Genomic DNA, 121,968 nt, shown 5'->3' with positions numbered 1-121,968 from the left:
TTTCATAACATGATAATCATCATTATTTCGGATAATGGTCAGCACTGGCCAAAAAAAATTGTAAAACCGATTTTGTTTCGATTTCAAATTCATTTTTATTAGAATTGATGATCCTTGAACAAAAACAAAATTCTTGAAAAAACATTCACACAGAAACAGAAAAACATAGAAATGCCAACGAAAACCAATTCCCGAATTGTATTCTATTTATATAAACGAAATGAATAAATTAAATTTAAAATTTATAAAAAAAATATTAAAACACTTCCCTTATATTCACATCATCATCTTCTTCTTACCATCACTATATCAATCTTCATCAAATTGTCATTTTTTTCAATCATCATTTTGTTCATCATCATCATCGGATTATAATGATATTAATAATATTTATTCAAAAATATAATTCTATAAATTTCTAATAAAATTAAATCAATAATAAGAAAACAAAGGAAAGAAAGAAAAATTTTTTTTTGTCTATTTTGATTATGTTGTGCAAACAAAGAACAAAAAAAAAAGAAAAAATATTCAGAAAATTCGAATAGAGTTTGCGCAAATCGATTCGAATTATTCATTCATTCGATTTTTCCGTCTTTTTTCCTCGTTTGTTTTCATCAGAATGATGATGAAATTTCAGATCAAAATACCAGAAATTCTGATTACTATGACTATCAATGATTCCTGTGATTATTATTTTCTTCAATTTTACTTTTACTTTTGATAGATTTTATCATTATGTAAAAAATATATTTGAAGATTCAATTTTCTTTGAAATTTTGATTTGAAATTCACGAAAAACATATCAATGTTTTCAATAATTGAATTCAAATAATATGCATGTAATAAGATTTGAAAAAAATAAGAATTTTTCGAAACTATATTTTTTTTGTTTGTTTGAAATCAACAAATTCTTTTGTGAATGTTTTATTTCCTTCTCTCACTCTCTTCCTCTTCGTTATCATCATTGCCATTGTTCAATTGTAATTTGAATTCCCGAATCATCAATGAAAAAGAAAAACGAAAAATTCCAACTATTCAACTGAAGAATTTTTTCAACATTTTTTTTTGTTGAATCTCTTTTTTCACATGACAACATTTATCACAAAGAATCGAGAGTATAAGATGTGATGGACAAGCAGAAACTAAAAAAAAAGAAGGGGCATCATTTCCATTACCTTTTTTTCCACACGAATAGCCAATATTTACAAATAGGGAAACAAAAATTTTATTTTTTTTTCAAACAAATTGAAAACTTTTGGTCAATTTGACTAGAAAAAAGGAAAAGTGAATCTTTTCGTTTGTTCACATTTACATTCAAGTTGAGCATTCTTTCGTTATCGAATGGTTTATGGATTTTTTTATTCTGGCAAAAAAAATGGATCCATTTTGGTGGAACAACAAAATATAAAATCTCTAAGGCTTTTCAATTCGATACGAATGTCATACGTCTTCGAAGAATCTTGTCATTCATTTCAATACAATTTGATTTCAATCTCTCTTTTTTACCAAAAAAATATATTGAATTCATAAAAAGAAGACCACCATTATTATCATTGTTGTTGTTGTTGTTGTTGTCGATGGATAAAATACACACTCACATCGTTGACTTTTTGGATGCAATAAATGTTTGACAATATCTACCCATAGGTCTTTTTTTCTTCTTGACATTTTCTTTGAACAAAAAAAAAAAAGTTTTAAAATTTTTTTATTTTCTTTTCAGAACTTAAATTCTTTTCTTTTTGTTAAGAAAAAACATCTGAAAGAAAACCTTTATGTAAGAAGATCTAAACGAATCAAAGAATAAGAGGCCAAGGGGAACTAAAAAAAAACTGAATGAATGAACAAATTCCTAAAACAACAATAACAACATTTCGATAAAATTGTTTTTGACAAACTCATTTGAATATTCAAATGAATTTTTTTTCTTCTTGCATGCAAAATTTCCAAAATTCTACATGATACAATTTTTGCTTTTTCTTCGCCTTTATTTTCATCTTCTTTTTCAATTAGCAATGAAAAAAGTGAAAGAATTTGAACAACAACAAAAATGAATTTCAATAAAAAATCATTTTTGATTATTGAATATTTAATTGTTATGATTAATCAAATTGGAAAGCAAAATGATGGTTAACGAAAAGAAACTAATGAAATAAAACTCTTTATTAGATTTTCTTCAGATTCTTACTTCAAAACAACTATGACTTTTTATTATTATTAAATAACCCATTGTAACCTAGGTTTTTTTTATCCTTAATCATAAACGATTAGATCATGAATCACAGGGACCAGAACTGAAAAAAACCATTAGTAAGATATATTGAGGAAAACGAATATCGATATTCATTGATTTCATTCAAATTCAAAGACATTTTATTAATTGTCAATTGATTTAGATTGATGATAATGATCATTTTCGTTGTAGTTATAGTTGTTGTTGTTACTGCTGCTGCTGCTAGGTTTCTGGTCATGAAGAAAATCTATTAATTTTCTCTTCATCAATTTTCTCAGGGTCTAATTTTGTAGATTACATTTGGATACCATATATAGTGTGTTACCAAAAAAAAAAACGAAACGATAATCAAAATTCATTGATATTGATACTGCATTCGAGTAATAATTTAACATTAAAATTGATTGAATAAATTGTGTGTGTGTTGAATGAATAAATTAAATCTGTGATCCGAAAAGAAGAAGAAAAAAATTTCGAGAATTTTTCTCGTTAAGCAGGCGTTTCAACATTTATGTAACTGTATAAGTGTACTGTGGGCGTAATTTCAGGCGAATCCAATCTTTTTTTTAAATAGCGGCCACAAATGTTGACGTAATTACCATCAAAGATTGATGAATTTCATACGAAGAAAAAAAAAGCTTTCAAATAAAGCTTCTGATTTTGTTTTTTTTATTCTTCACTGATTATCATCAGGCTATGACAATTACGAAATTGTTATTGAATTTCTGTTTTTTATCTTCTTCTTCTATTCTCTCTCTTTTTTCTCCTTTGTTTGTTATTATTAAAAAACTAGATCCCCAAAAAATACAAACATATAAATATTCATCATTCCCAAAAAATTTTTCATTGGAATTTTCAAAATTAAAAAACAACAAAAACACTCACACAAATCACAGATTGAATCCAAAAGTTTCGAAGAATTTCCTTCTTTTTTTTCTCGTTCCAAAATATCAAATAGCTATTCTCTTCATTCTTTTTTTTTAAAAAATCATAATTAAATAGAATCGTAGGTTGTTGTTTAGTTATTCAGATTTCAAATTTATTTTTTTTTCATATGATCATCATCATCATCATATTAGATCCGACAAAATTCATATATTTTTTGTTTTGTTTCATATTCAAAATTCAAAAGTGTGAAAAATAAAAATTGATTAAATTGACATATGTTGTTGTTGTTTATTAGAGGAAAAATTATTGAGAAGCCAAATAGAGAATTTATGGAGAAAAAGAGAAAGAGAAAAAAAAATTGATAGGAAAACATATTATGAAAGCAAAGATTAAGTGAATAAAAAAAGATTATCATCATCATCATCGTTGTTGAATTAAATGGGAAAAAGTTTTTCTGTATGAAGTGTGTGTGAGGTGTGTGAGAGGTGTTTGTTTGTTTGTTTGTTCCAGCATACAAATACAATTGAACAGGAACCAGAAAAAATGAAGGTGAAAAAAAAAACAACAATAATTATCATTCACTTTTTTTTCCAAATCATTTTCAATGGAAAAATACAATACAAAAATCATCATCAAAACATTTTTGTTGTTGTCATAAGATCTGTACATAAATGAATGAATGAAATTCAAATTATTCAAATTCTTATTCTTAATCACTGTATTGTGTGTGTGTGTGTGTTGTGTTGTGTTCCAGAAAAATCCAGCGGATGAAAAAGAAATTCCTGTAGGCGTGTAATACACATTCTTTCTTTTCTGTTTGTTTGTCTATGTTGACAATCATTATCTGTTGTCAACAATGATAATTATTTTTTTTTTAAAAAAAAGTGAATTTCTTTCATTTACAATTGAAAAAGAAAAGAAAAGAAAAGAAAGGTAGTGTTGCTGATGGTAATGGAAAAAACAGTAATTGTATCTCTCTATCTGTATGTGTGTTGTTAAAAGATTCGAATTTCTTTCGTTTTTCATTGTTTTTTTTGTTTGTTTGTTATCATATTTGTTTTTCATTAATAAATAATAATAATAATAATAATGGATGACGGTAATCATTATTCAGAAAAAACAAACAAACAAACAAACAAAAGAACATTTTTCATTGTCGATGTTGGTGAAATTTGAGATTTGAGGACAAACAAACAAACAAACAAACAACAACAAAAGAACAATATTTTGATGCAAAGATTTTCGTATAATGTTCACAGATGTTAGAATTTAATTTTTTCAGTCCAAAATGAAGACAATGACAATAATAACAATCAGCAAGATGATGAAGTTAGAATTTGATATTATAGAGATGTGTTTGTGTGTGTGTTTTTTGAATCTGTAAAAATATGAAAAAAAGAGTGAGCTAGCAGGAAACAGAATCGATAAGATAAAAATCTGTGGAAGAAAAAGAAAAGAAAAATAAAATGTAGACAAAAAAAAAATTTTCGAAGACGAAAAAGGAAAATCTTTTGAGATCTTTCATAACAATCATATTTTCACATTCGTAGGAGAAAAAAAATCATCATCGTAATCATCAAATTCATGTGTATCCAAAAAAAAAAAACAATAATATACCAAGCAAAACAAAACAAGAACATTGGATTTTTCTTGTATCGTCGAAATATTTTCTTCTTTTTTTTTGGTAATAATAATTATTTTAATGTGTGTAAAATAATGAAATTTGTTTTCTTCAATGGAAGCGGATGATTATTGATGAATGATTGATAATCTTTTTTTTTGGGGGGTTGTTTGTTGCTTGGTGATTAGAATAATTTCAAGCACGTGTTCCATATTATGAAAGGATTAGAATAAATTCTGTGTTTTTTTTGTTTGTTTATAGAAAAGAACAAACATTGTTCAAGCCAATGTTGATAAAATAAGAATGATAAACGCACAAGAATAAATGTGTGCGTGTGTGTTTATGAATATGAAGGATTCAGAAAAAGAAAAAAAAAAGAAATCACGTGTTTACGACGTGAATTTTAAAATAGCAAGATGCAAAAAATAAAAGGAAAAATTATGATGAATATTCAAGTAGTAATAGTAGTTATTCTGGTTAATTAAAATCTTCTACTTAAGATTTGGCGCATACTTTTTTTTTTGTTTCAAATTGATAATTATGCTTAATGCCAATATGGAGATGGATAGAAACTTGAATTATTATACGGTTTATAGTTTGAATAATTGTTATTCTGCATTGTATCAATGTTGGTAAGGAAATGTGAATCCGAATAATCATCATTGTTACCACGAAAATTTCCATTTGGATGATCTGAATTACGCCAATTTGCATCAATGTTTTGATTACGATTCTTGAAAAATTGACTACCTTGTCCACCACCACCACCATTACCAAGATGAATATTGTTACTGTTTCCACCATTACTACCACCAATACCACGACGATTCATCATTCCACCACTATTGCCACCCATTCCATTTGGATGTGAATTTTGGTTACGATTTTGATGAGCGACTTTAATGTCACATTCTTTACCACCAATAACTTGTTTCGGTACTGAAACGGCCGATTCAGCAGCTTCACCCGTTTCGAAAATGATAAAACAGAATTCACGGCTTCGATTACGTTGACGATCAAATGGTCGTTCGATATTTTCAATCTAGTTCCGAACATTTTAAAGAAATAACAAATTTAAAACAAATAACTATACAAAATACAACATACCGGTCCAAATTGTTCAAAATATGTACGAATCTCATCATTAGACATATCGCCATCAATACCACCGACAAAAATTTTCTTCAAACCATTTTTACCTTTTGGTCGTTTTGGATCAACCGTACGATTTTTGATGACATGCGGTCCAGTTTTCAATACGGCATCAACCGTGTCATCATTGATAAATGTAACAAAACCAAAACCACGTGATCGTCCTGTACTTGAATTATATTTTATTGTAACTTTATCCACCTGTCCAAATTGAGTGAAATAATCAAAAAGATCTTCTGCAAAAGCAAACATATGGTGAAACAAAGAAAAAAAAATGAATAAAAAATCCAAAATATCAACAAATAAAACCAAACATACTTTCTTCCGTTTCCCAGCTCAATCCACCAAGAAAAAGTTTTCTATAATTAGAAAAAAAATCCAAAAATAATTTAGAAAATATCATTCGATTATAATCACATTAACCAACCTATTTTCATCATTACTGGCCGAACTATTACCGCCATTGGTGCCATTACCGAAACGATTATTTGATGAAAATTGATTTGATACTAAACAATCAGCCATTTTCTTGTTAATGTTGTTATTTTTAGATTTTATAACAAACAAAAAAAAAACAATGTTACAAAATTATGAATGAAAAAGCCAAAATAATAATTAAAATCCAATTGATTCGAATGATAACAAACAAACAAACTAATCAAAATTTTTAAAACTTTGTTGTTGTCGTTGTCGTTGACGGTGATGCTGTCAAAACAAAATAATATCCTAAAAAATCAAACTCAGGTATAGAAACCGAATGAGATAAAATAAATGAAAAAAATCAAGAATCAAATCTTAATTAATCAAGCCAATAATTTAAAAAAAATCAAACAAATTTTAATCAAAATTTAAAAACAAAACAAAAAAAAAATCCGACACAAAAGATATCGACGACAACAACAACAACGACGACAACAACATCATCATCAACAACGACAGGAAAACAAGGAAAACACACCAAAATGAGAGAAAGATAGAGCGAATAAAAAAAACAAGAAACTCAAATCTTACTTTTGGCTGTATATTCGTTTCCATTATCTCATCATACTCTACCACTATATATCACTAACCATACCACCACAGCCATTATCATCATCATATTAGAGTGAATCCAAAGCAGAAGCAAAGCCATCCATAGCGAGATCAATGAAATTTTGGACCACAACCACATTAATATATAGCAGAAGGAAAAAAATGTGTATTTTTAGCAACAAACACACCAAAACGCCAAACATCGAAAACATGAATGAAAAATTCTGAAACAAATGAAGGAATTGAATATGGATGCCGAGTAAAATTTGTTAAGCTCTTAAATTAAAAAAAACAAATCAACAAATCTATCAAGATTTATATGGATCTAGGCGTTAATTAGAAAAAATAAAATAAACCACCACTACCATCAATTCAAATTAACGACGGTATTTAGTATTTATGGTTGTTGTTGTTAACAACAAAAAATCCATTGAACCTAAACATTGGATAATTGATGAAAAGGATTGATAGTTTTTTTTAATAATGTCATATGATCCTTATATATTGTGTCGATGACTTTTGAAAATGATTGGATTATTTTGTTAAGACTATTCCGATATCAAATATTTCGTAAACATTGTTGATCAATCAATAATTTGTTGACAGGTAAATGTTTATTTTTTTGTTCATTAATTAACTTTATTAATTAAATTTGAATTTATTTTACATTTTAGATGAAAGATGTTTAAACTGATCACCAGATGGTGAATTATATCTGAATTTTTTTCACGAAAAAAATGAAAATCGGTTCACGTCGTATTAGTTTGATTATAGCTTTTAGTACCGGTTTTATCCTTTGCTTTATTCTTATCAATATTATTTTTGGATCGATAAATAAATCACCGAAATTAAATGATAATCATTCAGATCAGATATTTGTTAATCAGTTTTTAAATAATTTTGATCATCATTTTCTTATTTGTATTGTGTTCACATCGGTCAAAAATATTGCCCGTCGTAATTGTATACGTGATACATGGTTAAATTTGGGCAGTAATCTTCAATTCAAACATTATTTCGTTATCGGTACGAATGATTTATCATCGGAAGCAAAAATTTCACTCATAAACGAACAACAACAACATAATGATCTTATGTTATTAACAAATCTTAGTGATACTTATCAGAATTTATCATTAAAATTAATTCAATCATTTCAATGGATTTCTAATCATCATCAAAATAAATTCGAATATCTTATCAAAGTTGATGATGATTCATTTGCACGTATCGATACTATTTATAAATATTTGGAACAAAGAAATCTTAACAAATTGAATAAATTACCATTTTATTGGGGTTTTTTTGATGGCCGTGCTCATGTTAAACAAAAAGGTGTTTGGAAAGAGAAAAATTGGTTTTTATGTGATCGATATTTGCCTTATGCATTAGGTGGTGGTTATATACTTTCATATCAATTAATTGAATTTGTTGCTAATAATTCACATTGGTTACAATTATATCAAAGTGAAGATGTATCACTTGGAACATGGTTATCACCATTACATATTGAACGTTTACATGATAATAATTTTGATACAGAATATAAATCACGTGGTTGTATTAATACATTTTTTGTTCAACATAAACAAACTGTTGCTGATATGAAAAATAAATACAATTCATTAATAAATTTTGGTCATTTATGTCAAAAACAAATTGAACAACGATTTACATATGAATATAATTGGCATGAACTTCCTTCTAGATGTTGTATAAGAAATAAAACAATGCTGTGATTTTTTTTTTTTTTTTTTGTTTTCGTTGAATTTTATTTTAATTTGTTTAAACTAATGAATAATAACAATAAAAATAGCATTGACAACAACTATCAAATTTCATAAATCAATCAAATGAAGTTGACTTAAAATCAATATGATAAAAATAAGAACAAGAAATATTGATATGATAAAAGTTGGCCGTACCGGAATCATTAATAATCTTGCCTTTAAATTTAAACTACTTGTATATGTTAATAATGAATCTAGATCATCTCTTGCTGTTCGTTGATAACAGAATGGCCTAGCACAAAGCTCATGGCCAATGTCGATGATCGATTGACAGGCGTTGGTCAATCTTGCTGCCTGTAATAATGGTAACAATAATAACAATGACCAATAAATCATTGATGAAATTGCCAATATTAATAAATGCCATTCAACATATAAATATTTGGCAAACATATCCAACATTGTAACTGATGCTTTAGTTGTTATATAAATCATCAATAATGATACGCTCAATGAATAACGATTATTAAGGAAATTGATGTTCATTTTGAATATTTCTGTATTTTTGGCAAATTCCTTTGAATGTAATTTGAAAAATTAGTTTGTTTTTTTTTGTTAACACTAAATTGAATTGTGATATTACCTGAAAATTGATTCGTTTTTCTCGTATAGCTGTAATATTCATCTGAATAAATAGAATATTCATCTGACAATAAAGTGCATAAATGATCATAATTGAAATATGTATTAATTCAATTAAAGAAAATAATATGAAACATAATAATTTTATCCATATTAATGGTTTTGGTAGCCAATTCAATTCATCTGGATCAATAAAACCAAATGAAACATCATCGAATAAAAATAAACGTAAAGCAAATTGTATCATAATCAATGATAAACAAAGAAAAATTGCTAAAATCCAATTTCGTACAATTTTTTTGATTTGAATACTAGCTTTTTTATGACCAATAATTTTTGTTGCTAATAATAAATTCAATAGACATAGATTCTGGAAACGATCTACTTCACAGCAACGTAAATGTTTCAATACAATTGAATATGATATCAGATGAATAATAGCTGGTAGAAAATAATGAGCCATTGCCGATCCTTTACAATGTAAAAATATTTGAACACGATTCAATAAAATTTGTTCATCAATTTCATTGGTAAATTCATGATTAATATCCTTAAAAATTTGTGTCAAATTCAAAAACTGATAACTATGATTCAGTTCTAAATGATAATGTTGATGAAATAAATCAGTGATTGCTACATCATTTTTAGTATTGATAATATCGGCATTTAACACATTCAAAGTACCAAGATTATCCTGACGAAAACATGATACATATTGAAGAAGATGACCAACACACATGAACATAAGCAAAGACATCAGATGAAATGAATTGATAAACATTTGACAACAATTAAAACCAAAACAATCAAATTTAAATGGTTGCCAACCCAATAGTATGAGTAAACGTCTATAAGGTGTTAGAATTTCATTATGACAATATTCTAAAGCTCGTGTAATTGATGGTCGAAATTCTTGTTGATTAAACGAACCGGATAGATTTGTTTCATCTGTTGTCAAAAAACTTGTCGATTCATTGGCCAAAACATTATTTTGATTCCGATGACGATTATGTCGTCGAATATTCGGTTGTTGTTCTTCGTTATTCATCCACAATTTCAATAATGGAATATTTTTCCTGGACAATTGATCGGAAAATTTTTCACTTTTTTGACTATTATTATAAGAATTTGTCGATGATATTGGTAATAATGGATAATATGATGATGATAATGATGATCTAATTTGATTATTGTTGTCAAGAATTGTTTTTGTTTTAGAAGTGGTGATAGAAGCGGCTGCGGCGGCTGCTGCGGTTGTTGTCGTTGTTATTGATGTTAATGTGGTCGATGTTGTTGTTGTACATAATGAACCATAATAATGATAATGATAAAAATGTTGATTATTATTATTAGCTGTTGTTGTTGCTGTCAATGTTGAATTTGTCAATGAAGTTACGGGCATTTGATGTCGATGATTATCCATCATGATGATTATTCGTTATTGTGATGATTTTGTCTAAGTTATTTTTGCGTTTCTGAAAACATTTTTCTTAAATTTTTATTTTTATTTTTCAACAAAAATAATTGAAAAAATTCAAGTGCAAATTAAAAGTGACATAAAATATCGTCACTTTTAGCGGAATTATTTGTTTTTTATTGTCATGTGTGTTCATTGGAAAACAAAACAAAAAAATTTATTATCAACGATTGTTTTTCTATTGTTTGACCATTAGTGTTGAATATAAATATTTTTTTCATAAAAAATGTCGCCTGGATAATATTTGTGTTAAAAGATTACCATCCGGATCATATTGAACGATTAATGCAGCCGGTACAATACCTTCGGTATGATTACGAAATAAAACGAATGCAAGAATCAAACCAAGTAAACAATCGCTTAATACTATCGTTTCACATTGTATAAAGAAAAATAAAGGGAAAAAATTGGATTAAACTTATCTTCCTTCGGTAAAGAATAAATAATTTACCTAAACTAGTACCAATTGGATGTCCATTTGTAATAAATGCAACAATAGTCATAAGAAATAAAACAGATGAATAACTTCCCAATATAATCGATTCAAAAAGATACCAAGGAAAATTATAAAAATAGATAATCAATTGACATGTATAGATGGCAAATATTAATCCATAAACTATTAATCCCAAAATTAATGCTATAATATATGCAAATTTAAATTCACAAAATTCCATTTCCGATAATTCATCTTGCAAAGATTTTGACAATGTTGATGATTCGGATGATTCTATGTTCGATTTTAGTCCATTATTGTTATAGAATGTTGTTGTTGTTGTTTTTGTTAGATTATTATTTGTAATGAAGGTAGTATTTAATGATTCAGGAATCATTAATAAATAAACACATGAATCAGTAAAATAAACACACATGGCTAAAAATAATGTAATTATAATGTACAATTTTAAACAATTACAATAACCAAAATTTGGCTGACAAGAATCGGATGGATCAAGCATCGGTTGATCTTGTGCTCTATCCGATAATTTTCTTGAATCTGAATCAAAATCATCAGGTAAAAATCTTCGTACAAATTTTTTCAAACCAGTTTTACAATATTCATCTTCATCATTTGTTAATATTATTGATGAATGATTTGATTTCACTGATTTTAATTGTTCTTGTTGTTGTTCAACTTCATTAATATTATTCAACGTTAATGATTTAGTTCCAATACTTTTTTCTTCTAATGATTGTGAACATCGTTTTGATTTTTTTCTCGATTTTGATCTTGATTTTGATTTTTTTCTCGATTTCGATCTTGATTTTGATTTTGATCTTGATCTAGATTTTGATCTGGATTTTGATTTGGATCTTGATTTCGATTTAGATTTCGATTTAGACTTTGATTTATGTTTTCTTCGCTTTGATTTAGTTGGTTTTGTTTCAATATCAACAAGCGAATCATTTTTCAACGCCGGAACTTCCATTAATGAATGACTAATTTTTTTTTGGCCTGACAAAAGAAACAATTTTTTCTACAAACCGCAATGTTTTTATTTATATAAAATTTTATTGTTTGTTCGCTAAATTTATTCAAACAAAAAACTGTTTTTAATTTCTGGAACTTTTTTCGTTCTCCCTCTCTCTCCCATTAATTGTTGTTGTTATCGGTGGCACAAAAAGTTTGACACATAATGAATTTTTTTAAACAGAAAAAAAATTGAAATTCGATTTATGAATAATATTGTTGCCAAAAAACAACCTTGAATAACATTAGGACAAGGCAAACCATATTTGATTTGATTTTACTGTTCGATCACTTCCTATTGAATTTGTCAAACACAATGATTACTTTATAGTGGATAATGATGTTAAAGATTTTGAAAAATAAAATTTCATTTTTCCATCATTATTCCATTTGTATTCAAATGCTTTTTTTCCCTTTTTTCGATTGGATTTTAAGGTCGAATTTTGTTTTCTGAACATCAATGACATCACTAGTGGAAAGAGATTATCTTCGGAAACAAAATTCATTCGTTCATTTAACCACCATTTCCTTTTTTACATAAGTACAATGATGATTCAAACAACAACAATAAACTCTCTCTGTGTGTGTGTGTGTGTGCCATATTTCCATGCTGTCCAATGATCATCAATTTTATTTTATTTCTTTGCGTTTTCTGACCACACTCAATTGTAATAATAATAATGTTTCAAACAAATTGTTTGACATGCACACACACACACACACACACACAAATCAAATCAATTGTTTAGAAATAAACTTGTTCCAAAAAACTATATTCAAACACACTAGACACACATTTAACAAATTTTTTGTGCCAGTAAAAAATGAAAACGATCAATTGTTTTCTCATCCATTCTTTATGATGATGATGATGATGATGATAGAAAATAAAAGTAAAAAAAAGTGAGAATAAATATGAAAAAAAGGTGGAACCAAATCATCATCGAATGATAACCGCAAACAAAATGGAAAAAAAGATTTCAACAAATTTCATTCTTCACTTTAGTGAAGAAAGAAAAATTATTATCATCATCATCTATTTGTCCGTTTCTTATATGTTTTGTATGTTTCAAGTGATTTGTCAAATCAAGAAAAGTAGTAGAAGAAGCAATTCGATTTGTTATTTGTGATGATGATGATTGTTAATGTGATGATCGATAAATTTGTTTCCGATAAATATTCATCTATAATCAATGATTGTTTAGTCTGTGTGTTTATGTGCGAAACCAAATATCGACATAACTTTGTTACTTTGTTAAATCATCATGAATAATAAAAAGATTAAAACCTTTAGTAATGATTCTGTTCAACCATACGATTGGAAATGGAATTGGTCGTTTATCATTCCGTTAACTATTGGTCATATTGGTGCATTATTTGGAATATATTTGGCTATTTTATATGCATCAATTAAAACATTAGTATTTTATTTTATTCTTATACAATTCGGTGCAACCGGTATTATTTGTGGTGCTCATCGTTTATGGACACATCGTGCTTATCGTGCACATTATATTTTAAGAATTTTTCTTATGTTATGTCAAACATTAGCATTACAGGTTAGTATTTTAATGCGATTTGTTTGTTTTGATCTATCTCGATATTTATTGTTTTATTGAAAAAAAACATAGCTTAGTATACTTCAATGGTGTCAATTTCATCGTGTACATCATAAATTTTCGGATACGGATGCTGATCCACATAATGCAAAACGTGGATTTTTCTTTTCACATATGGGATGGGTATTAGTTGATCATCATCCAGAATATAATGAAAAAAGTCAAAAAATTGACATGAGTGATTTAAAAAATGATCCTATTGTTTGGTTTCAACATAGATTCTATGTTCCATTGGTATTGTTTATCTAACTCTTTATGATGATATTTTGAATTAAAAGTTTGTTTGTTTTTTCCCACAGGTATTACTGATAACATTTATGATTCCAACATTAATACCATGTTTATTATGGAATGAATCGTTAATGAACGCTACATTTGTGAATTTATTTCGTATAGCATTATCATTGCATCAAACAGCATTAGTTAATTCGGCTGCACATATTTGGGGTTTAAAACCATATGATGAACGTATTAAACCAACTGAAAATAAATTTACTACTTATGTTACAATGGGTGAAGCATATCATAATTATCATCATGCATTTCCATGGGATTATTCTGCATCAGAATTTCGTTGGGATGTTAATTATAATCCAATGACAGCATTTATTGATATTTGTGCATTATTAAATCTAGCATGGGATCGTAAAAAAGTTGATCGAAAAATGATTGAAGAACGATTAAATAAACATGGAAATCAACAACTAATAAATATAATTGATAGAAAACCAAAAAGTTTATTGTTCGATACACTGTTCGGTGTATTGACATTATTCTGGGCTTTATGGATGTTGTTAGCATTACGTTTTCTATTTTATTCATTAAATAACTCATCAATAACTCCACAAAAGTTATTATAGAATAGGTGAAAGTGCAATAATTTCCTTTTTAAAAACTTAATTATAATTACATTCCAATGTCGTTATTATATTATTTTTGTTTGTATTTTATGGTGATCATGACAATGATCATAAAAAAATTTGTTAATAATAATAATAATTTCAAGATTATTTAAGTCGGCTTTTGTTAATTTTGATGATAACATTGATAATTACCTATGTTGAAACTTATGTTATTTGTAATAAAAGAAAATTTATTTCTGATAATGAATTGGTATATTATAGTAAGAAGGATATTAGTAATCCATCCTGGATTTGTTTTGATGAGATACGTGTGAGAAAAATAAAGAAAATTCTTAAGCTGTCAAATTAATACTGTTGTTGTTGTTGTTGTTGAAATGATTTGACAATTGATTTTTGTCATCGTGTGTGTGTGTGTTTGTGTGTTGACAATCATAACAACAAAATTGTAATAATAAATGTCTCTAATAAATGATTTTTATTTCTCGAAAATAAGGTATGTAAAAGAATTATTTATGTAAAAATATTCCAATGTAGATTACAAAAGTGTTTGATAAAGCTGAAAGCTGAAATTTTTTTTTATAACCAACCAAATCAATGCCATCATTTGAAATGTTTGGTATATGTGTTTGACAAATAATTTAATTACAACAACAACAAAAAAAGTATCACAGCCAAAATCATTATCATATAAATGAAACGAAATTATTCAGACAGAAACACAGACATACACACGATGAAATTGTTTCATATTCATGAAAAAAAAATTGTATACCAATGATGACGACAACTTATACTTGAACGGTCGAATAATTTTGAGGCCAAATCATTTATCAACAACAACGACAACAACAAACGAATGTAAAAAAAACTGTTACAAATAACAATTGTATACAACACCTATGCATGGTGGAAAAAAAAGGTGAATAAAAATTTTCATTATTATTCGTTATGGCAAATAATTGAATAAAAGAAAATAATAATTTTTGTTGTTGTCTCTTTCAAACGAGAAAAAAAATGGTTCCGAATGAAATGAAATTCCGTTTTTTTAATGATGATGCATCAACCAAGTGACAAATATACGTAGCCAACATTTAATGATTCAAAAAAAAAAATTTGCATTTCTAAAATGCATAAAGTAAGTTCAGAATATAGAGAGAGAAAAAAAAGTGACAATTGCAAAGGTATTTCATGATTATGATGAAATGACAAATTTACAAATGAAAAAAAATGGTTGTAAAAATAAATATGAAATGAAGGGTCGCTCCCAAAATCATTCAAACGAAGAACGCATATAACAGGTGTGTGTGTGTGTGCGTGAATAACAACAGGTTATGTCCGGTATGACGAATGATTCATCATCTTCAATCTGTTTGATTATAGATTTTTGGTTGTCAAAACAAAAAAAAAATGTCAATTTTTTCAGCATTATTGTTGTTGACGTATGTTGTTGTTGTTGACGTATATCCACTATTATTTTTTCTGCGATCTTCCAAATGTTTTTCATTATTATTATTATTATTTATATTTCGCCCATTATATTTTTCGTTGTCTCTCTGTTTATTGTTTGTCGGTCATGGTTGGTTTCAAAGTGATAGCCAAGAAAAGAATAACTTAAAAAATCATTCAATCGATTCTCATTTAATAACAACAATATATTTGCGGAGTAAATGACACCAAATGATACGAATGGTCATCATCATCATTTTTGATTAGTTTTGATTGGATTTTTTCTTTTTCGTTTGAAAACATTAAAATCATTCTAGTCGAATGAATTTATGATTTTCAAAAAAAAATTCAATATTTTTTATCGATTATGTTTAATAGAATTGCTGTTTTTTTGTTTGTTTGTTCGAAAAAATGATACATCAAAAAAACTATCGATTTTTAAAAATAAAACTAATTTTCATTCCATAAATATCAAATTGATTCAATGAAAATCTATTAATCTTGTTGTTTTCAAATTGGTTTTTTTAAAAACTTCAACTGAATAAAACATTGATTTTGATTTATGTTTTTTTTGCTGCTACCATTATTGCCGTTATTATTTGTCATTATTAGTTTTGACATTCATTGATCGATTAAAATTTTTTTAAATTCTGATCGATACGGATCGATAAATGAAAACAAAACAATGATAAAATCAATAAATTGATACAATTCACACACACACGCACCATCAGATTATCGGTTTATTTTCTGTCAAAAATTCCAATCATATTTCAATCAATAATTTTTAACCCACTATGTTAATGATTGAAAAAAAATCATCAATTAAATTTGATTGGTTATTATTAAAACGTTATCAACAAAATTCATTGAAAAGGATTTGAAAATGATAATTTCTTTTATTTTTTTCGGTTCAATAATTATCAAAACGTGTTCTGTGTGTGTTCATGCAATCGGAAAAATAAAATTAAAATTTTCCCTTTTTTTCCCACCTGCTTGAAAACATTTGTGAATGAGAAGAAACGAATGCCACGCAAGCTATGGCGCCCAATTTTTTTCTTCTCCATTATTATTCACTTTTGGTTTACTCCCAGTACGAATTGAAAAGAGATTTTTCCTATTTATTCGTCTGTTTGTTTGCATCCAAATGTCTATAGAAAAAAAAACATTGTTTTGATGTTGATGATATTCATTTCAACAAAACCAAAACAAAAATCCTGTTGAAATATACAACAAGTGTCTCTCTCTCTCTCTGTTTCTCTTTCATTCAATTCTCTTAATTTTTGTTTTCTGTTTGTTGAATTTTTCAGTTGTTCAAAGTAAGAAGAAAAAAAATCTATTGTAGTTTGATATTCAGTCAGGTAAACCTGTGCTTGAATGCCACAAATCATTGTTAGCTGACTGATTCGGTTTTTTTAAATAATGTAAACAGGTATGGTATGTGTTCACTATCAACTTTTATTATTATTGTTGTTAAGATATATCCCCAACCATTATGTTCTTTTTCTCTTTATCTATCTATATCTATTATACAGTTTGAATTCATCCACACACAAAAAAAAAAAGATTGTTTATCGCTAACTTTTAAATGCATTTGCCTATTTTTTTTCGCAACAACAACAACAACAATAATAATGAAGAAAGAAAAAAGTCAATTTCTAAATCCATCATCATCATCATCATCGTTTTTGGACCATTGCGCCCTAGTGTTATTTACAGATTAAACAACAACAACAACGTTGAAATTGATGATGACAACATAATTCTTTTTTGTTTGTTTGTTTTACCCACACGATTGTAAAAGATGATGATGATGATGATAATGATAGATTAAATATGTGGTAATTTTTTTTTCGATGTGCGTCCATTCATCCATCCTCCACATAAACAAAGAAAAATCCAACATTTCTGTTTGGCCAACAATAAAACAACGATAATGATGATGATGATGATGATGACCGATCAAAATCTTTACCGACCATTATCATCATCATCATCATTATTATAACCTAAATGGATTTTTACCTTCGAATGATCTAGTTTTTTTTTTTGGTTTATTTATTTGTTTGGTTATTTATTTTTGGTTACGAAATTTCATCACCAAATAATTTTCTTTTGTTTTGGCCAAATTTCTTCTTTTTTTTTGGTCTACGAGAAATGAAAATAAAAGATTGGTCGATTTTCTTTACCCTTTTCTTTTTCTGAAAGAAAATCTTTTTCTTCACTTGTTTATGGATCATGTTCTTCACAATCAATTTGATTTGATGGATTCATTTGAATCGATGGTTAGCCGGTTGTTTTCTTTTCAACATATCCATAATGATATTTTTTTCAAAAAATTATCAGAAAATAAAATAAAAAGCTTGTTGAAATGTTACACAACATCAAATATTGAATTCAAAGAAAATGATCATTTCGTTCCAGTTGTCATTATTGATGTTTTCATAATAATGTTGAATGAATGAACCAAAAACTTTCATAACATTTTCCGACTTTCTACGGAAACAAAACTTTGGTATAGTTGTGTTGTGTGATTTTCTATTACCGCCGACCTGCAAAAAAAAATATCAGGTGCATAAATGAGTGAACAAAATTAACTTTAGAAATAAAACAAAAACAAAAAAAAAACATACTTAATTCATCCATAAACACATTGTTCAACAAAAAGTGTGTTTACATTTGATGATTTTTTTTAATTTTTATTTTCAATATTACTATTATTGACGATTGTATGTGTTCATCATCGGTTATTGTTCCGCTTCCTATGTTTGTTGAAGAAGATGATGATGATGATAATTGGTTATATAATAATAATAATAAAGATCTATATGTGTTTGTGTGTACACCTGTACACCTGATCGAAAAAAGAAAGGTAATAAAATATTCTAGGAAAAATGAAAAATTTCCCTTTTTTTCGATGAAAAAATTTCCCTTTTTTTCGATGAAAAAATTTTCCATTTTTTTCTTTCTTTTCATCATTCACATAGGCATTGACATCTTCATTTTTCGTTAGTTTTTTTTTCACAATAACTTCGTGATTAGTTTGTTATTTTTTTTGCTGAAAATTTTTATTTTTATTTTATACATCGTCATCATAATTATCTACGTCGAACATTTTTATGATTTTGGTATCTATAGAATTGATTCGATCATATAACGAATCATCATCATGTTTTATGGTTTGTTTTTTTTTCTACAGTTCAATCAGAAAAAAAGTCGGAAATTTTGTTTTTTCATTTCATTTCATTTCAGAGTCGGTAAAATAACAACAACCGAATAATAATAAGTTATGAGAACAACAACAACAACAAAAGAAGCAACAAAAAAAAACACACAGATATTCAACAACATCGGATCATTGGATCTATTCTTTTTACCTTTATCATTGATCAGTTTTTTTGATGATTTGTATCACCTGTGTGTATGTGTGTGTGTGTGTGTATGCTTGGTTTGTTGTTATGTGAATGTTATTTCATTCATTTGATCAGATTGATTCGATAGTTTTATTTTTTTTTCTATTTCTAATTTCAATCTTTAACATTATTTTCGAAACATATATTTTGCCCCTCATATTTGATTCAATGATTCAATCGTAACGAATTGAAATCAAATGTTACTGACGTGTTTTATATTTTTGATTTGATTTGATTTTTGGCTGACCAAAAAAAAAGACGTCAGTCAAATAAAAAAACCTTGTTGAAACCAAACGAAAGAGTTTTTTCTTTCTGGAGAAAAGAAAATGAAAATCGTGAATGAAAATGAAATGAATGTTTTATATTCATCCACATCATCATCATCACTGTCATATATGCTTTTTGTATCTTTGAATCTTTAATGATCTACCACTACGATTATTATTATTATTATTATTATCATCATCATTATATCATCTCTTTTCGAAATAGGAAAAAAGTAGAGGAAAACAAAAAAAAATCAAGTCTTTAATGTTTGTTACGACAACGATGGTCAACGAAGACAACAACAAAAGCCAATTTTTAAATGTTATATTTTTCATCATCGATTTGGAAAAATTTTGAGCTTTTTTTTCTGTTCCATTTTCGATTTCATAACGTTTTTTTCAAAAATATTTTTGTTTTGTTTCGAACCATAATTTTTTCGACCTTGTTTATAATTAGCTCTAATCAAATGACAAATATTATCAACAAACGATTACGACAAAGACAACAATATCAACAACAACAACATCAACGACAATTGATTTTACGACGTAGTGAAAATTTATTTTGTTTCAAATTTTACATCATTTATAACATTATTTACAAACAATTCATTTCTAAAATTCAATTCAATTTTTCTCATGTGATTTTAAAATGATTATCGTCAACAACGTTATACGTCGTATTTGAATATAACAACAATAATAAAAAGAGTTTATTCCAACACGTGTTTGTTTCTGTGATAACGTTTTTTTTTCATTTTGATAACCGCTATCTTTTTTTTTGTTTGTTGATAATACATTTTGTTGCTTGAAAAAGAAAAATTATTGACAAACGTTATAATTGAATATTTTTTTTTCTTTTCTTCCCCTCATCATACGAATTATTCGGGCGTATATTTTTTTACGTTGACTTATTACTATTTATTTATTTATTTATTTGTGATCGACCTATTCTTTAATTCAAATCTGATCGATTGATCAGGTCAATGGATCAATCGATTGTAATATCGATTGGAACAATATTTATTTCAATAACTTAAATAAAACAACATTGATGTTAACGATCAAGAATCGGTTGTTGTTTTTTTTCTCAATATGATCGACAATATGTCAACGGTCGTTCATCAAAATTATTTTCGTTGTGATAATGATGTTGATGATATTCATCATCATCATCATCATCATCATCATCATCATCATCATAATAATCGAGCTAAAACAACGACCGCATTCGGAACATCGACATCGATGCCCATCATTAACATAAAACCATCACAATCAAATCCTTATCATAATCATAATGAACAATTATCAACCGTCATATCATCAACATCCTCATTAATATTGCCATCAACGCCTACCAATGGCCCTCCTATTTCATCAAAAATACCAATAGCAAAGACTAAATTATCATCAACATTGCCACAATTATCATTATCATCAACATCAACAAATACATTGAATTTTATAATGAATACATTTCAATGTAATATCAATCAAGAACAGGCATGGGCGTTAATCTATCAATCAACCAAAACATTGAATGAATTGTTGATTCAATTCGAACGAAATGAAACAAAAATAAATGGTGGTGAACTTTTGTTACGAAAGTTGACTTCATTCTCACAAATTATATTCGATCATAATGGAAATGTATGCGAATCAACATGGACAATTTCGATTGATAATAATGGGAAAAAATTTATGCCCACAACTAATAATAATTCGGAAAATGATGAAAACGATAATGATATACTGTTATTTACTAGAAACGATGATAAACGTTTGATGAATGAATCAATTAATGGCTTGATTGCTTCATTAGCAACAATTATCTATTCGGCATTAGAATGGAATTGGAAAAATTTCCAGCTGTCATCCGATCAAAAGAAAAATAATGATAATAATGATGATGATGATGAAGAAGAAGAAGAATTAGACCTTGAAGAAAGTCTTGAACTATTAATGCTTTCGATGATCCGTGGATCTGAACATAAAGATCTTGTTGACGAAGGTTATATTGATGCTATGGAAGAAAGTTGTCTCAATTGGGTTCTAGTCAAATGTGAACAACATTTTCAAACATTGATACAATCTTCCGAAAAAAATGCAACAATAGAAATGTTATCGACCAAGAATCAATTAGGTGTTGATTATTATTATCAAACTATTTGTAAGATGATGATGGATGAGGCTATTAAATTAAGTAAATTAGTCAATCAATTTTATGATCAAACAATACCAAATCGACAATTGAACAAATTATTTGATTCATCTAATCTATCAACATCTTCGTATCAGCAATTGGATACAGAAAGTCTTAAAATTTGGGCACAAACCTGGATAAAAGTTATGTCTGAACTTCGATTTGGTGTCCGTCTTCGACCAGTTCCTCTAAATGATGATCATATTCACAGTGATAAATCAAAACTAGTGGAACAAAAATCTTCCATCAAAAATAACGAATTGTTAAAACATATCGAAAATATTCGTGAAAATCTACGAAAAGCAGCTTATCATAATGATGATGAATGCGGACCATCATCGTTACAATCATTACCAGTAATGTTTACACAAGAATCAATTGCTGAAAAATTGAAAAATTTAAAACCTCCTTCCGAAAGACGTAATCTACCGAAATCATCAAAATTTTTTCAAAATAATGAACCATGTCTTCATGATCGTTTAATGTCGGCTATTCAAAATTTTGATCAAAGTCGATTACGTTCGACTCAAACTCAAGTGAAACCTGATATACGTAAACTTTATCTTTTGGAACGTGAACAACGACGATTATGGCAGCGACAAAAACATTGCAAATCTCTTTGGAATATATATGGTGTTAATGATAATAAAAATCCAGAGGAAACATTTAAAAAGACGCCAACCATTAAACGAAAAATGTTTTCACCGGGTAAGTTTATAGGAATTTTTTCTTTTAATCATTATTTTAATATTTTTTCAATTAAGATCCTCGTAAACCATTATCTAGGACAACAAATTATTCATGTCAAACAGCACCCAGATCTCTTATCAATTCTATTCGTCCTGCATTATCGCTTAGTCATTTGATCATGAATGATTCGACAATGGCCTATCATAAATCAAATATGAATATTCAAAATCAATATCAACAGCAACAATCACAAGAGAAGAACAAAAAGAAACGATTATCATTAAAAGAAAACAATATTCATCATCAGATTTTAATACGAACATCGACACCGAAATCTCGTGACAACAATGATATGAATAATAGTTCACCAAATTTTGAAATAATTAATGATTCGAATTTTATTCATTCGAATGACATAATACAATCGCCTGTGTTATGCAATAGCTATGAAAGTTTACTAGTCAATAATACTAATTCCATTTTGAACAATGAAAATGATGATACTTTTTGCAAAAGTATTTGTCATCATAATCCTCGTAAAAATCGATCTTCATTGCATATAAAACAATCGGAACAATTATTATACATCGATGATGATGATCAACAACAACAATTGAATCATAATCCATTATTTCGTAGAAGTTTCATACGAAAACCATTGACTGCTAATTATGCAATGTCCAAAACATTTCATCAACAAAATGAACAACCACGAAGGTCACGTTGTAGTTCATTTTCTGTGTTACCAAAACCAACGGATAAACTAAAGAATTTTGATTATTCTGATCCAACAACGCCAACCTCAACAACAGATTTCCTTGGATTTCGTTCATTTATGAGAAAATCACCATTTCGTTCATCATTAAGTCTTGTCTGGTCGAAAATATTCGGATCACCGAAAGAAAATTCACAACTGGAAGAATTATCTTCCGATAAATTAAAACAAGATTAATTGATTTATTGCAACAATTAACATTACATATCTTTAATTTGATAATTTGATTTTTGTCTTGTACAGAAAAAAATAATATTTGTCGATTCGATTCTGTAATTTTTGATAATGATAAAAGTAAATATGAATAAAAAATAAAAATTTTTAATTGAAAAATAACTTTGCACATTAAAAAAAGGGTCGATTTTTAATGAATTTTTCCATTGTTATAGCTTAGTAATGAAATCTCTTGAATCACTTGAATGTATTGAAATGGTTGATGGATTCTTTTTATGATTCGATGTTTTTGTGGATTGATTGTTTTTATTATGATCAAGCATTAAATTTTCATCATCTTCATATGCTTCATTTGTTAAACAATCCAATGAATTATGAACCGATTGTGGTAATGATATTGATTGTTTACAATTATCATTATTATCATTTTGTCGATCATTATTATTACCATTACGTTTATCTTCATAATTATTGTTCGATGTTTCATTATCATCGGCATCAATGAGTATTACATTTTCTTCTAAATTTTTACCAATTTGAATGTTTGTCTGATTATTATTATTATTGTTGTTGTTGTTATTGTTAATGTGACCGATTGCATGAGATGTATGTCGTGGAAATGTTGATGTGGAATAATCTTTTCGTTGTCGAATTCTGTCATCAACCAGAATTCCGTCATCGTCATCATCATCATCGTCGTCATCGTCCTCATTTTCATAGTCAATATCGTAACGACAATCATCTAAATCATTCAAACTAACATTTAAAGATTTGCTTGCATATTTTTTCTTCATCTGTAATTGTTTAGCAAAATTTTCATTATCGTTGTTATTATTTTCATTCGATGAACAATTTCGTAAAGCAGCATTCAATAAAATCTGATCTTCACGTTGATTTAGAATATCCAATTGTGTTAGCTTCTGCTGTAAAGATTTCTGTTAAACAATAAATAATAATATTATGATCATGAAATGAATTTTGAATTTTTCACAACAAACCTGTAACTTGATAAATTCTAAATGAAGTTCGATTTTACGAACACAATCTTCAAACAATACAACTAAACGCATTGTTTTTTCACAAGAATTAATGTAATTGACTAGCGTCTGATGATCAGCTCTTTCGACATCACGTCCATTGATTGATAGAATAACATCACCAGGACGCATACCGCCACGGAATGCTGGTCCACCATAGGTTACTTCATCTACATAAGTGATCAATTCAATTTCTTGTCCATGTTTGATGCCATAAGTCTGTTTTGATTAATAAGAATAAAGTTACAACCGACATAATAGCCGAAAAAAAAGATAACAAACCTGTAATGTAAAACCGAATGAATTTTTCTGTTTTTCAATGATAATTGTACGTCGTCTACGATCTTCATCAGGTTGTGTAATTATCATTCTATCCGAACGAAGTGATCGAACTAATTCTTGACTAGATGTTGAATATAATGATGTTGTACCACTTTCAGAATTGGTACGTTTTTTCATATGATTTTTTTGTGTTTTATTTGTGAACAATATATTACTGGCTTTCGAATGTTTAACAAAACGATTCGATTTCAAAATTGGTAATATTGGATTTGCACGAGTATGATGGTGACGTTTAGACGAAGATTTTTGTGATTGTTGTTGTTGTTGTTGTTGCTGTTGATTATTATTATTAACACCAGAAATAGTGATAAATGTCGAACTTGATATGCTACCAGTTTCAGTTTGTTGTTCATATAATTCCGATGATGAAAAAAATGATTGATTTGTATCAATCGAATGAATTGCAAATGAATCATGTGAATGATCAGATGAAGATCGATTTTGTAATTGTTCATTGACTAGATCAGAATTATCATTAACATTAACATTATTAGTTTTTATTGTTGTTATTGTTGATGTTGTTGGTGTTGTTGTTGTATTTGGAAATTCTGGATGTCGAACATCCGTATCATCAGCCGTATTTGGTGTTGAACAACATTCATTTGATAATTTTGAACATTCACTATCGCATAATTTTTCCACTTCTTCATCATCATCATCTGAATGATCTTTACGTATCATAATACCAGTACTTTTTGTCTTGATAAACGAACGAAATGCTGTTGCCGTTGTGTTCGGTAATAACATTGTTGCAGGATTGGAATCATGAAAATGATTATGTTTATAATGATTTTGTTGATGATGATGATGATGAATATTCGATGATTGTGATGTTGATGATGATTCCTTTTCACTGCACAATGATGTTGTACTTACCGAACTGATTTTCGTTTTATTTAGCTTCATTCAAATGGTAGTTTTTTTTCTATTTTCAATACTAATCTTATTTTTTTTCTTAAATATCAATCATTCATTCATCATTAGTAAATGTTGTAATGATCAATGTTGTAATAGGTTCGATGACATGATTATAACGATATTTTTTTTGCATATTTCGTAACAACAATAACAAAAGATGAAACACCTGATCTACATATATGGTATAACGGTACTTTTAAATAGTTTTTTTCTTCATAAGATGTAATCTTCATTTAGTTGCAAAAAAATATCAACAACAATGATAATAAACAAAGTTTTGAGCAGCTTAATTTCGAAAAAAATAGAAATTACAACAACAACATCAACAACAATATCATCGTAGACCACGACGTCATATAGTCGAAAACAACAACAATCACAAAAGAGAAAAAGAGTGGTATAATTGAAAATTGAAATGACAGTTGTATCCACCACACACACATACACACATACACTGATATATTGATGCACACATATACATGTGAATGAACGGTGAAAAAAAAACAGGACAACGACGAAACAGGATCATTCATTTTGGGAGTTATATAATCATAATAATGATCTGAATGGATGAATGAATCTATGGCCAAACGATATATTATATATAGAACAGAAATTGAGCGCGCAATTTTTCAAATTGTAGCGGTTTTTTTTCCTATATACAATTTATATGGATGATGAATGAATACATTTTATGATTTGAATGATATTTTCCTGTTATTGTCGATGATGGTAATGGCATCTATGATTTTGATATTTAATCTTAAAATGAAAATGATAATTCAATGGGAAAAATCCAAAACTAAAGATGTTTTGCCATTGCAGCGACCTATCAATTCCGAAGGAACAATCATGTTATGTGACATTTGAAATTGAATTCATGAAAAATTAGATTTTGTTTATCAACAAATATCAGTACATTGTTTGTCGTTTTACAAACTACCGGAAACTAATAATAATAAAGATTCTTCATTCATCGTATATGTACAGAATTTATATTGAAATGAAGAATATAAAAAAAAACGATAAGAGACGAGACAAACAACAACAAAAACAAAAATTGCCGACAATAAACAAAACAAAACAAAAACAAAAAATGTTTTCTGGAAATATTCTACATTTCCTTTTTTAATTCTCTATTACATTTCATTTCGTTACAATGAAGAAAAAAAACGGAAAACAAATGTCAAACATGTATAAAAATAACTTTGCTTGTTTCGAATCTTGGTCATTAATTGTCAATCTAAAACGAGATTCGTTTAATAATATTGTCGAGACATCGAGATATTGAATTTTTCTTTTCTCTATTTTCATTCGAATCCATTCGTTCGATAAATATATTGATTATTTTACAAAAACAAAACAAAAAAAATGATTAAACCAGGATCATTATTTGTAATTCATGAATAATATCTTTTCATCATCTTTGTCATTGTGTAATACACAAATAGAATCGATCAATTAAATAAATCGATTGTGAATGAATTCCAAGAAAGAAAAAAATTCATGAAAAAAAAGCTTCATTATCAAAGATTATTATCCGGTTGCTATTATCATATATCACTGATATATTCAGAATGTCAATGACGCCGTAACAACAACAACAAAACGAAAAAAAAATATGCTAATTTCCTGTGCAAATCGGTTATAAACAACAATTTTGAAATGAAAATTTTTCTTTTGTTAATGATGAGAAAATGAAATGAAATGAAAAAATGAAAATATCTATAGGGAATATAAAACAAAACAAATCTAATGATGATGCTTATGTGATGATGATGACAAGAATAATAATAATAATTTCAATGATGATGATGATGATGATGATGATGATGATAATAATTCCCACAACAACAACAACAACCGTTGAATGAATTTCATATACCAAATGTAACAAACGTATTTAATTTTGTTTCTTTGATGACGATTATAATAATTTCAATGTTGTTGTCGTCGTCGTCGTCGCCGTCATCATCATGGTCGTCAAGCAAGTGACATTTTTTTTTTTTTTTTGGCAGTCATTATCATCAGCGTAATGATAGAGAAAAAAAACGGTAAAATATTTATTCTTCTGTTTATAAATCCATTATAATCATTACCGTCATCATCATGATTATCATCATTATGGGTAATGCCGAATAATTCTTCTGTTTTTTTTTGAATGCCGTAAACTTTTTTTTTTTTTTGATTCGGCATTTTTTTCATTTTGATTTTTGATGTTTGCGATTTTTTTTCATTATCGCAATATCATTTGTTCGGGGATAATTTTGTTGACATTCACCATTCACCATTGTTGTTTTTTTTTCAAATTCAATTTGTTTTGCCAACCAAAATATCTTGACATCTTATTTTCATCCTATTTTTTTTGCTTGATTCAATCATCGACCGCAATTCTTTCTTGTTTTGTTTGTTGTTGTTTGATTTTCAACTTTTTTATTAAATTTTTTTTTCAAGTTTCTATCCCCTTTTTACCACTGTGTGATAATGTGTTTGCACAAACATAGAATGTAATAATCTTCATTCTTTTCATAACATATAAAAATTCTTCACCATAATGATGATGATGATCATCATCACCAGAATAATAATAAATGAAAACAAAACAAAAAATCGAATTGAATTATTGGATTCAATTTATAAATGTGAATGTCGAAAATTGGTAGACAATAGTTTATTATTATTCATATAATGTGCCAAAAACAACAACAACAACAAAACTTCGATTCATTGTTTTTATCTTTATTTCATTTTTTTTTTTTTTTGCAGAAAATTTCCAATAAAAATTGAATATCATTCATCATTTTCATTTTTATCGTCTGGTCTGGTTTTATTATGATCCATTTTGGATCTTTATTACAATTTTTATTTTCCTGTTGAATAAATTGAAATAATTTGCAACAAAAACAAAAATTAGTTTGATACATTTATTGAATCGAAAATTCAACATTTTTTTTTATTGAATCATCAAGGATTACATCATCAAACTCAACAAAAACCGAATAAAATTTTATTTAATTATAATGTGTTGTGATTCTTTAAATCCTTAAATCATCATCATTGATAGAATTTCCAAAGAATTGCATTATTTAATGATGTTTACTTTTTGGATTTTCAATTTCTTACGTTCACTTACACTGTAGATTCTCATTTTTAACAGTGTAGATTTAAAAGAAAAAATCAACATTCAATTTTTGTATATGGTGTTTTGCCTTACATCTCATTACATAATTTGTTTGATTCGTATTTGATCATTTTTTTTCTTTTTTGAAATTGTGTGTTGGTTAAAGAAAAAATTTCGCCTCAGGTTTCAAAACAAATTCTCATGACAATTGAATAAAAAAAGGAAACATCAATCAATTCCAGATTTCTAAATGAACATTATCTTTTCGTCTTCATTTCCTATTCGTTTTTAAAGAATATTTCATGTTCAAATTGTTCATTTGTGGTAAATAAAATGTCAACTAATTTTCATAACTACATTATCATATTCATATCATATTTTCGAACATGTTTTCCGCTGGGGGTGAAAATAATAATGATTATTTATTTTTTGTTTGTTTGTTTGGTGAATCTACCCACTGACAGGTGTATTTTTATACACCTGTCAAAACGAAAAAATTGTTCATGTTTTTATTTGACAAATCGAGAGAAGTGAAAAATTTTGAAAAGTAAAACGAAAAAAAAATTCAATAATTTTTCTACAATAACAACAAAGACAAAAAAAAAGGAAGAATGGACAGTACATCCAAAAGCAATGAAACAACATTTGTCAACAACATTGAAATTCATGTAAAATCAATCGAACGAATTTTACTGTCAATGTCACAAAAGGTAAAGTGTGTATTTGCATGAAAAAAAATGTTTCCCAAAATAAATTAATGTTTCCTATGTTATGATTGAACTGATAGAATGAAATTAATATTGAATTGAATTGATGTGAGAGAAAAAAAATTGTACATTTGGCAAGTTTCATTAAGAAATTCTACATTTTTTTCCCGGTTATTAAAAGTTAATTCTTTTATGAATGGATTCAAAACTTTTCTCTTTTTTTCCATTGAATCTTTTGTTGTTGTTGTCATCATCAACAACATTTATTTTTTCCACAAAACCGATTATATAATGGTTCAAATTTCATTTCGATGATGTGAATTGAATGGGAAAGAATGGGAAAAAAAATTGTTCTAATTCGGCTTATCAAATTTTTCTTCTAATTTCCAAAAAAAAAAAAAAAATAATTTCATTCTTCTTTTCATCTTAACGAATCAATGAATGAATGAATGAAAAAAAGAATTTCTTTTTCCACTAAAAGTTTCCACATCATCATCTTCTTGATGTTATTGTTGTTGTTGGTACAGAATTCAGTTTATCAATGTAATTCAAGATGATGTACATAACTCGATTGAACATTAATTCATGTATGATATGTGTGTGTGTGTGTGTATGTGTATTGAGCATAGAATTTCATTTGTTTGTTTTAGTTACATATAATGTTTGGCTTCTTATTCTTCTTCCTTCTTTTGAATGCAAAAAGAAAAAGGAAATATTTCATAATATCAACCATTAATAATGACAATATTAATTGTTGATGTTTGATGACTTTAATTCTATGTTTTCTCGTTTCATTATTGTGCAAATTACATTGTTCGAATCAATTTGATGAAAAAGTAAAAGATTTCAAATCATCAATGTTATTGAAATGATTAACATTATTTTAATGAAAATCTTTTTGTTTCTAATTAAAAAAAACAAAATACATGCAATTAGTTGAAGAAAAATCATTATACTTATTCTTTGTCTTTTTATATTTACTTAACTAATTAACAATTCTTGATTTAGGATTTGTTATGACTTTTACCTGAATCTTATTTAGCAGAAGTACATAGATAAATAGATATGTAGATAAATAAAAAGTTTTACTTATTTTTTGGCTTTATCTCATTTTTGAAATCTTTAATTCGGTTCATTCACGAAAAAAAAACATTCTAATGAAGTGAAAACAAAAATCTCTGAGAAGAAAACAACCGAATTCAAATGTCAAAAGTCAAATGTTTTTTGACTATTTCTTTTGGAAAGAAAATAAAAAATAATTTTCCCACTAATTGATATACACTAATGATGTATATCTTTTTTCTCTTTAATTATGAGTGGAAGAATTAATATTTGAAAAAATAAAAATCTCTTCAATTTAATCGATACTTAATGGAAAGAGAAAATTGTATACAATTCAATTACAAATGTTAAAATTCTTTTACCAAATTTTTTTTTCCAACAAAAAAGAAGTAAATTAACGATTCAACTTAGATTCGCAATTTAAAATAAAAAAAAATTAAACTAGATAAAAGAAATTAGGAAAAAAATAACTAACTTTTTTATCTTTGTGAATAAGTTTTTTGGGCCAATTTTCTTCTTCATCACTGTTACTATAACTTTTTTTTTGAAAACATAAATTCACTTTTGTGAATTACGATTCTTGAAAGCGATTATTGTAATTTTATTTCATTGTTGTTATTGTTGTTACTTTAAGTGCTTTCACAATGAAAATATAAGTTATCTCCATTATCAAATGTAAATCGAGTGTGTGTGTGTGTGTTTTGTTGCAGGCATTATATAGTGAATTTTAAATTTTTTTTTTCAAATGAAAATTTTTCATTTAAATTTTCTTTTGTTATTTGTTCTTTTTCTTTCAAATGAAAATATCGATTTCATTTTCTTTTTGTCTATTTTCTATTTGTTTTTTTTTTCTCAAGAAGAATTTCCGTTTTTTATTTTGTTTGTTTGTTTATTTGTCCGGAGATAAGTAATTTTTTCTAGAAATTTTTTTTTGTTTTTGCTTCTAATTCATGCAATTCGAATGTAAATAATAATAATGTTATTTACATCAAGAACAAAGAACCAAAAAAAAAAAAAAAAAAAAGAATTGAAAATAAAATGACCAAATTCATTCATGAATTCAAAAAATATGCATATTTTTAATGCTTTTTGGTTCATTTTGGAATAGAAATAAACAAACGAAAAAAACATATAAGAAATATTGGTGAGAACAGAATCGGTATATTTTGCACATTGCCTGTTAGTTTCTTGCCTGCAAAAGATTGCATTTTGTTGAATTTTTTTTTTTGGGTTTTTTATTTATTGAAAACAAGATCAAACACACACGCACACAGAGACAGAATATTCTAGCAGCATATAAAATAGTTGAATGTTTTTTTTTCTTTTCTTGAATGGTGGATTCAATGAATGTTGTTCCAGAAACTTAGAATAGAACTTTTTAAAGTTGACGATGATGATGACGATGAGTATTTTATTATGATGACGCCATAGCGCCCCGGTATTCTTTTCGTTTTTTTTTCTGAATTTCGATTTTTGTTGTTGTTGTTGTTGTTGTGATTCTGCTAAAATGAATGTAGGACGAATAACAACAACAACAACAACAACAACAACGAAAGCAAAAGTAAAATTCCACTTCGTTAGGAACATTAAGTTTATATATGTTTTTTTTGTCTCTTTCACTACCTCTCTCTTTTTTTTTCATTCATTTTTTTTCCTGGCTGGTTTTTTTTCCCGAGGTTTATGTCATCAATATCAATATCTCATCATAATATGACAATGGAAATGCACAGTAACAACAACAAAAACAACAACATTCTTTTCACTATGTTTTGGATCATTGTTGATGATATCATACTAAACAGGAAAAATCGAAGACTGTCGAATCGAAGTTATGTTGATCAGGAGAAAAAATAAGATTTGAATTTTCAATATTCAAAAAATACGTTACATAAATGAATTTATTAATTTGTGTGATTCTTGAATCTTTAACCCTAGAATAAAGTGATAGGAACATTTCCATAATTTTTTTTTCTTTCGCATTTATTACCATTGTTATCATCATCATCATCATCATAATTATCATTATTATTAACTAGGAAAATAGAAAAAAAAATGTTTACTTTGAAAATGAATTTCAGTTGAATGAGGGGCGATGAAATTCATAATTTTCTGTTGTTGAAACGAATCTATTTACGAATGAAAAATGAATCTGTAGAAGAAAAAAAAACCAATGACAGCGATAGAAAAAAATATTTCAAAAAATTCTACCACACACAATGAGAAAATTGTGAATGTGCGTGTTTGGTTTTTACATTTTTTTTTATTTTCATTTGAAAAAACGTTTCAAATGAAAATAAAAACCAAAAGCATTTCATTTCGTTCCATTAGATTGTATTTTTTTCTCCCCCTTTTTTTACAGTATATATTCCCATTAGAATCATTTGGGAATCCAAAGATAAAGTAAAAAAATTTTTATTTTTTGTTTTTGCCATTTTTTTTCCTCGTTGATAATTCTAATTTGTATGCAAGACTATAAGGTTTTTTTTCCGAACATACAGTGCGAAAAAAAAGGTTCATGTTCATTTGTGGATATTTTGCTTCTATAGTTCTATTAGATAGAAAACAACGAACTCGGATATTTGGATAACAAAAAAAAACTACTATAATCATTTGAAGAAAGAAAAAAACAGTGGTAATATTTTTCAATGAAATAGTTTATCATTATTACAAACATACGAAAATTCAACAGACCAACTAACCAACTAAAAAAAAAAAAAAATAAATAAAAACCCAAACCAACCGATATAACAAAAATACCACACTATCTGTATAGTTATAATAACCAACAGAATCGATAGCAGTGTAGCAGACGACAAAAGAATGTTGGAAAACACAGAAAAAAAAGAAAACAGAATTTCTCTGCGAAAATAAAAACGGAACCGACTAAACACGGACATGGACCATCACAGTATAGAATCAAAGATATTAAAGACGCATGTTCAAATGCGAATATCAGATCCAAGAAAGTAGAAAAAAGACCACAGTACAAAAACATCACATATACACACAAGAACAGAATTCTAGGTCGTCGTCGTCGTCGTTTTTTTGTATGATTCTTCAGTTTAGAATTTGGTTTCATTCTAACTTTCTTTCTTGGTTTTCATCGTTGCCTTGTTTTTCTTTTTCTTTTATTTTCGGTCTTCAAATAGCTTCATAGCAGCTAGAATTTTTGTTGTTGTTGTTTTATTTATTTCGTTTGATCCACTTCAATTCTTTTGGTTTTTCTTCTTCTTTTTCATTTCGCTATCTTCTTATCTGAGAGTGTGTGTGTGTGGGTGTGGGTATACATGTATCTTGTTTATTTGTATCTTGTTTGTATATCTCACACTATCATTTGCGTCTGTTTAAATCATCGTCATCATCATTTTCAACAATGAAAACAACATTTCATTTTTTTTTCATTGGGTGATCGTATGATCCCGTAAATTATCTCTGTATGTCTGTGTGGTGACAGTGTTTTGTCTACATGTGATTGGTTATGATGATTGTTTCGTTTGAAAAATTCTGAAGAATTTATTTTTTTCAGTGAAAAATGAGTAAATTATTAAGTCTGTGGTGGGTTTTTTAGTGATTTCCTTGAAAATTCGACCATTTGAATTCAATGTATGTAAGGCGCCTGTGAAAAAAATGTCCTTTTTTACCGGCCTTTTTTTAAAAAAAATGAATGCAGATAATTCATTAATGATTTTCATTAAACGTAACCACCGATAATTCAAAAAGGCAATGAAAAAAACGTATATAGAAATGGCTTGAATTGGAAATTGGATTTTTTTTCTCAAAAAGGAAATGAATCGAAAGCAAATAAATTGAAATTCTTATCAATCACATACGCAGAATAAAAAAGGAAACCCATCATCATCATCATCATCGAAATCAATGGCAACAAAAAAATGTAATTTAAAAAAATATTTCAAAGTCAATTTTTTTTCTCTCTGATTCGACTTGAATTTATCAACAACTGGAAATGATGATCACAATTCATAATTCAAAAAAATGATTCACAATGATGATGATGTGTGATTGTTGAAAGTTGTTTTATAACAAAATAAGCGTAAAGAATTTTTTTTCTTTCCTTTTTTCAAATCAAATTCTCTTTAAAAGTAAATTTTTTTTTCTTCAGTTTGAATTTTGATCAATCAAGCATATATTATTCGGAAATGAACGTCAACAACAACAACAAAAACAACGACAAATAAATAACTGATGCAATCATTTTAATATTTTGAAAACAACGACAGTATAAAAAAAAATATTGAAATTTTCAAAATCAATTTTTCTGAAAGTCTTTGAAAGTTTTGTTGAATCAAAAACAAAAAAAAAATAAATTTCCAAATGATAAATCAAAATTGAATAGAATCATCATCATCAAAATATCTTTATTATTCTAGTCATTCTTCTTGTTTTGTTTTTATAATAAAAGATTTCAAATTTGACATGTTTCTTTAACATCATGTGTGTGTGTGTGTGTGTGTGTGTGTGTGTATGATATATTCAAATAAGAAACGGTAAAACAACATGAAGACCAAGAATGAATGAAGTGAAAATATCAACACATCAATGAAAAAGGATATTTTATCATTTTCATTCTATTCATTCATCCATTATCATCAACAGCAGACAAACAAACAAACAAAAGCGAAAACAAAACCATGGATGGATAAATGAAGATAAATAAATCCTACCACAAACAAAAAATGTTCATTCATTGTCATTGTCCCTGGTGAATATTATATAATAATAATAATAATAATATTTTTCCTCTTCAATCAATTCCAAAAAAACCTAAAATATTAATCATTCATTCATTTCATTTCATTTTTTTTTGTTTTGTTCTTTCTGGTTTCGTTTTTTTTGGTTTTTTGGTTTTTTGTTCTCAGTATGCATGTTTTCCTCTCATTCATTCAATGAGAAAAAATATATATTTTGAATAGATCCGTTTATTTTCTTTTTCATATAACGATTCTTTTTCGGTTTTTTCTTTTTGCAATTATTATTCTTTCATATGTTTTCAATGAGAATATTCTAATTATTTTTGTTCGTGATCATTTTTTTTCTTCTTGTTCTTGTTCTTCTTCTTCTGATAGTGGTCGTTGGTGGTGATGATTGTGGTGGTTGATGATGGTGGTAATATTTTCGTCTTCTTCTTCTTCATTCATTCATTCATTTTCATTGATCACCAACGTATGTTTCGTGGGAAAAAAGAACCAAAAAAAAAAAATAACGTTATTTACGTGCCCTATGTGAATTATTATCATCATCATCATCATTTTCATCGGTAGTCAAAATTTCCAACAACGAAAAAAAACCGTTATCAAGTTTTCAAGAAGCAAAAAAAAAAAAAAAATTCACCAATATTTTGGATTATTCAGGACATGTTTGTTTATACGATGAAGTAACAGAACAGAACACAACAACAACAACAACAACAGAATATTCAATGTTAGTCGATCAGATTACATTTGATGATATAAAATATTGTCATCTAATGATAATGATGATAGCTAATAACGATAATGTGATGTGATTTAAAAAATATTCTTCTTCTTCTTCTTCTTCGTTTTTTTTTTTGGCTTCATTTTCACAACAGCTAATAATAATCCTACAGCCTATATGCAATATAATCAATTTCATTTTTGGATATTTGTTGTAAACAAGATAAAGTGAAAAGAGAAAAGGAAATTGTTGTTTGTTTGTTTGTTTGTTGTTCAATCATATTTACTTGATTGGAAATTCTATCTATATTAATTCTGTTCATGATATAGAATGTGAATTATAATCATCATAATCATCATATCTGATTTCATTATCATATCTTTTTTCGTCAAAATTATTCGTGTGTTGTTGTTGATATGCATCTGTATGCGTAGGTGATTGCATGTGTTTTTTTGGCTTGCTGAAGATAAAAACTCCATATCGGGTCATTGAGTGTTTGTGTGTGTTTTTTCTAGCACGGAAAGAAAACGAAAGTATCCTGTTTTTCAGTTTTTTTTCTGGCCTTAAAAGAAATTAAAGTTTACCATGGTATAGATATTGAAGAAGAAAAGAAATCATGATTTATTGCTTTATATAAGTTGTTGAAATGAAATGAGAAAATCGTCAACAACAACAAAAACAACAACAACAACAATGATCAACGGATAGTACTGAAACGAAAAAGAAAAAGAAAAAATATGATAAATATCTGAATCAAGATCTCTTTTATTTTGTTTTATTCCAAACGAAAATCAACATTTACAATTAACAAGAATTTCGTTGTTTGTTTGTGTCAATGTGTTTATATGTGTGTGTGTGTGTATGTCATCCAAATATTATCATCTCTTTTTCGTTTTATATTCATGTTGTTAATACAACAAGAATGTTTTTTGGCTTGTTTCATTTGATATTGTTGTTTTTGGCATTTGTTGAATGATAATGAAATAATAATAATAATTATTATTATTATGACTTGATAGCAATGAAAATTATTTTCTTCTTCTTCTTCTTCTTCGACAAAAAAAAATTCACCATGTTCATATGGATAAATATATTCCATAGAATGGAATAGGCAAGGAATTACAAGGAAAATGTTTATGTAATGTTAAATGTAGAGAAAGAGAGAGAGAAAGCAGGCAAGATATATAAAAAAAAACTAATGAGGCAATAAATAATTCCAATAAAAATTATCACAATACATAGTAAAACAAGTAATGAAAATGAAAAACAAAGATACTTATCTTTGAAATTCAACATCGTAACTTTGCCACCATTCTTGTCAGCTATTAAATTGTCGACGACAACAACAACAACCAAAAAAAAGAAAGGATCAGATAATGAATAATTTTAATGAAACTAAATGAACTTAATCGATAAGATTTTGTGTGTATGGTGTGTCTGTGTGTACGGTGTTTGGCGTCATTAATAGATGCTCCGGTAAATTGGCCTAAGAATAAAAAAGAATCAAAAAGAATCATCAAGAAGAAAAGAGAGTAACCTCATTCAGACAAAGAAAGAATTAACTTGTTCGCATTATCAAATTCAAATGCTAAAAATTTTCTTCGGAAACAAATGGAAACAGAATAGTCATTCATTCCGAATGATGATCATACACACAAAAAAAACAAACATATCGATTCCATATGATCATCATTATGATTTACAACACTCAAATCGAAATAACAATCATCAATTATTTTATGATATGACATAATTATCATTATCATTTGTTTTCGATGTTTTTGTTGTTGTTGTTTTGATGAGGCAAAAGATCGAAAACAAAACAAAAAAAAAAAACAAAACGAAATTGATGATGAAAATTTTTGTTTTATTTTTCACATTAATTACAAATTGACCCGTAAGATAAGATGCTGAAAATGGATAATTAATCAAAAAAAAAACAACAAATTGTCTCAATTTTCTTCGTAAATATTAATTGGAATTGATCGAGAGAATCTCCTCTTCAACAACAACAACGAAAAAAAAAAATCTCATCAATATTAGTTGATTTTGTCATATATTTCCTATCGTTTCTTTGTGTGTGTTTGTTTATTTGTGTTGTTTTTTTTTCGATTCAATTTTTTTTTATTTGTATACAAAAACTAAATTTGGCTGCCAATTTTCATTCATTTCATTGGATTATGTAATTTTTCAACAACAAAAAAAACGGTGTGAATTTGTTTTATTCAATTCTTTATTCTCCTTGTTTGTTTGTGAAAAAAAGTGCCATTTTTTCATCATCATCGTAATTCAATTTTTTTTTTTCAAAATCGGATTTTTGAAAACAAAAAATCATCATTTCATCATGCGTATATGATGTGTGTGTGTGTGTGTTATTCATTCACGAATCCGGTTCCAGTTTGGATTATGAAATTCCTAAACAACAAGAAACTATAGTCCAAACATACATCGCATAACACCGCACGCACATCCCAAAACCGAATAAACATTGTTATCCAGGAAAAAAATACGATGCAACGACGTCATAGTCATCGAGTAAGTTTCAATTTTTTGACCTTTGATCATTTTAGTATATATTTTGTTCACAAACCAAAACAAAATTCTGGATTCATTCGGAATTATTTCTATTGTTGTTTCATCATTACATCAATCAATCAGTCAATCTTTTGCCATTCGATTCAATTTAATTCTGTATTCAATTCATTGATTTTTGTTTTCGATTTTATTTTAAGAAAAAAAAAATATTGTCATTTCGATTATTTGACCACTATCATCATTTGGACGACGAATATATTTATTTTCCTTGGGTCGATTTTTTTATTCGTCGTCATTGATTTTGATTTGTTCATTCACATACCCCAATTGGTATCCATTCACATATATCAACCATATCAAACCAAAAAAAAAAAATTCATTCATGAATTGTCTTTCCGTTGTTATTTTTTCATATATTTTCATTTTGAACTTCGATTTTTTTATTTTTGCTTCGTCTTTCACAATTTTTCACCCCATCCCAATTGTTCGATTGTCATATACCAAAAAAATGTCTCACTATGGGTTTACTCTATGTAGTTTTTTTTTATTCTTTTTCATATAGCTTCCCTTTTTTTATTCTCAATCGAATAAATCTCAATCAATTTTTTGTTTTGTTTTCATTTTTATCAGCAAAATATCCGAAAGATTTTTTTTCTCCAATTTTTTTTTTTGCTATACATAAAATTTGATTTGTTTTCGTTTCGTTCGTTTTTCGGTTGCCAATTTTTGCTTCACAATTCTTTATTTGGATGTTATTCTATGAGCATCGCAAAAAAAAACAGAGGATGACTTGAATAAAGATATTAATGATGAAAGCCAAAAATAAAAAAAAATTTATTCCTTTCAACTAAAGTTGCTTTAACCAATTTCATTTTTTTGTTGTTTGGTTTTTTGTTTGGTTCCCATTATTTTTGGGTTGTCATCATTATTATTATTGCCTTAATAAATAAGTTTTGTTTTGATTGAGTTCAATTCATAACAACATCGACAACGATAACGATGACAATCAAAAAAATTGTTTGTCTTTGGCCAATTGACTTTCAGAATGTTCAATTGAGAGAATCTTTTTTTTTTTGTTGAAATTTATTTATTTTTTTAAATTAACATTATCGATTCAGTATGATTATTTTGATTTGATTTGTTTTGACAAGGCTAGATTTTTTATTTTGGATTTCTTGTTATTGTTGAATCAAATTCAAATATAGAATTAATGATAAAATCAAGGATTTGAATTGAATAAAGAAAATAGCGTGAATATACAGTATACCAACAACAACAAACAAACAAAAAAATCATTTCAAATGTGACTGATTGACGGATGTTTATGTATACAAATAATAATTGAAACGGTTGAAATCCGGAATCAGAGAGAGAGAGAGAAACAGAAAAAATGGAAGAAAAAATTCAATTACAAATGAAAACATGGTATTTTGGAACAACGAATGAATGAATGAATTGAATGAATGAAAAAATGAAAAGCAAAACCAAAATGAGAACATATATGAAGGAACGATAAATCAAATTCAACAAATTGAACAACTCTCTTCAACAACAACAACAACAACAAAATCAACCTAACTAAATTACAATCTCCAAATTTTTTTTTTCACTATCTCTCTCTCTCTCTCTCTCTCTCTCTCTCTCTCTCTCTCTCTCTCTCTCTCTCTCTCTCTCTCGTAATGATATTATAGCCACTATAGACACTTGTCAAGAATTTTTTTTTTCACTACATTTATTTTCAAATAACTTTTTCTTATTACCGTTATATTTGTGAATCTCTTCCACCCCCTCCTCCAAAAAAAAAAAAAAAAAAATGGAATGCTTGCCATTATTATTATTATTGTAATCTTGTTTGTTTGTAATCAAAATGCCTAAATTTGATCATCTATTCAGGATTCTATTTTGGCGAAATTATGTGAAATTTTTACTTTTACAAAAAAAAACTAAATTAATGATGATGATCATCATCATCATCACCATGTTGTTGTTGTTTTAATTATTTTAAATTCCACCAAATACTATAGTAATAAAAACTTTGAAACTTTGGAAAAAACCGAATGGAATTTTATACAGAATTTCGCTATTCTTTTCAATCAATCATTCTACCTTCTCACACAGAAACACAGCGCATGAATTCCATCATTTCCGTTCAGGTAGACAGAAAAAAAACCGATACCTAAGCAAAAAAACAACAAAACAAACTGAATATACAGAAGTTTGATGAAGAAGAGGAAAAAGAAAACCACAGGAATTTTTTTTCATTTCTATTATATGTAAATCATTAGTATTATCATTAACTATGTAATTATTATCATCATTGTTATTGTCGTCGTCGTCGTTGTTGTTGTTGTTTGGTTGATTATTTTGGTTTTTCCCTAGCTTTCCTCAACCAAAAATATGTTATTATACATATTGAGAATATTTGAGAAATAATATGGCAAATAGAATGAATGAAAAAAAACTGGAATTCTTTGAATTATTATTATTATCGGTGGAAAACAAAATTCTCTATTACTTTTTTTTCGATTTTAATTCATTCATTCATTCATTATAATATCATTTTGAGAGCGAAAAAATGGTGCATTTTTCCTTCCCCCTCTATGCATTTGATTGTCATATTTCCATCAATTTATTAGTCTTCGTAGTCGTCGTTGTTTTCATTTTTTTCACTTTCATTTTGAGATATTTGGAAAATAATTGACAAAAAAGAATACAAGAAGAATAAAATTCAATTGAATTGGATTAGATTTTCTTTCATCGACAAAAATGTAATTGTGGAATTCTTCTTTTCCATTTCAAAAAATTGAATCTATGTTAATTTTTTTCTAAAAGCTCTTTTTGTCATTGATTTTTTTTTCTTATAAATAAAATTACAATTTTCAATCAATTTTTCTGTTTTTCAATATTTCAAGATTTCTTCATTCACAAAATTACGTGAACGACCAATTCGAAATGATAAACAATTACGTGCAATTGTTCGTGTTGGACAATCGGTTAATTTTGCTGTTGAACGTTTTGCATCGGTTGGTGAATCAATAGCTGATGATAATCCAGAAATTCGTAATGAAATGTATGATGCATGTAAAGATGCACGTACAGCAGGTGCATTAATTGAACAGTTATGTAGTTTAACGGCACCAAGTCTTCGTGGTGGTGGTGGTGGTGGAAGCGGTACAATTAACGATCCAAATATTGATAATGTTGTTGATCAGGTTTATAATCAACATGATACAACAACAACAACATCGACAACCAATAGTGTTGAAGAAACGACACGTCAATATGCCGATCGTCAAGCAATGGCAAGAGCTGCTCGTGCATTATTATCATCCGTTACAAGAGTATTATTAGTTGCCGATACAGTTGTTGTTAAACAAATTGTTGCTAGTAAAGATAGGGTAAGTACTAGATTAAAAATCAATTTAAAATTCAATTTTTCATTTTTTCATTTCTATATTTGGAAAAATAATTTTTCAAATGTCAACAAAAAAAAATAAATATCATTAGGTTTCAATGTCATTAAATCGGCTGGAAAATGTGGCCAATTTTACTGAATTTGTTAAAGCATTTTCACATTTCGGTATGGAAATGGTTGAATTGGCACATTTAACAAGCGATCGAAAAAATGTATGTTTTGTTTATTATATATTTTTCCAAATAATTCTGTGTACATTAAAATTCTATATGGCCCAATTCAAATTTAAATTGTTTCTTCGAATAAATCAATTGACAATTCAATATTATTATTTTTTTTCATTTTTTTTTAAAAATAGGATTTAAAAAATGAAAAACGTCGGGCACAAATGTCGGCAGCACGTAAAACATTAGAAAGATCGACAATGATGTTGTTGACAACATCAAAAGTTTGTCTTAGACATCCAGATTGTCAAACGGCTCGTGAAAATCGTGATACCGTATTTGCTCAAATGCGCCGTGCAATGGATTTAATACATTTTGTTGTCAAAGAAGGTATTGTAACCTATCAATCAAAATCATCATCAACATCGATAGCAATTGCGGCAGCTACTGCAGCTGCAGCCGCTTCACATGCTGCTGCAACTGCGGCCACATATGGATCATCATCTTCATCATCACCACATCCTTATCATCGGCCAACATCATCATCATCGAATGCAACAACAGTAACATCATCATCAACAGCATTACATTTACCATTTGATCCGCACAATGAAGCCCTATTATATGGTTATGATTATCTACAACAACGTGCTCAACAACAACAACAACAACAAAGGTGTTCGTCAAGGGATATGTTTTCCATACCAAAATATCAACGTCGTGGCCAATTACATCGTGTTCAACGTACAATACCGGGCAATTCATTTGTTTTAGCCGTTGAATCTACATTACGATGGTTACATGAACAATTGGATGCCTGTCCAACAATTGTTAATTTTTTACAACGAATCTGTGAATTATCCGATCTGGCACAAATGGGTCAGATGACTAGCCACGTTAAAGAACAGATAATGTTTGCATTGGATGCTGCCATTGAACGTACTCAGGATTTTACTGATTCAGCATACACTAATCATGATCATCGTGAACAAATATTATTGTTATGCGATCAACTTCGTGCCGAAGTCGAAGCCTTTTTTCGAGCTGTTGTTTGTTTTGTAAGTTTGTTATTTTTCTTTTTCCTGAAACAAAAGAAATAAAAATAAGACAATTAATGAATGTTTGTTTGTAATAATTAATTTTCAACGATCAAATTCGAAAGAATATTTTTCAATTCTTTTCATCAAAAAATTCAATTCTTAATGAATTAAATAAATGAAAATGAAACCCAGTTTTTTTCAATTCTCGTGTGTGTAGGTAGAAAATTTCACCATTGAAAATTGAAAAAGTTCAAATTTCGTAATTTTTAATGGTTGATGTAGATAGAAAAACGAATAGGCAAGAAAAAAAAATACTATAATGGTCTCATAGAAACGATGTTAATGATGATGATGATGATGAGAATCGATAAAATGAAAGATGAGATTTGGTTTATTTTTTTTTCTCCGTAATTCTAAGGGTTATATGATACAAATGATAACTATTGTTCAATATGTCTATAGGTCTCTATTGGGTTCAATATCTATCATCCAAGTTATTTTGGGTTGAATATACAATATCGGTGGACTTGAATGGTGAAAGAATGTGATCACATATAAAAAAATTCCCAATTTTTATTTTGTGACGTCAATGATCGACGGCCAAAATATTCTTAAAATCAGACATTGTCAGCGATTTTCCGGATTGTTTCGGGGCAACATACAGAATAAAATCCCGGATCACAGGGTTCTAGATTATTTTTTTCCAAATAATAATAATAATAATAAATCTGACTTACTTGGTTTTCATCAAATCTTTTTTTTCGTTTTTTTTCTACACTTAATTTCACCCTTGGCCATTATCATGATTCATTTTTTATTCTCGACTTATACAGGGAAAAAAATTTTTGAAAAATAATTACAATTTTAAAAAAGAAGCAATAAAAAAATCAACGAAATCCTCGATGTTTGAAAAAAGCATTTTATATTAAGACTTTTTTAAAAAATAAATAATTCCGTCTGTTTGTTTTTGTTCTTAAGTTTTCATTAAATTCGAATTTGAGCTCGGCTAACGGAAAAAAAAACATTCGAATCATTCGAAAACATTCGAATCGTGTGTTTTTTTCAACAGCAAAAAAAACAACAATCGATTAATCGATTGTCGATGTTTCCGATTGTGTACATTTCGAATGTGATCTTTTTTTTCCAAATATTCTTTTTTTTTCAAATCGAGTGACCAATATATTTGATTTGATTCTGAATAATATATATTTCAATCTCAAGTGAATTCTGTGATTATTCATGAATTTTTTGTTTTTGTTCCTTTTTCACTAGAAATTGAGTATTATAAAAAAAAACTTTTTGCATCTTCAATTTTGTTGTTGTTGTTGTTATTGGTTATAACTAATCTATTCATGGTTATGATATTTATAGAGAGATCATCGATCTTGATTATATTACAAAAAAAAAGATCGTTTTCGTTCTTCATCATCATATTGGATCAAACTTTCGATTGATTTTTCAGTGAAAGAAAAAACTATTTCTTTCCGGATATTTATCTATCCAACCGATCTATATGATAATAATAATTCAATGGAATCATCTTTTTAAAAAAAATGCAAATGAATGAAGATGTTTCCATATTCCAAGAAAAAAAAGCCAAACTATTCTTGAAAAATTCATTTCAAATCCAAAACGACAATATTTTACTTATTTTAGAAAAAAAAACTTTTTTTTATTGTTGCCTTTTTTAAACTTTTATGATGATATATTTGAAAATAATAATTACCATCAGAATTAGTTGACCTATTTTCAAATATTCATCTGATTATTTCGCTGAACCAAAATGAAATTGAATTCATTTTTCACTTTTTTTTCTTCTAATTTCCGAATCTTTCAATTTTTCTTTCTTTCGGAGATAAACACACACACACACACGCTATGAATTATCAGCAAAAAACGCAATAAACTAATCATTTTTTCTGGTTGCTTCGACACGAAAGAATATTCTTCTCTCTCTTTCTCTTTCTCTTCTATAAACATTGTTAAAATTTGGAACGAGAGAAAAAAGAAAGAAATTCTTGATTTCGACAAAAAAACGAATTTCATTTTTTTTGCTGTTCATCTCCACCCACTAGCCATTGAGGAGAGAGAATTGAAAATGGAAAACATTTTAGGCTTCCCATCATATGGATGCAATCTCATTCATGGTTTGTTGGAAGAAAGTAAAGTAAAGTGAAAAAAATTAATTGAATCATTATCATTAGTAACCGAATGTACAGAATATGAAAAACTTGAAAGAAAAAGAAAGATTATTTTTATTTTTAGTATGAAGAAATGAAATGAAATGAAGAAAAGAAAAAATTAAAAATCATCATTTGCTAATAATAATAACCATGCTAACGGGCATTGGATTGGTTTTTTTTGTTGAAGAGAATTTTTCTCCAGAATAAATCCAATTGCGTTAATTCTGTTCTTGTTTGGTAAATGGTAGCTATGATGGAACAAAAAAAAATAAAGATACAATCGAATCTTATTATCATTCTTATCTTTGTATACAATTTTTGGTGTGTTTATACATTGAAAAAATAATTCCACATAAAACTTTTTATCTATAAACAGAATTTCAAATTTCTATATTTCCTGTACATATACCCCAATAATCATTCATTTTCTTTTTTCTTTTCTTTTCATATTTTCAAGAGTGTCAAATCTCTCTTTGTTGTTGTTACTGGAATCTAATTGAATTCATTCATTCATTCATTCATTTGTTTTGTTTTGTCGATTTCGTTTGTTTTTTTTGTCCGTAGGCTGCATGCATTTTTGTTGTTGTTGCCAGTTTTGTTTTTTGTTTTTGTTTCATTCGGAAAAAATGAAAGAAATCCTTAGGATATTAATAATTTGATGATAACAGAATTTTTTTTTCGTTTCAGTTTTGTTGTTGTTGTTGTTGTCTGGATCTATTCTCTTGAATCTAAATTGAACAACACAATTCGACAATGAGAATTTAATGGAAAGTAGTTCTCCATCTCCAATTCCAAATACTATTTCAGCATTACATTTTTTTGGTTTTTACCCCAAAAAGAAAACAAATTGATAATTGATAAATGATATGATTATCAATTTTGAATCCAAAAAAGAAAGATAAACTTAATGGAATTGATCGATAATGGTTGTTCAATTAGCTAAACCCCAAATGAAATGTACTACTTTATATACAGGTTGTTTGTGTGTTTTTGGTTTGTTGTTTTCCAATGAGAAACATCATGATCATCAGAATTCAAAATGGAAGATGGAATTCTTTGATGGATTATTCTTTGAGTTTTTTCTTACATTTCTTCTTGTCATCATCCGTCATGTCTTTCATTTTTGTTTTTCGTTCAAATTTTATTTCCATTTATTTGATCCACAAGATCCTTATGATTTATTTGCCAACATTTTTCTTCATCTTGTTTTTTGTTTTTGTTTTTTTTGGTTGGATCAATTTCCAGTAACTAAATATAAGATAATATTGATGACGATGATAAAACCCATTGAAATGTTCCATTGGATGTTTCTGTTGTTGTTCACCCAAAATAATTCATCTGCCTTTATAGTGTAATAATTCATTTTGATACCATCTCCATGAACAAAACAAAAAACATTATCAACAACAACTTGAATGAACGAGAGAGAGAGACAAAAATTAATTAATTTATTAACACTTTAGCTACCAAGTAGTGTATGTTTCTTTTTTTAAAAAACATTATTTTTAATGAAAATTTTCATTTTGAATTTATCGAAATAATGTCATCAGCAAACAAACAAACAAACAAGTTAATATTCTCCTAACCACACAAACAAGACAACGATGATAACATTTTGGCGTTGGCATTTTTGTTGTTGTTGTTGATAATGGTTTTGGTGATAAAGCTTTCGAAGCATTTTTTATCTATGGATCATGTTTTTTTTTGGTTCCATTATATAAAATGAACTAAAAATTTGTTTCGACCATAATGACTATCCTCTTCACTTTACATTAACAATGATATAACTTATTTAGGTGGTTTTATAGTCGAGGTTGTTGGTTATGATAAATGTGAATTCTGAATGAATTCTTTTTTCTTTTTCGCCCTCTGTTCATTTATTTGATCCAAAATAATCTCGAACGAATTTTGTTATGTTTCAAGTTTTTGTTTTTGTTTTTGTTTTTTTTGGGCAAAAAAATGATAATAATAAAGAAATTCAATGATCCAAAGTACAAACAAAAAGAATAATATTCTTTCATTGATTCTTGTTTGTTGATAGTTTTTTTCTGGTGTTGTCATTGTCAGAATCAATTTTGAAATTCGTTTATTTAGCCAATTGACAATGTTTTTTCCCAATCATTTTTCTGTTGTTGATTGTTTGTTTGATTTACCATCGAAATTTCAAATTCTTTTCAAGAAATTTTATTTGTAAAAAGAAATAGTTTCATATTCCACAACAATCAATATATCAAAACAGATAATTCTATGGTATACCAATCACTGTTAATTAATTTTTTTAATTTTTTTTCATTTCTTAATCTATTTTTGCACAAGTGCATCTTGCAGTGTGCGTAAATAAAGTTATTATTATTATTATTATGGTATACCAATCGATTTGATTCATTTTTCTTCTTCTTTTGAATTAGATAAATAATTGGATAGGATGTTTTTGTTGTTGTTGTTGTTTTTCGCTTTGAAATGAACCTAATGACAATAATTGATTGTTTAATAACAAGAAAAAAAATATTTCTGCCTACCATTTCAATTTCGTTTTCTTTCTGTTTTGTCAAAATAAAATTGATTTCTTTGAAAACCAACAAAGAAAAAAATATTTGTGGTTTTTTCTCTCCTATTCTGTTTCTGTTGTATTTTTTTCTTCCAAATTCTGTATATCCAACTATTCTGTATATTCTGGAAAATTTCTTCAAAAAAAAGAAAATTAAAATCCTGGAAATTTTCCCTGAATAAAAAACAGATAAGGTGAATCTATTTTCGATAAAATACTCACAATACTAAAAAGTACAATGCGGATGAATCTAAAAATCAAGAATTTATCAAACTAATTATTTTATCTAAAATCATTAGATTATTATCCATTGATTTATAAATGAATGCAAAGAAAAAGTTAATTATAAATTCGTTATTCGTTCGTTATTAATATTATTAATAATATTTTTTTCATCCTGTTTTGTAAACACCAATAATAATTTTATCTACATATTGCCATAATTTTTCTCCTTCATTCATTCATTCATTCAGTGTTAATCATCATATATTATTATCGATTATAAATTAGAATTTTTTATATTATTATCCATAAGCTTTGTCGATTACTTTTATTATTTATAAATAAAGATGAAAATATTACAGGGATCAAATGTTGTTTGTATATTCACAAAAGAAAATCTACATCCAAACACGCACACACTGATTATTATTTGGTTGGTTGATTGAATTAGCCATAACAGTTTTTCCATTCCTGAATAGGAAGCCATAATTTATTTTTTTCCTTTCTTGATTTTCTAACTATAGTTATTGTCGTTATTTTCGCTTCATGAATTTTGTTATTTTTTTCCATTGAATTTTATTGTTATCGAAATAAAAATCGACAGAAAAAGAGAGAATAAGATATTGGAACCAGGAAGAAAAGAAAATCCAGGAAAAAAAACCATTCGCGAATAATCTTTGTTTTTTTTTAAACTGTAAAATCACACAGTTTCATTCTCTTTATTCTGTTGTTGTTGTTATTCTGTAATGGTCAAATTGTTTCTCCAGAACAAATAAAAAACATTAAATAAATAAAATGAATAGTTTTTCAAATGTTGCAATGTTGTTTTTTTTTAAAAAAATACAATTGAATCGAAAAACAACAACAACAACATTCCATTCAATCGATTATAATTGATGATCATGATAAAAAAAATTTTTTATTTTTCTTTGGCTATCTTAGAAAAAAAATCTATGAATGAAATTCTGTTCAGTTTTTTTTAATATTCCGAATGAAATTTGACATAACTGGACAAAAGTAGAATAGAATTAAACTTTTTTTTTCATTTCTGTTTCATGGATATTGATGATGATGATGTATTTTATATCTATTTTTATCTATCTATAGATGTTTGAGATATTATTGGATTGATCGATTGATTGATATCAATAATTTATTGCTAGTTTTTTGTTTTCAATGTTGACTGAATTCTACGATGTGTGTGTGTGTGACAATTGTTAATTTAATTATTATCATCATTGCCACTATAATGGGACATTCTTCAAGGTTTGACATTTTTTTTTCTCTACTTTTCTGGTTTTATCAACCAATAACATAAATAGCCACCGAAAAAACGATAAAATTTTTTGATGCCTGTTCATTTAGATAACCAAATTATCTTGGATATTTGTGGTATGGAAAAACCAAAAATAGAAACATTGAAAAAAATATAATTCGGTTCATCAGGGTGCAAATGAATTTATATTGTCAATTCAGCATTTTAATATCAAGAATAGAAGAAAAAAATGACATTGTAATAAAAGTGTGAATGTCATTCAAGTTTATTTTCCTGTTTGTTTGTTTGTTTGTTTCTGGAATCAAGATTTCTTTCTTTCTTTTTTTGCTACATTTATTTTTGGACTAATTTTCTTTAACTGAAACAAAACTAATGAACAATATTTATACCACAATTTCTGGTGTGGTGTTCCAGAAAAACTGAAGAATGGTCGTCTTTAAATGACCAGGAAAAAATAAATAAAAACATTAAAACAAACAATGAAATAATGATGATTATAATGAATGAATAAATGAATGATGAGGACTGAAAAAAAAGTTGACCAAAGACATTTCTATATGTCTGTTTATGTGTATGTGTTTAGGAAACAAAAAAAAAGTTTCTTCCTTTCAAGTTTCTTCTTGTATCGAATATAGAATATTCAGGGTAATAAAATGAGAAAAAAAATGCATTGTGTTTACCTAAATAGTTTCTCTGTTGTTGTTTTTTTTCTTATTGCTTTTCTTTTTCTTTTTTGTCCAGTTGAAATTATATTATCTTGAATTTATTATTATTTTTGTTTTTTCCCTGGTCCTGTAGTCCAACTTTTCTGTTTTTTTCCTGCCAAAATTAAATCCAGAGAAAAAAAAACGATTTAATGCAATTTCATGTGGCCAAATTGAACACACAATTTTGGCCATACAATTAATTCCTGTTATTTTCCATTTATAAATTACAATTTTCATTTAATATTTTTTCGTTTCTTCTCTTTATTTCTCTTTTATGTTTTTGATAAATTGATAGGAATTTAATAATCAAGATGATTCACCTTGTTTTCAAACATCTACAGTGATTGGTGATGAATTTGAACAATATATTTTACAAATAACCAATATATCCAATGAGCTAAAAAACAAGGTAACCTTTATATTTTTTTCCTTTATACATTTTATCCATCAATAATTTATAAACAAATTGAAATGCAACTTTTTTTTTCTAAAACTTTTTTTTTCCTTTTCTATTTTTATCTTTTTTTTTTGATTCCAACATTATGTTTCTGTTTCTGTTTTTTTTGGATCTGGAATTCTTTCAATCGATCAAACTCATACATATTAAATGTGGTGTGTGTGTGTGTCTGTGCATATTTATTTGTGATGTGCCTGTGTTGTGTGTTATTTCTGCTATCAATTTTCATACAAAGCTACAAAATGTTTCATTAGAACAAGCGGATGAATTATTTCGTCATCATACATCATCAATCGACCTGCCAGTATTGCTCAAAGGTTCAGCAATCGACTGTGATCATGAACAAATTGATGAACTTATTGAACAATTTCGTGAACATTCTGATCATGTTCAAGAAGTTTGTCGTTTATTGTTTCATATATCACCAACTTCATCATTACAAGTGACCGCTGGTCATACGGAAACATCAATTGAAATACATGGTGAACAATTACTTACAGCATTACATACATTAATATTATATCCAAATAGTAAAATTGTAAAAGAAAATTATGAAGTATTTGCCGATGTTTGGTCATCATTAGTTGGTGATATATCACAAATAATGCGTGATATAAGCGATTATTTTCATGAACAACATGAACGTGAACTATTGAATCGTCCACCAGTTCCGGCTCAACCCCCACCACCACCTATACCACATGTTCCACCTTCGGCTACACAACAACAACAACAACAACAACAATCATCACCATTATCAATGGGACGATTAGTTCCACCCGGTGCTACAAGATCAATATTATCATCACCATCATTAGCTACGGCACCAATTTCAATGAAAGGAAATGTACAATCATATGGTTATCTAGAACCGGGTAAAGAACCAATATTAATGACAGGTGATACACCCGGTACAGATATGTATGGTGTAGCTGCAATGCCTGGTGCAGCTGCCGCTATACCTGATATTGAAGATCCTTCTGTTGTATCCGGTGCTGCTGCTGCTGCTACTTCTCGTCCAACAAATGTACAAATCAATCCAGAAGTTGAAGTATATGAAATTGAAAAATCTTCCGCACCATCAGTTGATTTGGATGATAATGATATTGTAAGAAAAGCTAAAGCAATGTCATCAATGGCAATGTCAATGTTTCAATTTACTCGTGGTGAAGGTGAATTAAAAACAACACAAGATTTATTCACTCAAGCAGAATTTTTTGCCGAAGAAGCCAATAAATTATATAAAATTGTTAGACATTTTACCTATCAGGTATGTTTGTTAATGAATGAATGAATTTAATACATGAATGAAGCAAATATAAAGAAAATTTGTTTTTACTCGTTATAAAAATAAACAAGAATTTCTTCTCTTTAGCTTCACATTTTTCAATTTCTGTTTTCATTATTATTCAATCGATGAAAACTACTATTTACGCTTCGATTAATTTTGAATTTAATTTACTTTCTATAATTTTTACTTGACAAAAAAAATAAATGATTTAGATTCCAACTGGTGCACCAAAAAAAGAGCTTTTGGATTGTATCGATCAGGTACCAACTTATGTACAGCAATTACAATTTGCTGTTAAAAATGTTACCGTTGGTAAAACAGCTACTTTTACTAAAGTTGATAATGTTATACAAGAAACAAAAAATCTAATGTCAGTTATAACTAATGTTGTAAGTGCTAGCCTTAATTGTGCCAACAAGGTTCGTTTTACTAATTTTTTTATTCTTTATCTGATTTGAATTCTTTTCTTTTTGTAAAAACTAATTTCTATTTTTTTTATTTTTTCTGTTAAATTCTAGCATAATTTGGATATGCAAGGTGCATTACGTACACGTGCACGTACATTATCACCATCATATCGACAAGATACGGAAATGTTTTTTGAAGGTGGTGCAATGTCAAAAGGTGGTGTTGCATCATCTGATCCAGACATCTGACAATTCGGTATGGGCCGTAGGGCCCTCAAACCTTCGGGTGAAGGAGATGCGCGTCGAACACGCGTTTCTTTTTTACTCTTTTAGGGTCAAAATCCAGACGAGAATAGCACAAAAACAAAAATTTTTCATCATAACATTTTATTATTCACATAGTTTTCATTAGTTCTTTTTTACATTCAACAAAAATAGTCTAATTCAAGCGAATTAGGAGAGAAAGGGGAAAAAAAATCGACCAAATACATAATACAAGCACGCATATAAACCATCACATCGATCAATATATTTATTATCATTATTTAATGAGACAAATTTTCCATCATCAAATAATCTTTATATATGTAAACAACAACAATCCATGGAAATCTATTAATATCCAGAAAGAAAAATCATTCATCATGATTATAACTGAATATATAACCGCGTCAACATTTTCGCATCTTACAAGACAAAAAAAAAACATCAATTAGGATTGTATCAAAATCAAATTTGTATTTTTTTCCCCCTTAACACGTATGTTTTTTTCCTGATCAATTCCGTACGACATTACCAGAAACTGACAACTTTTTTTTATTTATTTTTCTCGCTTTATTTTCATTCATCATTTTCATCGATTGCTGGGAAAAAAGAACATTTTCCTAAAGAATAGGCTAAAACCGACCGCAAACGACAATTCCAAAAAAAACTCAATCTTTATTATTATTTCACCTGAATTTCTTGCATTCAAAATTGCAATCAAAAGAAAATGTCCCAAAATTAGAAACATTTTTCTTTCTTCTTCTCTTATTTATTTATTTATTCTTTTCATTATTTTCATTCGAGAATTGGTGTTCACCACTATCATTTGCAGACCATTCAATTGCTTCGGGTGATCATTTTTTTTTCCTTTTTTTCTTAATTTCTTGATATGTTTTTCCTGTTTACTTCTTTACTTCTTTTTTTTGTTGTTGTTGATAATGTGGTCATGTCGTTTCACTATCGATCTATTCCTTGAAATATACACACCCAGACACACACATTCCATCGATGTGAAAGTCAATGATGATAAACAGTTTAGTTTTTTCTTTTTCTTTTTTTTTCAATCTAGATATATTAATGTTTCTCACTATCCCGTAGAGTTGTTGGCAACAACAACGAGAAGGAAAAAAAAACGGAAAAAGTTATATACGATTATTTTACGGGTTTCATTCATCCGCCTACATTTCCTTATGATGTTTTTTTGGTTCTGAAACAATCTTTTTTTTATATATATTGAATTCCTGACAAAAATAAAAAACCTAGACCATACACTTTATCTAAATTATATATCGTAATCGGATGAATCAGAGAGAAAAAGAAAAATCATTTAGGTTTATTTATTTGGTGAATTGTGTAAAGCAAGCAAGCAAGCAAAAAAAAACAACAACAAGATAGTCTGAGAGGAAAACAGAACAAAATATACGAAATACAGATTTACTAGATCACATCATCATCATTATGTGAATCATGGACTTTCATAGAATTTTCATTATAACAAAACAAAACAAACGAATAAACCTGATTCGCAAAACAATTCAAGGGAAAAAAACAGATTAAATTGTTCAAGTTGTTGTTGTTGTTGACATTGTTTTTGTTTTTTGTTTTTGTTTTCTAATTCCAAATTCTTCGCAATAAATTGATGTGTATGTGTGTAGGTGTTTGTTTGTTTGGAAACATTTTGGTATCCATTCAATGTTTATTTGTTTCCTTTATTTTTGGTCTAAATTTTTCGGATATTTTCATCATTGTCATTATTGATGTGTTTGTTTGTTTGTTTGTTTGTCATCATTTCAAATGTGTTGTTTTTGACACTTTTCAAACAGAAATAAAAGGAAGAAAGAAGAGAGAATTCTGTCTTTGTTTGTCTGTTTGTTTGAGAATTTTCCCCTTTAAATCAAATCATTTTTTTTCTGGAACATCATCAGATTTAGTAGATGAGATTGAGAGTGGAGTGAAGATAGATGGAAAAAAAGATACATTGTCATTCAGGCAAAGTGTAGCTAATTTTATTTAAAAGTAGAAAATGTTTTTTGTTTTGTTTTTCAAATTCTGTCATTTGAAATTTATTATTATTACCATCATTATCATTTTCTTCTTCTTCTTCTTCAGTTGGTTAGGTCAAAATAGTTTCTATGCTACTACTACTATCACTATCTAGTCGTTGTTTCTGGATCGATAATTGATCTAGTTTTTCTCTTGGTTCATTGTTCTTTTCCTACTTTTTTTCATTAGCTTACTTATTCCATACTTTAAGTAAAGAAGAAGAAGAAAATTCAATTGACAAAATGATAAACATTAATAAAAAAAAAAACTTTAATAATCCTTTTTAGTGTTTATTATGAAAATTCTGAAATTATGAAATTTTTTTTAATGATTTTATAAGCATTCTTCTTTTTTGGTTTTATTATGGTTTTCTTTTCTTTTTCCGTTTGTAAATGATAAGATTACTGTCATTAGAATATTCTTTAAAGACAAAATCTATGAAATTTGTATGAATGAATGAAAAACTTAAAATGTACATGATGCTTATACATCATTTATGTGGATGGATCCTTTTTTTTTGAAAAAAAATGCTTGAAACCAAATGCTACCATAATACCAAGAACCAGATAAAAAGATACCAGAATTTATAAGTCCGATTGATTCATTTGCACAAAAAAAATTACGTGAAGTAACCAGAAAAAAAGATAAAAAAAGATTGAATGAAATGAAATGAAAGTTTTTCTTTATTCGTTCTAGTTTTTTCTTCATTCATTCATTTCATATTACAAACATTCAAATATAAATCTACTGAAAAGATAGAGAAGCACACACACTTGAACTTATCATTTCCTTTATATTTTCTAGACCTTGTTTTTTTAGGATTCTTTAGTTTTGCAGTTTGTTTTGGGTTATCAAAACCAAACTTCCGTTGATAATGATTAAAACAGTGATAATGATGACCATTATATACTGAATATGATAAGTAGTTGTAATAATAATATCCTACTACTTTTATGATAAGAAACATTGAATGAAATTATATTTCCAAAATGAGATGTGTGTGTGTTTGTGTGTGTGGGCGAAATGATTTACATGAAGAAAATTTTCCAAAATGATAATGATAATGATGATGATATACATGTAATATTCATGCCAAGATCTTAGGATTCTGATTCGTTTCTCTCTCTCTCTCCCTCTCTATCTATTTGCGTGAGATGAAAAATAAACTTTTTTATTTGATTTGAATTTCTTAAAAGTTTTGGCAATTTCAATTTTTTTTTACTTTTGGATTATGGTTTGAAAATTTATTGATTCTTTTTCCTCTCTCTCTCTCCCTCTCTCGATGATCAATAATGACATTCAATGATGATTATACAACAACAACAACAACAGCAAAAACAAGATAAAATTGATTAGAATTCGATTTTTTCCTTTCTCTCTCTCACACACACACATTATTTAGCTACAAAAGTATTTCAAGCAAAAAATGTATTGAAAATTTTTGAAAAACGTTGACGAAAATGACTGAGGATAAAAAAATGATGAAAAATTCATTCAATTTGACTAAATTGAAATTTGTTTATAACAAAAAAAAAGATTATTATTAATCTAGCAATGAGAAGAATAAGTAGAAGAAAACTTTTCTGGAATGGATTAAGATATGTAAATTATTGTGAAATGAATTTTTTCAATCGGTTTTTTTCCTTCGTAAGAAAACATTATTCGTTCACGACATTCAGTTTTTCAATGCATTCTTTTTCATAATTCTTCAGTTTTAGTATACACCGAAATAGGAAAATTTAGTACTTTTTTCCAGTAGAAAATTCTGAATTTAATCAGAAATATTTTTCACTTTCAAATTAAAAAAAAATGGATTTTGGCCCTGATCAATATTGATAATTTATTATTATGTATTCAAACCTATTTGGAGTTTTTCTTTTTCCCTTGTTAACTTTGGATACATAATGATAATTTAACATAGAAACAAACAAAAATAGTAATAATCTTCCAAACAAAACAAAACATTATTATGAATGTGTTTTGTAATGTGTTTGTAAAAAAGAAAATATTGAAAATTGAAAAAAATTTTCTTCTTTTTTTTCTATTTCTTGTTCACCTGATTTATCCAGACCTGATTTTTTTTTGTTCTCTGGTCTGTTCCCCAATATCAATAATTTCGTTTTTTTTATTTATTAAATTGAAACATAAACACTGTAAAAAATATTGAAAACAAAACAAAAAAGTTATAAATGATGATTGTAGAATATATTTGACTATTCTGTTCACTTCTCTTTTCTTTTCTTTTTTTCAATTCATTTTTCAATATTATTATCTGGAATTTTCTTTTTCGACCTGATTTTTTTTTTGATAACCAATTAATAAAAGCTCAATATTTATCAAAATATCATCAAACACACACACACTTACAGATACATCCAGATAGACAAAACTAATTGATTGTGCTCAGGATTTGCAAAAACATTTAGACAACAAAAAAAAATTCAACAAATTCTACATTCACTATATACAAAACAACACACTATATACAGAAACACACATTTACTGTTTTAATGTTTATTCTTTAAATACCGCTGTTGCCGAAAATCGCATCATACAACACGACTATTAAACAAAACAAAACAAAAACAATATACAAAATATGTATTTCTTAATTATATAATTAATAAAATGAAAAAAACAAAAATAATATTTTTTCTTTCCATTTAATAGCATCCATTATATTTGTCCGAGTGGTTATGGTTGTTGTTGTTGTTTTAATTTGATATTTATTTAAAAAAAAATAAAATATACAAAATCAAAATTCAAGATTCGATTGTTTGTTTGTTTGTTGTAAATGATATTTGTTGTTGTTTTGTTGTGTGTGTGTGTGTGGACAGGAAAGAAAATCTTTGTCGGTTTTCATTAGATATTTTCATCACAAAAACTTTGATAAACTGTGATAAAAATTCCCAACCAAAATACATTGTTTTTTTCCTTTATCTTCATAATTACCATTTCAAAATAGGCTGATTTTTTTTTGAATTCCATTCCGATCAGATATTGAAAAAAATAATAATAATACAATCTACAAACACAACGAAGCTCATTATGGTGAAATTGTGAAGGTTTTTTTTCTGTTCAACTTCAAATATGAATTTTTTAAATCCGATTACAACAAAACAAAAAGCATATCTTCAACGTTTGATTAATTATCATTCAACATGGAATTATTAATTAATTTGATTGCGAAATTTCGGTTGAACTTTTTTTTTAATACAAATTTTTTCGCTTGTTTCATAAACAGAATTCCGTTGGGTTTAGATTCTGTCGGTGTGTTTTTGGTTTTTCGTTTGCCTTAGTTTTTTTTAATAATTTCATTCATTTTTTCTCTCTTTTTCAAATATTCATGCGCATATCAACATCCAAATTCAGTCAAATATTTTTGAAATTGAAAAAAAAACAACAAAAAAATTTTCTTTTCTCTCAATTTAATATGAATTTCAAGAATCAATAAAGAAATTCACATTCTTTTCACACTTTTTTTCATTTTCGTTGTTGTTCAAAGGAATTATGGAAAAAAAGAATAAAATTCTTGATATATGAACTGAACAATTCGAATCCATTTGAATTATTTGAATTATGATTTATTTTCGATTCTGAACAAAGGGTAAAATAAAAATATTTTCGAAATAAATGGAAAAAAACATTTTTTCAAAAAAGTTAAAGAACATTCTTTGAAAAAAACAACATTCTTATTAGTTTTTTTTTCGCTTAGAATTTGTCCAAATGACAGGTTTTTTTCATAAATATTTTTTTTTGTTTTGTTTTCAGTGCACACATGTTTTTGTTCCTGTTCGTTTGAATAATTTTTGTTTTTTCTGAAAAAATCTTTCGAGACAAAAACAAAATTCCAATTCACATTGACAACGTTGAAAAAAAAATTCCAATGTTTCTTTTCTATTCTGACCCCTCTCTCATCATTTTCATTTACACATTCTAATCTTATATGTTTTTCATTATGAAAAAAAACAGACAAACAAATTACACGCCTGGATACATGCATGGAGATTTTTTCAACATCTTTTTTCTCGTTCTTTTTGTTGAAACACACTCATACATTCATTTTCCAAAAGTTACATAACTTTTTTCAACAACAACAACAACAAAATTCTTCTTGAATATTACCATTCTTCATGAATCAGAAACTAAAAACAAAAACAATTATATAAGATTCTGTGGACAAAATATTCTTTTTTCTTTTTTCTTGTTTCTTTGTTTATATTATCATTTATCATTTCATTTGGAAACAATATTTTAACATTGTATATCACTATTAACCAACATCCAACCAAATCATCATCATAACCTCTACAAAAATGACAATTTTTCTTCTCTAATACTTACGATCTAATACCATTATTCTATATGCAATGTAAATGTAAATTTATTTGTAATTTTTGAAAAAATTGAATAAATTATTATTATTATTATTTATGATGAATGGAAATAAGATTTGTTTGTTTCTTTTTTTTTTTTACTTTTAAGTAATCAATAAATAAAAATCAAACGTAACTGATTAATGATAATGTGATTGGTGATGTTTCATCCGAAAACAAACATATTTTTTATAATTTCGATTGATGTATTTCTTGTTTTATATGAGTTTATCCATGCTTACATTCAACAATTCTTGGCTAATGTTTGAAGTCAATTTATCGGTGGTTGTTGTTATTGGTAATGAAGATGATGGCGTTGGTGTTGGTGTTGGTATTGGTGATATTGCTATTGTAAATTAGAATTCCGAAAGTTTTTAAGATGATTTTATGTGATTTAAAAGGTTTTACAAATCATATTCAAATCAGATAGATAGATACTTACATTGATTATTAACATTGGTTTGACCATCTTTTAATGCAAATGAAGCCCACAATTCCCCTAAATTCTGGTATTTTAATTTTTTTGGTATTGGTCTTTGTGCTACTGTTATTGTAAATTAAAAATTAAGATAATTATGATGATAAAAATTTACTAATCTTATTTTCAAATCAAATATAGTACCATACATCTTTTATTAGCATTTTCAAGATTTCCTTGTGAGGAAGATGAAATGTCGGACGTAATTCTACCAAGACCTGCAAGATTCAGAAATTATAAATCCGATACTTTTAAAGATAATAATAATTGATAAATATTTACTAATCATATTTAAATCAAATTTACCTTTTTTATTAATGGCTGATTGATTTGTTGTTATACTTTTATTCGTCCTTGTTTGATACTGGCGAAATGGACGTCCTCTATAACTTTCAAATATGGCTTCAGTTTCTCTAAATATTGAACCATTATTCATCATGAATCATTAAAGATGAGAAAAAAATTCGATCAAATTTAGTTAATATTTATTCAGAGAATTTTTTTCAAATATTACCTTCTTTTACTTTCATCAGACATCTGGTCTACTGGTATTAGAATTCGTTCCTGACCTGTTTTATGTACACGATGGCATTAATATACCAATTCAGTGGCATTAGACAATATTTTATTAATATTCAAATCAGATATAGACTTACCTGCTTTATTAACATTGGTTTGATCATCTTTTAATGCAAATGAAGCCCACAATTCCCCTAAATTCTGGTATTTTAATTTTTTTGGTATTGGTCTTTGTGCTACTGTTATCCGTTAGTTATTAAGATAATTATGATGATAAAAATATACTAATCTTATTCAAATCAAATATAGTACATACATCTTTTATTAGAATTTTCAAGATTTTCCTGTGTTGAAGATGAAATGTCCGGTTTTGTAGGACTCACCAACATTTTCGATTTTCTTGGTGGTTTTGGTGGTGCTACTGTTATTTTAAATTGGAAATTCGATAGTTTTTAAGTTAATAAAGATTTACTCTAATCTTATTCAAACCAATTATAAAGGACTTACCTTTTTTATTAGCATTTTCGAGGTGACTTCCCTGTGTTGAAGATGAAATGTCCGGTTCCGCCGTAGGACTCACCAACATTTTCGATTTTCTTGGTGGTTTTGGTGGTGCTACTGTTATTTTGAATTAGAAATCCGATAGTTTTTATGATAATAAAGATTTACTAATCATATTCAAATCAGGTAAATTTTTACTTACCTTTTTTATTAGCATTTTCAATGAGAATTCCATCTGTTAAAGATGAAGAGTCCGGTTTCGTAATATTCTCCAATTCGGGTTGGTTTGATGTTGAAGTTATTATGATATCTGTTTGATCTTGGGAAGATTGTGGAATATTCCGAATGGATCCACTAGTAACAAGTAACTTTTTAGAATCATTCTTTTTTGTTAAAAATGATGATCCTATATTTGATGGCTGTCCTTGCTTATTCAACTTTGCACCACGTCCTTTATAACTATCCAATATGGCTTGAATTTCCCTGAATATTAAACAACCAACATGAATCAATAAAGGTGAGCAAAAAACCATCGAATTTAGTTAATAAAATAGAATTCAAAGAATTTTTCAAATATTACCTCTTTTTATTTTCTTCAGCTAACTTGTATGCTTGGGTTTTTAATTTACCTATTTTACTTGCTTGATTACATTTATATGCCAATCCAGCTATCAAACACAAAAATGTTATTATTCCAACAATCACACCAACAATAATTAATATTTGCTGTATCTTTGGTGTAATCGAACAAGGAATGCTTTTACTGCCATAATTTTTTGAACTACAAATTTTATCAAATGAATCTATTGTTTGTTGTAGAAGTAATTCAGCGTATTCTTTTTCACATTCTTTGGCTACAGATATTTCACATGTTAATTGTGACCAGGCAAAACAACAAAATTTTCTTGTTTCATAAAACTATTTTATTCAAAACAAAAATGAATGATTTTTAGAATTTTTTCTTTGATCAGGTAAAAATTTCTTACATATTCATCAATCGTAATTGACCATGTTTCACTGGCATCATCTTCACATTCATTAAATTTTTTTCGTAAATCATTTGTACAATTCAAATTATCAGGTAAACCATATATTGGTTTATATGGAAATCTATGCATACTTTTCTCATTATCCACGATGATAGGATATTTTGCAGCCCATACAAATGTAATGGTCATCAACCACCAACATAAACATAACCAAAATGACCGATCAAACATTTTGGTCAATTTTAATAAACAAATTTATTTGAAAAAAATCATCAGGCAATTTATAATAAGTCAACAATTCGAATGAAATATTTATTGTTACTTTTACTAATAAATTATTTTAATAAATTATTTACCCTTATTTTTTAGGTATAAGGGTTTTTTGTAATAAAATAATAAATTATTAGATTATAAAAAAAAAAATTCTAGAATTCAAGGATTCTGAAAAAAACTATAATGGATTAATGATTTATGATGCCCTGATAGTGATGATTTTTTTCAAAAATCATAAATTTTCGATGAAAATATTTTGTCAATATTTATGAATTTTACCATGTGACATCTGTTTCAATCGATTCTTAATTCAAAAAATTTAAAGTTTTTATTTAAAAAAATTTTTACAATATTCAAAAATCACCGTATCAAATCATCATCATCAATCTAAATGATGATCGTAGTTGATAAAGTTTTCAAAAAAAAATCTGGTAAAACATCGTAACAACAACAACTATAATTGAGCGATTTTTTTCCTGTATCCAATGATTGTAATGCAAATACTAATGGAATACGTAACCAGTGTAAAAAAAAGAACCAACAGCAAATAGTTTTTGTCAAGATTCAAAAATTTAAAAATTTTAGTTTTATTTGAATTTCTAAATAATAATAACAAATGGCAAGGCCAACCGAACAAAAAAATGAACAAAACAATATACAATGTACATTGAATCTAAACTGGAATTTGTTTACATTTTCCTTTTTGAATATTTTAATATTCAGTTAGTTTATTTCCAGTTTTTGTTGTTTATCGCTGAACACACTACATATTGTCACGAATATTTTTATATTTGGCCATTTTAACCCGATTTATGGACCATTTCTTTTTCAAAGAGAATTCTTTCACTCTTCTTTTGTCAAAATAGATTCAGGATAATAATAGCTTGAAAAAAAGTTTCAACTAACAACAACGAAAATTATCATTTTTTTTTTAAGTAGCCTTTATACAGAAAAAACCCAAAATTATTAATTGACTTTTCCATAGAATGATGATGATGATGTGTTTGTTTATTTTTTTTCTCACTTTTTACTTTTTTAGCATCCAACAAAAGCAAAAAATAAATCAGATTTTAATGAAATGAGAAAAAAAAAGCAAATGAGAAGGAATGAATATAAACATTTAACCCTTTTTTTGGATGATGATGATGATGAACACATTTGCAATTTCATTTCAAACAGTTTTTTAATCTATTTTTTTTTCTTTTTGCTTCACTTTTGTTCCGGTTTATGCTATGTTTGCATTCCAGGAATATTAAACAAAAAAAAATTCTTTGAAATTCTATAATAAACAGTCAATGTATGTGTTTGTGATGGCAAGCCTAAAGCCAGGAATTTCCAAAATCTACAAAGAAGGAAAAAAATCAAAATAAAAAGTCACTAAATATCCATTGAATTTTTTCGCTTTGTTTTGTTTAGTAAACCTAGAAATCTAAAATCATTTAGATTTGAAAATTATTTGGTTGGACATTTCAATCATATCATCATGTAACATGATGAACATTAAAGATTTTCAACAAAAAAAAAGAAGAGAATCCCAAATTGATTGATGTTAATTTTTGTGATACTCCTTATTTTTGTTTTTGTTAATACCGCCTTCATGTTATTCAACTTGAATTACACTTTATTTTTCTTCTTGTTTCATTATGTCATTCTATGTTTTTTTTTTTGATTCGATTTTTTTCCAGCAAAAAAAAACTTTCTCCTTATTATCTTCTTTAAACTTGTCATCATCATCATCTTTTGGTATCCAATTTCCAATGAAAATGTCAATTTGATAAAACACACACACGAAATGAAACGGATCAATGAAAATATAATGAGCTTTAACACACACACACACATACACGCCTTTGAATGGAATGAACAAACACGACCTCGAATGGCTTCTCGTTTTTTTTTCTTGTTATTGTCTTTGATTATATTTTTTTTGGTGTCTCTTTTTTCACACATTCAAATCGGATCATTTCTGGATCTCTACGGGGAGGAGAGGGGGGTTAGTGATGTGTTGTATGAGGATGCGATGGTTTCCAATTTCATTACAAGCAATATTTTTTTTTGTTTTTTGCTTCTATCATTCAAAATATTAGCATCTTGAGTATATTTTTCCTTATTTAACAAGCTACATCCGTTCATCAAATTTTTTGTCATTGACTTTTTTTTTCTGTTCTGGTTGTTGTTCTTTCGGTTGTTGACTATTTTGTTTTTAATAGTGATCAACACTCTTAAAGAAATAGATAGAATATATGATTGAAAAATATGATACAGTATGATCTGTATTAACATTCCATTGTACCACTATGCCTAATATTTAGTGTATCCTTCTTTGAAGTTTTTGTTTTTGAATCAATATTTATTCCTTAAAAAGACCAGAACATCAAAAAGCAACTGTCCATCACCATCATCCACTACTTCATAAAACAAACAAACAAACATTTGATTCAAGTGAATCCTGGTTTGAATTGTTTTTTTTTATCTAGTTTCATCATCTAGTATTTTTGTATATCCTGTTCACATGTACGCGGTGTTAAATTTGAAATTATAGCGTGTGCTTTTCGTTACATAATATCAATCAATTTGATTTGAATAATGAAGAATTATTTATTGTCAACAATTTTATTATTGTTATTTTGTTGTGGACGATTGTCTTTAAAAATTATTGATGCAAAACAACAGTCAAATATTGGAACATCGGACAATCATCATCATCTTGCACAAACACCCGATGCAACAGCTAATGATGAAGAAGCTTTAGCAGCTGAAGATGCAGCCGCTGCTGTTGCTGCCGTTTCACATTTAATCGATCGTCATGTTTTTCATTATCAAGAATGGTCATCAAATTTAAACTATACAAAATTGCTTAAAAATTGTTCCTATGTTGATAATGATTTATTTTGTGATTGTGATTTATTGTCCCGTACATTTATCTGTTATAATGTACAATCGGTTGATCAAATTCGTCGAGCATTTGATCATCTATTGAATTCTACACGTTCTATCTATTGGAATCGATTAGAGATTCATTGTATAGAACCATATTCTAATGATGATCCAACGGCTACTAGTTCAGATAATTCTGGTACAACAAAACAATCAACCATACCACCAAATAAAAGTTTTCATATTTCATATGAATTGTTTACTGATGGTCCTCGTTTTGATTCAATATTATTTGTGGGTGATTGTTCAAAACCACGACATTATGATAATTTAATTGCTGTCGATCGTGATGTACAACAAATTATAATGCATAGAAATATGTTACGAATGTCTACATCTTGTAGTCTATTTCAACCGAAATTTGAACGTCTAAATGAACTTATACTTAAAGATTGTCTTGTTGCTGGTGATATGATTTCATCAACATTTTCTACTCGTTGTCTTGGCCATTATGGTACACGAAATGAACCGATGCAATTGTTCAAATTGATCATAACATCATGTAATATTTCATTGATTGAAAGTGGTGCATTCTATAATTTTGCCGAACTTGAATTGATTGATCTAAGTCGAAATCAGATTACACATTTATCACGTCAAGCATTTGCACCACATCTTTATCGTTTACGTACATTAAAACTTGACCATAATAAACTGACAAGTTTAAATGGAGAATTTTTCGAAAAATTACCCGAACTTCGTGAAGTTTTACTATCGGAAAATCGTCTTACAACTTTACCATTTTTGCCAAGTGCCGGACCAGGCGTTGCTCAAGTATTACAATTGAGTGAAAATCCTTGGGATTGTCGTTGTCGATTGACATGGATTTTAGAAGAACCAATGGATTCAGTTAGATTAATATCCGATGAACCACGTTGTGAAACTCCTATAAATTTTCAAAATCAAACCCTATTCAAAGGACTACAATTAGTGAAACAAACTTTTTGCTAAATCAATTTAACAAAAATCATCATACAAAAAATCTAATAAATAAATAAATTCATGTTACAAACAAACATTTATAAATTCGTGTTCATAATAATGATTTTCAAATGATGTTTTTGATGATGTGAAAGACAAGGACCACTATACTCTTTACAACATAGACAAATTCATTGAAACATCATAATCATTATTATGAAAATAAGCAACAAAAAAACCAAAAAAAAGACAAATAGAAATTATTTTTGATTTCACGTTTTTTCATACAAAAAAAACAAACAAACAAACATAAAACATTACATTCACATACGATTGAGATGATTAATATAATTTAATTTAATTTAGTTTAATTTAGCTTTTTTGTTTGTTTGTTTGTTTGTTTATTTCGATTCTTATTCATCATCATCATCGTCATCATTATTCTAACTTTTTTATATTCTCTAATTCTTTTGATCATTACATGTCTCTTTTCATCATTAACATCATCAACATTATCAGTTTATTTTGAAAATAAATTATTCTTTAAATAATTTGTTTATTGACATTTTAATTATATTAAACAATTTGTTTAGTAATTTTTTTCCTATTGACAATAATATTGATTGAATATTTTTCAATGGAAATTTATAATTAATAATTTCTATGAAAAAAATTACTAAAGAATTGATTGAAAATATATAATATATGTATATGATGGCCTGTATATCATTGATGGACAATGATTTTGTTTGAAAATCATCCATCGAATGTTTATGTGATGAACGTTCATCATCATTTCGTTTGAATTTTTTCATTTTCTTTTGTGTTTCCATTTCAGCATGATAGAATGTTTCCAACACCCAATAATTGTACAAGCCATTTTCCGATAATATTCTTATCCTAAAGGCATTTTATAAATTTCAAAATACCCGAAATAAATAACCATAAATAATCATAATAATAATTATTGATTTTCATTTCATTTTCAATAAATGTTCATTTTTATTTACTCTTACATTTCATTGAATGATTCATCCATCTTATTTGAATTATTATTACTTAATGGAAGATAATATGGCTGTATAACAGTATTTTGTTTTGATCGATATAGGTTCGGAAATTCATTGATAAACGTGTTGTATAAATGATCAAGATAATATTGATCACTTATCATTGCTATTTTTCGTTCATTTATTTCATTTGCAATTTGAATTTCCCATTCTTCAATACTTTCATTTGGTGGATCTGTTTGATTAAAAATAAAGATAAACTAATAATTCTATTATCAAAATTCCAAAAAAAATGAAGATTAATGATCAAACCTTGAATTAAAAGACGATCTTTCAAATCAGCATAGAGTGGATGATCCGAATCTGTCAATATAGTTTGAGATGGTTCACCTTCGAAAAGAAAAATTTCCATATTTCGATGACGAACTAGATCATTCAATGAATCAATTTTATCATGAGCTTGGCCAAATTGATTAAGTGCCAATAATGTATATGATAAAAAAAGTTTCAGAAAAAATGATAACCATAATAGATTCAGCATAAAATAACGGATTATTTTTTCATGATGTAATCGTTGTATTGGTTGAGTAAGCAAACAACGTATCATATCATAAATGATTTTTAATTTCCATGAACCAATAATCATCCAATTTGAAATCAACATACAATAACCGATGAATAGAAAAAATATTATATTAAGATGAACGAATGAAACGTTAAACGAATTGAACACAGACCAATTTATTTTCAATTTTTTCTTTCCTGATAGTATGCTTAACATAGGTACATCATTGACTATTCGACTTAGATGTATATGTTCCTGAACAAATTCATCAAATTTATTCATTGGTGTGAATGGTGTAAGAATAAGATTGATACCATATTCATCGAAACCCGCAAAAGGTAATGTATTATTCTCTAAATCAGGTATATATGTTAAACTTGAACAAAATTAGTTAAAAAAATCAATTCAATAAAAACAAGGACAATTTACATTCATTTAACACTTACTTGCTTTTCAATTTATAAGACAATTCAATTAGATAGCCCAATAATGGACCACATATAATTGTTGATGAATTTTTTTCCAAATTAAATAGATTTATAAATGGTGGCCAAACTTCAAACGAAAATACAATATTATTTTTAATTTGTTCAATTGGAAATGTTTGATCAAAATAATATTGTTTTTGATATTCAAATTCTTCACAAAAACGTGATTTCATAATTGTAAATTTTTTTTTGTTTCTAAACAAGCAATTGGAATGATTCGAAAACGATTTTGAAGACAAAATATATTTTTTTTCTTGAATGGCTAATGGCAAATACATCAACAATGAATGAATGAATGATGATGATGAAATTGATCGAATCTGTCATAATAATGATCGAAATCATCACGAGACTTACAACAACAACAAAAAAAGAAGAAGAAGAATAGAGAATATCGAAAGTTAAATCATAATTATTATCCGGCAACTTTTCCATTTTTTTTTCGATCGACCAATATTTCCCGATTGATGAAAATAGATAAAAAAAACTCGGAAATCTAACCACAAAATAACACAATGGCAAGTAGAGAGGACACGCAAAAAGACAATCTACAGAAAAGGTTACGAATTGTAGGGTATAATTTTTTTCACTTTACAAATCATTCATTTGTAAAATTGTCATATGCTGTTTTCGTATTTCGTTATTTATTTTTTTTTTTGGTTTTGTTTTGACCGAAAGTTTCAATTCTAGTTACTATAATGATAATTATAGACTATTTTTTTTGCAATCAATTATTTTTTCGAATAAAATCAAAGTTCTTGTGAAAAAAAAATCGAATCGATCAATGAAAACTTATTGTTTTTCTTTCGCGCGTTTTTCCCCAAAATAAGTGAAAGAATGAGGGGAAAACTGTTTTTTTCCATGAAATTTTTCAAATTTGAAAAAGCTTCTGGCGGCATCTATATTTTTGAAGAATTTAATTTTTTTATCTGCTTTTTCAATTATATGTGGAAATTAAAATGAAATAAAATAAAATTTTCTTTTTGAGCATTAAAAAATGAATCAAATTCACTGTTTTCAGATTCATAAATTTCATTGACAAGTTTCTCGAGCAAAAAATCCCTTCGGCCTGTTTCGTATAAACCAACGTCGAGTTTCATCATATATCAACATATATATAGTAAATGGAATGGATGTAAACCAACCATACCACCATCTGAAAAGTAAAGAAGAAAAAAAACGATTAATTTTGTTTTTTTCTGAAATTCAATCATTATTGAATCGTTACTTGAGTGGATAAAGTTTTAAAACTTTTTCGACACCAGGACAATAAACAAGAAATAACGCTATGAATGTTTCGACAATCAAACTACTATTCAATACATGATTGGTCATTCCTTGATGAAAAATTGAATTGACACGTGTTTTGCATAGAATTAGATCCATCCATTGACAAACAACAATCGAAACAAAATATGAAGTTTGACATGTGTATTCGAGAATTTTTCTTTTATCATAAGACTGTGTGTAATTGGAAAATTAATTTCAGATTATAACAGGAATATAAAATCGTTCAATATTGTTTCAAACATACCCATGGTTGGTTATTTAAATCAATGATAATATAATTTTTATCATCCCAATATCTGCGAAGATGGAACAATTGTGAGATATAAAATCCATGATCGCCCATAACACAAAAATAGGTAAAAAATCCGGCAGCTGCTTGTATCATGCCGAGCTGAAAATATGATCGATGAATCAATTTTCCTGTGACAAGATGATCTTCTTTTGGATTTCGTGGTTTACGTTTCATAATATCAGATTCCGCTTCTTCATAAGCCAATGAAATCGATGGAAGTATGTCCGTACCAAGATCAATACAAAGTATCGTTATGGTTCCAAGTGCTAATGGAAATCCGAATATAACATAGAATATAAATGGAACAATTTCGGCAAAATTTGAAGCAAGTACATATGATATAGATTTTTTAAGATTATCAAAAATAACTCGACCTTCTTCAATGCCGACAACAATCGATGCAAAATTATCATCCATCAATATTATATCAGCTGCTTCTTTGGATACATCCGATCCATTGATTCCCATCGATATACCAATGTTAGCTTTTTTCAAAGCAGGTGAATCATTAACACCATCACCTGTCATGGCAACTATGTGGCCTAATCGTTGACAACTATCAACGATCAAAAGTTTTTGCTGTGGACTGGTACGAGCGAAAACTATTTCTCTATAATTCTCTACTAAATGATCCAATTGATCTTCAGTGAATTGATTAAGAATCCAACCGGGTATTACAATGGATTTTTCTTCATATTCTTCAATAGTTTGATCTTGGTCGTCTTTTAATAGAGAATGGTTTGTTGAATGGCCTAGAAATTCTTGCAATATTTCATCGTTAAGAATAGTAATTTTTCTATCGTCGTGGGATAGAATTCCAACTTGTTTGGCAATCGCTTTAGCTGTGATCGGATGATCACCAGTCACCATGAAAACTCGTACTCCAGCCTGACGACATTTTTCAACTGCATCCGGAACTTCTGGTCTTGGTGGATCAATTAATGACATGACACCTAATAATGTAAAATTCATTTCGTCCAAGAATTTTTCGCCCAATGTTTTTTTATCATCTTTAGTATCCAAAAAAGATTTATAGTCATTGGTGTAATATTCGGAAAATGCCAATACACGTTCACCCATTGAAGCAAAAAATGAGCAAACACTGTCAAGATCTTGTTTAGTTTCTGTTTTCAATTTCAAACATTGCTCTTGTAATACAACTGATCGGCAAAGTTTTAAAATTATTTCCGGTGCACCTTTCAAACAAATCAAATATTTATGTTTAGCATGTGGCTCAAATTGGCTAATATCATGTACGGTAATATGAAATTTATTGGTAGAATTAAACGGTATCTCATGAACGATAGGATGTCGTTGACGAATTTTTTCAATATTAACACCTATTTTGATAAGAAATTTCAAGAGTGCTACTTCGGAAGCATCACCATGAAAAATTCTGAAATAAAAATAAAGTAAAACTTCAAAAGCTGATTGCTTGTCATTTGATTACTTACTTTTGATGATTAGAATCGATTTCAATATTTGCTTTACTGCAAAGTGTTGTCACTCGAAGAAAATCTTGGAATCGTTTATCATCTGCTAATGATTGTTTTAGCATTTGCAAGTTACCTTCAACCAATGGTTCCATTACTTGATTATTGAACCAAACATGCGAAACATGCATCTTATTCTGAGTCAAAGTACCCGTTTTATCCGAACAAATAATCGATGTTGAGCCCAATGTTTCAACAGCTTCAAGATTTTTCACCAGACAATTCTTTTTACTAAGAGATTTGGCTGTAAGCGTTAGACAAACAGTGACTGTTGCTATTAATCCTTCGGGAACATTTGCGACAATAATTCCGATAAAAAAGATGATGGCATTAATAAAACTATATCCCATTATTAGTGATAGCAATAAAAATGTCACTCCCAAAAATAATGCGAAAATGGTAATGATTTTAATAAATCTGTTTATCTCTCTTGCAATCGATGTTTGACTTTCTTGTTGTTGAGTTAAACTGGCAATTTTTCCAATAACAGTTTGATCACCTATTCGTATAGCAATACCACGAGCACGTCCTTCCGTACAGTATGATGAAAAGAAAGCAAGATTTTCAGCTTCTAATGGATTTTCAATTTCTGGTTTCAATTCAGTCGTACGGTATTGTGGTTCAGATTCACCAGTTATAGATGAATTATCAAATTTACAACCATAAGCTTCGATTATCCTGATATCGGCAGCAACTTGATTGCCACCGATAACTTCAATAACGTCGCCAAGAACAATCTCTTTAGAATCAATTTCTATTAATTTACCATCACGGATTACATGTGCTACATGTGGAATAAGTGATTTAAATGATTCCATAATAGCTGATGACTTGGATTCTTGATAATATGTAAACGCTACAGTTATTATAACAACGAAAATCAGAGCAAATCCGAGATAAAGCTAGAAAAGAGAAAATAAGAAAGCATTTAATGAATGAAAAAATCCAACAATTCTTACTGTTTGTTCATCTTTATTGATAAAGTATGATACGATACATAATATTGCCCCAACCCATAATAACAATGAGAATCCACTAAATAACAATTTGATAAATTTAATTATTCCTGGAGTTTTTTTCGGTGGTGTCAATTGATTCAAGCCATGTTTTTGAGCATTTATTTGAACTTTTTCACTTGTTAGACCATTTTTTAAATCGGTTTCATATTTATTGGCAACTTCATCGATGGTCATTAAATGTTCATCACATATAACAAGATTGAATTGGGATAAACTATTGATTTTACCGCTTGGGTTGGCCATAACTTTGGAAACGTCTCGAAACAGGAATCGAACCTTTCTCCATTTTCGAATTTAAATCCTGTTGATTCAACCATTGTTATGATTTTAATAAAGTAAAATTAAATTTTCCAAAATATAGAATTTTTTTAATTGGATTTTTTTACGAAAACGTACTTTATGAAAGGTTCTGAATTTCGACGTGGTCCTCGATTTCACACGAGAATTTTCGATTTTGCAATGTTCCAAAGTCAATCATGAATTCTGAACCATCAAACGAAAATTTGACGGTTGATTCTCCGATTGAAGGTTTGTAATTAATTGAAATTTTTTTTCCTTTTTCCTAATTGAAATTTATATATAGCAGCGGATAATGATCAATCAGTAACATGTTCGCCCAAAGTCAGCAGAAAAAAACAACAAAAAATCATTAATATCACGAAGCCTAAATCTTGTAAAAGAGGAATCGTATATTTAAGCTATATTCCAGAAGGAATTACTGTTAAAAATATCCGTCAAATACTGTGCAAATATGGCGAAATTGAACGAATTTATTTGGAGAAAGATTCATCTCTAAGAAAACCAGGCGGACGAAAACGTAAAAAGATTTATCGTTATACTGAAGGATGGATTGAATTTAAGAAAAAAAGTGTTGCTAAAATGGTGGCAAATACGTTGAATGGAAAACAAATCGGCGGTAAACGTCATACAAAATTTCATGATGCCTTATGGAATATGAAATATCTAAAACGATTCAAATGGAGTCATTTGGCCGAACAAATGGCCTATGAAAAAGCTTTAAGAGATCAGAAACTACGCCTAGAAATTGGCCGTGCTAAACGCGAAGCAACATTTTATGCCGAAATGATTGACCGTAATCGACATAAAAGAGCCATCTATAATGATAATAATCGAACATATAAACAACGAGTGACTGATGAACAAATACGTCAACAAAAACCTAATCCAAATGAGCTTGATGAAGAATTATTAGAAAGTATATTCAAATGATTATTGTTCACAATTGATAATTTTATGTACATAAATTTAAATGATAATATTCTTACAAAAATCATAATGTTTAAAGTTTTTCATCCGATGGATCAGTGGTATTGAAATAATACAATGAATTATTAAAATTATCCAGATCAATGTAATTGTCTTTGTTGTTATTCTCCTGAATGGCCAACAACATTTTCATTAAATGATATTTAATTTGTGTGAATGTGAATCGGTCATCTGCTTTATATGCCCAACAACTTTTCATGAGATCATACAAATGATCATTACAATGTACAGGTTGTGAACAGATATTGCCCTGTCGGATATAGTTAATAACTTCGGGTGCACTCATACCGATATATGGTGTTGATCCTAAAGTAACAATCTCCCATAATGTAATTCCAAATGCCCATACATCACTTTTGATCGAAAAGATTCCCATTGTCAAGGCTTCGGGACTCATCCAACGAACTGGAACTTGGCCACCATGTTTCATTTCATACATATCGCAATCCTTATCACGTATACTTCGACTAAGACCAAAATCGGCCACTTTACAGTTTTTATTCTCATCGATCAATATGTTACGAACGGCCAAATCACGATGTATGATCTATTTTATAAATAAATGAATTGAATTATATTTGAATGATTAATAATTTTAATATTGTAAAGATATTGTTTTCGTTTGAACAAATGTAATTCGATTTGAACTTACTCCATGACTACTTATGAATTCCATTCCTTTAGAAATTTGATAGGCAAAATGAATCAAATCATAAGATGACAATGATTGATCATTTTCATTTTGTTGTAAATGTTTGTTCATCGATTTTGAAAACGATTTACGATTAATCTCACCATAACCATCATTGTTATTATTTGTATGATGATAATAAGTCATGTAATTATTATTGTTGATAAATGGCCGATTTGGATTTTGTTGTTGATTATGATTATGATTATGATTATAATGTGCATTCATCGTTGTTGAAGATTTTGCTACTGAATTATAATCATTGATGACATTCAGATAATCATCTCGATGTTGTCGTAGATATGATAATAGTTTTCCTTGTGATACAAACTCCATCACAATATAAAATGGCTCTTCATTATTTTAATGTCAATTTGATTAATAGTTTTTTTTTCAATGGATTCATATTGATTGTACTTACTGTTTTCAGTGCAACAACCTAGTAAACGAACAACATTTGGATGTGATCCTAATTGTACCATGATGTCTAATTCTTTCAATATATCATTCTGTGGCTCACTGTTTTCTGTCACTATTTCAGATAAATCAAAAAATAAAGTAATATTAACAATAACAATGACCTTTTTTGATTTATTCAAATAACATTTTAACAAACATTTATTTGTTTTGACTGCAACAAGTTTTGTATTGTCTTTATTGCCAAAATAATGACTACGAGCTTTCCATACTTGACCAAAATTTCCTTCACCAAGTACTTCTAACATTTCCAAAGAATTTCTTGGAACTTCATAACTAGAATGTACTGGACGACTACGAACAATACCATTTGATCGTCTTACGTTGATCATATTATTCAGAGTAATATTTTTCTGATTATATCGTTTATTACAATCTTGAAAATTATTATTTTTATCACTAATATTATTGCAGCCATTATTACCATATTCAAAATCGGTTGTTTGATGTGATGAACATTGATGATTTTTGTTTCGACAACATCGATTATGCATTCCACACCAAGCTAATCCACCAAGACAAGCTGGCACAAAACCAATGAAAATAATCAAATAGATTTGTACGGAAAATTGTGGTTGATTTGTTGGTTTATCATCATCATTCATTTTTGATTGTGGTAATAATGATGATGATATTTGAGGTGTTAAAGTTGTAGCCGACTGTTGTTGTTGAATCGATAATGGTAAATTCATACCATTTTCAAGATATATTCTTCCTGATGTTGATTCTTGAAGAATCTCAGAAGATTTTGATGAACTAGAATTTTGTTGACTATCGATTGTTATCGAATCGATATCGGAAATAGTGTACACAAAAATTATCACAATTATGGTCAATTGATATGACCAATAATGAAAAAAATTAATTCTATTTAAAATTGACATGTTATTTGAATGACGTTGTTGATGATGATGATGCCATGAAAGGTGTTTTACACAGAAGGATAACATTATAAGAAAAAACAAACAAACAAATTCACTGTTGAATCACATTTTGTTCTACTTGTCGGTTGAATGTTTGTTTGGTCGATCGACATTCGACAAAATATGAAAAATTATTTGGCCAAATTCCAGATTATTATTATTATTATTATTATCCTACGCGTTTTTTCACAATGACAATATTAACATTATAAATATACTTTTAGTCATCATCATCATTTTTTTCACAATGTTTCACATTCAATAAATCAATGACTACGACGACCATGGTAACTTTTTTTTTTTGAAAATAAATGATTGATTTGAATGAATGGTTCATTAGTGACGACAATGAAGGCAAAGAAAAAATGTAAAAAATTTTTTGTTCAATGTAAAAAAAAATAAACAAAATTTTCAATCAAACTTTCACAGGTTTAAAAAAATCTTTAGTATATCCTAACCAATCGATGATGATTATGGTGATGATGATGATCAAATTTGTATGATGATGTTTTCAATGTTCATTTGGGTAAAAAAAAATTGATTATTGATTTTGAATGATGACCATCATCATCATCGTTATTAGTTTCAAATGGTCACGGTTTATAAAACATATACAAAAAACATTGAATATTGGAAATGGACAACAAAAATGACAAAACAGCAGCAGCCATACAACAATCATATATATTGTTTGATTGATTTGCGATTCGATCTATACACAACGACAACAACAACAACAAAATTTTAATTGAATGAATGAATGAATGAATCAAACTGAATCACGATTAAGAAGAAAGTAGCATATACCTGATGATGGTTATGGCGATGATGATGATGATAATACTCGTGATCATCATCAAATCATTGATGTTCATTAACAAAAAAAAAACATTTTAAAAAAGAGAAAGTAAAGTCAAGATTTCAAATGGATTCCCCACGTTTTTTTTCCTTTTCTGCTTCTGCTGCTGCTTTGAAAAAAAAACATTTATCGATTTATTGACTCAACAACATCATTGATCATCATCATCAACAACAACATAGGTAAATGATGATTTTTATATATTTGGTGTCATTGAGATCATCAACGAAAAAAAAAATTCAGTGAAAATGACCATAGTAGTTGTAAAAATTTTATTTATGCAAACAAAATAATAATAAAGTACCATCCGATTTCAAATCAAAACAATGATGATTATAATAAACAAAATTATTATTTTCATAAATTTTTCATTTTCTCTTTTTCACCGTCGATGTTTGTATGTCTCTCACACATTTTATTTTTCTTTACAATGAAATAAAATTCATTGATTTTTTGTTTTTTGGAGAATAAAATGGACAATGGTAAACGTGTGATATGATGTTGATGTTGATGGAAATGAATGAATGAATTAAAACCTCACGATGATAGATATCAAGAAAGAGAAAGAGAAATATATAAAAAAAATCAAAGTCAAGGTAACGTGTACAGTATACAATCGAATCGATTTTCGAATATTGGCAATGTTCAGGTGTGTGTGTGTATGTTTCTGCAATATTTCTGTTATTTCTGTTATTATCGTTGTTGATTTTCATTCAATGTTTGGTCAATTCATTATGATGATGATTAGGATGTTTACCATGAATGTTTGACAACAACAAACAAACAGCAAATTATTCGCGTGTGTGTGTGTATTTGCGTTTGCTGCAATCATTGTCAGGAACCCCTTTATGAATTTTAATCAATGAAATAAAAAACTTTTTATGATTTGATCATTATAATCATCATCATCATCATAGCTGTATAAAAAAAGGTATATGTAATCATGAATTTGTTCATTACTTTTACCAAAGATGTAATCATGTAATACTTTTAAATAATAATAATAATAATGTGGGTGTAAAATTACTTGAAAAATTACACAGGTAAATTTCCGGTTTAAATTGTAAAAAAAATTAATTAATTAATTAATTAATTAATTAATTATTTGTTTTTTTTTGTATTTGTTTGAATTTTAAAATAATTATCATTTGTACGGTGATTATTGAAACAAAAAATGAACAACGAAATTTATCATTATCATTTAGGCAAATCGATATTCAGATTTTTGATTTGAAAACAATAAATAAATGAATGATGATGATGATGACAATGATCGTTTATGCCAAGGCAACAACAACGATGTAGTTAATTACAGAAAATGTATATTCACAGAAGCTTTTTTCTTGTTGAATACAGCAAGATTCCATTGCCAATTTTTTGTTTTCTTATTTCAAAAAAAGCATTTTTCATCATAAAATCGAACAGTAGAAATCGATGTTTGATTGATTTATTAAAAATTATCAATGCAATGAAATTAATGAAATGCATTTTTCTTTGAATGCAATTGATTATCACCAATTTTTTCAAATGATTTGTGAATGATCGATGATAAAAAAAATATCGAACGAATTCAAAGGATTTTTTTTTCAAATTCTAAAGTTTGTTTTGCTGTCGCTAGATATCGCTATTGTTATTGTAGATTTTTTCTCCAATTTTTTTCACAGTTACGAAATCAAATCTAATTTTGATCAATATTTAATCGAATGAAAATTATTCTTTTTTTAATGCTGATTATAAAATTTTATATTCAAAAATCACTTTTAAACATTAAATCCCATTGTGTCATTCAATTATATTATCAATCATATGATGAAATATTTAAAAAAAAATTAAAAAATGTATTTAAAAAATGTAATGAAATTGATCCTCCAAAACATTCATATTTTTTGCCATAACCATTCCACAGCATACTTACCTGGCGGCGGGTTCGGGTTCTCAAGCAAACTCGGCTCCGGGTGGAGTCTGTACCATTGCACTTCGGTACGTGATGAAACCCGCCACTGGTCCAAAATGGATCAGATGGGTCGTGTAATTTTTGGTAGCGAGGTTTAGCGTACGCGCTGGCCTCTTTCTTATTTAAAATCTAAAAAAAAGGGATGCACAAAACAAAACAACTCTGGTCAAGTTGAGTTATGTCTCATCTTGTCAATGACCTTTGATTCTATCGAAGAATTGAACATCAGAATTCGAATTAGGTTTGAAATTTTTATTCAATCTTAAATTAAAAATTTTTGCATTTAAGTACACATTTTATCATAAGAATTTTCTATTTGAATATTTTGGTTTTAAAACAGGATTTGAATTGAGTTTAAAAAAAGAGAATTTAAAAAAAATATGGAGAATATCAACGATCACTTCTCCAATGAGCATAATTGGCAGTTAATTTTTGATTATAAATTTGAATGTCCATTTGTTGTTGTTGTCGTGGTACCATTTGAATGAGCAACAATATTGTTTACAACATTTTGATCGGATGGCTGCAATGATTGTTTACGAATTTGATCTTGAATTTTTGCCAATTCTTGTTGCATGCGACGAATTTCAGCTTCTTTTTCTATTAGCAAACGATCTTTTTCAGTTTCATCCATTGTCATACCACTAAGTATTGATACATTATCACGTACATCGCTTGAATTAAATTTTCTTGACATTGGGCTCATATCACATCCCGAATTAGCCAAATGTAGGGATCGATAATTTTCATAATGTAAATCATGTGTCACTTCATGTAGATCTTGCATTTGTGATACCAACATTGAACGTAATTTAACATAATCACTATGATCATCACATTCAGTACGAACAATACCCCATGGATATTCACGGCCACGAATACGTTCACCATTTACTTCGATAATATCAACTGATGATGAAACAGCAAATGGCATTGAATTTTGTAATTGTCTAACGTGTTCCTAAAATTTATAAGATTTACAGATTAGAAAATGTTTATTTTTATCAAATTTTTCAGACCTTATATTCAATATCATCATCAGGATCACAATCCGGTATTGTATAGATATCAATCTTATGTTGTTTGATCTCTTCAAGTATACGTTTTTTCAATGTTAATGTTTCATTTGGTGTGAGAAAATCTGATTTAGCAATCAATGGCACAATATTAACTTTATGTTGTAATAATTTAAGAAAATGAACATCAGCTGGCTTTAGGCCATAATTAATCGGTGATATAAAGAAAAAACAACAATGAACACGTGTATCACGTATTTGTCGACGATTTAAACCAGATTCGTTGGTCAAATATTTTCGATGTTGTTCATCAATATATTGTAATATTGGATCATAATTACCGGAACAATTCAATGCATCACCATAGCCAGGTGTATCAATAACTAAATATTTTAAAATTTCGAAAAGTAAAAAATTTAGAATCAAATGGAAATATGATTACAAATATTGATACATACCAGTTAATTTAAGACGAACACCACGTTCTTCAATATCCATCGATGTAGTTTCAATGGATAATGTTCGATCCAATAATTCTTGTGTAGTTGGTATCTTTCGATTTGAATTAATATTCGTACCAAACAATGAATTTATCAATGTTGTTTTTCCAAGACCCGATTCACCAACAACCATTAGATTAAATTCAAAACCTTTTTTAGCGAATTTTCTTTGCACTTGATTCGGTAGATTAGCAAATCCAAGATAACTTGTAGTCGTTGCCATGTTTAAATTTGATCAAAAAATCAATATGAGATGAAATTATTAATGTGAAATAAAAACAGTTTTAACGACGTCGTTTGAATGTCAAAAAAATGAATGTGTGAGGAAATCAAATCGAAAACTGGTAGAAAAATTTTGACTAAATCGAAAAGCTCAATACGGATGTGTTTGATGGTGTTGATGATTATGATGATGAACGAGATTTGATCAACAACTTTTTTTGCCTCTAATTGTTGCTGTTATATTTAGTGTGTATATTTTAACAAGTGGCCAGGCCAGAAAAACGACAAATTTTTTTTCTAGCTTCTATATAATCAAATTTGACAACATCAAAAAAATAATATGCAATAATAAACAGTTAAATGTTGAAAATAATTTTGATCGATAAAACTTTGACAACTGGCAAACTTGATTTTTGATTTAAAAAAAAAATTAAAGAATGTACACAATTTTTAATACACTGAATCTGTTGCGCACCAAACAGCCATAACAAAAATTAATGATGTTTGATGACCGCGCTGTTTTGTTTGTTTGTTTGCTTGTTTTGTCCAACTAACCAAAAAACAGCGCTCGGTGAGCTCTCAATCCATTTCAACCAAACATGCCGCGCCCGATCAAACATGTGGTAATAGTGGACAAGGTCTCGTTTTTCATCACATCAACGAAATGATGAGCGCGAATTTTAAATTTTATTTTTATTTTTCTTGTTTTTAATAAACATGTTTAGCTACATAATTACTTTTTGTTGCTGTTGATGATGTGGATGATGCTTCGGGCATATATCGTCCTTGACTAGCCATCGAATTTGCTTTCATTCTTCGTACTAATTCATTACGAGCTTTGCCTACATTTGCAGCATTTCCAGCCCAAAGAGTGATAGCAGAATTCTGTAAAGCACGACCATAACTAAAACTTAATGTCCATGGTACTTTTGGTCGCATTTTTGAACCAATTTGATTGATCATACTTAAATTAACCGTAGCTTCTTCTTCAGATTGACCACCGGATAAAAACATTATACCTGGAACAGATGCTGGTATTGTACGCAGTAATGTAGTAGCTGTTGCCAGACCAATTTCTTCTGCATTAGATGGACCATGATCATGTCCGGCTGTGATCATATTTGGTTTCATTAGAATACCTTCCATTAGAACATTATGTTCATGAAGTGCAGCAATAGTTGCTGCAAATACTTTTTGGCTAACTTGTTGACATCTTTCCAACGAATGATTACCATCGGATAAAACTTCTGGTTCAACAATCGGTACAATTCTACATTCCTGACAGATTGATGCATAACGAGCTAATCCACGTGCATTTTCAACAATAGCTAATGCTGATGGTAAACCATTTTGATCATCAATTTTTAATACTGATCTCCATTTAGCAAAACGACATCCAAGTTTATAATATTCTTCACATCTTGGTTTAAGATCATCAAGACCTTGAGTAGTTGTTTCACTATATGTACCAGTTAATGTCACTAAACCTCTATCAACTTTAATACCGGGTATGATATTTTTTTCACGTAATAAATCAACAAAATTTTTTCCATTATCATCTTTTTGATATAATGTTTCATCATGAAGAATAACACCGCTTATAAATTCTTTAATTCGATCATCACATAATAACATTTGTCGATATAAACGACGATTTTCTTTTGTATTTTCAACAGAAATTTGTACGAATTTTTTACCAATTGTTGACATTGATTCATCAGCTGCTAGAATACCTTTACCAATCGTAGCTATTGATCGTGCTGTTTGTTGTAATTCATTTTGAATCTCTTTCGATAACGTTAACATCTTTTTATTTATTAAAAAAAAATTCAAAAATAAAAGTTTTTATTTTGCAGCCATTCTATTTTGAAAAATTTTCAATTTTAAATTCAAATAATTCAATTGTTGTTACAAATTTTAAATTTTATTTACTTTTTTATTGAAATCAAATGAAAGAATTTTTTTTCGTACGTTTTCAATAAACTTTCAACAATAACAATATATAAATTAATCCTTTTGTTTTGTTTATAATCCAAATTATGTGTGTAGTGAATGTTGGGGTTGAATATAACTAAAATATTAACATTGAACAGGGGGAAGAATCAAAATGGAAACAAACAAAAAAAAATCTGTTTGGTCTATCTCTAAATAATATTTACCATTTAAATGAAATAGGAAATTTATAAAAATTATTATAAGAAATGAATGTGTGAATATGATTTAATGTGAATGAATTATCAATATGGATAAGTATTTATGTGATTGATGAATGAATGAATGAATGATGGTGATGAAAAATGGCAATTTAATTTTCAATTTTTGGTTATTCCAGTAAATGATTTTTTTTTTTGGTGTGAATAGTATGAACATTATCTATCACCTCTAATGATAAACTTCACAACGATCTTTATTACCAGGTCGACAACGTCCAACTTCTTCAACAAATACTTGTTCAGCCGGACAATGATGTGTCAATGTACGAAAACCTTTTTTATTACGGCCAGCTGGTGCACAAACAACAAACATACCACAACTTTCCGGATGTGCAAATACACCACGTTTAGAACAGCCAAGACTATTATCAGTATTAGAAAATACGGATGGTCCATTAAATGTATCAATTGCTGGTGCAATATATGGACGACGAGTTGTTGTTGTTGTCGTCGTCGTCGTCGTTGAAGTTTTAGGTGTTGTTGTTTGTAAACTTGTTGTTGGGGATTGATGATGATGTTGTATGCCAGGTAATGGCCTTCTTGGACGTGCAATTCTTCGTCTTGGACCCATTGAATGAATTATTGGATCATTATTTGTAATTAATGTTGTTGGCATTGGTGTAGTTGGATTTGATGATGATAATGTTGATGTCAAGCTATCCAACAGATCGGATAATCGATTTTTTTGGAAATTATTTGCCTGAATTGGATTATATAAACTACTGGTACTGGTGAATGGTGAGATATCAAATTCTGGTGGTAATGTATTGTAGTTGGTAAATTTAGGTACTGTAGACGATGTTGTAGTTAATGGTGATGGTGTTGTATTCAAAACATTAAATGGTAATTTATTATCCTCAGGTGAACGTGGTGGCGTATTGATCAATAAATTGATAGGATTTTCTTGCTGTAATGGAATATTGAAATGATTTTGTGGTTTACGTCGTTGATGAGGATGTTGCGATTGTGATGATGATGTTGATGATGATGATGATTGAGAACGATGACCAATATCATTATTAGGTAATTGATATGGCGGTGGTGGTGGTTGAAATTGACGTAAATATGCAGATAATGGAAGTTCGCTACCTGGTGGTAAAAATTGTTCCGGATGTGTTTGCGATGAAGGTCCAGACATTCGATTAGCAGATGATGATTGATAATCGAAAAGGAATTCATCTTCATAAACTACACCAGCTTTATCGGGTATTAAAACTGCTGGTGAAAATTGATGCATTGTATTTGGATGTGGAAGACGAATACGTCTTGTCATTGATGGATCTTTTTGTCTGGCAATCAGATTATTATCGATAATATCCGATGCTCGATTATTATCCAAATTATTTAATTTATATGGTATTCTATATATTTGTCTTGTATTAGGATCGATTATAACTGCCGATGATGATGATTCATTTGAAAATGTTTGCTTATTTTCTTCTGAAATCAAACGTCGAGAATTCTGCATATCATTGAATGCATTCATCATTGTATTACGACCTTCAGGTTGATTATAATTAAATTCAAATGGTTTTGCATTAGATTTTTTAACAAAATTATCAATTGATTCAGCTTCTAAATTATTATTATTTCGGTTGTTGTTTGATTTTGGTTTTTCATAATATGAAAATAAAGATGCTGTTGTTTGTGGTGCTGGAGTGGTCGAAACAGTCGTTGTTGTCAATATTGTTTCAGAATCAAAAAATTGTGGTCGTCTTTGTCGTATAGGTTTTGAACGATCATTACGTGATGGTGCCTGTGTAGTAGTCATCAATTCTTGTGTTCGTTTAGGTGTAACATAGGCAAAAAAATTTGATGGTGATTCATCATCTTGTTCAGAATTTAATGGTTTTCTTTTATCATTGGAACCTGTATTTGAACCTTTAAGAATTGCTTCAAGTTTTTCTATACCTCCTAATGCTTTGATTAGATTGGCTAACTGAATCAATTCATCATGATTACCATTTTTAGCTGCATCATTAAATTTCCTCATCGTATCCATCATCATTTTTTCATCATTATCTTGTCTATATGATAATGATGTTATTGGTTGTTGTGTTGTTGTGGTTGGTGGTGGTAATGTTGTTGTTGTCGTCGTCGTTGTCGTTGTAATTGGTGATGAAGTTGTAGCAATTTTTGGTCGAATTCTTGGACGTTTTGTTGTTGTTGATGATTTATCTTTTTTATTTCGACACGAAACATTTTCTTGATAATCACAGGCTTCTGTTTTGCTATTGAAATATAATCCGGATGGACATGTAAATGAATGAGCAACGATACCTAAATTAGCCGGACCACTATCCAAACACCAGAAATATTTTCGACAATCTTTTGGATTAGTAAAAAAACCTTCATCTTCACAATGGAATTCTATTCCGGGATCTGGTGTAGTTGGTGGTTCTGGTGTTGTATATGATAATGCTAAAGCTGTAGTAGTTGGTGCTTGAGTTGTTGTTGTAGTTGTGGTTGTTGTTGTTGTTGACGTAGACGATGTACCATAATATTGTTTTCGTCGTTGATTACGTCGAGTATTAACATTTAATGCATTTAGTCCAGCTTCAGATAGTCCAAAATTTGGAGGTCTTGATCGATTACGAGTTAAATTGTCATCTCGAGTTGATGATAATGGACGAGTGGAAGAAGTAGAATCGCGTGATGCAGCTGGTGATACTTGTAATAATGGATTAATCAAGGATGATCGTAACGAACTTATTAATGGATTTTGTTCACCATAACAATTGCCACGGAAATCATCATTATCCAATGTCCAAACCATTGCACCACCTAATCTTTGATCGATAATGAATTTAGCTTTATCCTGAATAATTTCAATATCATCAAATGCAACCCATTGTTTTCCTTTTACAGCATATGGTCCTTCAATATGTGGATAAGGTCGATGTAATTGCCAATCATCATCTTCAACTTTTTGACATATTTCATAGAAAGCAAGATAACCTTTTTCTCTTGTAGATGGACCAGGTTCACCAGGACCTTCAGCCAATGCATTAATACCATTATTGCTTTCATCAGCCAATGTAAATGAACGACCATATGTAGGTATACCAAGAATTAATTTTTCACGTGGTGCACCTAAACGAATATAATAATTGATTGTCCATTCGGCATTTAATTTGGATGCTTCTTCATCGATAAAATCCGGTTTTGATTTCAATGGTGCATGATGATCAGTTTCAGGATCAAATGATGTATGATAATCATAGCTAAGTACATTTAAAAAATCAGCATATCTATTCGAGAGAAAATCAAATGAAATGTTAAACAATGACAAAAACTTTTATATATAACATACTGTGATATAACAGGAACATCGAATCCTTGATCAATATAATCTTGTCCAGCCGGTACAGCAACACTAAGTAATAATCGTTCTTTACCAGTGGATAATTTTTCATTGTTAAATGCAAAACGTAATTCCTATTCGAATAAACAAAAAAAAATATCATTATTTATGTCTGTCTGTTTTGTGGTCAAACGACAATTTCCTGATTCCCAATACTTTTATTTTCATTTGGATTAAATATAATTTTCTCAAACTTACTCGTATCAATTTAGCATATCCTTCCTTATCTTCGGGCGCACTTCCTTCACGAAAAGCTGGATACTCCTATAGATTGTTGTTGTTTTTTTTCGATAAGTTTGGATTGTAAATGAAGAAAAAAAAGGAACGAAAAAAAAATTTGATATAAATAAATCATAAAATCTAATCTAATTAATAATAAATGTAAGTCGATGAAAAATATGTCATTCATACCCAATCAAAATCGATACCATCAAAATTATGTTCACGTAAAAATTTCAATACACTTTTAATGAAATTTGAACGTAGATCATTATTTGCAACTAATTTGGAAAATCTTTTCGATCCTTCATTCCAACCACCAATAGCAATCATTGTTTTCAATTGATTATTATATTTCTTAAGACCAACAAATTTTTTATAATTTCCTTTGTAAAAAAAATTGGGACAAAAACAATTTGGGACAACAAAAAAGAGTTTAACATTAAAACAATTGTTTTATTTGGTCATCATACCTTGATTAATATCATTATAAGGATCGAATGCTTTCAATTCATATTTACTTGATAATCCAGCAAATGCATAAATCAAATGTGTCTAGAATATTCATTCGAAAAGAAAGGAGAAAAAACAAATCCAAATGGAAATTAGGATTTTAGTAATTTAAACATTTGAAACAATTGATCAATTGATTGATTGATTGTATTCATTTGAAAATTGAACACAATACTACTTACACATAAAAATGGATTAATATTTTGAGGTGTAAATCTTGCCACACCAGGCCTATATATGGCCCAATTGGAATAATAACAGATTAATTTGACATTTTCCTGTTGATCATTTGATGATCGTTTTGTAATGTTATGTAAAACATTGTTATTAATGTCATGATTAGACAACGCCAACGATGATGCTATCAACGTGCGATTAAAAGTAATGGAGGAAAAAAAGGTGGAAAATTTTTTTGAAAAAAAAATTGTGACAATTTATCAACAGTAAAAAGTAAAAAATAAAATGTAAAATTCATTCTTAATCACTGTATTTAAAAAAAAACAGGTCAATATTTTTACCATTTAATCCAAAATCATTAGCTGATTCTGTTCGTGGTTGTTGTTGTTGTTGTTGTTCATCTTTGATAGCAAATAATAATTGTATGTTGATGAAAATGACCAATACAATGATAATGGAAATCGTTGATGGTGATTGTAATGTCTAAATCAAAATCGAAATGAAAAAAAAATAAACATAAAAATAATGATCAAACAACATAGATAACAATAATTATCATTGATTCATCATTAATCACAACCGAAAACGAAAACCAAATCTACAACAATTTTTTTCGTATAAACATTTGATTATACTTCCTTTCTTTTTTTTCATTCATTCATTCATTCATGATTGTGATAACACTTAGGGTGTGTGTAATTTTTTTTAAAGAAAATCTGTCTTGTAATTTTAAATTTAATTTGACATGTGAATGCTTGAAAAAAAATGATAGATTTGTCGTAGGCAGTAGCAGCAGCAGCAGCAAACAGGTAAATCTCATTATTTAAAATCATGATTACTATTATCGCAATAAACGAATGAATTGATAATGTTTTTTTGTTTTGTTTTTGGAAGATAATTTTGATTTAAAATTTTTTTTTGAAACAGATAAAAAATCCGATTATTTTGCAATTACCAAATGAATGAATCCAGTCGAAAAAAAAACATCTTTTTTTCGTTGTTGTTTATATTGTCAACTAATTTATGGTTTCATTTGGAAAACAAAACAAACAAACAAAATTTTCAAGAAATTATCCATTTAAATTCAAATGGAAACTACTTTCGTTTGTTTGTTCATACGACAACAATGATGATGATGATGATGAGATAATCGTTATTGTTATTACCAAGAAAAAAAAGCGAAATATAACTACCGATTATTATTATTAAATAAGTGAAGATGAGCAAAATACCTTGACATAATTGTTGATGATATTTTTTTTTATTTGATGATGTTTATCTATCAATCAAGTGATGATTGTTTTTTTTCTCATTGCTTAAAACAACATAATGATGATCATCATCATCATAATATTTAATTAAATAAAAATTATGTAAAGTTTTTTGTTTTACGAATTGAAAATAAAAACTAAGAAAATTACAACTTAAATCAAAATTACAACTTTTACATACATTCATTTAAATGTTTATTGCAATGTTTTATGTTGTTGGCCATAATTGGATGCAAACTTGATTTTTGTTTTTGTAAAATAAAAAAAAAACAAAAAATTTCATTTGAATTCTCGATTGATTGATTGATTTGAAACGCGTGTTATTTTTTTCAAACAAATTTTCTTTTCACGCTTCAAAAACGATACTTTTTTTTATATAGATCATTGGTGGAAAATTTGAAATTAAAAAAAAATCTTTATTGTTCACAGTAAATAACAGTAATAAAATAAAGAACTTGTTCGGAAAAGATGAAATTTGGTCAAAACAAAACAAACAAATAAAATTTCCAAACAACAAACAAGGTTGTTCATCGTAAATCAAAGAAAAAAAAGGGGACAAACGAACACAATGATGATGGTGGTCAAGATTCAAACAAGAAATTTTCAAGTTTTTTTCAATATAACCACCATGTTTGTTCGAATGGAATTAAGAAATAAACGTCCGAAGAAAAAATTTCATTCATTTACAACATTTGAATTTGTAAATTTTTTTCTGTTCAAGAAAAAAAAAGAAGAATAACTACAAATTATGATTGAAAAATGGAATATATGATGATTGATGGTGAAAAAAAAATCCATTTTCAAGGATGATCATGAAGAATTTCGAAATTATTTCTTCAAAAAGTTTTCTACAAAATTAAAAATTCTAAACACATCCATGAATTAATTTGCAAATGTTATGTTGAATTATTGGCCAAAATTATCATCTTAACTGAATGTAACGGGACTATACATATGTGTGTGTATGTTTCCGAAATGTAGGCTATTTTTACCTCAATAATAATGATTAACATCATTAATAAATTGAACATTTTGAACAACAACGAAAAACAAATCCAACTTTAATCCAATTTTCTACACAGAGTTATGATAATCATCATTATCATTATGAATTATCGAAAATCATTACACTAAATTATATCCGATCCGATCAATTGATCTATTATTATGTACAGGAAAAATTAAAGATATTTCTATTTTATCATCCAATCTGTGTGTTTGTAATTTTCCTTTCTTTCTTTCTTTTTTATATAATAATCCCATTTTGATAATTAATTTAGTTATTATTGGGTTGTTCATTCATTTCATTTCAAGTAACAAATGATTTTTTTTCTCTGTTTTTTGTTTTTAGCATCGGGATAACCCAAAGTGAACAAAATTTGATTTTATCTCATATAAATCATAATAATAATAATAATGGATAATGGATAATAAGTTATGATTAACATCAAAATAATGTTTATAATGATAATGCCTAGTAGGCAAATACATTGATTCGCTGAATGATTGAATTAATATGAAACATGTGTGTCTGTTGTTTGTGTGTTAAACATCACTATATATAGTGGTTCAAGATGTTTTTTTTTGTTTGGAAAAATATTATCCATGTGTTCAACCATAAATGGTCAGTGAAAAAAAACAAGATGATATGATATGATCATGTAATGGAAATAGGGTAAAAGAAACAAGAAGAGAGTCAAAAAAAGCAATAGGCAAAATATGTTTTCATTTTCGTTTCCATTTTTATCATATATCAACAAATATAAATACGGTTAGTTGATCGGGGCAAGATAAGAAAATAGACATGCAAAAAACATTCAAACATCAAATGATTTGATTTTCTGGTTACGAAAGTAAAAGGGCAACCACCACCAAAAAAATTATTTCAAGTGAATCAAATGATTGGGAGATTGTTGTTGTTGTTGTAAATAAATTTAATATGAGAAAAATTGGTCAATTTAAATTGTAATTGTAATTTTGAAATTTGAATCAACAACAGCAACAACAACGAAAAAATTGACAGTACAACAACAGAAACAAGATTGGGATGAAAAATTTCAGCACCATTGATTGATACAATAATGATGATGTTTTTTTATTTGTTGTTGGTTTATTTTTTTCCATTCTCATTGTTTGTTTTGGTCTTTCTACGGCTTGAAAATGAATTGATTTTTGGTTTTTCATTCATATTCAATGTTCCGAAATGATGTTATTGATCAATTTTTTTCGTGTCTGTTTTTTTTGGAGCATCCAAAAAAACATCAATGTTTAAATAATGATGATCATCATCATATGATCAATGGGAAAAGAAAAGATTTTCCATTATTGTTTGGCTTTTTTTTGACCATATAATTTTGTTTGGTCAATGGTAAACAAACACAATGATATCGATCAAATTAAAGAAAAAAATCATACAAAGTTGATACAACAAACAAACAAACAGATCGAATAAACTTTACTTTGAATATTAAATACACACCGACAACAAATTTTTCATTCAACCTATATTTTAGGCAAATCGTAGATCATAATATTTTGGTCAATTTTCATTTGAAATTGAATTTCGGAGAATCAATAGTTTGAGAAAATTTTGAAACAATGAAATGATTTAGCTGAGAAAACTAAACAAAACATTTGTCAATTGACAAAACATACATCCAAAACAAAAAAAAAAAAACAAAGAACAAAGCGAATAAACACATCTACAAAATGGTCAATCATGATCATGATCATTATTCATAATTAAAATGATTTTCACCCACTTTTTTTCCGAAATTTTTATTTCTATTTTCTCTATTTCTTCGGAAAAAGAAAAATGTCAAACAATGATGATGATGACAATTGTGACATTTTTCCATTTTCTCATCATCATCATCATCATCATTTAATGATAAATATCATCAACACAAGTAGCCTAATTTGACTATTTGATAATTTTCGTTGTTTATCATTTCAAACGGCGCATATCATCATCAATTTTAAAGTGGAAAAGAAAAGAGAGAGAGAGAGAATGATGTCCAAAATGAATGTTCATTATACACTTTTTTCACTTGATTCAACAAAATTTTAAAATTTTTTTCTTTTCTCCAGATTTATTTACTTGATTCAATGAATACAATGACAGCATCAGCAAAGAAAAACTTTCCAAAAAGGTATTATATATTTTTTTTTGCTTTTCTTTCCTTTCAAATATTAAATAAACTTTTGCCTAAAAATAGATGAAAAAAAAGTATGGATGCACAATGTCGGATACGAATGAACCAACGAAAAACGAAAAATAAAACAGTGAGGGAAGAAATGTATATGTGTTTTCGGCCCTCTTGTTCTATGTTTTTCGTCTCTTTTGTGAAACTTGGAACGACCGTATTCAATTGAATTATATGTAACCCGGGGTATTATTTGATTGAAAAAAATGATGATCATCATCATCAACAACAACAACAATAACATCATTATCGTTTGGTGACAATGTCAAAGATGATAAACAATGATAGACAAAGATGACAACGAAAACAGACAATCATAATAATAGCATCAGCAAATAACCGTTGAAAAAAAACAAGGTTAAGTTTAATGATTCTCTTTTGCATAATTTTCTTCATAAATATGATAAATGGAATTGGATATTCGCATTGATTGTTTTTTTTTTTGCATACCTGTCTTTTTTTTCGTTTTTTCGGGAACTATTTTCAGTAAACATCTCTCTCACTCCATTTCTCTTTTTCTTTTGTTTCGATAAAACGATATTTGTTGCTGTTATTGACAGCAACAAAAAAAACACTGTCCTGTAATGTCAACAACAAATCAATGTTAACAAATTTCTAAATATGATTAACCTTTATATATAAAAATAACCTGTATGAATTTTTTTTTCTTCTCTTTGAACAAACAAACAAACAAAAAACAATCTATTTTATGCAAGTGGTATTGACAGTTATGTCAAACATTCAACAGGTGGTTTACTGTTTACTGTTGTTGTTGTTGTTAGTTAAAACATGAAATGAAAATGACATTTACATTTTCAATATTGAATGTATATATAATTAAACAAGAGAACCAAAATAAAAAATAAAAAAACTAATCGAGAAAATTTGTTTTTCAAAAAAACTTTTCTCTCTTACAACCGACGATAATGATGATGATTTGATGGAATGAATTCAACAAATGTCAAATTTGATGTTGTTTTTTTTTATCCTTTGTTGTTTTTGACCAACAAGTGAACAACAACAAGTGACAAGTGTTGATTCAATCAACACTTTGATTGTGGTTTTTTTTTATTCTTGTTCTTCTATTAATGATTTTCAAACAAAAAAAAAATCTTGATATTGCTTTGTTCTGGGCCTAAAAATAACGATGGTTCATGTTTAGTTTTCAAGATACATTCTCAACAACAACAACAACAAAAACGAAAAGCGATATCATCAAAAGACACAAGAAAATTGACAATTAAATTCGACAATTAAATTTCATCAAGAAAACAAAAACGGCAAAAGTCAATCCATTCAACATGTTGTTGGTTTGGTTTCGTTCAAATTTCACTTTTATTTTTTTTCACAAGTCAATAAAAGCAAGAAAAAAATGATCTGAAAGGAGAGAAAAACCAAATCTTAATGTCTTAAAGAAAAAAAATGACATGGATATTTGCAACTAAATTATCATATTTATGTGTTTGTTTGTTTGTTTAATATTCGTCGATCTTAATTTCACAGTAGTTGTTGATTATCACATCCTATGAAATACGATGACGATAATCAAGATGATTCAATCCAAATGAAATATGGACAACAGTAAACGAGCAAAAAATCTGTAAAATTTTGAAAATTATAATGTTTTGCTTGTTTACCTGCGAATAAAGTATCCAATTTCAAGATTTCAACAACGATGAACGGCATCGAGAAAATAAAATGACTGATTAAAAAAAAAAATTTCATAAATCATCTCCAGGCAACATATTTTGCGGTCAAAATCAAATTTAAATCAATATTTCTTGTTGGTTTTCTTGAAATATAAAACCATCCTGGGGTTTAAAAGGTGGATTAATATCAATCGTGGTTTTTTTATTTATTTTGGATCAATACAAATCAATTTTCTATTTCGATTCAATGATGATGATTCCCGTTGAGTATATATAGAGTTTTTCTTTCAAATAATAACATTTCCCTTCAACATTATAACAATCATCATCATCATCATCATTCACAATCCATAATCGTGATCTATATTAAATTACAACAACAACAAAAATATTGTTGTTATAATATGACATATAATGATTGATAAAATAGTCAAAAAAAAAGTTTGAAATATTTGAAGTTTTTCTTATGAATGAATGAATGAATGAAAAAAAGTGTTTCAAATGGTGCGCTACTGCATAAAAAATTTTCAAGGAATGATAACTTTATTATTTCAAAAACTAATAGTTTTTGCCTTACAATCATTCATTCATTCATTCATTCAGGTTTTTTCCTTTTCTCCCAATCATCATCATCATCATTCCTACAATAATTTCCTATATTATGACAGAATGGTAAAGATATTTGTTTCCGGTACTTGCACACAAACACACATAGTGATGATGATTGTGGTTTAAATTTTTTTTCATTTTTTGCCAATCTAAATTATGTTATTCAGTGTGTAATAGTTGATAGAAAATGAATTCAAATGGAAAAAAATGATCAATTTTTTTCTCTATCCCCTACCTTATACATTTCATCATGTCAATGCATTTGAAGTAAAATTTTCTGGAAGAAAAAAAATCGTCATATTTGACAATTTATTTCAATGGGTGATAATGAGCAAATGAATGAATGAATGAATGAATGAACAATAATAATAACGAAATAAAAAAACAACAATCATCGCTTTCGGGTAATTCCGGTTTCCCTTATACCGGTGTTTTTCAAGTAATAAATCAAAATTTATTTGATTAAATCAGATTTTTACAACCATAATTTACAAGTGAAAAACAAAACAAAACAATTGATTAAATCATTTTTCTTTTCTGCAGAAAAAAAACTGGAAAAATTATGTTAATAATGATGATTGCTCCCAATCATCATCATCAACAATCAATATGATGGCAAAAAAAAATCAATTTTCTATTTTTGGTATCAACATAAAAATGGGAAAAAAAGGGATGCTTTTAACTTTGAAATGATAAAATATATTGAATTGAAAACAATGAAAACCAAAATGGTCATCGATGTTTGACCGACATGGAAAAAAATGTAATTATTCGTTTTTTCGGGTAAGAAAAAAGCAAAAACCGAAGTCGATGAAATTTTTTTTTTAATTTTTAATATCAAAAACTTACCTTTGATGATGACATTTTTCTTTTATTATTGCAGTCGTACACGAATTTCGTGAATAAAAAAAATTATTCTCAAGTTTTTATTGATTGATTTTTGAATACGAAAAAATTCGATGAAAACTTATACGTTTTCAACGTTGAACAAACTTGTTGTGATAAATATTTGGCACAATTAAGACATTGAATCAAACGAACGAAAAAAAATTCAAATCACATTATTGATTGTCACTGGACTGGATTGGACTGGACACACACACAAACAGTGGACAAGATCAATTCAATGAAACAAAAAACAAAAAAAATTGATAATCTTGAAATAAAACTAATATTTATCACTTGTGTGAAAGAAAACTACAAAACGAAAGAAATAGACGGCCATCGCCTATTTTTTTTCAAGAATTTTTTTATAATTCAAATATTACAGCTGTATTTTGGAAAAATATTTGATCTGTGATTTTGAAACAAAAAAACCAAAACAAAACAAAACAAAACAAAACAAAACAAAACAAAACAAAACAAAATGACAAATTCGTTCGTTGTTATCGCTGTTAATCAATTTTCAATGATTTTTTTTTTGTTTTGTTTCAATGAATGGGAAAACAAAACAAGAATAATATTGATTCATTTAATATTTGTAAAGAAAGACAATGCAAAAGCAAAAGATTCACACGTGCTATCTTCTAGAAAAACAGAAATCTATTTGTTTGTTTCAACAAAACAAGAAAACACTTTTGTGAATCAAATCGATTTTGATATTATCAAACTTGTTGAATGTGTGTTGTTGTGTATTGGTTTTGTTCGGTGTATCACTATGTTCATATTTTTTTTTAATTTTTTGTTTTTTGAATTTGGATTCGGTCAAAACGGCAATCGAAAGTCATAATAAAAAAAAGTGATGGATATTTTGTCTGTTTGTTGTTGTTTGGAACGAAATAAAAAAGGAGAAAACTAAACTAAACTAAAGTGAAATATCATCACCACCACAAGAGAAAACAAAAAACATAAAGTTAGTTGTTGAAAGAGAGAGACAAACAAATAGTGAAAAAAAAAGAATCTTTATCCAATATACACATCCTATGGCGGCTATTTCAATTTCGATTTTATTTTATGTTATGTTATCATCATCATACCTGAAGGCAAACTTTCTCTCGTATATTATCTCGAATAATATTTCTCTCAATATCATTTCTTGTGAATTTTGTTTTCAAATACATCGACCTAAATTTTTTTCCCAACAAATGAAAAGAAAACGAATTCTCCATACAAGAAATGCCATCAGTAAAAAAAACAGCTACCTTTATTTTCTTTTTCTTTTTCATTTTCTTCTTCTTCTTCAAAACAAAATAATTTTCATGTCTCTTTAGGAAATGAAGATGAGTTTTTCAAGAAAAAAAAATGGATTCCATAAATCGCGCCACCTTTTTTTGTTTGCTTTTTGTTCATCCCAAAGATATATTATCATTTTGGATCATCGTGATCGCCTATGGTAACAAAAAAAAATGATGTTAAAAAATTCGAGCAACAGTTTTTTTTTGTTCATAATTCCAATCATAATTGATAAAACAAACAATTCAAATAAATTTCTTACCTTTTTGCTACACATACTTAACAAATAAAGATGGGCATTATTTTTAACAACAACAACAACAAGTGATTCATCGATCCTACTTTGTGCCATCATCATCACCATTTTGGTCATATAGACATCGAATTTGAATAAAATGAATGAAAAATTTATGAAAAAAAACTTCATTTTGAAAAACACACACACACACTCCACCCCAGATTTAAAATGCTAATTAAATTTATGATCAAAAAATTGAATGAATGAAAAGAAAAACCAAACAAAATGAAATTCTTTGATTTTTATTTCCGGAATAAAAATATTTTTTTTTCAGTTTGACAAGCATTGTTTGTTTACCAAAAAAAACATCGATATATCGATTGTTCGAATGTTTTTGTGTGTGTTCGAATTCGAAACTACTCCCAACAAAATAGACATCGAGATGGGCGATGTATCGATATTTATTTTGTTTATTTTATCTGTTGCACAATTTTTTTCCTTCGAAAAAGATTAATTAAATTAATTTGATTTGATTTTCTACCTGTATACAATTTTCAATGAAAAGATTTTTCTCTTGGAATGACGTTGTGATAATGATCAAAATGGATGTTGACAAATCAAAATTGATCAATTGGGCTACAAAATAATCGACTTTGAAAACAAGAAATCTTTTTCAAGAAAACATTCGCTAATCATCAGAATGAAATATAAAAACAATAAATTTCTTTTTTTAATTGCAAAAAACAAAACGCGAATTCGACATGATCATAATCTGATGTTGATAAATATTGACATGAATCAAACAACAACAATAGGATAAGCGACCATGATTCAAATGGAAATAAGATGGATATAAAAGATAAGTAATAAGGAATTTTTAAAAATGTAAAATTGACAATTGTTTCAATTATCATTGGTTTTTGTTGTTGATCTTTTGTGTCAGGTAGAAACAAAAAAAAAAGAAAGAAAAGATTGACCATTATTATTATAAACATCTCATCTTCATTTTTGGATGATTATCATCGAATAATAATTTTCTAACCTAATTCTTCTACGGTGAAAAACAAAAACCAAAGTAAAATTCATAAAACGCGCGTTATTCATCGCCCACACACACACACACAAACTGTTTATATATAGTGTTTATCGGATGTACAAATCAAAATGGAACAGTTTCTGTACAACAATTTTAATTTATTACTTTTTTTTTCGTTGTTGCTTGGGTGAATATCCAACAATAGAATCAACTATATTTGTAAAAACACACAAAATTCAACTATTCAGTTTGAAGTCAAAAACCAGACTGATTCATTTTTATTCATTTCTTTTTAAAGTATTTTAAATAAATTCTTTTCATAAATAACGTGATATTTTTCATCCATTTACATCCCCCCGCTTTAAGATTGTAGATTAGGGGAAATTTTGATTATTACAATAGTGTTTTGGATATTATACAATAATTTTTTGTTTTTGTTTAAATGACAGAAATAAATGATATTACATTTGTATGTTGAATAAGAAATTATGTATTAATAATTTTGTTATAATTGTTATGGATGTATTTGTTATTTTTTTATCGTTAAAAGAAAGAAATGTTATTTTGATGTACATATTTTCATCATGAATAGTACTGGTTGATTATTTCAATTTTTTTATAATAATTTTTTCAATATTTTTTGATATTTTTTTTCAATATTTTTTGATATTTTTTCAATATTTTTGATATTTTTCAATATTTTTGATATTTTTTTCAATATTTTTGATATTTTTCAATATTTTTTTTTGATATTTTTTTGTGTGTGTTTTTGTTTTCAAATAGTTTTTCATCTAGCTTAACTTTACAACTTTCTAGATTACTGACTACCAACAAGATTTGTTAATCTAATCAACTGACTCGTTTCGTTATTACTACCTTTCTTTCAACTAAAAATTGAACATAATTGAATGAAATAAAGATTAATAAAGTGAACTGACGACTTAGATGTTGATTATGAATCTATCTATTGATTCTTCATGCTAAAGCTAAAAAGGTCATCTTTTTTTTCTAAACTTTAATTGAGAATTGAGAAATTATTATTTTTTCCTAAATTATTACTAATTATCGTTACTAAACATAAATTAAATGCTAACATTCTGTAGATTATTTAAGTGTTTGTTTTTGTTTGTGTTTTTGTTATAAATGTTGAATAATTTTTTTTTCTTTCACTTAACAGATCGTAGTTAATTTTTTTTTGATTACAAAACAATTCGTTTTTGTTGCCAAATTGATGGTGATTTGAATTAAATTTATTTTAAATCGTTGACTTAAAAATTTGACAAGTTGTGCTTAATTAATTTAATTCTTCATATTTTTTTGGGATTAGTTCCATGTGCTTCTTGCCCGTTAGAAAATAAAATGATTCTTTATATATTTTCATGTGCTTCTTGCCCGTTAGAAAAAAAAAAATTCATTGGGTATTTCCAGGTGATTCTTTCCCGTTAGAAAAAAAAACATAGTTCTTCATCTTTTTTTTTAATAATTATAAGACATTAATAGATCTTGAGAAACGTCGCGAATTCTTTTAATAATTTTGTATTGAATACACCAAAAAAAATTATGATTAGATTTCAGGTCCAAATAATCAATGTGCGACCATATCGGGAATTTAAACAATGTCGAATAATAAACTTTAAGGAACTTGAACATTGGGTGCGATATCAATCAACTTGACTAATAATCTTCAAGAAATCCTTTCCAAGGAATTGCAACAATTGATGCACTTAATACAATTTACGTTAGCACCATAGTGGCTTGAAATAATTGTTGATAATGAACAACGTTGTGTTACAATATAATCATCATAAACACATTCAAAAGTATGCAATTATATTTGATATAAGGGCAATTTGATAATGTGGTAGTTGATTATCATTGGTTAAACTTAAAATTTTCAGATGTTATTGGAAACAAATAATTTTTTTTCAAGTTATGTTGGCCGTATTATGTAATGCACATTGAGATGTTAATTTGTTATCTGTTGTAAAGTTGGTGCACGAGTTTGTTTACCATGTTCAAATGCTGCAAATGCAACCAAACAGATATCAAGATTATGTTCATCAAATTTTGTGTAAAACCACAACATTTTCAAGATTCTGATTGCTATTGACAATCGTTAAAGGGGAATAGATAAATTTCGAATATTCGATAATTGATTCGGATTACGGAAGATATAATAGATTTGATCATTAAATTTATGTTTTGGTTGCTGTTTCTGGGTATGATTTTTTTTATCGATCATATAATTGATGATGCAATAGTTATTATTGTTGATGATGGTAAAGATTAATAGATAATTTTTTTTTTGAATATTTTGAAAATTTTGAGAATCAAATTGAGATATGGAAGATATAATTAATATGACCATAAAATTTATGTTTTCCAAACATAATGATTTTTTTTCCAATGAATCCGTTAATCAATGACGTAATTGTTATTATTATGGATCGGATGTTGTATTAATCAATGATGATTGTTTGTGAATCGGTGATAAAGTTGTTGCTGAACAACATTGTGTTCTATTACATTCACCATTATCACGTTTAAAATATGTGACTACATTTGATGTTTGAAGCACTTGTAGTGATGGTTGCAAATTCATTAGTCAAACAGATTTTTCGACAGTGTAATCTGATTTAATTTAACCAATTTTCAGTTTATCATATGTCACATAGCAAAACAGAACAATATCACAGTTATTAAGTTTAGACTGTTTCAGCCAAATTTCGCTATTGTAATGTTCAACAAATAGTTTTTTTGTTATAATGGCCATATTATCTTTAAGATGGATATTGTTTTCCCAATTGACAAAGAGACACAACATAATGCATAACAAGCTGTTAATTTCAACTTCAGCGGTAAGGTTGATGCAATTAATGTTGGATTACAATTTCCCGAATCCTGTTTATACAACCGATAAAATACCAGATTTATGTTTATCAAATTTTTGATTGTCGTACCCCCAAATTTTTAAGGTTTAAATTGTTGTTGTTGGTGGTGATAAAAAATTCATCTTCACGTAGATAATTTGCAATTGAATAAAGTAATGAATCAAGCAGTGATTTGTGTTTCAGATACGAATCATATTGTTAATCATAATCATCAACATTGATCAATTGTTGTTTGTGACGATTTGAATTAGTTTGAATCACTTGTTGTGGTTGCAGTTGGACAACAATATAAATGACGACAAAAAACAAAATAGATGACAACAATTTGTTGTTTTGATTGTTATTTTTTTTTTCAATTACGCCGTCATCAAGTGATTGATCAATTTTTGAGTCTGATATGTTTCGACAACCTCAAATGTTTGTTGTTCAACGACTATAGTCGGTTGAGATGTATCAAAATTCTTGTTGTGAATTTCTCTTTGTTGTTTCGGTTGCCATAATTTGTAATATATTAAATATTATTGAATTAATTCTGGAATTGATTTTCGAATCAACCAATAGATTTGATTGTCGTTGAAATAATGATATTTGTTGAATAAATCTGGATCGGTATTAAATCATAAATGTTACATCCCTTATATCCGTTTTTTTTTATTATTCGCAGTTGATGAATCATTGATTGTATTGGTGGATCATTTCATCAATGATTGATCAATAAATTGGCAGAATGTTGTCATACATTCAATTGTATCGAAGTGTGCACATTAATTTGTGGTACAAATTGTTGGTTTTTTTTGTGAAAGATAACAGCTAAACCACCGGACAGTGCCATACAATGTAACCATAATGGTGTAATAATTTATGATATTGTTTAAATTCCGTGTTTTTTTGCCATCTGAATTGAAATTACACAATATAGTGTTAACAGTTTTGATCATTGTAACGAAGGATAAACCAAGTTCTGATCTGGATATATTGGGGATTCTTGTGAAATCTTTAAATGTTACACATTTGGATAATGTTAGTTGTTCAACACTTTTTATAAAAAAAATCGATATCATCATCGTAAAAATAGCAAATGATGGTTGCCAACCTTCATCCCCCCACATTTATGAAATAGCATCTGATTGATCGGATTTAACTTCGATTTTTTTTTTTTGCAATATGTGTTACATAATATTTGGAATAAAAAAAAAAGTGATGAATCGAAAATTTCATCCTTGTTTAAAAAAAAAACCACATATACGAATAATATCCGATTATTATTGTCGGTTGTCTGATTTTGAATCATCGTTAATTATGGATACATCTGAAAATGATTTGTGAAATAAATCTTCAACCAATGTTGGTGATAATTTTATAGTATCCGATATTCATATTGTCCACCATGATTATTATGGTTAGTTTGAGTTTTGTCATCGTTTTGTTTATTGACAATTTTTCCAATAAAAATTTCTTGAAATTTTTGTGATAAATTTGCACATGAATATCATTCAATGCAATCAAACATATAATATGCATTCGAAATTTAAACAGTTTCAATTGATCAATACCATTTCCTTCACTATCAAGTTGTCCAACCATATTCTTATCAAATGATATAATGATATTAAACCATCAGTTACAATGATATGATGGAAGAAATCAAAATTATGATTATCTTTAATCATTTTGGATACTTTAAATAATGTTGGCATTAAATTCGATACACTTTTTTTTAAGAATCATAATCAATTGTGAATTCCGAAATAATTCGATAATTTCTTGGATATATTGACAATAAAATTTTAAAGGGTATCCCTTTTGTGCATTATGATGGTGTTGATACATCGTTGTTCATGTATAGTGGATTATCCAACAAATTGAAATGCGCACTTTGATTGATTAATTAACTTCAGAGAAAGAAAGGAAATAAACAATTGTTTTTTTTTGTATATTAGGATCTCTCTGTTGTTGATCATTATGATCTTGACATTGTTTACAAGGACATTGTGATTAAGATCCAAATGAGATGTCAGGTAAGATCATGAATCTATCGATTGCTTGATGCATTTCTCATCATCGTTCGATTCATCGATTCAAAATTTTTGGTTTTTTTTCTTGTGAGTGTTTCGGAATGTATTGAATTGAAACACAAAGTAAAACAAAATTCACTGTAGATGAGTGTGACTTTGAGTCAGCAATGATTATCGATGAAAACAGTGAAATTGGTGAGATGATTAAATTTGGTTTTTGTAAGTGTTATGGAACTTATTGAATAGAGCACAAGATAAAAGGAAATTCACTGTAGATTAATGTGACTATGAGTCAGCAATGATTGTTCATGCAAACAGTAAAGTTGGTGAGATGATTTGATTTAGTTTTTTTTGTATTTGTAAACGTTTATGAATGAATGTCATTTGAATGTCAAATTTGTCACCAAAGTTTGTTAAAATAACTTTTTTTTTATGAGTTGGCGATGATGGGTATTGGGTTTGTTGGCCACGTGGTTTTTATTTTCAACGTGGAAATTGTTTTCCATGCATGTGTTATAATCGAATAATTAGAAAAAATGGATAGGCATTGGGAAATATTGGATTTTTTTTTCTGACAGATTCTTCCCCCCAATTAGATAACTGTTTTCTAAGATAAGAGAAAAAAAATAATAGAAAAGAGAAAAAGAAAAAGAAAAGGGAGAGAAGAAGAAAAAACTCATTTGGGCAGGTGTAGTATATTTTATTAAAAAGAAAAAGAATTATGATATCTTATCTGATGGATTGGAAATCCTGATGAAAATTCTATATGAAATGATGAAATGGACCAAGGGTAATTGTAAGGTTTCGGTGGATTAATCCTACTGGCTTGTAAAAACACACAAAATTCAACTATTCAGTTTGAAGTCAAAAACCAGACTGATTCATTTTTATTCATTTCTTTTTAAAGTATTTTAAATAAATTCTTTTCATAAATAACGTGATATTTTTCATCCATTTACATATTATTAAGATTTGAAAGATGATTGAACAAAACAGAAAAATGCATGTTTATGCAGTGTAAATTGGTCACGATTTGACAAACAATCGTCAATTTTGTTGATCGATGTTGGATAATCAAGATCATGATGTATATAGAATGAATTGTTGATTAATCTTTTTTGTTTCTGCTTTTGTTTTTGTGAAAAACAAAGTTTTTTTTTCACTGTTCATGACAAAGAACAAACGGATCAACAACGGTATTTATTATTATTATTATTTATATCATCAACAAACAATTCGAATCGATAAACTATTGCTTTTTTTGGAAATCAATAATCGAACGATTTCAATGATCAAACGAACAACAAAAACAATCGGATAATAATAATAACAGCTATTGCGGATCGACAGACAATAGATTCTTGTAAACTAAAACAATTGAAAATAACAATGATTAATAATGAAAAAGAAAAAGAAAAAAAAATATTTGAAAATTCCATTAAAAAGAAAAAAAACTGGATGAAACCAGATTTTTTTTCCCGTTAGTTTGGCGCGCTCTTGAGTCGAATAAAAAGAATACAGGTTTGGATAGTGATGGACACCTAAATTGGATACTATCGATACCGACTACTATATACTCTATGTTGATGTTGGTGCTTTAAAAAACAACACGCTACGTGTTCGATTGTTGAATCTTTCATTTGGTTTGTGTCATTTGTGTACCATAATTTAAAATTTGTTCCAAAATCTTTAAAATTGTTATTATTTTTGTTGAATTATTTTTTTCATCATTTCATGAAATTATTTCTGATTGTTATTTAAATTGAATCGCTATACTTTTGTTTTGAAATTGCAATTTGTTTCCAAAGTGTTTCAGAAACAAACAAACAAACAAAAACAATGCAACAATGATGATTAACAAAACTAATGCCAACTATTTGCACGAGCAAGAACAAATTTGCAATATCAGCCAAAATTTTTACACCAATGATTCTATGGAAAAAGGTTCGAATTCTTTTGTTATTGTTTTGATTTATGGATTCAAAGAAATTTATATGCAAATTAATCTTACAATCTTATGTGAATATGGTTGATGATGATTGCAATTCTTGTTTTATGTTTCCTTTTTTATGATCGTGATTAAATTTTGTTCTTTTTTTTTGAAATTTTAGTGATATTAGGCGAAGCAACGACCTTGTCGACGTTCATTCTGAAAAACAATCAACGTCTTACAAAAGCTAATTATGTTCAATTATCACGTATGACATCAATGATAATCGAATATGAAATTGAATTTGAGTCGAATAATGAAAAATGGAGAAATGAAAATAATGAACAATGGCTTCAGACAATCGACCCATTGTTGAAAAATTTGATTTTATTACGATCCCGATTGAATCAGGAACGAATCGTTGGTTCATTAGACGCTAGTTATTTAAAACCATTCTGTGATGTGATTGTCAATAAAGATGTTAGCGGACCAGTAACTGGTTTGGCATTGCAATCAATACAAAAATTTCTTAACTATGGTTTCATCAAAGATGATGAAATTGTCCGACTTATTAGTGAATCCGTAACGAAAGCACGTTTTGTTGGCACTGATTCGAATAGTGATGAAGCTGTTCTCATGACCATATTGGCTGTACTTGAAAGTTTGATCGTCATGCCATTCTATTCATTAACCAATGGTATAATTTGTGAAATAATGCAAAGTTGTTTTCGTATAGCATTTGAAAGCCGTTTAAGTGAATTGTTGAGAAAATGTGCCGTAAAATCTTTAACAGAAATGGTTCGTGCATTATTTATTCGTATATCCTCTTTTCAAGATAAAGGTAGTCATAGTTGTGCCGATGGTAGCGTCAGTAACAATAGTGGAAGTGATGCTAATGGCTCCGATTTCAATTATTTTTATCATGATAAGAATAATGCATCATTCCATAAATTGAATCGAATGGGCAAACGATTTGTTTCGACTGCCGGACAAAACAAGCATGGTAACAAAAAGCTAGAAGTAGCAAAACAATCAACAAAAGAAGATCTAACGACTTTAGGTAGGTTATTGTTTATTGCTTATTGTTTGTTCTTAATTTGCCTAATCTTTTTTCTATTTTTGTAAAAAAAGACTCACACATTCAAAAATCTCATGGATTAGCATGCATTCACGAACTACTGTCATATTTGACATCATTGATTAATCCGTTGCCTGATGGCCAAAATACTGAATATATGGTCAACGTTGGTCTACAATTGTTGACCATTATATTTGAGATTAGTGTCCATGAGATTGGTGCCAATTATTGTTTATTGTCAGTGGTCAAAACCGATCTCTGTTGGAACATTATGCAATTGTTGCAAAATGAAAAGAACTTGAACACGTTTTCCAGTGTCTTGCGATTATCATTTCTTGTGTTTGTAGATCTTCGAATGCATTTAAAATATCAATTTGAAGCCTTCTTACTACGTATAATGGATATTGTTGCAACGGTTAATACACCTTTAGAATATCGAGATATTTGTATGGAATATTTATTACAATTTTTTCATCACATTCCATATTTGCCGCATGAACTATTTTTCAATTATGATTGTGATTCATACGCTTCGAACATATTGGAAGATATGCTGCAACTATTGTCAAAAAATTGTTTCTCTTCATCGGCTAACAATAATCAGAATCAAAATGTTCCATCATCTCCTACTTGGTTATCATCATCATCAAATCTGAATTTCACTGCCTTACAGATCTTATCGTTTGAGGTGCTATTGTCAAATTTAAAAAGTTTGCAAATGGCTGAACTACTAAAAGATAAGGATGTTTACCTTATAGCGAATCCGGCCACCATGATTGTCAACATTTCTAACATCCGCGATTTAGCAGTGGAGGCTTTTCCTGGTGCTCCTCAACAGAAAATTAATGATGATGAAAAGGGAAACAGTTTAACAATAGAGCAATTCAATACTAACATTATTAAAGATATCAATCATCAAACACCAAGTAATTATTGCGAAGATAATTTGTCCACCACTATGAAAGATGCCATTGGCGGTGATAACGATAATCGCCAAATCGATCAAGATACTGTTGAACAACCATTGTCAACGACGGAAGATCTTGAAACAGAAAGCTTTGTATTGGCCGACAATTGTATTCAAGTTGAATCAACAAAACCGAATATTGAAGAAACAGTTCCGGAACCGAATGCACCAACAATTAATAAGTATTGCGTAACATATTTGTTTCCTCAAAAACCAAACCTTGCAAGTAGCGAACAAATCGAAGCATTAAAACAACGAAAATTATTATTGTGGACAGCCACAGAAAAATTCAATCAAAAGCCTACCAAAGGAATTGAATATCTTTATGAAAATAAACTTGTTCATAATGATGATGATGTAGTTTCATTTTTGCGTAACAATTCCCGCCTTGACAAAAAACCATTGGGGGAATATTTGTCGAACAAGAAAAACATGACAGTTTTGTCCAAATTTGTAGAAAGTTTTACATTTAAAGATATGCGTATTGATGAGTCGCTTCGATTGTATTTGGAATCATTTCGTCTGCCTGGCGAGGCTCCGCTTATTTCATTGGTTCTGGAACAATTCGCCCATCATTGGCATGTATGTTTTTTATATTGTTTATTATGATTTCTGATTGATTGATTGATTTTTTTATTGTAGGAATCAAATGGCTGTCCATTCGTAAATGAAGATGCAGCATTCAGTTTAGCATATGCCATTATTATGTTAAATGTTGATCAACATAATTCAAATGTTAAACGTCAAACTAATCCGATGACATGCGAAGAATTTATATCAAATTTACGTCAAGTCAATGGTGGTAAAGATTTCGATCGAAACATGTTGACGGAAATCTATCACATGATCAAAAACAATGAAATTATAATGCCGGCCGAACAACAAGGTGTGGTACGTGAAAAATACTTGTGGAAATGTTTATTAAAAAATTCGGAAACATTAAGTGGCGTCTATTGGTTTCATTTGAATTCTGTCATGAAAAATTCAAATCAACAGGATTCGCCCTCATTACCTGTTGTCCAAAATCATTTCAAAAATACAAAGGAAGATTCCGTTGTCAAGTTATCTATTTTAAACAGATCAATTTTTGAAATTTCAGGTTCGCCTTCGATTTCTACATTAACTTTAGTATTCGATAAATTGAATCCTGATCGACAGCCTTGCATGTCACGACTTGTTTTAAATCAAGGTTTTGCTAGTTGTTCATTACTTTGTGCAAATTATGGTCATTTAGACAATCTGATTGAAAACTTATCGAAATTTGTCATTGCATCACCTCGAATAACGACTAAAAGTGAACTGGTTGCTTACTGTCTGTTTAATATTTGTAAAGAATATGCAAATGAAATGCGATCATCATGGAAAAATATTATAGAATTAGTATTGTTCTGGTATGATAATAAGTTACTTGATGATGGATTAGAGATCGATGATTTTGCTCTTGAATCAAAAAAGATTAGTTTAATACGAAAAACACCATTGAAAAATCTGAAACAGCAAAGTGAACAAAATCAATCGACATTTTTCCTCTCTAGTTTTTATTCTTATTTTGCTAGTAATTCACCAAATGATCAAGATATTATCAATAATGTCAATGATGTTACAAGAAGTGGTAATGGTACAGCTAATTTTGGAAACGAAACTAATGATTTGGATCAGTCAAAGGCTGATGAAAAAACAGACCTTTCAAATCAACGTAATCATTATTGTCAAACTTTAATATTGATAATTGAAGAATCTAAATTTCTACACATTGATTCGTTGATTGAATTGATTAAAGCACTCATTCAAGTCGAATATTGTGATACATTTGACGATGATATTGAAGTATTCAAAATGGAAATGCTTTTGAAAGTTATATTCATGAATCGTGATCGCCTTTCAATATTTTGGGATCTTATTTATCGTCATATCATTAAATTGATGCGTTATTGCCCACAAAGCGAATATCTAACTGAACGTATCATTTCGTGTGTGTTTCGTTTGGCCATCCGGTTTACATCAAGACCAGATTTAGTGAATGATCAAATCTTTCTACTTCTCTATCAGATTCTGATATTTTTTGATCCATATTCAATTCAACGTAAACACACTGCTTTAACATTGCATTCATTCATATTACATTGTAATTGTTATCTTACCAAAAATGAACAATGGGCACTCGTATTTAATCTGATTCTAGCTATTTCAATCGGTTATTATCCACCTAACAAAAAACTTGGACAACCACCGGAGCAACAGCAATCGATGCATCATCATCAAGCACACACACCGGCAATGCCAGATGCAAGCAGTAAAAATTTTTCGCAAGAACCACCTAATACCAATGTTTTTTCGCCATCGGTACCAAGCATACCTAATGATCTAAGAAAATTATCTGCACATTTAAATATCAAAAAGAATTTATCGGAGAATATTTTTTCATTCAACACCTACCAATATCGAATAATGGATGCTGAGGCTTATGAAAAATGTATTGATATAATGGTATTGATCATAAGAGAATATTTACCCAATAATGCTAAAACAATGCAGAAAAATGTTTCATTCAATGTGTATGAAATCGCGCAGATGGCAGTGGGTGTTCTTTATCGATTCGTTGAAGCTTCCATTAAGATACAATTTGCAACCACTCGACCGAATTTTGGCCATAGTAAGAATTCCAAAGTTGCTAATAAATCTCGGCTGTCTAGATTGACTAATGCTATACTCTCATCAAGTGAATCCGATAGTGATGATGAATATCAACAGCAGCAGCAACAGCAAAAAGATCAGCCCGTTAAATCGGAAATAACATCAGTGACCGAAAATGTTTCACTGAAATTATTAGATTTGATGCATTATTTTCATCTTTATGCTCCAACAATTGCTGGCGATCAGATTGGATCAGATGTCTTGTGGAATACAATATGGTGTCCATTGCTTCAAGCAATCGCATTTTTTTGCTGCGATTGTCGTCGGCCAGTACGAACCTGTGCTTTCACTTTTTTACAACGAACATTGCTCTTACATGATTTACAAGTGTTAAATGCTAACCAATGGGAATCCTGTTTCAACAAGGTTCTTTTCCCGTTACTTTCTAAACTGTTGGAACCGATTAATATGTGCGATCCCATTGGTATGGATGAAACTAGAATGCGTACGACAAATTTATTGTGCAAAGTTTTTTTACAACACTTGAATCCTTTATTAACTTTGAGCACATTTACTGCTTTGTGGCTTACCATTTTGGATTTCATGGAAAAATACATCAAAGCGGATATGCAAACCGAGTTGGTGGTAAGTATTTACTAATTATTTCTGCTAATTTAAAAATAATAAAATTTCTTTTATAGAAAGAGGCGATTCCAGAATCCTTGAAAAATATTCTACTTGTAATGAAAACAGCGGGTTGTTTTAATGAAACATTAGCATCAATCACTTGGGATCGTATCAATAAATTTCTTCCCAATTTGTATTGTGACCTTATAGAACCTCCAATGAGACAATCTGAACAACCGATTGAACAAGCTGTGAAGAACGAATCCACATCCACAATTCTTCCCCAGGAAATCGAAGCTGTAAGAAAATGTATTTAATTATTATGTACATTCTCTACATTAATTATTTTACATTATTTATTTATAAAGCAAAAAGTTTCATCTGTCGCTAAAGAACAATTTGACAATTCAACTCCAGTGCCACCATTCTCAATGCCATTGGAATCCTCTCAACCCATTGATCGATCAATCGAATCTAATGACCAATCAGATTCTAACAATCTTCAGTCATCTTCTGAAACAACAGAAGACGAAACCAAACAGCTAACAAATCCGATAAATCCCATTTATAACTTACCTTCGACATTCATTGATATGGAATCGGTTGTCATCCAATCTGATTCACAGCAATTTCAGCCGCAAACAGCACCGGTGCCTTCTAATCCAGAGGAAGCCGCGAATCCTATTTCGAATTCGAATTCTAGTCAGTCAACTCAACACTCACAGCATTTTCATGGCCCATCAAATCCTTTGGTTTATCCAGGAACAATAGCTCAATTTTATCCTCGACATGAAAATTCTTCGATAATACAATCAAGTAGCACATCAGCTACCTTGACAAATACAATGGCTTCAACTAATTATCCGATTCGTTACTCGTCGATTATGGATCCAAATATGAATAAACATTTAATGTTTTCACAACCAGGACGAATCCTCGTGCCACAATCATCATCATCATTATATCCATGGCCATTACCAAATGATGATGCAAGATTGATGAATCCAACACAAACATCTCAACAATACCATTCACCACCGCATCAATGAGTTATCATTAATAAAGAGAAATAATAGATCATTGCCTAATATTGGCGTCATTTTTGTAAACATATTACCTATCAAAATTCCGAATAAATTTTTTTGTGTTGGTTTAGGTTCATTTTAATAAAGAAAATTGCCCAAAATTTTTAAAAAATGAATTTTCTTGAAAAAAAAACAAATTAAAAAAAATGTCGGCATACGAAATGACGTAAACGATAATGACGACAATACAATGGAAAAAAAATTATATAATGATATGAAAAATGGATTGTTCCATTCACTAACACACACACACACACGTAAAAAATGCTTTATACAAAGTGTAGAGGTTTTCAATTTTTTTTATAGCAATCTTTATTAGAATTAAAATAAAAAAAAATATTAATTAATCAAAATAGAGTAATGAATAATAAAAAAAACACAGAATCTACACCTACATTTAAATAGGAATAAATTGAATGAATCTCACAACAATTAAAATATCCGAACAAAATTATATAATATGTTCATGTTGAAATGAAAAATCTAGCCACAAAAACAAAATTTGGCTTTCAATTTTTATTTTTCTTTTTAATCTAAATTCTACGAATCGATAATTAAAACGAATTTATCTCTTTCTATGACGATGATGATAAAAGTTCTGTGATATAATAATAATGATAGATATTTTTAGGAACGAAATTATTATTTTTTTAAAAAAATTTTAAATAAATCTCATTTCTTCGGAAGGGTATACGCACACACACACTTTTTCATTAGTTCCAGCAATAAGCACACATAACCATTATAATACAATCTAATAATAAGAAATCCATAAATTTTCTGATTATCAAAAAAAAGGAGGAAGAAAAAGAAAAAAATTCGTATAACCGAAAAAATAAAAGTAAAAACATTTACCATGTGTGATTGATCTTGATTCAGTTAATAAATTTTTTTCTGTTTGGTTTTTTTTTAAATAAAAGTCTAGCTGGATGGAACAATCCATTTAAGAATGAATGAATGAATGTGAAAAAAAATTAAATAGAAAAAAATCGATTGGCATTATGTGTGTGAAACGGGTTTTATATTTTTTTTATCGGTTATAATATGGCAATGACTGCCACCATATATCGAACAAAGATAAACCAAGATAAATGACTATTTTTTTTCATTGTGTATATATTTTTTTTAGGCTTTTTTCCACTATGGAACCAAGAAAATAATAATTTTGTTGTTGTTGTTGTTGTTGTTTTCTCTCATTCAACCAACAAAAATTCATTTTCATTTTTTTTTAGATTTAGTTTTTTTTGTGGAACACCATAAGTAATATATGAACGAAAATGAAACAAGTTTGAAAAAAAATTATTATTATAAATTTTTTAGTAATAATAATAAAAAAAAGCCTTTTTTTCATGCATCTTCATGCATAATATTATTATAGCCTCGATATTCGTTTGGATTCTATATATGTTTTTTTGCTTTTTTCTCTTCCGTTTTTTCTGCAAGGTTTTCTGGTTTCCACTATAGCTAATGATTCTTTATAATTTTTGTATTAAATTTGTTGGCAATGATGATGATGATGAACAACGAGGCACGATTTGGGTTATGGAACACAATTTCAAATATTTATTTTTTTCTCTTTCGAAAAATAAAAAAAAACAATTCTTTATTCTAGAATTTGTTTGTTTGTTTATATAATTTTCTCTTTTTTTTTTTTTTTTTTTTTTTTTTTTTTTTTTTTTGGAAAATGAAGACAATATAATGCAATCGTTAAAACATGTGCGTGTTTGTATTCCAATTGTGTTAATTTCATTGATTTGGATGCACACAAAAAGTTGTGCAGATATCTTACTTTATTGTTTTTTTTTGTTGTTGTTGAAAACAATTTGTTATTAATAATTTAGATTTTTTTCATATTTGTGTACAGCCGCCACATCAACAATAAATCCAACAGTAAGAATATTTTATTTTCTTGGATCGATTACAATTTTGAAGCAAAAGAGAAATATTTATAATTTTGAAGAATAATCATTGAAACAAGCTGTGTATGTTTTTCAAATAAACATTGATAATTTGGAAACTGAAATTTGTCAATATCATTTTGAGCAAATGAAAAAAAATCTCAAATTTAAGAAGAGAAAATATTTTCAAAACACACGCAAACAAAATACCTACGACACACACACACACACACAGACACAAAAGGTGATCTAAAATAGAATTTTATTGTATACAAAACTTGAAAACCCAAAATAAGACAAACAAAACTGAAAAAATATGAAATTTTTTTTCACCCAAAAAAAAAAAATAAATAAATTCCTTCAAACGAATGAAAATTGAATTCATACATTCATTCGATGAATGAATAAAACAAAATTTTGTTAAAATTTTACATTAGATTATTTTGCAGTTAAATGTCAATATTACAAACACACACACAAAACGGACAAATACAAATGAAAAACCTAACAACAACAAGAATCATAATGGAATTCACTTTTTTTTCAAATATTAATAATGAAAATAGAATAATAATAAAAATTTAGAAATCAAAATTTCAACATTTTTCTTTTTGATTTTTAATAATGGGGATAGTAAAACGGCAATAGAACACATTCTATTTTAACCAATTTCAAAAGAATGAATGAAAAAAGAATTTGAATTCAAAAAAAAATCGATGAACAAATAAGATTGAATGTAAATAGTGTAAAAAACTAAATTCATGAATAATTTTCTTTTCCAAATAATTTTGAGAATATTGAAAAATATTTTCACGGAAAATGTTTTTCCTTTTTCAAACAATAGTTATTCAATATGATTCTATGGTGATCAAAATTCTTTATCCATATTATAATCAAAATGAATGGAATTTTTTGTTTACAATTTTTACAAAAATGACCATTCATTGGTAATACACCTACAGTTATGCAATGAAAAAAAAACAACTAATGATATGCAAAATATGATTGAGACAAATTAAAAACTTGACAAAATTCAACTAGTTTTTTTTTGGTTTACGATTTATAAACGATCGGATAAAACAAAAATTTTCTTCCGGAAAAAAAACCAAATTTTTATTTTTTTGTTAAAATGTTTCCAATTTTTAATATCATCATCTATCTTAATGGCGGCTAATGTTTTTATTTTCTTCAGAAAAAGATCTAGACATTGAAGATTCGCCTGCTAAATGATGATGATGGTGGTGGTGGTGGTAGTGGTGAACAACTTACGGGGAAAAAAAATTTTCATCGTTATCATTATCATTATGACCCGAATTTAAGGAAAATATTATAAACTTTTCGGTTTGTTAATTGAATACCGCCTACCACCTACCTTTGCAAAAAAAATGAGAATCATGTGACTATCACTATAGTTTAGATAGGTTTGAAGCTTATCAATTCAAGTATAGTATTTACTTGAATCATATTTACTCGATTACTTGATATCGAACGTGATTACGAACAAGTTATCCGGTTAACCATCGCCACAACAACAACAACAACAACAACAACCACTACGAAATGACCACCACAAAACGACCCACTTAACATCATCATATGATAGAATTGCTTAATTAATTTTTTTCTTCTTCTTTTTTTTCGCATTAATAGTTACAGTTTTTTTTTGAAAATTTCAAAAAATATTTCAATATTTTCATTCTAATCTTTTGACGTTGTGTGAAAGAAAACCGACTGATTTGAATGATTACATTTTTCTAAATAGTTGATGATGATGTTTGGGGAAAATCCAACTAGAAAAGATATTCGAAAGATAAATATTCAAGGTAAAGAAAAATGTCAATCCGTAAAAAGAAATATCAAATGAATTTGATCAAAAAAAAAGATCAAAATCAAAATATCAACAAACATTATAAGATCCGGAAACAACCAATCTTTGATTTGATTTGTCTGCTGATCTCTCTGTCTGGGTCATCATCATCTTCATCACGTCTAAATTTTGAACACTTTTAGTATTGAAATTAATTATGTTTGATGATAATCATTTCAATCAATTAAAAATTATTACTATTTTTACTTCTTTGACTTCCTTCTCTCTCTCTCTCACTTAGCCTTCAAACTGTTTTTTTTAAATTCATTCATTCATGAACATTATCCGAAAAAAAAACAAACCAAACTAAATTTATATTCAATATTAATTAATCAATTATAATTTTTACTTATTAATTTCTTCTTCTTTATCATATACGCAGCTGCAAAACAAAAAAAAAAATTCATCAATCTATTTTGAGCAACAAATAACTTTTTTTTTCTTGTTGAGGATAATGATCGATGACCATGATTATAAACAAGGTAGAGGATAATGATTTTTTTTGAGAAAAAAAACATCGCATATTCATACAATGTCAAAGGTTTAAAATTATTATTGAAAAAACAGCAACATTTATCCACAAAATATCAACACAATTCAATTTTGATTATCATAGAATCATCAGTGTGTGTGTTATGGTAGATTATTATTTTATCATTAATCATCATACAATCATTTTTGTAGTTATGATAATCCAAATTATATACATTTATCCATAAATCTTTTCCAATCAATGATTGTATAGTGTGAATAAAATAGTTAATGATGACCATTTTTTAAAAAAAGCAAAACTCCGATGATGCCAATCATTATCTAATTCAACAAAAATGGTAATGAAAAAAAAGATTCACATTTCGATAATGTGTGACTATGCATCATTAATTTAAATTCGCAAATCAAATTCAAATTCTTTTTATTTTCTATCTTTGCAATGCGAGAGAGAGAGAGAGAGAGAGAAAAAAAAAATACAAATTGAATCTGCGAAAATTCCCGTGATTTTGACGGAAAAAAAATTTATGGCGCCCAAAACTGAGAAAATCAAAGATGAAAAACAAATGTGCGAAATATTATTTGCAGCATCGAAAATAAATAACAGGCGACAAAATCTTTCAATCAATTTTGACTTTTTTCTTCTTCTTCTTCTTTTTTCGACCATTCCTGATTCCACAACTGTATAAAGAAAGAAATTGGAAAAAAACAAAACAGAAAAAAATTGTTCAATCTATTTTTATGAACTTTCAATAATAAATTATGAAATGCTATGTACACCTGTGCGTACTGTACACATCTATCTGTTTGTCCACCAAACATTCAGTTTATTATTGTATTAATAATGTTATGAAAAAAAAAGTCATGCCGAATCCAATATGTTTAATCTGGAATATGGTGGGCAAAAAAAAAATGAAATGAGAAATGAAAAATTTCTCAAAAATGAAAATTTTTTTTTCCATATAAATCATTGACACATTGTAGCAAATGCAAATCAATTGGTATTATCAAATCTTTCAGTGTGTTAAAGTGTCTGAGTTATGTTGTTGTATAATGTACCTGCTTGTTGAACAAGTTTTTTTTTCTTCTTCTTCTTCTTTTAAAACATATTTTCTTGATTAATTCCGTCGTAGATGGCTAGCTAGATGAACAGCAAAAATTGTTTTTTTTTGCACTTTGTCTTGTGAAGATTTATTTATTTTGTATTTTTTTCTTTCATTCTAACGATCGATTGCCATTGGTGTACGACAACAGATGAATTTGACATATTTCGGAAAAAATAGTTGTTGTTTGGTAATAATCATGATGGTCAAACTGGTGAAACTTTTTTTTTCCAATTCCTATTTTTTTTTTTAATACTCTACCAAACTGAATGACCAGCCATTAAATGGATATAAAAAAAATCAGTTTGGCAGACAAAATTTATTATCAACTACTATAGTTTATCATTGATGATGAATTTCCAAAAATTTCTTCTTCTTCATTAATAATCTGATGTAATACATTCATTTAATTTCAAAGTTGATTTGATTATTATTTTTTTTTTTTTTTGCTGTTGTATGACCACAATGATCTGATTTTTTTTTGTCAACAAAAACTAAAAATTCTGACTAACAAACAATATTGTGATTGATAAACAGAAAATTGTTCAAGGTAAAAAAAAAGATTGTGCATCATCACCATAGAAACTGAATTAACGAATAATAAACAAAACGTATACATAGTAAAATTTACCTGGATTACCTATTCCGTTGTTGTTGTTATCGTTTTTTATGTATGATTTTAGCTATCATTTTTTTTCATTGTTGTCTACCTCATTATCATTATTATATCAAATATATGAATTCATTATCAACAACAACAACAACAACAGAATCATTCAATTCTGTTTTGTATATGGCAAAAAGGAAAATATCATAATAAAATGTTATAAAATAACAGGTAAATGAATGAATCAGAATATATGAAAATGGCAGAGAGAAAAAAAACATATGAATAAATGATAAAAATGGAAAAGCAAAACTGTATACACGAAAAAAAACAATGAAAATTATTGAATCATTTCATTGTTATTATGAATATATGAATTTATTGTTGAAGAAGAAGAAGAAGAAGAGAGAAGAGAAAAAAAATTCATTACTTTATATGACTGGAGATCAATTATCTCTTTTTATTCTGAATTCATTCAAATAGAAATGTTATGAATCATCATGATGATAATAATGGACAAAAAAAAAAAAAAAGAAACAAATCAAATATGTATGTAACTAATAAATGGAAACTTCAACGTAAATCTTTACGTGTTCGAATGTTGTGTGTGCAGCTTTGGCGTTGCAATGATAAAACGGGATTTAATTTAGAATAAAATATTTTATTGACCAAGCATATGAAGATCATAGATCTCCAAAATACTCGATGATTGAATGATAATTTAGGAAGGCTTTATATACTAGATTTAAATCAGTTAATTACATTCATTAGGCTACAACATTCATTAGTTGATTAACAAAACATCCAAACGATGGTATTTAGGACATGTAATCAATCAATAACATTCCAAAACAAATCATGTTTTGGAAATATTATTTACATCCCCTCGCTCAAGATGATGCTGGCGGGCCGGATCAGGTTGTTGTTGTTTCCTGCATCAGCTCCATGGTTATAACTGCAATGATGTTGTTAACAGATAATCCAGTATATCTGTGTAAAGTATTTGGTGTGTGGAATTTAGGGATAATATTGACGATATTGGAAATATTTTGGAAAACCAGTTCAGCAAAACAATAAGTCAGTTTGATAATTTTTCAAGTTTTTGATACAAATCATTTGTCAAAACGTTTCTTATTTCACATAAAATTTTCATACGATTTCTTCAATTTTTCTTGATAAAATTTTGATTATTTTGATTGCTCTCAAGCTGTTAAAGATGCGTGTCTTGGTGAACCATTTTTTGACGAGGTGCGTACCTTAACGCCTACCTTCAGCTTTATCGGGTTTTTTTTTGAATTTGAATTTGAATTTGAATTTGAATTTGATTACCCTTAGGCTGCCAAGGATTTACAGCATATTTTCGGAGGCCTCTTTTTTTGATAGATTCTTACCTCAACGCTTACCTTCCGCTTTATTGAGCTTTTTGAAACAATTTGAAATTTAAATCTTGATAATTGAATTAATTTGATATTGAAAACTTTGATGAAACGATACTTAGTTTTTCGAAACAATTTGGTCAATCAGCTTGGTTAAAATTTTCAAATTTTCGTTTTCATTTTACTTGAATTGATTGGGCGGTGTGTTGTACGAACAGATATTGATTGAAACATTGGAGATTCCCACTGTTGACATCCTGTTGGCTTGTAACTAATAAATGGAAACTTCAACGTAAATCTTTACGTGTTCGAATGTTGTGTGTGCAGCTTTGGCGTTGTAATGATAAAACGGGATTTAATTTAGAATAAAATATTTTATTGACCAAGCATATGAAGATCATAGATCTCCAAAATACTCGATGATTGAATGATAATTTAGGAAGGCTTTATATACTAGATTTAAATCAGTTAATTACATTCATTAGGCTACAACATTCATTAGTTGATTAACAAAACATCCAAACGATGGTATTTAGGACATGTAATCAATCAATAACATTCCAAAACAAATCATGTTTTGAAAATATTATTTACATGTATATGGTCAACGTTTGAATCGAATAAAAGAAAAATTTATGAGCCATTCAAGATGATGATATCAATAAGAGAATGAAAGATAGATTGATAAAGATAAAAGTTTGAAAATAAAAAAGAAAATAGAAACATAAAGTTCAATTATAGAATTCATGAAACACAACAACAGAATTATTACCGACTATCAAATAATAATAAAAATATTTAGCAACATTCTGTTTTCCTTTTTTTGCTTATTATTACTGTTTTTGCTGTTTTTGTTGTTGCTGTTATATAACCAATTTATTTGAAATCAATTCATCAACCGTTATCGCAATCAAATCATTCGAAACTTTGGAAGAAAAAAATTGAACTTGAAATTTATTTGCACAAACAAACAAAAGATATTTGAAAATTGATGATTTGTAATATAGATTTGTTTTAATCGTTTGTTGTTGTTGTTGTTGTTGTTGCAACTAATTTATTGCTTTTTGATCATAACATTTCAGACAATTTATTTGGTGATTACGATCAGATTTAGATCAATTTTTTTCTCATCTTCTTTTTCTTCAATGTTCTGTTAAGATTAATTCCGCCTATTACTTGGAATAAACCAAAGTTATCAGATTAATAGTTTTTTTTTCGTTTGAATGTGAAAAATAAATTCGGTTCAGTTTAATTTTTTTTCAACTTTGTATTTAGTTTTAAAAAATTACTAATCTATGCATTCGATTTGATGATTTTCAACAAAAAAAAATATTTTCTTACAAACGACATGGCCACGATTGACCGATTGATTATTATTAGTTTTCTGTTTTACTTTTATATCTAACTCAAATGAAGACCTATTCCATCATTATTATCGAATCAATCGAATGATTATGATCGACATTGAATATTGATTATCAAGAAATTAGATTGGATTTAGTGGTTTTCAATATGAATTAATTCGAATCAATTTTCATTCATGAATTCTTGGATTTTTGTCTACATTTATCTTTACAACAATATTTCGAATACGTTCAATATCATAATCAATGTGATCAATCATTGGATAAATCATTGAATTAACCGAATCTTATTTGAAAATTTGAAATAAAAATTTGATGATTGGTCATTAGTTCGATGATGATGTTGTATTCTTTAAAATTTTTCATCAAAAACACCATTCGATCATTTATTTCTTCCGTTTTTTCCCCTCCTTCGATTGTACATTTCAATTATTTATTCAATTCGTTTGTTCGGGATATTATTAAAGATTTATTATTCACGAACATCTTCTTTTTTTCACATATAAGGATCAAATAAGATGTAAAAGATTATTTCAAATTAAAATTATATACAAACAAACAAACAAATATTATTCAAATGAATCTAATCAAGCATCGAAAAAGCTAAAGCACGTTTGTTTTTTACGTTTGTCAGGTGAAAATTTATACCTAGCTGTTGTTGTTTTTTTTCCATTCAAACAAATGAAAATCGATATAAATAAATAAATAAAGTTGGAAAAAAATCGAAAAATTGTTTGTTTGTTTGTTTGATGGTTTATATGTTTATCAACTTTTTATTTTCGCCATGTATTTAGACATTCCGATAAATCTTGTATGTGTTTTTTTTGACCATTTCTGATAAATTTATTATCATCATCATTTACGAAGAAAAGAAACATCTAATAAAGCAATTGATCAATATAGTAATAATAACAACAATGACAAGATAAAATATATTACTATAATCGATTCATTAAACCGAGAAGAAGAAGAAGAAAAAGAAGAAAATGTTTAAAATTCAGCTCAAGTTTTCATTTTTCTCCCCATTCAAAGAATTAATTACATACAAACACACATAAAGATATTGTAAATCGATAATTTTTATTTTATTGATCTGAATGAATATATAGAAAAAAAGATTGAATGAATAGATTTTTGAAATTTTTTTTTCTTCAAAATATGACCAATTATATTGGCAAATTAGTTAATTCATTTCTGGTCAATTCATTCAGATTTTTTTATATGTTGTTTTCATTCAATTTTCGTTCGCTATATTCACCATTCACCAATCATCATCATCACAACAAACTATGAATGTGAAATAGCTATCGAAAGATAACATATATCGACGATTCAATGAAGCGTTGAAGAATCCAGTTTTTTTTATCTTCTTGTTTCCCAATACCATTTTTTTGTGTGTGTTGTCGGTTATTTTGTCTCAATGCCCTCGAGGTTAAAGAAAGAAAGAAAGAGAGAGAGAGAGAGAAAAAAAAATCTTCGAACCGAAAAACATGTTCGGCTAGTTGTTGTTATATTGGGTAAGTTTATCTTCACACAAAGGTCATCGTCTTGTTTTTTTTTCACTTCTCTAGTATACTTGTAGCATGGTCGTTTCGTCGAAAATTTACGAAAAAAAAACATCTTTACCTGAATAATATATCCAGAAAAGAAAAAAAAAGATTAAATGTTAAAGTATATGTGTGCGAATGAAAATATCGACACCGGAGAAAATTTTCTAAATAAAATAAAAAAAATTAAAATTATTATTAATCAACATTGAATATTGAGTAGGAAAAAAACCCATATATATGCATGAACTGTTATTTCGTTTTTTCATCATTATCATCATCTTTTTTCTAAGATCTATTTTCATTCAAAAAAATATTTTTAAATTCAATAAATAATTGAAAAAAATAGGAAAAAAAAACAAAATAATAAAATACATTTTCTCTCAAGCATTAAGATTGGTGTATTATGGGAATATATAAGATTTTAGATTCTCAAAAACTATCTTGCAATCATTTTGAATTTTATTTTTTTGCATTAAATGATTAATTCAATATAATTTTTTTCTTCTTCTTTATCTCTCGTTGAAAACACATACACAACGTTGATGTGTTTTTTCATTCATTCATTCATTCGCAATTTATTTATTTTGACTTTTGAATGAATATTTTTGAAGAACGATAGATGCCTATATTCATTCATGTGCATGTTTTTTTTCCAACATCAATCTCATTCATAATCATTAATTCAATTAATTAATTAATTATTTTCAAAAAACAATGTTTGCTCATTGAATTCAACATTTTGCTTTTTCCATAAACAAAAAAAAGGATGTTACGCAGTTGAAATGGTCAGAATGGATAAGAGAAAAAACTATTTTGGTCAAACCATTATGGATCGATCCAGAATTTCGTTCGTTTGTTCTTAATTGTAACATGTTTTTTGGTTGAACAATGATTCTATGGAAATCGATTCGTTTGAATATTACAAAGTTTATCCTTACTCTTTCTCTCTCTCTCTCTCTCTCTTCGTTTGATTCTGATGGTAAATGTAAACATTATGAAGGACAGAATAGTCATAATTATTAATTAATCTGAATGAGAAAAAAAAACCGACATTTATATGTATGAAAATGTCAAATCAAATCAAATTGATTGTCAATCATATGCATAATAATAATTTCTGTCACATTGCAACATTGTATGAATAATTAAATGAATTGAATTGCATTAGATTTATTGATTATACATTTTTGTAGCAAATTTTAAATTGAATTTTGTTTTTTCTCTTCCAAAAATCTTTAATCTTTAATCTTTATTATCATAAAATAATCATTTGAATGATGAACTTGGGAAAAAGAAACTATAAGATTTTAATGTATACTTTAAAAAAAAATGGAATTGATAGAGAAACATTTTTTTTCTTTTGAAATGATAATCTGTATTCATGAAAAAAAACTAACATCATCGATGATGAATGGACAAAATGATTATCAGATATGATCTGAGAAGAATCTGTGATCAAACTTTATAATCTAATCTATGGATGTGTTTGTGTGTGCGACAAAACTTTAACAAAAAAATAAAAATAAAAATCATACAGAATCGAATTGAAAACTTTTTTTGTTAGTTCAAACTTTCAATAAAATGATAGTATTTTATGTATAAAATACATAAAATTAACAACAACAACAAAAAAAACAGAATCAACAAACACGAACATCAAACAAAATTAAAAATTCAATAATCAAACACGCAAATATATGGATAGAAAACAGGAAAAAATGAAAAATAAGACAAAAAATCAATACAAAACGAAAAACAAACAACAGAAAAGTTTAATGATAACACATATACAACACATGGGACATTACACACTGACAGAATGAATAAACGAATGAAAAAACAACAAAAACAAAAAACATGAATTTGATTTTCG

The 121,968-nt window shown here is 27.9% G+C and overlaps 17 protein-coding genes, 2 long non-coding RNA genes, 1 other non-coding gene and 1 pseudogene across 26 annotated transcripts; 10 read left to right on the top strand and 11 right to left on the bottom strand.

The window, feature by feature from the left end:
- Positions 1-3,733: 3,733 nt before the first annotated feature.
- Positions 3,734-6,454, bottom strand: LOC113794381 (RNA-binding protein squid-like). The gene is made up of 4 exons (XM_027344501.2): positions 6,319-6,454; positions 6,210-6,250; positions 5,847-6,127; positions 3,734-5,781 (listed from the first exon to the last, which is right to left on the bottom strand). The coding sequence occupies exons 1-4, from the start codon at positions 6,414-6,416 to the stop codon at positions 5,284-5,286; spliced, it is 918 nt and encodes a 305-aa protein (XP_027200302.1). The 5' UTR covers positions 6,417-6,454; the 3' UTR covers positions 3,734-5,283.
- Positions 6,455-6,909: 455 nt separating this feature from the next.
- Positions 6,910-8,768, top strand: LOC113794377 (beta-1,3-galactosyltransferase 6-like). Its single transcript, XM_027344499.2, has 2 exons — positions 6,910-7,529; positions 7,598-8,768. The coding sequence occupies exon 2, from the start codon at positions 7,661-7,663 to the stop codon at positions 8,660-8,662; it is 1,002 nt and encodes a 333-aa protein (XP_027200300.2). The 5' UTR covers positions 6,910-7,529; positions 7,598-7,660; the 3' UTR covers positions 8,663-8,768.
- Positions 8,190-10,816, bottom strand: GrlHz (Gustatory receptor-like Holozoa). Its single transcript, XM_027344498.2, has 2 exons — positions 9,297-10,816; positions 8,190-9,229 (listed from the first exon to the last, which is right to left on the bottom strand). The coding sequence occupies exons 1-2, from the start codon at positions 10,719-10,721 to the stop codon at positions 8,762-8,764; spliced, it is 1,893 nt and encodes a 630-aa protein (XP_027200299.2). The 5' UTR covers positions 10,722-10,816; the 3' UTR covers positions 8,190-8,761.
- A 49-nt stretch (positions 10,817-10,865) lies between these two features.
- Positions 10,866-12,478, bottom strand: LOC113794380 (uncharacterized). Its single transcript, XM_027344500.2, has 2 exons — positions 11,224-12,478; positions 10,866-11,138 (listed from the first exon to the last, which is right to left on the bottom strand). Exons 1-2 carry the CDS (start codon positions 12,200-12,202, stop codon positions 10,990-10,992), a joined length of 1,128 nt encoding a protein of 375 aa, XP_027200301.2. The 5' UTR covers positions 12,203-12,478; the 3' UTR covers positions 10,866-10,989.
- Positions 12,424-14,809, top strand: LOC113794346 (acyl-CoA desaturase-like). The gene is made up of 3 exons (XM_075821479.1): positions 12,424-13,802; positions 13,875-14,096; positions 14,162-14,809. Exons 1-3 carry the CDS (start codon positions 13,509-13,511, stop codon positions 14,720-14,722), a joined length of 1,077 nt encoding a protein of 358 aa, XP_075677594.1. The 5' UTR covers positions 12,424-13,508; the 3' UTR covers positions 14,723-14,809.
- A 5,267-nt stretch (positions 14,810-20,076) lies between these two features.
- On the top strand, positions 20,077-23,818 carry LOC113794407 (uncharacterized). The gene is made up of 2 exons (XM_027344530.2): positions 20,077-22,764; positions 22,821-23,818. Exons 1-2 carry the CDS (start codon positions 20,946-20,948, stop codon positions 23,696-23,698), a joined length of 2,697 nt encoding a protein of 898 aa, XP_027200331.2. The 5' UTR covers positions 20,077-20,945; the 3' UTR covers positions 23,699-23,818.
- Positions 23,684-26,313, bottom strand: LOC113794408 (uncharacterized). Its single transcript, XM_027344531.2, has 3 exons — positions 25,015-26,313; positions 24,694-24,951; positions 23,684-24,630 (listed from the first exon to the last, which is right to left on the bottom strand). The coding sequence occupies exons 1-3, from the start codon at positions 25,978-25,980 to the stop codon at positions 23,905-23,907; spliced, it is 1,950 nt and encodes a 649-aa protein (XP_027200332.2). The 5' UTR covers positions 25,981-26,313; the 3' UTR covers positions 23,684-23,904.
- A 3,376-nt stretch (positions 26,314-29,689) lies between these two features.
- Positions 29,690-57,633, top strand: alpha-Catr (alpha-catenin related). 2 transcript variants are annotated; one of them, XM_075821356.1, is made up of 9 exons: positions 35,331-35,602; positions 35,967-38,850; positions 41,763-42,248; positions 42,358-42,477; positions 42,624-43,487; positions 50,701-50,814; positions 51,098-52,132; positions 52,366-52,572; positions 52,672-57,633. In XM_075821356.1, the coding sequence occupies exons 2-9, from the start codon at positions 38,827-38,829 to the stop codon at positions 52,807-52,809; spliced, it is 2,988 nt and encodes a 995-aa protein (XP_075677471.1). In that variant the 5' UTR covers positions 35,331-35,602; positions 35,967-38,826; the 3' UTR covers positions 52,810-57,633. The 2 variants fall into 2 exon arrangements, with proteins under 2 accessions (XP_027200254.2, XP_075677471.1); XM_027344453.2 differs by lacking the exons at positions 35,331-35,602; positions 35,967-38,850 and adding an exon at positions 29,690-29,823.
- A 1,653-nt stretch (positions 57,634-59,286) lies between these two features.
- Positions 59,287-61,989, bottom strand: LOC113794339 (uncharacterized). 4 transcript variants are annotated; one of them, XM_027344458.2, is made up of 11 exons: positions 61,728-61,989; positions 61,322-61,659; positions 60,944-61,224; positions 60,748-60,858; positions 60,557-60,661; positions 60,378-60,479; positions 60,236-60,290; positions 60,028-60,134; positions 59,871-59,939; positions 59,686-59,787; positions 59,287-59,589 (listed from the first exon to the last, which is right to left on the bottom strand). In XM_027344458.2, exons 1-11 carry the CDS (start codon positions 61,959-61,961, stop codon positions 59,462-59,464), a joined length of 1,632 nt encoding a protein of 543 aa, XP_027200259.2. In that variant the 5' UTR covers positions 61,962-61,989; the 3' UTR covers positions 59,287-59,461. The 4 variants fall into 4 exon arrangements, 1 of the variants encoding a protein (XP_027200259.2); XR_012846507.1 differs by having other exon boundaries at positions 59,553-59,589; positions 59,866-59,939; XR_003474852.2 differs by lacking the exon at positions 59,287-59,589 and having other exon boundaries at positions 59,708-59,787; positions 59,871-59,969.
- Positions 61,990-64,195: 2,206 nt separating this feature from the next.
- Positions 64,196-66,412, top strand: LOC113794341 (uncharacterized). Its single transcript, XM_027344460.2, has one exon. The coding sequence runs from the start codon at positions 64,590-64,592 to the stop codon at positions 65,889-65,891; it is 1,302 nt and encodes a 433-aa protein (XP_027200261.2). The 5' UTR covers positions 64,196-64,589; the 3' UTR covers positions 65,892-66,412.
- On the bottom strand, positions 66,356-68,202 carry LOC113794347 (uncharacterized). The gene is made up of 4 exons (XM_075821475.1): positions 67,883-68,202; positions 67,184-67,812; positions 66,878-67,106; positions 66,356-66,761 (listed from the first exon to the last, which is right to left on the bottom strand). The coding sequence occupies exons 1-4, from the start codon at positions 68,200-68,202 to the stop codon at positions 66,398-66,400; spliced, it is 1,542 nt and encodes a 513-aa protein (XP_075677590.1). The 3' UTR covers positions 66,356-66,397.
- A 622-nt stretch (positions 68,203-68,824) lies between these two features.
- Positions 68,825-72,526, bottom strand: LOC113794371 (sodium/potassium-transporting ATPase subunit alpha-1-like). The gene is made up of 6 exons (XM_027344491.2): positions 72,415-72,526; positions 71,959-72,319; positions 70,961-71,901; positions 69,459-70,902; positions 69,153-69,385; positions 68,825-69,080 (listed from the first exon to the last, which is right to left on the bottom strand). The coding sequence occupies exons 2-6, from the start codon at positions 72,259-72,261 to the stop codon at positions 68,957-68,959; spliced, it is 3,045 nt and encodes a 1,014-aa protein (XP_027200292.1). The 5' UTR covers positions 72,262-72,319; positions 72,415-72,526; the 3' UTR covers positions 68,825-68,956.
- LOC113794370 (activator of basal transcription 1-like) lies at positions 72,425-73,394 on the top strand. 2 transcript variants are annotated; one of them, XM_027344489.2, is made up of 2 exons: positions 72,425-72,546; positions 72,602-73,394. In XM_027344489.2, exons 1-2 carry the CDS (start codon positions 72,495-72,497, stop codon positions 73,246-73,248), a joined length of 699 nt encoding a protein of 232 aa, XP_027200290.2. In that variant the 5' UTR covers positions 72,425-72,494; the 3' UTR covers positions 73,249-73,394. The 2 variants fall into 2 exon arrangements, with proteins under 2 accessions (XP_027200290.2, XP_027200291.2); XM_027344490.2 differs by having other exon boundaries at positions 72,437-72,546; positions 72,605-73,394.
- LOC113794367 (tyrosine kinase receptor Cad96Ca-like) lies at positions 73,249-75,423 on the bottom strand. The gene is made up of 4 exons (XM_027344487.2): positions 74,613-75,423; positions 74,418-74,528; positions 73,958-74,349; positions 73,249-73,852 (listed from the first exon to the last, which is right to left on the bottom strand). Exons 1-4 carry the CDS (start codon positions 75,421-75,423, stop codon positions 73,319-73,321), a joined length of 1,848 nt encoding a protein of 615 aa, XP_027200288.2. The 3' UTR covers positions 73,249-73,318.
- A 224-nt stretch (positions 75,424-75,647) lies between these two features.
- Positions 75,648-75,986, top strand: LOC142645385 (uncharacterized). The gene is made up of 2 exons (XR_012846529.1): positions 75,648-75,763; positions 75,826-75,986. It is a non-coding gene; the product is annotated as an uncharacterized LOC142645385 (long non-coding RNA).
- A 2,176-nt stretch (positions 75,987-78,162) lies between these two features.
- Positions 78,163-78,325, top strand: LOC113794410 (U1 spliceosomal RNA). The gene has a single exon (XR_003474854.1). It is a non-coding gene; the product is annotated as a U1 spliceosomal RNA (small nuclear RNA).
- A 121-nt stretch (positions 78,326-78,446) lies between these two features.
- Positions 78,447-80,481, bottom strand: LOC113794368 (septin-2-like). Its single transcript, XM_027344488.2, has 3 exons — positions 79,684-80,481; positions 79,229-79,608; positions 78,447-79,170 (listed from the first exon to the last, which is right to left on the bottom strand). Exons 1-3 carry the CDS (start codon positions 79,946-79,948, stop codon positions 78,646-78,648), a joined length of 1,170 nt encoding a protein of 389 aa, XP_027200289.1. The 5' UTR covers positions 79,949-80,481; the 3' UTR covers positions 78,447-78,645.
- A 131-nt stretch (positions 80,482-80,612) lies between these two features.
- On the bottom strand, positions 80,613-81,817 carry LOC113794369 (fructose-bisphosphate aldolase C pseudogene; annotated as a pseudogene).
- Positions 81,818-81,849: 32 nt separating this feature from the next.
- Positions 81,850-94,149, bottom strand: LOC113794366 (uncharacterized). Of its 2 annotated transcripts, none has more exons than XM_027344486.2 (8): positions 94,018-94,149; positions 86,775-86,916; positions 86,439-86,617; positions 86,217-86,298; positions 85,936-86,129; positions 85,723-85,788; positions 85,474-85,598; positions 81,850-85,411 (listed from the first exon to the last, which is right to left on the bottom strand). In XM_027344486.2, exons 1-8 carry the CDS (start codon positions 94,030-94,032, stop codon positions 82,330-82,332), a joined length of 3,885 nt encoding a protein of 1,294 aa, XP_027200287.2. In that variant the 5' UTR covers positions 94,033-94,149; the 3' UTR covers positions 81,850-82,329. The 2 variants fall into 2 exon arrangements, with proteins under 2 accessions (XP_027200287.2, XP_075677589.1); XM_075821474.1 differs by lacking the exon at positions 94,018-94,149 and adding an exon at positions 87,886-87,906.
- On the top strand, positions 90,548-91,785 carry LOC142645384 (uncharacterized). Its single transcript, XR_012846528.1, has 2 exons — positions 90,548-90,856; positions 90,923-91,785. It is a non-coding gene; the product is annotated as an uncharacterized LOC142645384 (long non-coding RNA).
- Positions 94,150-102,909: 8,760 nt separating the features above from the next.
- garz (Sec7 domain-containing protein garz) lies at positions 102,910-109,957 on the top strand. Its single transcript, XM_027344459.2, has 6 exons — positions 102,910-103,464; positions 103,632-104,510; positions 104,582-106,077; positions 106,138-108,774; positions 108,831-109,055; positions 109,125-109,957. The coding sequence occupies exons 1-6, from the start codon at positions 103,368-103,370 to the stop codon at positions 109,803-109,805; spliced, it is 6,015 nt and encodes a 2,004-aa protein (XP_027200260.2). The 5' UTR covers positions 102,910-103,367; the 3' UTR covers positions 109,806-109,957.
- The last annotated feature ends 12,011 nt before the right edge of the window (positions 109,958-121,968 follow it).

This window comes from Dermatophagoides pteronyssinus, unplaced genomic scaffold (assembly GCF_027571235.1).
Source record: "Dermatophagoides pteronyssinus isolate colony J.1.1.1.1 unplaced genomic scaffold, Derpt_VIB-CSIC_2022.12 sq0010, whole genome shotgun sequence".
Taxonomy (NCBI): Eukaryota; Metazoa; Arthropoda; class Arachnida; order Sarcoptiformes; family Pyroglyphidae; genus Dermatophagoides; species Dermatophagoides pteronyssinus.
Note: the sequence above shows the minus strand (reverse complement) of the source record. Positions and strands in the feature narration are given on the sequence as shown.

Coding starts and splice junctions, on each gene's coding strand:
- LOC113794381 (XM_027344501.2), bottom strand. CDS start 6,416: ATGGCTGATTGTTTAGTATCAAATCAATTTTCATCAAATAATCGTTTC. Junction 6,251..6,318: donor GCCAGTAATGATGAAAATAG/GTTGGTTAATGT, acceptor TTCTAATTATAG/AAAACTTTTTCTTGGTGGAT. Junction 6,128..6,209: donor GAGCTGGGAAACGGAAGAAA/GTATGTTTGGTT, acceptor TTGCTTTTGCAG/AAGATCTTTTTGATTATTTC.
- LOC113794377 (XM_027344499.2), top strand. CDS start 7,661: ATGAAAATCGGTTCACGTCGTATTAGTTTGATTATAGCTTTTAGTACC.
- GrlHz (XM_027344498.2), bottom strand. CDS start 10,721: ATGATGGATAATCATCGACATCAAATGCCCGTAACTTCATTGACAAAT. Junction 9,230..9,296: donor AAAAACGAATCAATTTTCAG/GTAATATCACAA, acceptor TTACATTCAAAG/GAATTTGCCAAAAATACAGA.
- LOC113794380 (XM_027344500.2), bottom strand. CDS start 12,202: ATGGAAGTTCCGGCGTTGAAAAATGATTCGCTTGTTGATATTGAAACA. Junction 11,139..11,223: donor TCCAATTGGTACTAGTTTAG/GTAAATTATTTA, acceptor GTGAAACGATAG/TATTAAGCGATTGTTTACTT.
- LOC113794346 (XM_075821479.1), top strand. CDS start 13,509: ATGAATAATAAAAAGATTAAAACCTTTAGTAATGATTCTGTTCAACCA. Junction 13,803..13,874: donor GTCAAACATTAGCATTACAG/GTTAGTATTTTA, acceptor AAAAAAACATAG/CTTAGTATACTTCAATGGTG. Junction 14,097..14,161: donor ATAGATTCTATGTTCCATTG/GTATTGTTTATC, acceptor TTTTTCCCACAG/GTATTACTGATAACATTTAT.
- LOC113794407 (XM_027344530.2), top strand. CDS start 20,946: ATGATCGACAATATGTCAACGGTCGTTCATCAAAATTATTTTCGTTGT. Junction 22,765..22,820: donor ACGAAAAATGTTTTCACCGG/GTAAGTTTATAG, acceptor TTTTCAATTAAG/ATCCTCGTAAACCATTATCT.
- LOC113794408 (XM_027344531.2), bottom strand. CDS start 25,980: ATGAAGCTAAATAAAACGAAAATCAGTTCGGTAAGTACAACATCATTG. Junction 24,952..25,014: donor CATTCGGTTTTACATTACAG/GTTTGTTATCTT, acceptor TAATCAAAACAG/ACTTATGGCATCAAACATGG. Junction 24,631..24,693: donor TAGAATTTATCAAGTTACAG/GTTTGTTGTGAA, acceptor ATTGTTTAACAG/AAATCTTTACAGCAGAAGCT.
- alpha-Catr (XM_027344453.2), top strand. CDS start 29,725: ATGGACAGTACATCCAAAAGCAATGAAACAACATTTGTCAACAACATT. Junction 42,249..42,357: donor TTGTTGCTAGTAAAGATAGG/GTAAGTACTAGA, acceptor AAATATCATTAG/GTTTCAATGTCATTAAATCG. Junction 52,573..52,671: donor GCCTTAATTGTGCCAACAAG/GTTCGTTTTACT, acceptor GTTAAATTCTAG/CATAATTTGGATATGCAAGG.
- LOC113794339 (XM_027344458.2), bottom strand. CDS start 61,961: ATGTTTGATCGGTCATTTTGGTTATGTTTATGTTGGTGGTTGATGACC. Junction 61,225..61,321: donor GCTGAAGAAAATAAAAAGAG/GTAATATTTGAA, acceptor TTTAATATTCAG/GGAAATTCAAGCCATATTGG. Junction 60,662..60,747: donor CGAAAATGCTAATAAAAAAG/GTAAGTCCTTTA, acceptor TTAAAATAACAG/TAGCACCACCAAAACCACCA.
- LOC113794341 (XM_027344460.2), top strand. CDS start 64,590: ATGAAGAATTATTTATTGTCAACAATTTTATTATTGTTATTTTGTTGT.
- LOC113794347 (XM_075821475.1), bottom strand. CDS start 68,202: ATGTATTTGCCATTAGCCATTCAAGAAAAAAAATATATTTTGTCTTCA. Junction 67,107..67,183: donor AGATCGTCTTTTAATTCAAG/GTTTGATCATTA, acceptor TTAATCAAACAG/ATCCACCAAATGAAAGTATT. Junction 66,762..66,877: donor GATGAATCATTCAATGAAAT/GTAAGAGTAAAT, acceptor AAATGCCTTTAG/GATAAGAATATTATCGGAAA.
- LOC113794371 (XM_027344491.2), bottom strand. CDS start 72,261: ATGGCCAACCCAAGCGGTAAAATCAATAGTTTATCCCAATTCAATCTT. Junction 71,902..71,958: donor TCAATAAAGATGAACAAACA/GTAAGAATTGTT, acceptor TCTCTTTTCTAG/CTTTATCTCGGATTTGCTCT. Junction 70,903..70,960: donor ATCGATTCTAATCATCAAAA/GTAAGTAATCAA, acceptor TTTTTATTTCAG/AATTTTTCATGGTGATGCTT.
- LOC113794370 (XM_027344489.2), top strand. CDS start 72,495: ATGAATTCTGAACCATCAAACGAAAATTTGACGGTTGATTCTCCGATT. Junction 72,547..72,601: donor GGTTGATTCTCCGATTGAAG/GTTTGTAATTAA, acceptor ATTTATATATAG/CAGCGGATAATGATCAATCA.
- LOC113794367 (XM_027344487.2), bottom strand. CDS start 75,423: ATGTTATCCTTCTGTGTAAAACACCTTTCATGGCATCATCATCATCAA. Junction 74,529..74,612: donor TGCAGTCAAAACAAATAAAT/GTTTGTTAAAAT, acceptor TATCTGAAATAG/TGACAGAAAACAGTGAGCCA. Junction 74,350..74,417: donor AGGTTGTTGCACTGAAAACA/GTAAGTACAATC, acceptor AAAATAATGAAG/AGCCATTTTATATTGTGATG.
- LOC113794368 (XM_027344488.2), bottom strand. CDS start 79,948: ATGGCAACGACTACAAGTTATCTTGGATTTGCTAATCTACCGAATCAA. Junction 79,609..79,683: donor TGTTCGTCTTAAATTAACTG/GTATGTATCAAT, acceptor TAAAATATTTAG/TTATTGATACACCTGGCTAT. Junction 79,171..79,228: donor ATGATGATATTGAATATAAG/GTCTGAAAAATT, acceptor TATAAATTTTAG/GAACACGTTAGACAATTACA.
- LOC113794366 (XM_027344486.2), bottom strand. Junction 86,618..86,774: donor TAATGATTTTGGATTAAATG/GTAAAAATATTG, acceptor GCACGTTGATAG/CATCATCGTTGGCGTTGTCT. Junction 85,789..85,935: donor ATGGTATCGATTTTGATTGG/GTATGAATGACA, acceptor AACAATCTATAG/GAGTATCCAGCTTTTCGTGA.
- garz (XM_027344459.2), top strand. CDS start 103,368: ATGATGATTAACAAAACTAATGCCAACTATTTGCACGAGCAAGAACAA. Junction 104,511..104,581: donor AGAAGATCTAACGACTTTAG/GTAGGTTATTGT, acceptor TTGTAAAAAAAG/ACTCACACATTCAAAAATCT. Junction 108,775..108,830: donor ATATGCAAACCGAGTTGGTG/GTAAGTATTTAC, acceptor TTTCTTTTATAG/AAAGAGGCGATTCCAGAATC.